Source organism: Scleropages formosus, chromosome 14 (assembly GCF_900964775.1).
Source record: "Scleropages formosus chromosome 14, fSclFor1.1, whole genome shotgun sequence".
NCBI lineage: Eukaryota > Metazoa > Chordata > Actinopteri > Osteoglossiformes > Osteoglossidae > Scleropages > Scleropages formosus.
Genome location: NC_041819.1, coordinates 20,761,977 through 20,880,419, shown reverse-complemented (window position 1 = coordinate 20,880,419; position 118,443 = coordinate 20,761,977). Strand labels below are relative to the sequence as shown.

At 46.1% G+C, this 118,443-nt stretch overlaps 4 protein-coding genes and 1 non-coding gene across 10 annotated transcripts; 1 reads left to right on the top strand and 4 right to left on the bottom strand.

The window, feature by feature from the left end:
* Positions 1-7,325: 7,325 nt before the first annotated feature.
* On the bottom strand, positions 7,326-17,933 carry LOC108928880 (heat shock factor protein 1). Its single transcript, XM_018743075.2, has 13 exons — positions 17,644-17,933; positions 15,383-15,491; positions 14,317-14,447; positions 14,096-14,217; positions 13,688-13,763; positions 12,936-12,997; positions 11,924-12,029; positions 10,488-10,529; positions 10,299-10,396; positions 10,000-10,134; positions 9,231-9,333; positions 8,811-8,919; positions 7,326-8,642 (listed from the first exon to the last, which is right to left on the bottom strand). Exons 1-13 carry the CDS (start codon positions 17,734-17,736, stop codon positions 8,479-8,481), a joined length of 1,350 nt encoding a protein of 449 aa, XP_018598591.1. The 5' UTR covers positions 17,737-17,933; the 3' UTR covers positions 7,326-8,478.
* Positions 17,934-21,198: 3,265 nt separating this feature from the next.
* Positions 21,199-24,635, bottom strand: LOC108928872 (ras-related protein Rap-2c). Its single transcript, XM_018743062.2, has 3 exons — positions 23,221-24,635; positions 22,653-22,986; positions 21,199-22,304 (listed from the first exon to the last, which is right to left on the bottom strand). The coding sequence occupies exons 1-2, from the start codon at positions 23,491-23,493 to the stop codon at positions 22,708-22,710; spliced, it is 552 nt and encodes a 183-aa protein (XP_018598578.1). The 5' UTR covers positions 23,494-24,635; the 3' UTR covers positions 21,199-22,304; positions 22,653-22,707.
* A 4,571-nt stretch (positions 24,636-29,206) lies between these two features.
* LOC108928996 (muscleblind-like protein 3) lies at positions 29,207-67,704 on the bottom strand. Of its 5 annotated transcripts, none has more exons than XM_029257898.1 (8): positions 67,346-67,704; positions 51,146-52,047; positions 48,301-48,465; positions 47,885-48,085; positions 44,046-44,288; positions 39,304-39,457; positions 34,524-34,618; positions 32,576-32,680 (listed from the first exon to the last, which is right to left on the bottom strand). In XM_029257898.1, exons 2-8 carry the CDS (start codon positions 51,317-51,319, stop codon positions 32,663-32,665), a joined length of 1,050 nt encoding a protein of 349 aa, XP_029113731.1. In that variant the 5' UTR covers positions 51,320-52,047; positions 67,346-67,704; the 3' UTR covers positions 32,576-32,662. The 5 variants fall into 5 exon arrangements, with proteins under 5 accessions (XP_029113730.1, XP_029113731.1, XP_029113732.1 ...); XM_029257899.1 differs by having other exon boundaries at positions 32,609-32,683; XM_029257897.1 differs by lacking the exon at positions 34,524-34,618 and having other exon boundaries at positions 29,207-32,683.
* Positions 67,705-78,093: 10,389 nt separating this feature from the next.
* On the top strand, positions 78,094-78,166 carry trnaf-gaa (transfer RNA phenylalanine (anticodon GAA)). Its single transcript has one exon. It is a non-coding gene; the product is annotated as a tRNA-Phe (tRNA).
* A 4,328-nt stretch (positions 78,167-82,494) lies between these two features.
* On the bottom strand, positions 82,495-116,536 carry LOC108928865 (glypican-4-like). Of its 2 annotated transcripts, none has more exons than XM_018743051.2 (9): positions 115,564-116,536; positions 94,500-94,658; positions 87,778-88,175; positions 86,574-86,739; positions 84,808-84,938; positions 84,310-84,456; positions 83,536-83,660; positions 83,156-83,328; positions 82,495-83,047 (listed from the first exon to the last, which is right to left on the bottom strand). In XM_018743051.2, the coding sequence occupies exons 1-9, from the start codon at positions 115,742-115,744 to the stop codon at positions 82,791-82,793; spliced, it is 1,737 nt and encodes a 578-aa protein (XP_018598567.2). In that variant the 5' UTR covers positions 115,745-116,536; the 3' UTR covers positions 82,495-82,790. The 2 variants fall into 2 exon arrangements, with proteins under 2 accessions (XP_018598567.2, XP_029113851.1); XM_029258018.1 differs by lacking the exon at positions 115,564-116,536 and adding an exon at positions 115,267-115,320.
* Positions 116,537-118,443: the final 1,907 nt, after the last annotated feature.

Sequence of the window (118,443 nt, the reverse complement as noted above, 5' to 3'; positions counted from 1 at the left end):
TTACACCCTGTGTTGCCGGGTAGGCTCCGGTTCCCCGCGACCCTGTATGGGACAAGCGGTTCAGAAAATGTGTGTGTGAAATGTGTTGCTGAACTAACTTTCATATGTTTGACGTATGCAGCAGGGTATTTCAGCTGATTAGTGTACACCTTGATCGAAAGCTCTGCTGCAGTAGCACGGTATGGGATTTGAACCAGCAAGCCTCAGGTTACGACCTCAACCCCCTTGGCATGTGACTGACTCGTGATGTGTAGTGACTTGCACCTGCAGAGTTATACTGTTTCCATCAGTTCCACTTCTGGCAGGTGGAAGGCCCAGACATTATCAACATATCTTCATATCCATAGGTAAGCATCTACATTTATAACTTGCTTTAGAAGCTCAATTTGATTTGATTTGATTTGAGATTTCAGGCTAATTTATGTCATTTGATAGAGAGATCCCATTCATTAAGGAGTCTGCGGCACTGGATTTTGCTCCAACCGACCTTTTCATTACTGATGCTTGATCACGCTGTAGTTAATGCAAAAAACTGTGATGTACAAGGTATGAATAATTTATGATTATCTTAAAAGCATATTATAAAAATGTTCCTGGTTCTGGCTTTCAGTTTAGTCTGCAAGGTGATGGAATGGGCTCCTCACGTCCGTCAAAACGTATTCCAGTTTTGATTCAGAGATCAGACTTGGAGGCTGGGTTCTTACGACTAGTTTCTGTTAATATTGTATAGATTTGCATAACCTGACAAGCCAGTATTAGTGATTGCTTTACAGAAAATTCTACCCAGCTCTGAAATGAAACCCACGAATAGCTTGAATGTAACTGAAATTTCTGGCTTAATTTGAAAATACAGTAGATATGTAAGTAGAGCCTTTAGTATACGTACTAATTGTTTTCTGTCCAGCACAGCTTCCAGTCCTTTTCACTGCTGTAAAAAGAAACCTGTCACACAACACAAAGACATACCGGAAATAACAAAATATATGATCTTTAAACCCACAAAGTGCGGTTAACAAATTGACGGTGACTCATAGTAAAACAAAGAGGGCCTGGTTTCCCAAATAGCTAGACCTCAATATCTACTTGATCTTGTCCATATCTATACAAGCCTAACAGCAGCAATAATATACTACTAAAGAAACCGGGAAAAAAATGCTCTATTCCTGCTATTTTGTAGATACAGATTTATTCAGTTCCATATTTATCATAGTGGAACATGCAGATGTTGCACATATTGAAGCCTTCTTTAGATGGACATGGCAAGATAAGTCATCTTCCTCGCTTATCTGTTTTGTAATTAAATTCTAACTTCACCACAATCTACGTATCTGGGCTTATCCATCGCTGAGCACAGATAGGCAGGAAACAAAAATAGAAGTGCGGAGAGAGTAGTGAGAAAGAAAACGCAGTAGTGTCATAAAGAGCCAATAGTTAAGGAACTTTTATGTCTTAAGTGACTCGTTTCAGTTTTATCTGAAAGTCAAAAGCTGCTGCTTAGAAGTTATATTGAAAGAATATGGCTGAATATTGTATATCCTTTATAATCTTTAATATCACTTTTGATTCTGAATAAAAAGATATACCATTCTCCTCTGAATAGAGACACATACATAATATATATGTGTGAGTTCTATATGAGTCAGTACATGAGCGACGATCAGAAGGGCATTGGAAACAACGGCAGAGGGTCCAAGCACCAGCTACTGGTTGACAGAGCAATCACCCAAGTTTCTAAGACCAGACAGGCCAACCTGAGCACCGCCTGGATTGATTGCAAGAAAGCCTGACTCATTGCCCCACATGTGGATACTGGGATACTGGAGTACTTGACAGTATACAAGGCCAACAGGACACTGATAGCCTTTCTCAAGAACTCGATGCGGCTCTGGAAAACAACGCTAGAAGCCCAACTCCAAGGCTATCGCACAAGTGACCATCAAGTGTGACATATACCAACGTGATGGATTGTCCCTGCTGCTGTTCTGCGTCGGCCTGAACCCCCTCGGTCAGATCATCGCAAAGAGTGGATATGGATACAAGTTCAGAAGTGCAGTAACCATAAGCCACCTCCTCTACATGGATGACATCAAGCTGTGTATCTGGATGAACTCAAACCCACATTTTGGAGATGCGAGGCAACAGAACTGGAACAGATGTGGAAGGTGAAGTCCAGAATGGTCCCGGTGGTAATAGGAGCACTCGGGGCTGTGACCCCCAAACTGGGAGAGATGCTCCAGCAGATTCCGGGAACAACATCTGAAGTCTCTGTCCGGAAGAGTACAATCCTAGGAACAGCTAAGATACTGCGCAGAACCCTCAAACTCCAAGGCTTCCGCTAGAGGATCCGAGCTTGAGGAAGACACGTGTGTGTGTGTGTGTGTAGGGGGTGCGGTGGCGCAGTGGGTCTGGGGTTCAAGTCCCGCTTGGGGTGCCTTGTGGCAGAATGGCGTCCTCTCCTGAGTGTCCCCCCTCCCCCTCCAGCCTTCCACCCTGTGTTCCCAGGTTAGGCTCCGACTCGCCGCGACCCCACTCAAGACAAGCGGTTTCAGTCAATGTGTGTGTATATATATACATACATACATACATACACACACATACATGCAGGTGGACCCCGATTTACGATGGGGTTACATTTCTGAAACCCATCACAAGTCGAAGATAGCATAAATCGAAAATGCATTTAATACACCTAATATACACCTCTGCGTGACAGACTGGGAGGTGCGGATCGCTGCCTGGGGGAAAATTCAATATTCTAAATACAGTTTGTACTGAATGTCTATTGCCAGCTAACCATAGTAAAGTCAAAAAAAATTCGCAAGTCGAACTATTGTAAATTGAGGACCACCTGTACATACATATAGATATATACATCAGCCCAAGAGCATGGGTGTCAGTGTACTGTAGGTACATTGTTGTTCTTCTCCTCCCAGAGTGTTCCCTACAAGCTGGTGCAACAAAAGAAACTCAACAAGTGATACTAGTTTATGTCTTTAACAGTGTACCATATTATACTGCTTCACAGATACAGCACGTTTGAGGTTTAGATAGTGTTACCTTGGAGGAAAGTTTCCCAGTGTTTTCTACTCCGCCACGATTGCTCTAGATACATGTAATTAAATCTGTGGATGACGCCGTTGCCTCGCATCTCCAAAATGTGGCTTTGAGTTCATCCTGGCTCCGTCTGAGAGAAGCGTTCGTGATCTAAAAATGTTTGCGATAGTTTCCCACCACAGGCCAGAGCTAATGCCGTTGAGGTGCGGCAGGCCGATTCTATGTGTGGTTATCACGTGTCCTTGTATGTGGGTCCCGGCACTGTCACGACAAGCCCAGAGAACCGGGACGGAAAGACCCAAGTGCGGAGTCGTTCATCTGGAGTCAGAGGATCGGGCAAGTTCTCGGTATCGGGGACGGGCGGAGGGTCGGTCGATCGGCGGTCGGGGTCGGAGCGGGAATCCATGGGCGAGGTCAGGAGACGAAGCGAAGAGTCGGTCGAACGGCCATCGGAGTTGAAACGAAGATCCGCGGACGTGGTCGAGGAACAAAGCTAGGGGTCAAAACCGGAGAACGTGAACCGAGAACTGGAGATGCGTATGAGCGAGGAGTCGCAAGGAAGGGCGGTTGTCCCCGACGAGATTCCGCCAAAGTGCGGGAGCTGAGGAGGGTCTTTAAAAGGGTGAGCGGTTGATCAGGTGCTGGAGCAGAGTCAGGTGTTGTCGGTTGAGTTGCGGGCGTGGACGTGACAAGCACGTGTTCTACTCATGGTATACCATGCTTTCTCTTTGTGCGTATTATTCACAAGCACTCAATATGCACAATATGCAGCATAGTGATCTTACGGTGTTTCGTGCAACGCTGATACATTTTACCCCATTCGGAAAGAGAAATTAGAGCGAAAAGCTTTGCTCGAGAAATAAAACGGCTTCCATGCAAACGGAGGGAATTGGTCTGTTTAGATGGCGAAATGAAACAATGCATTCTTCATTTTTATCTTTTACTGCACCACAACAGAAACCAACCACAAAGTTTTTTTTAACACACACACAGGAAAAAAATGACAAACTCCAAACCCGCAAGGTGTGGCTGAACATACTGAAAAATACGAATTCGGGTGCCAAAACTGACACGTGTGGCGCACTAAAGAAAACAGCACTTGGCGGTACATCGAATTTTCTGGGCTTCTCAGAATTTCTATCTTTTTAGGGTTTTTCCATGTGTAGCAACTGTTACCAGTTTAACCGTGGTACTTGTCTGGCTTCAAACAGATGTCTTCACCCCTGGTCTTGGGGGCACAATGTGCTCAGCTCTTCCAGCTTGCTTAAGAACAAAAAATTATGATGCATTACATTATTATGTCATCAACTTGACTATTATGCACTCGAGTTAAATACTGGAGAGTAATAATGAAGAATATTTGCTCACACTTCAGACCAGGAGTGAAGCTTTAATCTAATGGAAGACAAACGTATTTAAATGAATCTTCACCCTGCTGCAACTTAAAATGTCATACCTGCCTACTAGGCTACTAACAATTTTAACTGACAATTTCTGGAGGGAAACATTAGAACGAATCCATACCCAGCTGTCAATCATGCGCATCTCGTATAAACGCCCACTAATCTCCCGTGTGAGCCGCTTTCCGCAAACCCGCCACCTTTTTTTTCGTACAATGGGTCCCGAAGTGGGGCGGGAGGGCTCCACAACCTCACTTGACAGCAGGTGCGAGCAGATTCTAACCCTATATGGAAAGTACCCCAACCACTTTAATACTTGTAATACCTCAAACAGTTTTTTTTACCCATTTATACGGCTTGTCATTTTTACTGGATGAATTCAGGGTGAGAACATTTCTCAAGGATTGCGACATTCAAACCCGAATCCTTCGATTGGAAAGTGATGGTTCTGACCGCTACACTACCTGCTGCCCCCCAAAATGAAGGAGATAAAACAGATTTGGAGCAATGGCTATATGCATTGGCCTTTTTTTGAAAAAAATCAAATTCTTTCAGTTGTGACTGGGTTGTTGCAAAATTCTAAAAGTTACTCGACAGATTAACAAATTAGCTATAGGTATATATGCTAATACCATTCATTTTTTTTGCCTTTACACATAAAACAATTTGTTACAATCTTGTGTGATCTGTAACTGCTCCATATTCCATCACAATGACCACTATATTTCCTATCAATTATATATGCAACTAATTGTGCAATATGCATCAGTGAGAAGGGTGATAATCAAACTAACTGCAATTTGAGAATCATGTGTGTGTGTCCGTAACTCTTCGTATGTTGGGGACATGCACTTTCTTTGCTCCAAGCTGTACCTTGGTTTGGAGAAAAGTGCCTGGTAAATAAATAAATGTAATATAATGTAAATGTGAATTATTATAAATAAGTCAAAGCAAGCAAAAAGCACGATATGCAGTTCAGGATGAGCAGGACTGAGAAATGCTGTACGAAACATAGTATGGACTAACAAATACCCTTTGCCTTTCATAAAACATCACTTTTTCGCTACAGTAAAGATTTTTATTTTTTTTGAAAAACAAAATTGCTATAAGAAAAGTAATTTTTTTTTAAACTTACAAAATTGCTATATGTACTAATGTTTAATAAAAATGATCAGCTGATTAAATCGATGTACTCTCAAACTATGGACTTGATGTGAAAAAAGTACAATTTGTAGACAGAAAAAAATGTGTGTTTACAGTGTGCTGTTAATTTAGACCTGTCGACTTTGTTTCAGAGGAGTAGTAATAATTTCACGTTGGATGTTTTCAAAACCTCTCATCATACTCTTCTGCGTTGTCACTCGAACCACAGCACATGCAGTGTCACGGATGTCAAGATGTGAAACTATAAACGGATGGTCGACTCAGACTTTTCATTTACTGAGGTACAACAAAGGATGCAACTCAAGAAATAACTGAAGTGCATTTAGCATTGCTTTTATTTGTATAATCCAAGTTTAGAGGTCCATCGTCTTATTTTAAAATATAAGGATTTTCTTCTTTTGCTTTATACTTGAAAACTGTTACTGAATTTATTTTCCCTCAATTAATTTAGGTCATCGTGCCTCTATATTTGGTGGTGTCCCAGTTCCATGGTCTCATGTCAGCGAATTGATGATTATAATGGGTATAACTGATTATAATGGGTGAGGAATTTTTACACTCTAGCCAATGTTTTGTTATTTGCATCGTAGAAACAACTGACGTTGGACCTTTTTTTTGCCGTTGCTACTAAGTATGTGCTAATGTGTGTTTACATCAAATTTAAATTTATTCAGTTATCTGACACTTTTCTCCAAAGCGACTCACAATGTTAAGGTCACAATTCTTACAATCATTTACCCATTTATAGAGCTGGGTAATTTTAGTGGAGCAATTTTAGGGTAAGTACCTTGCTCAAGGGTAATACAGCCAGAGGTGGGATTCAACCATGTCACCTTCAGGTCCAAGGGCAGTAGTTCTAACCACTATGCTACTAGTTGTTCATTTACATTTATTTATTTAGCAGACACTCTTCTCCAAAGCCACTTCCAACGAACTCTATGTAGTGTCATCAGCCCACACACCTTATTCACCACGGTGACTTACACTGCTAGATGCACTACTTACACTGGGTCACTCATCCATACATCAGTGAAAAACACTCTTTGTCACTCACACACACCCTGTGGGTGAATCTGAAAAGCATGTCTCTGGACTGTGGGAGGAAACCAGAGCACCCAGAGGAAACCCACGCAGACACGGGGAGAAACACACAAGCTCCACACAGACTGAGCGGGGATCAAACCCACGTCCCCGACAGCAGCACTACTCACTGTGCCACAAATGGAACCTCTTCCCAGGCTACAAGGTGGATATAACACTATGATGCTCTGCATTGGTGGTATTTGAATTTCTAAATAAATTTCCCATTTTCAGTCCTTTGTCAGATGGTAAGTGATTTTAATACTGTCTTGTTCTTCTATTGCTACATATCTTTTTTTTTTTGCTTAAGTGTTTGCTTTTCTGTATAGGGCACAATACAAAAAAGGTTAACTTGGGATATGAGTGGCAGTCCCTGTTCTCAGCAGCGGTGGCATTTTGAACTGAAAGCTGCTGCGTGAATAAAATATTCTATTTAAGGCAAAACTTAATAAGAGACAGCGCTCTCGTGGACATTCGCAACCCCGGATTTTTAACTGAAGCACTTTTCCGGCATCTATTCTGCAATCGCTGCAGAAACAAGCTCCATGATTTCCACTTGCATGGCCTTTTATGTTCTTTTGTGGAGTGGAAGTAAACACATCAGCCAATGAAACAGGTTCGACAAGCACAAACTTCCGATTATGTATTTTACAGTTCTTAGTGTCCTATGGTTAATTCTTGAGCTTTTCTGCATCTACCAGCTGGATGACAGGTAACGAGCACAATATATTCTGAAAACGACACCCTTGTGAAAAGATATTCCATTAAAATTAACTATAAACAACTGACGCTGTACAGCAAACATACATGTAAAGTGCAATATTCATTTAAAATACATTAGTAGAGTAGTGCAAATTCATCCATATACAACTCAGAAATCATCTAGTAATTATGACTATCGGTCTTTTGTACGTATAATTTACAATATAATAAAAAGTTTATAAACATGACTTATTGACCAAAATAAGAGGAATATACATCCACTATGTACTTGAACTAAAACGCCACACAGTATTGAATTAAACTGCACCGCAAGTTCATTGTGTATTTTTTCCTCATGCTCCTTTAAACTGTGATATTTAAGCCCCTAAAAATATCCAGACACCTGTACTGCACACCTGTTACTGCGAGTCTGCAGGTCTGTGGAAAAAGAGGCACTATGGAGGACTGAGCAACATCACGCAGGCTGCTAAAAACCCAAACGCGCTCCAAGACTAAATATTCTCCTTCTCTGTACCTAGTCACCTTTTTGTTTAATTTCTAAATGTTTCCTTCTAAAAAAAAATACATTCTTAGGTGTAATGTATACAGTATGCATTACATGTCAGCTGGAATTAGCCAATAACTGTCCCTCATAGCATCCTTGTAACTTTGTATTCCCCAGCACATTATTATTATTGTTGTTATTATTATTACTAAATCTGGTAGTAATGTTCGATTGCTAAAATGTTCCATGTCGAGTCGAGATGTTTCAAATTTGAGCAGCATCTCGCGCGGTAACCGAAACAACCGTAAACTCACACCATTATGGCTGCTTCCGTTTGCCCAAGTTGACTGCTGTGATTTTAAATAAGCTATTTATAAATAACTAATCAAACTGTTGTTCTTGCGCCATTTCCGACAGCACGCGGAAAATCCCACGAATTTGACTACGCAACTATTCGAGAAGCCTAATAACCTTTGAGAATCGAGGAAGGATGTACACTATGGCTGTAGCAACGACATTGTTATTACAAAACAGATAACGGTATCTTTCGGGGAAGGATTTGTAGCCTGCCCGCTAGACCAGGGGCAGGGGGTCGGCAGGCAGCGCCGTAGGGCAGTATGCAAATTCAGATGCCTCTTCTGCCAGCTGCAGCAAAGAAGGCAGTATGTCAGAGCCTTCCTCCACCTCCTCTTCCTCTTCCTCCTCCCTGCAGCTGGTGACCCAGTCCAAAGCAGCAACTGGGGAGAGAGGAGGAGGGTACTATGTAAGTACGGGGGGGGGGGGGGGGGGGGGGGGAGGTGAAGCGGAAGAAGGAAGCTTTCGAGCAAATGTTTCGTCTGAATCCAGTTAAAGAAACTGACCTGGCTGAAGCGCCTTTCCCTCCCTCCCTCCCCCCACCGGAGTACCTGTCTGAGTGTCCGGTTGCTTCTCCGCCCAGGCGTCAGGCCCTGGCCTCGCCTTCAGCACCTCTGGCTTCGCGTCTTCGCTTTGAGAGCCGAGCACAGGGTTGAAGAGCTGGGACGTACGGACAGGAAGGTTACGAAGCTCTCGCAAGCAAGATTTCATTTTAAATTCCTAAAAACTAAATAGAAGGCAAGATGAAACGGCAAACGTTTTGAAATGGATTGGTGCCACGTTCGCCTCGGCAGTAACGTGACAATACAGCGACGGACGGATGGTACTACGGCATGAGGGTTTGCTCAGACGAGTCATTCAAATGAACCTTGTCCGTGTTTTCGGCTTCTTTTCTGAGCGAAATTCTGTTTGACAGCCGGGCGCATAAACTGTCAGCGAGACGGGGCGGAGCCCTTGGGAAAACGGCGCACCTCCGAGAGAAGATCGAGGCCGGGCCCAGGGGAGAGAGGTAAACCGGAGCGCATAGCCGCCAGACTGGAGTCGATCAGAGCCATCGGGTCGCTCGCGTCGTTCCTTTTCCCGCAGGACGCCCGAGGAGAAGGTACAGGGAGAACACACAGGGACAATAGACGGAGAAAACGCACGGGGACAAGACACAGCATCCGTCACTACTGCAGTATCTCCACTCCCTTCGTACCGGTGCCAAGCCCAACCAGGACTCGGTCCTGTGAATGGTGCACACATTAGCTGTGACCTGTAGTTATACAAAATACGTACAAATTATCCTGGCATACCAAGAAAAATGTCATGCAGACACAGGAGGAGGTATGCAAACCACACGAAGAGCACAAACTCCAATGCTGTTAAACACCGAAGGTCATTTTCCCTGCCTTTGATGGTGGACGACGGAAACGCCAGGACGGGGGGTTTTCTCGGCCACCTACGTTGCTAGGGGCGTTTGTACAATTTACTGGTTATTGCTCTTGACGCGAGGGGGGTGCGGCGGCACAGCGGGTTTGACCGGGCCCTGCTCTCCAGTGGGTCTGGGGTTCGAGTCCCGCTTGCGGTGCCTTGCGACGGACCGGCGTCCCGTCCTGGGTGTGTCCCCTCCCCCTCCGGCCCTACGCCCTGTGTTGCCGGGTTGGGCTCCGGCTCCCCGCGACCCCGTGCGGGACAAGCGGTTTCAGATGACGTGTGCGTGCGCGCTCTTGACGTAAGGGTGGGCTGCCCACCGCTTACCTGTCTAAGGCATTCTCCCCCGGTTCTGCGGGCTCAGGGTCCTCCAGGAGAGAGAGGTCCAATTCAACCGTGGGTGCGGCTGAAGAGGAGAGCCTGGATTCAGGAGAGGCCTCAGACAAGTCGTCAGCTTTAGTCCTTCCGAAAACAGACGGTGAGAAACAGAGAGATGAAGAGTGCTGACAAAACCACGAGTTCCATCAAGAATAAGAAGTCTGCCTGGACCTTCACTTCACCTGCCCTCAGCAAATGCGGTCGCCGTAGGGCTATCGTGCGTTTATAGGAACGTGCCCTGTCGATACCTGCTGCAATCCAGCTCCTCCGTCTGCAAGTCCAGCAGATCGGTAACATCAGAGATGATCATCCCATTTGTGTAGACGCTGCCGCTGGAGAAGCCCAGCTGTGCGAGGAAATCACAGTGATTACGTGCCCGGCAGACATCCTCATTCTATACTACGTACAGCGCCAGGGTCCGGGACATTGACTCGTACCTCCTCAAATGGATCCAGCGTTCTCACCCAAGGATCTCCGTGCTGGCATGAAGAAAGAGTGAGACACAAAAGTCCCCGCTGTGAGACTTTCACACAGGGTGGGATCACGGACATTCGAAAGGTCTGCTGACTGTGCTCAGTGTCTTACATTCTAGATGTTCAAAGAAAGGAGTCAGATACACACTTTCAGAACCGCTTGTCCCAGACGGGGTCACGGGGAACCAGAGCCCAACCCGGCAACTCAGGGCGTAAGGCCAGAGGGGGAGGGGACACACCCAGGACGGGACGCCAGTCCGTCGCAAGGCACCCCAAGCGGGACTCGAACCCCAGACCCACCGGAGAGCAGGACTGTGGTCCAACCCACTGCGCCACCGCACCCCAAGTCAGATACAGTACTAGGCAAAAGACTGAGTACGCCTGCTGGAAATGAGTTTTCTTTGTGAGGCATCTGGTGAAGCACTGTGTGAGGAGAGCGCTGCATAAAAATAAACTAAACTTGGTTACCGCATCTGATCAGGAAAGGAGCCACATTTACATTTATTTATTTAGCACCTGCTTTTCTCCAAAGTGACTTCCAATGAACTCTACGTAGTGTTATGAGCCCACACACCTTATTCACCGTGGTGACTTACACTGCTAGATACACTACTTACACTGGGTCACTCATCCATAGATCAGTGGAACACACTCTCTCTGTCATTTACACACTATGGGTGAACCTGAACAGCATGTCGTTGGAGTGTGGGAGGAAACCAGAGCACCCGAAGACTTACACTGCCAGATGCACTACTTACAATGGGTCACTCACCCATACATCAGTGGAACACACACACTCTCTCTGTCACTCGCACACTCTGGAGAACCTGAACAGTATGTCTTTAGACTTAGGATGCTTGTGTGTTGCTTTGATTTCTCCTTTCTGTCCAATTCATCCCACACAACTGATGCCATGGCTGCTTGGGTGTACTCAGACTTTTGAATGGTACTGCATGCGCACTCCTATTTCCTGAACCTAAAATAAAACATAAAGGTAACTTGCAATAACCCGAAAAAACACGCTGTGGTATAACGCTATGAATTTTCCAGTCAGTGTGGCGGCACAGCGGGTTTGACCAGGTCCTGCTCTCCGGTGGGCCTGGAGTTCAAGTCCCGCTTGGGGTGCCTTGTGACGGACTGGCGTCCCGTCCTGGGTGCATCCCCTCCCCCTCCCCCTCCCCCTCCGGCCTTACGCCCTGTGTTGCCGGATTAGGCTCCGGCTCCCCGTGACCCCGTATGGGACAAGCGGATCAGACAATGTGTGTGTGTGTGTGTGTGTGTGTAAATGCTAAATGATCAGAATAAGAAAACAAAGACTGTTGTGACAACTGTCACATTTCTTATAATAGCATTCTAACAATAGCAATCTGACAACAAAAGCATGAGGCGCAGGAGCTCACTGGCACCCCGTGCAGGGCTGCGGCCGACTGGCTGCCGTCCAGGCTAATGGTCCGGCTGTATTTGGGCGGAGAGTGCGACAGGCCAGAGCCGTCGATCATCAGCGGCCTGCAAAAGACAGGAAAAGAGAGCGAGATCCAGTTAAACGGAGCAGTAACGCATTTCGGCGATCGGAGCGGAAATTAAAGTACTGTGAGCGTTCAAGTTTGATATTGACCAAGAAAACCGGTTTCCGGTAAGCGAATGATGTCGTTGCTGTAAGATTCGAGTACAAGGTGGGGGCTGTGCGGGGCGCTTTCATAACAAGCCTTGTGCGTGTGGTGTTCGGCAAGAGAAACCAGAGTGAATCGGGATTCCGTTCTCTGCGCGAAAACGTACGACCGAGCGTTCGAACGAACCGCTCCAACAGAAAGGGACGTTCCCGATGGGACTACCGTCGCGTCATTCGCTGCCGGGATGCGGCGGCATACACGCAAAAGACAAAAACCTCGTCCTGCTACGACGGAGGATGCCGAACAATACAAAAACAACCGGCAACATTTATCGTTACTCATTACAAAGCTGGAGAAATTTAACGCAGTTTAAATATAATTTTGTTACAGCTTGCCTTGGATATACACATACGCAATGTGCTGCGATAGGAAAATACAGCAGTGGCTGCTTAAAATAAGCAGGATACGCTGACGCAATTAACCCGGTGACTTTATCAACCACCCAACTGGTGTAAAACAGCTTTTCGATTATGACTCGATAAGTAATTCTTAGAAAAACACCGTACGGCAGCCATAGTTCCCAATCTTTAATCTCGGCAACTTTCACGCCGGATTTTGGCTCTCGGACCTTAACGGAACTCGTTATTAATTTCTACTGCCATTTTTCTGATGTGTGCTACTGCGAGCTGTACATATCCTATTGAAATGGGGAAGCAGGTAAATAACTACGGTACTGTAGAGGAAGTTTACGTGAAACACGTTGCGCTGCGGAATCAGACAGGTGTTGTGATGTTACACTCACAGCTTCCTCTTCAATCCCGTTATCCCATTGGACTGGACGGTGCTGGCAATAAAGTGAATGATCTGGATGGGAGAGGGAGGACAGAACACACTTCAAAAAGATGATCGAGCACGAAAAGAAAAATACGAGATGAGGGGCGCAATGAAAGTCGACGCATTTTTTGAATGTCTCGACTCACAGACGTCATGACAAAAGCTCTCTTTCGATGCCTCAAAGACCAAAATCTATCTAATCTAATCTATTCCTTTTTGGAATCAACACACACACACAGGCTGAAGCCGCTTGTTCCAAGGGGGCGTCGTGGCGAGCCGGAGCCTAACCCGGCCGCACAGGGCGTAAGGCCGGAGGGGGAGGGGACACACCCAGGACGGGACGCCAGTCCATCGCAAGGCACCCCAAGCGGGACTCGAACCCCAGACCCACCGGAGAGCAGGACCCGGTCAAACCCCCTGTGCGACCGCACCCCACTGGAACCAACAGTAACAGCAAAATGACAGCGTCCCACTTCCTGTGGATCGACAGTATATGGGTCAGGGCTGAAACAGAGCTTCTCAGAAACTGTACCGAACAAGGCTGTGCTTCTCTGAAACCGTTTGCCTTAGGACCCCAAGCACTGCGCTTTGCACCTTTTAGATCCACTTTTACACTGGGAGAAAAGCTCATCGGCCAGACGCGTCGCATTCCTTGTCCATCTGGAATCCTCTTTTAATTAACCGCAGGTTTCTTTCATTACTGAGCTCATTTCAGCTTACCTTGCGAATAATCTTGTGGTGCTGCTGGTACCTCTGTCTCAGGCAGTCAACTTCCCTCCACAAACTCTCATTCTCCCTGCATCACAATAACACGAAACAGATGAAAAGACCTCAATACCAAAAGACATCACATCACATTACATCAATTAAGCGGGATAGCTGGTACAAAGGCATCAGCTCTAACCGCTAAACTACGCACAACCGCCCTTGACCTTGTTATTCCCTTTCATTCTTCCTCGAGATTCTGCATCTGACATTTAAACAACGTTTCACAACCTAGTACCTCGTACAATCGACTCATCGCCAGAAAGTTCAGCAACTTCTTTCCACACACGAATTCAAAATCACTTTAATTATATGTATAATTCAAAATCTTCTGATATTATGAATCTTACAGGACAGACTTACCTACGCAGCGCCATCAGTTTGGAGTCAGACTTGTCCTGCCAACCCCTCACCTGGCCGAGCTCCAGGAGAACCTGTGACATCTGAGGCGGCACGCCTTCATCCCCATTGCGGCTCAGCGACACCTACCAAACAACGAAGGTGCGAATTAAGTTGCGAGAGCGACTGGCGCAGAAGGACGGAAAGCAACGTTTCCTTCACGTCGCCCCGGATTCCCTCTTCACCTTTCTTCGAATGAGCTCAAGCAAATGAGGCTGCGTCTGCCGAAAGTGAAGGTGCTGGAACTCCACGCAGTCTCCTCTTGCGTCACCCCGCGGCAGTCCCGCTTCCACTTGCACGACTTTGCGGAAGCCATCTGCGGCCGAGGGCAATAAGACAAAAGCATAATTATACGTAGTCAAAGATATCACACATGTATGCTATTCCTTCGTTGGGGAATACAGAAACGCTCTATTACATGACATATACCCCAATACCCCAATAACATGACATAGCACCACTGCGATGGTGCTGGTGGAACAAAACAGTAGGTCTTCCAGATCTCTTAAATTCATTAACACATTTACATTTATTCATTTAGCAGACGCTTTTGTCCAAAGCGACGTACATCTCAGCAAAAGCACAATTTATGCATTACATTGAGAGAAGGAGACATAGTTGCAGACATGAAAGTCTCAAGCAAACCTAGTTTGTTCCCTACCACTTGCTGCACCGAGGTTCATCGTTCAAGTAGGTGTACAAGACACAGGATAGACAAATCCCGATAACCTCCCACCAATTTTTTTTTAATATTATAAGATACACAAATAAGTACAATCCCAGAGTAGTGGCTGAATAAAGGATGTATCTGGGGATGCTTATGGAGTTACGATACGCAAAGAGCTACACTGTAAATGAGCTGGAGAGATCTTAGGCGAAGTGGATTTCGAAAAGGTGAGTTTTCAGACCCTTCTTGAATGTAGACAGTTTCAGCAGTTCTGAGTGGGAGGGGAAGGTCATATTCCACCGCAACGCACCCAGAATCGAGAATCTCCGAGCCTTACCTTTCGTTTTAACACAACTAGGAAGACATTCGTCTTTAACAGTTTACAGATTAACGTCGTCTCAGCCAGGATGTGACGTAGATGTCTAGAGATAAACATGCAAAATCTAACCCTCGACCACAATGGAGCAGCTGTGCAATAAAGCTGGAGTGTCACATGATTGTGGGAAAGGAGGGTGGAGTAGGATTATGCGCGTGACTCAATACAGAAAGTACGTAATATACCAAGTGAGGTGTAGGGTACTTACACATGTTGAGCTGCCGCACAAAGCTGGTCATGTTACTGTGTTTGAAGTACAGAGGTAGGATTTCCTTGCTGAAGCGCTGCTCGTCGCATACTAAGAAACTGCAGCCGTTCTGCAGCGTGAAAGAAAGAAGGTGAAAAGTTACTGCAAAAAGGGGTACGTGGAATACGCGTATTTAAGTTGTGTCAAAAGATAACTTTGCAATAAAATTTACAGAATTGTTCTCACGGACACTTGCAACGTTCTCTTTCCCGTAAAAACGGCAAATAAGACTGCGCAGTGTAACGCTTGCTTTTACTCCTCTAGAGCCCTTTGTATTGGTATTCACATGAAGACTGCTGATGCGTGTTACTGCTGTGATGAAGGTGTACATCAATGACACAATAACATGTTTTGTATTGTTGTTTACTGCGGGGGGTGCGATGGTGCAGCGGGGTTTCGCTGGGTCCTGCTTTCCAGTGGGTCTGGGGTTCGAGTCCCGCTTGGGGTGCCTTGCGATGGACCGGCATCCCGTCCCGGGTGCGTCCCTTCCCCCTCCGGCCTTATGCCCCGTGTTGCCGGGTTAGGCACCGGCTCCCCGCGACCCCGCTTGGGACGAGCGGTTTCAGACAATGCGTGTGTGTGTTTTTACTGCTCCATTTAAACTCAGCAAATATTTAAACAGGCAACAGGCAACGTAGCGTTTAGGACTGTTATCTTGCAGACCAAAAATTCCAGGTTAAAATCCCATTCCTTTTGTAGTATCCTTGATCAAGGTACTTACCCTGAACTGGTACAGTAAGAATAACCCAACTGTATAACTGGGTAAATCATTGTAAAGTTGATTAACAGTGTAATTCACCTTGGACACAGTCATCACATAAAAAGAGGTTTTTCTTAAAAAAAAAAAATTATTAGAAGTTGTCACCATTCTCTTATGTATTTCTTTTAACCTGTGTTCTAATTCTTTAGGGAATTTATTTCAGGAATATTTCATGCAGTTCTGTGATACACAAAACATTATAGGTGTAATCTAAATATAATTCTTGGTTTTTCGTCTTTACAGGATTTTACACATCTAATGTTATTATTGCACAATAAAGTTGAGAAGTTAATGGTGCTTTATTTAAAACCTAAAAAAAATGTATATTGTTTATTTGTTGCATGTTATCTGGTCTCGCAAACTTTTAGAAATTTCAATTCAGGAAATAGTGGTGCGTTATAAAACACCGTCTTTCCGAAAACCTCCTTTCACATAAGTAGTCGTTGAGAAGTTAGGTTTTAGCGTCTAAGATTCAGTTGCGTGTTTTATTGTAACCGAACAACGTTTCAGCTCCGTCGTCACGCCCTCGTCACTCTTCAGACGATTACGAAAATAGCGCCCTTGTTTGGCTCTGCAACGAACGGGCTTGGCTCTGCAACGAACGGGCTTCTCGACCATTGGCCGAAAGTACAAACCCCGCCCTTCGGGAGGCTAAATAAAACCCCTCATCCTCCAATAGGATCGCTCCGTATGAAACGGGCTCTCCGATACGTCGGAGAAACAACCAATGGCGAAAGCGCTTCGGAGACACATGCGGAGTCCACGTTGTCTTCAGACTGACTGTTAGCACTTTGTTACGCACTTTCAGAAAATTATTTACTTAGTCATTCTGCGGGTAGATAAATGTTATCGTTCTCGTCTGTTATTTTACCGAACGTGTTCAACAAATGAATTATAAGGCGACATGATGTTTTGCATTGACGGGTGACTGCGTACGCTTTAGTTTCTAATTAAATCAAATTAATCATGATTGTCTGCCACTCTGCCTGCGTAATAGTCGTTTTATAACAGCGTTGGTATTTATGCGTTTCAATGTCAGCTGAGTTGTTATCAACAGCTTTTCGGTGGAGTGTGAATGTCATCGTATAAAAATAAATTTGGAAAAAATGTCGGCGGTTCAAAGGGAAACACACCCCAGGATTCGCAGTGATTTGCTGAATCAATGACGCAGCCCGTTATTTACCAGCACCAAAACAGAATGAAACCCGACCTATACTACAGGAGCAGCACAATTACAAGAATTTACAGGTTTTCAATAGGCAAATTAATTGGACGCTGCTGTTTGCATTCACCTCTTAAGAGATTTTTCATTTTGATTAAGTACATTTGATGTGGGTTATCACCTTCTTTTCCACATTATAATCTAATTACGTTAGAATTAAACACAAGGGACTGTCATAACACAGAGTTATAACCATAAGCACACGTTGAGAAACCGAGCATTGCTAACACAACTACTCACTTGACTCCAGCAGATGAGATCATTAGTTGAATGATCCTCAACTAATGTCCATAGTTTGCTGAGGAAAGCAGGCACATTGCAGTTTTGCTTCATATTTATAGGACTATTTTAGTAACAAAACCTATAACCTGCGCAAGTCCGATAAACGTGATATAATCAATAATGTATGAATGAAAATGACGCCAGACACAAAATCCAACATGAAATCCCGTCGCGGATTGAAAGTCCTTGCGCCGGTCCAGTGTAACACTTTCCCGGACTCTGAATGACCCAAAGCGCAGTTCTGAAAGGTCGCGTCACCGAACACGAGACTGATCGTAACAACCACGCCCACTTTGACCACAATCCAATCACGAGTCGACATTCTCTTCCGTCCGCGAGCGCGCGCCGCTCCTCTTCGCCTCAGAAAACTGCCCGTCAGCAAATGGCCGTGCGCTAATAAATGAGCTTTAATTTACATTTTCGCTGCGTATGTACTAAATGCTCAATAAATATCAGTTCCAGGGCGAGTGGGAGTCTGGATTATCGCTGTCTCTCGCACTCACGGCAAAAAGTATGTTCTATGCCAAATCAAATGTATGCAAAAAGTATGGCGAGGAAGACGTTCGGTTCGGATGAGTGACAGTAGAGACAGAGTGAGGAAAGATGAGGAAAAATATGGAGCTGTGTAGAGATATACTGTGTTAGTAGGAATATTTCAGCCGTTACACTCAACACTGAGTCCTCATTCTGTCAGGGTGGTGACCTCAGATGTCCTCTTACCCACTGAGTGGTACTTCACCTGTTCTCCTCAGCTTTCTCTACTGCCCTTTCGCTGCCTATTTTGTTCATATCCCTATTTTTCACCCTCCTTCACGTGTGATTTCACCCTTTGTCCCATCTCTTGTCTTTTTTTCTTCCCATCATCACGTTTTGTGTTGCATCCTGCTGTTGCCACGTGCAGTTTCCAGTAGGAGTTAAACGTTTTCCATTCTTTTTTGCCTTTACGCTGAAATTTGCCACCATATTTTTAATAATGGTTATCATTCCCCACAATTAAGCATTAAATAAGTTCTGTTCTTAATCATTCAGTTTACTGATCTAAGCATAATAAAAACCCTGTTCTGCCCTGAGCCACAACAAAAAGGATAATCTAATTGATATTGAACCCTAACCACTTAATACAGCCGGGTATTTCTAAATTCTTTAGAAATCAAGGTTTGTATGTACTGATAATTTTAAACTTTTCATTTAGCAGATCCTTTTCTGTAAAGCGACGTACATCATTTACTTGTATTTAGCCGACGTTGGACAAGGCAACTTCAGCAGATCCTGATGAGATAACTGAACTGTTTGATTACATTTATTCACTTAGCTGACAGTTTTTAATGTGTACAGCAGGATAATTTCTACTACATGACATTTACATTTATTTGTTTAGCAGACGCTTTTCTCCAAAGCAACTTCCAGTGAACTCTATGTAGTGTCATCAGCCCACACACCACAACTCAGTAGTTAGTTACCTTGCTCAAGGGTACTACAGTATGAGTTGGGACTGAAATCTACAACTGGAGTCCAAAGGCGGTAGTTTTAACCACTGTGCTACTGGCTTGCAATGTAGAGAGTTGAGTATCTAACACTCATTCGCCCCATGGATACTACAGAGCAATGTAAAACACTTACACAAGAAGTAAAAACCCATATGTACTGTACATTGAGACCATGCAAACTTCCAGCACATGGAGCTTGACATGAACCAGCAAGGCAGCGTTATCTACTACACCACTGTGCCACTCAGAATGACCCCAGAATTTTCTATAGAATGTTTCCAAATCAAGTAACATACCTTATTGTTCAAGGAATATTTATATGAATCTTAAAATGGATACTTTTGCCTGCAGTACATGGATGAAGTAAATCAAGACATTTTACTTTGTACCAATATACATGTAACATTCCAGTTAAAACTCTCGAGCGAGCGGCCTGCGATCAACTATCCTCACCTGGAACCATCTTCTCGATGGATATCAGTCTGGTTTCAAAGTTGATCGCTCCACGGAGATGGCACTTCTGGCGGTGTCTGATGCTCTCCAATTGGCTAGAGCCGCCTCCCTCCCCTCGGTCCTCATCCTCCTCGATCTCTCTGCAGCATTCGATACTGTCAGCCACCTGATTCTACTCTCCTCTCTTAGTCAGCTTGGGATCAAAGGAGAGGCACTAAGATGGTTTGAGTCCTACCTATCTGACAGATCTTATCGAGTGGTCTGGCGGAGCTCGCGTTCTTCTCCTCTGCCTCTCTCACCCGGTGTCCCACAGGGCTCGGTACTGTGTCCTCTTCTCTTCTCAATCTACACCTTCTCCCTCAGCCCAAACATAGCCACCCATGGATTCAAATACCACTTCTATGCTAATGATACCCAGCTCTTCCTCTCCTTTCCACCTGGAGCATCAGACATTTCTGCATGCATTGCTGCCTGCCTGTCAGACATCTCTGCATGGATGTCTGATCATCACCTCCAAATCAACCTCTCCAAAACAGAGATTCACCTCCCTTCCCATCTCCTCTTCATCCCCCCCATCGATCAAACTGGACAACTCACTCATTTTGCCTACCTCCTCGGCTAAGAGTCTGGGAGTGACGATTCAGTCAAGTCTATCGTTCTCTCAGCACATCGAAGCCACAGCCCGAACCTGCAGTTACATCCTCCATAATATTCATATGATCTGTCCCTACCTGACAATTGACTCTGCCCAACTACTTGTCCAGACTACGGTGACATCCCGTCTGGATACTGCAACGCTCTCGTGTGGCCTTCCTACTACTGCCATCAAACTTCTACAGTTGATACAGAATGCTGCTGCACAAGTTGTGTTTGACTCACCGAAGTGTTCCCATGTATCTCCTCTACTTATTTCTCTGCACTGGCTTCCTGTAACTGCCCAGATCATATTCAAGACCCTGGTTATTGCCTACAGATGCATCAGTATAATTGCTCTCATCTATTTACAAGACTCAATCAACCGTTACACTTCAACCAGACCGTTTTGCTCGTCTACTTCTGCTCGCTTGGTGGTCCTGCGCACAAAACATAAAGCATGGAGGTTCTCAGTTCTGGCTCTGTTGTGGTGGAATGACCTTCCCCTTCCACTCAGAACTGCTGAAACTGTATACATTCAAGAAGGGTCTGAAAACTCACCTTTTCCAGACACACTGCACCCATGTATGGTGTAAATGTGCATCATGCACCATAGCTTTACGATCATGTCCAGATAAGCCTTTACAGAACCACTACTCCTGTATTGCATATAAATGGTTGTGTACCTTTCTTTAAAAAAAAAAAAAAAAAAAAATGTGTAGGAAGGTGATCAGTATTAGTCTATCCTGAGTTTTGTGCACCTACTCCTGATGAACATCGATGTATGAAGTGGAAAGAAAAACTAGGTTTACTTAAGAATCACGTCTGCAGCCGTGTCTCTCTCTCAATGTAATACACAGATTGCATTTCTCTACGATGTACGTCGCTTTGGAGAAAGGCATCTGCTAAATGAATAAATGTAAATGGACATAAAACTTTAGACAATTCAATGTACAAATTTTATTACAACCTGATGAAACCCCATAAAGTAGTTGATTTCAACAAAATAAAAACTTAACATATGCACAGATGAACACCTCTCTGTTAAACTATGTGGTTCCCATAAGAGCCAATGGACACCAGTTCTGCAAATGAGGAGCATTATTGGCTGATAATGGAAAACCATTAAAAAAAAAAAAAACATTTGTATGGTATACAGCAGAATGAATGTAGCAACTTAGTTTATTACTACAAACCAATTGCATAAAAAAGTAAAAAAACCTGTACTTTTCAAATCACACCATCATCATCTGCTTTATATTCCATAGAAACAAAAAACACATGCCAGTAAAGCTGTGATATTTTAAAGTGCAATAAAAATATCAAGCTATTCAATAATCAGATCTGAATATGGCGGGACAGGACAAAGCTATCTGAACAATCAAATAATCATAATTCCTGAAAAATTCAAAGGCACCCTTCTCAGCAGCTGACTGATGTTGTAGAGTGTTAAATTTATCAGGTGTATCTCATGATGTTGTGACACAGTACAGAGCACTTGCAGGGGGGCAAAAAGTGAAGAACACCTTGGGTTTGTAGAGCTTAGCATTGCTCAGAAACAAAATAAAATAGAGAGGATATTCAGTTTTTCAGGAATCACGTCAGAAAGATGGAAATTACACATTTAAGGCTCAATCAGATCTCCATCAAAAATGACTTGTTACAAAAGTTAAGTATTTAATACTGTAATTAAATACTTCAGATATTTAAGCATTGAAAAATTAAGGTAAAGTTGAATGAAATTAAATTTTAATGTTTAAAATCAAATACAAAACATGGTATAAAATGCAGACATTGCAGAGATAAGGTTAACACTTCCAATCTATCCAATTAATAAAAAAACCCTCAGATCAGACTGCAGTATGTATGTGCATGTGGTTGAGCACGAAGAATAAGAAATCAAGAGTTTGTAAAAAGGCTCATTTCACTCCACAATTGGTTTGTGTTATGGCTCTGGATGTAGAACGGTCATCCTCGGGATGAACGCCGGAGGAAAAGGCAGGGAGTTTGTCGTCAGTGGTGCAGCTTGGGATGTTGTAGTGTTTCCTATAAGTTGACACACGAGGGACAAGAAACAAACATCGTTATATCCTGTTGCAGGACATTTTTCATCTTAAAACACAAGTTGTGTGTTTTTTAAAAAAAAAATTTCAAATATGCCAAATATATGCAAACCAAGAGGCCCCAACTAACTCCCAGAAAGATGAAACTAGGATGGACTATACCAGCCTTCATGAAAATAAATATACTACACTGCCAAATATGTCATCATCATGTGAGAGGACAATAATACTTTTTAACAAGTGAAGAAAAATTCTGACAAAGTACTTAAATAGGAACACAGTTCTCTCAATGGGTCAGTGCCCTTTCATTCTAGTGCATTACTGTGCTCACCTGTGCAACCGTAGCAGCGTCTCCAGCTCTAACCCAGGAGGCCAGCCTGGGCAGCTCACTGTACAGTACAGGAGGTGCAGCACTGCTCCTGCTTCTCTGGCAGCACCGTGTAGTTCATCTGTCGCACAATCTCAGCAAACAGCTCATCCACCATGGTCTTGCTCTTGGCTGAAGTCTCGATAAAAGGGCAACCCCATTCCTGCGCCAAGGCCCGTCCTTCAGAGCACGGAACCTCTCGCTCTGACTCCAAGTCGACCTTGTTACCCACAAGGATGAGGGGCACCTTCTCGTATCGTTTCACCCGCACAATTTGGTCACGCATTGGCCTGATGTCCTAGAATGGGGGGGAGATGAAATGGCATAACAGTGGTCTCACAATTACCTTGTGCATCTCTGACTAAACACTGTCAGACTGACTAACAAAGGTAAAAACACTCGTTTAAAATTAATTTATTCTCTTTAAAACTTCAGAAGTTTTTGCGTTTCGAAAAATTCTTTAACGATGACTTCGTAGGTTATCTAACATGTAGTAGCTTGTTCCGCATAGCTCATTTCTTTGTTTTCATACCTGAAAAGACTGCTGGTTGACTAAACTGTAGACCAAGATGAAGCCCTGGCCGTTTTTTATATACAGATCTCTCATGGAGGCAAACTGCTCCGTCCCCGCGGTGTCCAGAATCTCCAGAACCGAGGGAGATGAATCCACTTCGATTTCTTTGCGGTAGAAGTCTTCGATGGTCGGGTCATACTTCTCTATGAACGTTCCGGTGACAAACTGGACGGTGAGGGCGGACTTTCCCACGCCGCCGCTCCCCAGAACCACCACCTTGTACTCCTTCATTGGGGCCCGCCGGGGTGTGCTGATCTGGAATCACCTCTGGACACCATAAATCCCACACCAGCTGGAAGCAGCCAGACTCAAAACACCCACCCTTTTGATCAATACATGTATAATGGCTGGCTACACCTAACTGTGTATGCTGCGGGTTGCTTCGGATGCACACAGCTCAAGTGATGCTAACGAGGCTCAACCGGCACTAACTCAGCCGTGCGCGTGAACGCAGAGCGCGCGTGCACGCGAGCTCCCGCAAAAAAAGCCGACCACTCCTGCCCCTCGCATACAAGTCTCATTGGGCATAGATAGGAAGGGAAGGAAAAGTAAATTTCAGTAAAAACTCACCAGACGTGAAAAATATAATATATGCAGTGTCTATCGGGGGGGGGGGGGAAATAAAACACACAGCGCCGGTGAAGCCGGAGAAACGCAGCACCTGGCGGCTGAGCTTGAGAGGAGGAGGAAGTGGATGGCTAGCTACTAAATTAGCAAAGTTAGCTACCAACCCGCTTGCTCTAATACTAGTTCTTAAACTGCGACAACAAAATATCGCAGTGGTTGTTGTCGGCTGAATAAAATTACGAATTTCTGTGTGATTATTCCTAGCTTACCCGGCCGTGGGAAAGGCCCAGCGGGTGAGTTTTTGAACTATACTGGCTGTCGAGAGCTAAAAGAAGAGAGATAGCTAGTCGCGTCCCACGGAAGCGTTTCCTGAACAGGCGCAGCAGGAGAGCGCACTGCCGCACTGATACCGAACGCCGGCGCGTGATCTCACTAGTTTTCGCGTACAAAATTAGAACACGGTGGTCCGGAGCAACCGGAGAACAAACGGTGAACGAAGTGGGTGCAGCCCGACCAGCCCCGTTCGTTCGTTCGTTCGTTCGACCTGCCGTGGTCCCGTCCTGCTGCTAGTAGATAACCGGTTGTGTGTCCATCGTCAGCCCACGGCGGCGCTGCTGCTGCTGCTGCTGCCGCCTTCGTCCTGCTTGGTCACGACCTCCCGGGGTTATTCAGTTATTAGTGCTATTTCTGGAGTAGTTTAAGTCAATCGCCGCGTCTTCTGAAGTTCGTCGTTCGCCTACAGACAGAAACTCTTTCGCTTCGCTCTTCAATCTCCTCCCACCCTCTGGCTCATCCGCCTTTCCGTACTTCCGCTCTTCCGTCTCCCCCCCCCCGTCGCGGCACGCACGCCGAAGAGCGGGGACCGGAAGGCGAGAGGCACGAGGTAGGAGAAAAGCCTGAAGCGGGAAATACCGAGGAAACGCGCTAACGCCTCTTGCTCGCGGACTGGAGCGCAGTCGTAGAAAAACTATCTTTGTGGTCGTTTTCTCCGAAATACCATTTAACGTTCGTCTTTTACTTGTATTTACCCACTCGCGTCTTTCTTGCATTTAGTAAAGCATTTTTTGAAGTTTTTTTCAAGCGATGAAATGCGTACTATTTACGTACATAATTCATCACGTTCTTTATGAATTCTTTATTTGTAACACATGGGAACCTAATTTTCCCCCTGCATGGTTATATTTTATGATTCAGCACAGAAGATTGGCATATTATAGCAGAGTTCAAAAACTGTCTAAAACGAAGTGTTTGAAGAGTAACGTTTTAGTACATGAAACTCATTGTCAGTGTAAACTATCTGATGGCATTGGGTCTTGTAAGCCTTTAAAATGTTTCCTCGGCATTAATCCATAGTAGTCTTTAACATGTGAACTTCAGTTAAACCAGTATTGTGGAAAATCTCAAGCTCTGCGATATGGGAACATCAGATCCCTGTGGTGTCAGAGTTGAAGATACCCAAAATACTCAAATTTTTATATATATATATATATATATATATATATATATATATATATATATATACATACACCAAACTCACTGATGCGAGTACTAATAATTTTAACTGGAGAGCTGGCAGCCTAGCAGTTGGTGCCATTGCCTTTAAACCCAAATGTCGCAGGTTCGATTCCCACCTCCAGGTTGTGTCGTTGAGCAAAGTACTTACCCTAAAATGGTCGACACTTTCCTCTAAAGCAATATTAAGCCACTGGTGCTTCTGAAATAGGCTCCAGATCACCACAATATTGCGCTGGATTATCATTTATCGATATGGGATGGATCAAGGATAATCTACCGATTTAAGATGGTACTTAGGAAACCAAGTTTTATAGGGCTGGAGGTTCCGGTGTCATCCTCTTCTAGTAGCCACCGCCCAGCTAGCTGAAACTATAAATTTGACCTGGCCTTAAGTAAAATGATATTATTAAACGTATGGAGCACAAACATTTGCGGTTTACCTTCTATCAGCCTGTTCTATTTATATATCCTGGATTACCCTGAATTTCATATCTCTATTAGTCCATTTCTACAGCCTGAGATAAAGTATATATGTTGTAACAATTACATTTAGGCTTATTACTCCATTTGCCAATTTAAAATCAGAAAAAGAAAAAAAAAAAAAAAAAAAAACCCACCAAAAACATTCATATTTAAGTGCTTTATTAAAAGGTCAAAAAATAACAAGTAATACATTTTTATATTTATTATCCATATATATGTATAGAGATATATATATATATATATTATACCGAAAAGAATTGGGATGAAGCACGATTCTAAAGCACATACAAGCAAGTAGTAAGACTGCAGAAAAACAATTTGTCCAAAAAAGTAAAAAGCAATTTTCTTCATGTACTGTAGTGGAGGAGAAGACAGTCTATAAAATATGGCTTTGAGACAATAAAGACATTCAGTTTTCTGAGCTAAACAGAGGAACACTGAGGCACATATCAATGCTCCTGCTGAACCTCTGTACTTCTGAGTGCAAGCAATGGTGTGCATTTCATGTAAAACTCTACAGTCTGCACACATCACAGTTCTGAGGGTCAAAGCACACCATTATAGTCCCTACACAATGGCCAAGGTTCTGAATTGATGGGCCCAAAAATCAAACTTTTACTTTAGTCTGCAGCTCTGAGGTACAGAACCTTTAAGGTGTACATGGCATGCACCAGAATTTACATTGCAATTTCTCCCCTACTTTACATGTAACCTTTATTCAGTGGTTTGATGTCATCCACAGAACCTGCCATTTCCGCATCATATCAGCATCATCAAATTCAGTTTCTAGTATGGGTTGTAGGCAGCTGTCACAACTGTAAAAGCTTGACTAAGAGTCATCACACCACAGTGAATATATAGGCACAATAGTTTGTACTAGAGCAGCTCCACAGACTAAGTGCTAACAGTACTTTTCTTATGGAGCTCCACAGTGGAATATAAGCATTTAGAGGTGTAAATTCTGTTTCAAATTATCTACACTCAATACTGGGAATTAAATGCTTTGGGTATTTTTGTATATACACATACGTGTGCAGACAAGTGCTAGACTCCGAGTCTTTGGTGTTGTAAACTGCCCAAAAGCTGTGGTCCACTCAGGAGAAGCCCAAGGATGCAACTACCTGTAGCAACCCATCTAGACTCCACTCCTCCTCCACTACCAGGACACACGTGCCATGGCAACAAAATTATTGGCTTCCACCGCTTCCATCAAGTGTACATTATCACGCAGTCAGAGGCTTCCTCCTGGATGTTTTTCTTTTAAGCAAAAAAGCTTGTCATTTTAGTAGAGCTCATTTTATGAAGACTGATCTTTTGCTTTTAAATATACATTTTTTTTTTTTTAAATCAGAACGCAAATCACAGCAAATGGGGGGGGAGGAAAAAAAAAAAAAAAAAAAAAGTTTGCAGACGTGCAGCAATACTTCCTAGTTGTTACCATATCCTGAATTCAGAAATACAGCAATGAAGAATGTATCCAATTAAGATGAAACTGGATCCTTGGAAGACGTAATTGAATAATTTTTTCCATAGACAATACAGGCCATCTGTTAAAAAGGTACGCCAACATCAGTTATATTTAAAAAATTGCTTTATACTATAAATATTACCTACATTACATTTTTTTTGCAGTGTAAAGTATACGTATTACCGAGGAATGGATATGCTGCTGATTTTAAACTCAAGTTCACTCTTTGGGTGCACTGCTATTCAACAAGAAATTCTTTGTACATAATTTAAATGTTATACAACACATTTATAATTCAGATTTTGATAAAACAATCTTATTTATGTAAATGTGAAAGAACAGTTCACACCCTTACAGCTCTATTTGTGTTTTCTATGGAAAAAGCAGTAATAAGAAACTGTTTAGGCCCAGCCAGGTGGCAGTGTAATGCAAGCATTTCAGAACGTGAAGATCTGCTTGCATTCTCTTCTGTTGTTCTCCAAAAATCCTGCTATGAGTAGCACATACCAGCATAGGTCAGTATGGTACCTTGGAATTAGCAGAAATGGACAGTACAGATAGAATGATACTTAAAGCTACCTTTGTGCTTAAACCCCAACAGATCTGTCATCTGCTTTTTACCCCCACCTACATGGTCCACATCTGAGTGAACAGAACGGCACAGACTGTACTTCTCACCACCACAGAATTCTTTCATCATTCATCACAAGGATCATTACTCCTGCTCATTTTTGTCAAACAGTAGCTGCATTCAGGATCATAGCGAGCCAGGCTTAATGTGTTTGATGCTAATAAATCCAATTTTTCCTATCTTAACAGCAAAGAAATGTCATGCTTTAAGACTACAGCTAAAAGCAAAGAAAATTTAAATAAAAGGGAAAAAAAAACCCCTCAAGCCAAAACATGCTATGTTCAAAGCAAAAGAAAATTATATATAACCATATTAGCGATAGCCATTTGACTGAATTTAATTGCAAATTTTCAAAAAAAAAAAAAAAAACAAACAAACACATACTTAAGTGCAAATAAAAGGTGAATCACACATTCGTACACCGATTGAACCTCCTCAGCCCCAGAAACTGGTGGAAGCACTCCCCCCGCAGCAGGGCAATACCTTCACTGTCTCTGTGGTCAGAGAGGAAGAGGGACATTTTACATCTTTATCTCTTTAAAATAATAATTATAATAATAAACTTCTGTTGTGCATTTTGAAACAAATAAATAAATGGAGATTTTACCAACGAAAACATTGGATTGCAAGCATACTGCCAAACTAATTAGACAAAGATTTTGTAACTACAGCAATTTATAAAATTCTATTATGACAAATCATGTTCAAAATTAAGTCCATTCAACGTAAGACAAGCAAATTGGCTTTTCACCGTAACAAATCTCACGGTACTTTTAAACCAAGGCTGATATTTCCAACTTCAGTCAGTCCAGACTCAGAAACACTAAGACGGAAATGAACCAAAACAAAATATAACACACCTGATGATCTTCCCCAGCCTTTGGAATTTATTATTTTTTCCCTTTTCTTTACTTTTTCTTATAAAATATTTTCTTTAATCCAAGACGTTCTCAGTCGCCATTCTTTTCTGAATAAGTTAACTTACATTTCAATTTACATGTGAAAAAATTCACAATTAAGGTATACAAAGGTAGCCATGTTGTAGTTTTGTTGCCATAGCAACAACAACTTAAGTAACAATGAATCTATCATTGTATAGTTACATACAAATGTGTGTGTGTATATATTTCTTTTTTACATTTATAAGTATTTTTAAATCTTGTTAAACTGCATACTACAGAAATCGTTAATGGATTACATTTTATGTTCATGCTATGATGGAATATACAACTGAAATACATTATAAAAAGTACATAAAATACTACAAACACCTCCTCCAGTTGATAGTAGAAAGTAACATGAGATTACTAACTGCAATAATATTTAGTAAAAAAAAAAGTCATAACAGTACAGTAAAAAATAAGATGACAACTTATAAATCTAGTAGAAGAATGTAGATTAAGAAACAAGTTATCATATTTACACTTGGATTAAGCTAACTAGGTAACTAAGGAGTTTAAACTCCTTGAACAAGGAAAGTACACCAGTGAAACAGTGAATGTACTTGTGACTAAGGCCCTCAATGAGGCACGTTTTTTTCAGTCAAGTCATTTGTTTTTCCAGCTGAGCAGCAGTTGGAGAAGGCAAAATTCCCATCAGAGAAGAAGCAGGGATGAGAGAGTGAAAGAAGGACAGAGCAATAGAGGGAGAGGTTCCTAACACCTACACTGGGATACTTAGGATAGCAGATCCCTCTCTTTAAATCTCCAACTCAGTTTTAATTACATTACTTTTACAGGAACAAGGTTTAAGCTATAATGAAATATTTATCCTCCAGTGATACATTACATTAATACAATCACTTCTGTCTCTCTTAAGTTGATATCCTCAGATTTTCAGTAAAAATACATCAGTCATTCTTAGAGACGATCTAAAAGTGAAATACCAGTACATTAAAGGTGCTGGACAACAGTCGCTTATCTTTTTCGAAGAATCAACCGTTGCATGACAAATTAAATATTAAACATCTCAAAAGTAAGAAATAAAGGTCTTTTTGCACTGGTTTTTCTTCAGAAAAAGTCAGAAAAATGTCCTTCTAACATTCATATTTAAAGACGGTACACTTTGTTTACTTAAGTTTGATGATATGTGTTGTCTTGAATAACACCTAAAAACTCCCAGGGGGGGAAGAGAGGGAGAGAAAAAAAAAAAAAAAAAAAAAACAGAAATAGGGGGAATGTGAAAAAATGACTATCACAAGAATCCTGTTAGCAGGACTATACAAAGACAAAAATGTCAAAGTTTCAAGATAGTGCTGAACCTTGAAATATATTCAAAAAAAAAAAAAAAAAAGTCAGCACTGCCACCTTTTCTGAGAGTCAAGAAACCCCCGCAGCAGTACAGTGTTCCTCAAGTCTTACACAGCATCTGAAAAGCCACACCGAACATCTGTTTTTGCATTACAAAGAACACAGTGCAATCACAGGAAAACATTTACAGCAAAAATAACAGCCTTTTTAACAATATTACCTAAGCAATTTCCTATCTTACTTATACCGTGTATTTACCATGTTCTTTGGGAAGTGCCTTAAGTATAATCCACCCTCCATTTGCTGAACTGCAGTGAAGGGACCAACAGCATAATTCTCCACATGCTGTCTTTTCCCGAGTCCTCCCAAACGAAAAAAACCGTACCTGTTTTCCCCAGAATTTCTTACGACATGTGACATTGTTGGACCGGTCATTTAGCAACTTTAACATCCTATTCAAGAGGTCAGTACACTCTGTTGCAGAAAACAATATTCTCCACTATTCATTTCTGTCCCCTTTAGAGCAGGGCTGTGGAGTCGGTACACAAAACCTTTGACTCCGACTCCAATGCCAATAAACCCAATAGCTGCTTCCGACGCCGACTCCACGACTCCGACAGCACTGCCCAAAAGTTGCACATTATTTTGGGGGTCAACTTATCCGGCAAATACAGGCTTAATCCTATATTACACCTCTAATTTTTGGGGGTCGACTCATACGCTGGATCGACTTATATGGTACATTTTTACCGACTCCTGTAACCCAATAATTGCCTCCGATTCCGACTCCACAACACTGCTTTAGAAGACACATCTTTAAGTGATCTTCCAGACTCTACATGCTACAATGCTGAGCCCATATTCACATCACAGGAGTTGAAATTGATCTTTTTCAGACATTCAATGCTTTTAAATGATACCGTGGCAGGGGGTGGAGCTTGGACAACTTCCTATAAATCATAGAAATCAATCAGAATGGGAATTTTTTTTTCTTTTATTTTTTGCGCTGGATCTCAGGAAAATATCCCGTTTTTATCAACCATGTTGATACAAAAATGTTGTTTTTAAAAAAATCCGCATTAGTAAATTTATGCAGTCTACTGTGGTGACAATTATCCCCTACCCTTTACAAAAGTTGTTTAGCAAAAACAATGTTAATTGAGTGCATGACTTCCCGTAAGAGTACCTAGCAATTGACGCAACCCTGCGAACCACTGCACTGGAACGTACACAGTCCACGTACGAGGAGGTGTTTCACCCGAGATTGTCATTCCTTCTTCAGGCAACTTGTGTGAACACAGGACCGATGGCCAGGGTTTACTGAAAATACAATCCATCACTTCTGTAATGAGCTTTCATGCGTGGATTTGAACAAAAAGAGTGACAATTATTATTGAGATTGATTCATTACTGCACCATACCGTTTTCCCTCCTATTCCTTTAAAATTATATCCATTCCTTTCACACTCTGTAGCCATTTACTCAAGACTATTTTGATTTCTTTCTACCGTGTAGGACTGCGTTATTCCTCTCTCTTATGTTTTTCATCATCGGTGTAGTTTATAGTTTCGGTAACCACCATGTTACAGACAGTGGCTAAATGAAAAAGGCACCCGTAAAACCGACACGCGCCTAAGTTTGGGGAATTTGTCCAAAAGGATATTGACATGACCTTTTCTATCACCCAATAGATATTTCTGTATTTAAACAGTGAGAAATGTAGAGATCACCTCTGAAATGTAAACACAAAACCAGGGTAACACTTCACAAACACATTTCTTTAAAAAGGAAAAAAAAAAAAAAAAAATCTAATCCATTTCATTTAAGAAACATGATACACTTCTTTCTTTCTTTTTCTCTTTGGGGAGTCAGACTGGATCCCGTGTTCTTCGTGGTTAGTCTTTGAGTGTGAACTTCCCACTCCACATGGCTGTTCTGTTTGCGGGCAGACATTCATGTGTGTGTGTGTGTGTGTGTGTGTGTGTGTGTGTGTGTGTGCGCGCGCTGGTTTGTGTGAACATGCCTCCCAGGCACACACAGAGGCCTCTGCTTATACGACATGAGTACATGCTGCAAAATCCACTGTATGGGCAGGACAGGGAGGTCATTTTAATGGGTGTTGCATGAGGTGCCCAGGGGGCCCATTTCAGCATCGCAGGAGGAATTCCTTCAATCTTCTTGACATGTTTGGTAAAATCTCAGCATGGCTTAAAATACTGGTATAATAACGTAGGTCAGGATTAATTAGTATGTCCATACTATTGCCAATTTGAGATTCGGAGTAGGCACAAGTTTCTGTGTTTGACTCATTTTAGGGGTCTTGGCGGTATGTCGAGAGAGACGTTATAAGCGATGTGGTCATCTTTTAACTCGGGTTTCGTGAAAGGCTTACTGGGTTCAGAGCCGCCTGAGACGTCATTAGCACTTTGGGTATGGGGTGGAATGGGGTGTCCATGGGGACACAATGAAGATCCATTGGGCCCGTGCTCAGAACCTCACCAGCATCTACTGCAAGACAAACACAGACAAAAGTAAGGTGGGACACTTCAACGTACACAGAACTAGTGTTATATGCCTGCAGGTACAGTTAATGCAGAAGAAAACTGGAGGCAGGTCTGAAAAGTCTCTATTATAGAGACTCTATACTTAAACTCAACAGGTCTGTGGCAGGGTTACATTGTAATTCAAAGGCAAAAGTAATCATACTAGAAAATGGAATAATAATTATATTTAAACTAAAAATAACACTCATAAACTTGAGTAAATAAGCAAAAGATCCCCAGCACAGAACCGTCAACCCACAACCACAACACAACCAAGCAGAGCAGCTACTGCATGCTCTCCTCTTCCCAAGTCCTGGTCCTTAGGAACAACTTTTTAAACTGTTCTATAGCAGCAGAAATTTACTGGACTGTGACTACCCGAAAATGCTACAAAACATGAGTATACATGTGGATGTCCATTAACTCGGCTAATAAAGCTATTTAAACAAATTTAAAGAGTGGACCCACACTTTGGTAAAACACTGGAATCCCCTGAAAAATGATTAAACTCACTAAAACTAAACATTCATCCTAGCTTTATTTCAACCTTTTCTTAATACAACATGATCTATATGGTGGTATGCTAACAGAAGATACTAATGATGCCTTAATTTTGTACCAGTACTTTTTTTTCAGTAGAAGATTATAGCTTCTGACATTCAAGTGGGGGGGGGGGCAGGACCGTGTCCGTATGAAACCTTTCATATTCTTGTGATCAAAAAGTATCCCGTTACATACACATCAAACCTAGAACAAAATTAATTCTTATTTATATTATCCACAAGCATCTGGACAATACATAAATTTTTATATGTTATTAATGTTATAAAATGCAAACTTTTCTACTGGTAATAATCATCAAAATACAAACATGTTGCTGTTCAGTCCATTTATTGATAACTGCGAAATCTATAGTGAAAGGAAATACATATTTAAAATGTGCTTACTGAAAATATGGAATTTTTTAAATCAATGATTTCAAAAAATTTAAAAAAAAAAAAAAAAAAAAAAAAGAATTCAAGGCAGTCATAGTTAAACATTTTTCCTTCATATTTTCTGAAAAGTTTCCCCTTACATTTCCAAAGTTTAACTGGGTTTCATTACATGATTCTCCGGAAGTGTCTGAATGAATGAATGAATGAATAAATGACCATCCTGTATATAATGAAAACTGTGTTGAAAAGTTGAACATCATCATTTGGAAGCAACATGTGAAATTATGAAATGTATATAATTTTATGCCGATGATGCTGATTCTCTGTACACATAAAACAGGTGTCTGTAACACACAGAGCAAAATCTTCGATAGATGGAGCAAGTTGTATTGCAAGGCAGAAGTTTCAGCCTCCATACATTAATTAATTAACTCTGTTTATCAATACAACTCACTCTATATTAGTAGCAAAAAACTCATTTCAACTGTGAAGTCAGCAAAAACAATTCCGTCCAACTTTGTTGAATAGCCTTACAAGTCTGCTGTATGATTAAGGGCCTAAAGGGCACTTTGCAGTTTCCCCAACACACACACAGAAGCAGTAGCACAAAGGCACACAAAGCGACAACAAACGAGAAGCTCCAAATTCTGGTTGCAAATACTCAAAATCCAGCCAGTTTCATTGATAAGCTAAAAAATGCTTTTACATCCTTAACTGAAGATTGCTGAGTGAAGAACTGAAATTCTACAAGTCCAGAGAAACCGGAGACAAAGGGTGGTCCTACACAGAAAACTGAAAGTGGTGTCCCCAGGGGTGCGCGCTAGGGTCACCGTCGCTTAACAAAAAGGAAAGCCAAATGAAGGGGCAAACCTGATTGGATGCCGGCGTGTCCGCAAAAGGGACATTGGTGACGGGTGTCGTGGCCGACGAAACAGTGGAGGGCGTGGCACCGTGCATCATGGCAACTTTTTTCGGGAGAGGCGGACAAAAGACAAGGGAGAGGTAGGAGGGGCAGGTGGAATGGAGAAGGAAACGTTACGGCAGCCGTGGTATGACAAGGGGGAACAGGGTTGGGGACAAGTCATGTGACACCACCAAGATGAAGGTTTTCAACCAGAACGAAGGCATGCGAATAAAATATAGGAAAAAAAAAAAAAGATGTTACTGTATAAAGTCAACAATGTCAAAATAAAATGAATAAAATCAAACTGCAATTAAAAAATTACTGTTAACAGCTATACAAGTAAAATCAACCATCAAACATTTCTTTTGGGAGGGGGTGTTTTAGACAGCATTTATGTTTTTCTATCATGCAAATGCACTTATTTTCAAAGCTGCACTCTTTCTGTTTTATCCCATAATGCACTGCAACAACATTTTTACATCATCCAATAGATGTTGGCATTCCCGACTCTGGTTTTGTCCTCCTTCGGCTTAATGGACAGTCATCACCTGTGACTAAACAAACGCATTCCCTTCATGACAAATAATGTGAATGTGTGTGCATATATGCACAGTACCGAGACACATATACATACATACATATGTATATATGAGTGAAGGGGTGTAAATGTATTTGTGAAAAAAAGACAGTGATATAAGCACAGATATAAGAATAAAGTGGGAGACACAAAGGAACAGAACGACAAACGTGCACCGACGACTGTCCACGAGCTTGTAAGTGGTCGTCACCAACTTATTTACATTTACTTATTTAGCAGACACTTTTCTCCAAAGCGACTTCCAATGAACTCTATCTGGTGTTATGAGCCCACACACCTTATTCACCGCGGTGACTTACACTGCTAGATACACTACTTACACAGGGTCACTCATCCATAGATCAGTGGAACACACTCTCTCTGTCATTCACACACTACACTTCCTAAACCTATGATTTCGGTTAGTGTGTGAAGACCTTGTTGAAGATGAGTACAGAAGATGCTGTTCCAATGACTTTGTGGACAAGGCAAGCTAGGAGTGGTATGAGAGAGTATATCAGGGTGAGAAAGACCTGGGCTGTGCAACTGTACGTAGCAGTCGAGGGTAGTAACAAGATATTGACTCCATTAGTTCAGTAAATTTCTCAAAAAAAAAAAAAAAACCACAGTATTAACACCTCCTTCCTGTTAGCTGTTTTCTGGGAATTCACCAACCAATCGCTTATAAAAGTAAACAAAAGTTTACTGCAGATTTCTGACGTCCCTTTCATTGACAACATCGTTCACTCGTGTTGAGAAGTAAGAGCAGAACTGTGGAAAAAAAATCAGTTTAACAAGTTAAAAATAATTTCTCCTCAATTTTAAACATGAATTTCAGTACAGGAATTTTTTTTAAATTGTTCTTGAAGTTATTGGGTAAGTTACTCCTGTTTTATTAACTAAAGTCAAGTGGCTTTGTCGTCATTTCAACCATATACAGCTGGTAAAGTATACAGTGAAACGAAACAATGTTCCTCCACATGTAAAGTACATGTACAGTGGTAAAAAATGTGAGTGCGTGTTTTACCCTCCAGCAGACTGGCAACCAGGGCATACCCTGACTAGTTTAGTGCCCTGAACTCCACGGATAGGCCCCGGACCACCAAGACCCTGACTTGGACAAGTGGTTAATGACAGTCAGTGAGAACGACGTTCATTTTCATTTAACTTTTGTGAATTATCTTTTTCTCATGACTAAAATAACTAGGGCCAGGATAGTGTTGTGAAAAATGTTTAGTGTGACAATATTCACACAATAGTAATTTAATGTTGAATATAACTAAACACTGAGAACATATTTTCCTAAAGCAAAAATAGCTAGTCCCCCCACGTAGTCCCATTCCTTTCAAGTAACTAACTTTTTAGTACAGTAGCCCCCCCCTTATCTGCAGGGGAAATGCTCCAAGACCCCCAGCAGATGCCTGAGACCACGAACAGTACTAAACCCTATATATACACACCATGTTTTTTCCTATACAGAAGAAGAAGAAAGAAAACTAAGAACCAATGCCATCATAGGTATTGATTTTTTGGGGAAAAAAAAGTTTTTTTTTTTTTTTTTTAAATACAGTGGATAAAGGCATGATTCACGTCCTGGGCGGGATGGCGCAAGATTTCATCACACTACTCAGAGCAGCGGGCAATTTAAAACACTATGAATTGTTTATTTCCGGAATTTTCCATTTAATATTGTCAGACCGCGGTTGACGGCGGGTAACTGAGACCACGGAAAGCAAACCCGTAGATAAGGGGGGACCACTGTATTCATCTTCCATACAGAGAGCCTACATACAAATTTCAATCACACACACCTAAGCTTCGCCCGACGCACTGACTCGAAGCTTAGGTGTGCGATTCAAAATTTCTATGTAGGCTGAGTCACTGAGTGAGTATTGCCCCAGGTCTTCTGAAAGAGTGCAGAATGATCCCTCTGCCTTCTACCAGTCTTGAGCCTGTTAGTGAAACGGCTCCTCTCTGCCATCCTCCATCTCCATGTACTACTGCACTTCAAGGTGAAGAACATTTAAAAAAAAAGTTAAAAATTCTTAAAATTATGCTTATATTTCTTAATATGTCTGCATTGGGGGGGTGTGGTGGCGCAGTGGGTTGGACCACAGTCCTGCTCTTCGGTGGGTCTGGGGTTCGAGTCCCGCTTGGGGTGCCTTGTGATGGACTGGCGTCCTGTCCTGGGTGTGTCCCCTTCCCCCTCCGGCCTTACGCCCTGTGTTGCCGGGTAGGCTCCGGTTCCCCGTGACCCCATTTGGGACAAGCGGTTCTGAAAATGTGTGTGTGTGTGTGTGTCTGCATTGGACATTACTGAATTTTGTGTGATGTGATCAATGAAAAAGAAACCCCGGACCCATAGACGTACTACTCCGTCCTCTGGGCGCAGCTTTTCGTTGTGCCGTGAATACCTCTGAGCTCCAAGGCACGTGCTTGAGCCACCCACCCCGCAGAGCTGTCAGGGTTGCTGACAATAGCACCTACATTTATCCATTTAGCAGACACTTTTCTCCAAAGTGAAATACAACATTGTTAACAAAAGTATAATTCTCCACAGACAGAGGGATACAGATACAAATGCGGGATTCTCAAGGTAGTCGCTTCGTCTAGTACCACTGCTTCTACCACATCGCACGAAAGGCAGCTTATACAAGCAACGACGAGCACCTCGTTCACCGTGTGTTACATTTGACTTACAAGCTTTTACAAACACAATGTCTACAACCGCTTGTCCCGAGCGGGGTCGCGGTGAACCGGAGCCTAACCCGGCAACACAGGGCGCAGGGCAGAAGGGGGAGGGGACACACCCAGGATGGGACACCAGTCCGTCGCAGGGCACTCCAAGCGGGACTCGAACCCCAGACCCACCACATAGCAGGCCCTGGCCAAACCCGCTGCGCCAGCACACACCCCCCTTACAGGCTTTCGGTAAAGCATGAACTCTCAGTCCCAATTAAGTTCATAACCAGGGGACCAACTGCATAGATACATTTTTTTTCCATGACTTAAAGCTGTATATTTAAACTATTAACACTGCTAGTGGTTCAGAGCATTAAAAAGCCTAAACTGAATCAAAGTAACCTAACACTTGATTCATTTTGTGAAGTGATACTTCTTGACGTATACGCAAGTACACTTTCGGATGATTACTTTTACTTAATTCACTTGTTTTAAGTACTTTAAGTGATTATTGTCTTTGACTGGGGGGAGGGTGCAGCTGCTCTAGTCCCACCTCTCCCTTTGACTGCCCTCCACCACAGGAGCAGGGCCTTTCGAATGGCCTGTAATAGATCAGCAAAGGTCAGCAGAGGATGGCAGCATAGTTGGAGTGAAAAAGCATTCCCATTCCACAGCTGAAACTGGTTTCTTGCTCTCACTACCACATGGAAGCATGTACAATGAGACACACATAGCAGAGGTCTCCACACTTGGTGGGGACCAGACTGACAGCGGGGGGGGGGGCAAACAAGAGCTGAGAGGCACAGTGGAGAGCCACAGCAAAGCCACAAGTGGGCAGTGTAATTTATGGCCCTTCAGTCTCACTTTACTTCTGCATTGTTAATGAAGTAAATTTCCAGGGCATAAGCTCTAAGTGCTATGCAGGTCATCACTTTGCTCAAAGTCTGTTCTAAGCCTCCCTAGGGGCGCAGCGCAGCTTGCCGTGTGCTCTGCGGCTGGTTCGAGTCCTTGCCATGCCACGTTGCGGTGGGGTGGGGTGGGGTGGGGTGGGGTGGGGGGTGCGGCGGATAGCCAGCCCATGAGAGTAGGTGTGTATGCCTGCACTCACAGCTCCGAAGCTGGAGACGCCGTCTTGTTTACAGTGAGACAGACTCAAGAAGTGGGTCACTGGTCATGATTACACTGGAAAGGAAAACGGGGTAAAAGGCAGAGCAGATCCCCAACTGCGATCCCTGCTACGGAGTGCTTCATATGACGCGTTGCTTTATGGATATAAAACTCTGCTGCTCTCCTTCACAGGTCATGCACTTAACCTCCTGTGCCCTCGCGCTACAGCTCGGCCCTTGCTCCTCAAACACATGCCTTAATATGGTGTGCATTCAGGTTTTCGTGAGCATTCCTGCAAAAGCCCTTCGTGTGCGATTGCTTTGTGAATTCCCTCCTTTCTTGAGACCTCTGCTTGGGCCTCTACGTCGCCCCCAGCTCACCGGCGGGGATGAACGCCTGCTGCTGCAGCTGCAGGTTAGCCAGAGCCTGTTGGTAGTGGAACATGCCGGGCCCGAAGACGGCAGCCGCCCCCCCGTTGCTCTTCTCCACCGCCGGCCTCTTCGGCACTGACTGCAGGGCCCCTGGAGGCAGAGCCTGTTGTTGCGGGAGGGAGAGAGAGAGAGACAGAAATGAATTCTGTGGCGAAACAGCGAACAGGCCACGGGGAGGGGGAATCATCACTGGACAAATAATATCGTGAGCTGGACGACCGAAGTAGGGTAGTAGGGTAGCAGGCTACATACAAATCAGGTCTGTACCTCCAAGACATATCAGATCCACAAAGAATTTCTGCATACGCCTGTTTTCACATCCGTTTTTCCATATGCCTAAGAAGCACTTAGTCACCGATAGTGTCCCAAAGATGCATAGTAACATAGGTTGGTGGATGGCAGCATCCGTAAGAACATGCTGCATGACCCTAACATTATGTAACACATGCACTGAATACTGATAATGTAATGTAATAGTATATGTAATGAATATGATGTATTCCAGGATTGAATTGCTGAAACAAAAACACTGAGAAAATGAATACTAATGCTTTCTAAATTCCAGATTTACAAGATGCACAGATACAGGTATTTGTCTACACAAAAACTGACCAGTAAATAATAAGGTAAAACTCATTATTTTTATACTGATGGACACAGACAAAAGTACTTGATAAAGAGGTATAAAAAGTTCTAGGTAGATACTGTGGGGACCAAAAAAAAAAAAAAAAAAAAAAAAAAAAAAAAAAAAAAGATACCAGCAATAGCACTCAGTTGAGTTATGCACAAATACCGAGGAGGCATTAGGCTTCGTTCAACACTGTGGGGGAAACATACAACCCAAGTTACGCATATGACTGTGATTATACACCAGCGGTCAGCAATTGGCACAAGTGGCCATTCTGAAAAGTGTGTGGTCGCTGATTTACATTTATTTATTTAGCAGACACCTTTTCTCCAAAGTGACTTATAGTGAACTCTATGTAGTGTTATGAGCCCACACACCTTATTCACCAAGATGACTTACACTGCTAGATACATTGCTTACAATGGGTCACACATCCATACATCAGTGGAACACACACGCTCTCTGTCACTCACACACCATGGGTGAACCTGAACAGCATGTCGTTGGACTATCGGAGGAAACCAGAGCACCCGGAGGAAACCCACACAGACAGAGGGAGAACATACGAACTCCACGCAGACTGAGTGGGGATCGAACCCACATCCTCTCGCACTACCCAGGTGCTGTGAGACAGTTGTTCTACTCGCTGTGCCACCATGCTGCCCAATTTAGATTAACCAAATTGTATTAGGAAAAAAATGAACTACTGGATGAGCGCAAGCCATTGTAAGATTATCAAGCTATGTATCCAAAAATGTACGTGTTTGGTATTCAGTATACATTTGACTTTGAACGTCAGGGTTCCAAATCAAATTTATTTAACTACTAATAATGTCGGTCCATCTCAGCAACGGCCAGGAAAAAGCGGTTGCCCACCCCTGTTGTACAAGCCTTCAGTAACATGTATGACTGGAGGAACACCACCATCTTTGAGACAAATTAGGAAAACATTCCTGTCCATTCCATTGTCAACAACCGCTTGTCCCAAGCAGGGTCGCGGCGAGCCGGAGCCTGAGCCGGCAACACAGGGCACAAGGCTGGAGGGGGAGGGGAAACACCCAGGACGGGACGCCAGTCCGACACAAGGCACCTCAAGCAGGACTCGAACCCCAGACCCGCCACACAGCGGGCACCAGCTGAACCCGCCGCACCCCAACACAAAACATGTAAACTGCAAATGTGTATGAAGGCTTAAAAAGGGCACTGCCATGATGGGATGACTTGGCAGTGTAAATGAGGATTACTCGATGAACGGTCACAGGCTGACTGCAGTTTTTGCTTCGGGGAAGTGAATATAGAGAAAGAGGAGAGCACGTGCACAGGTATGACAAGCACGAGAGGAGAAAGAGAGAGCACAACAAACCATAAACAACTCTAATACTGAAAACGAGCAACAACGATTAAACCAAGAATGAACCATTTAAATTGCGGCAGACACTAGAAGATCTTGAAAGAATCCTTGAATCAGCGCAAGGAAGAAAAACAAACAATGAGAGAGAAGATGAATGATTCCCTGCCTCCAACACATGAACACTAAAATTATATTTCAAAACAGAAAACCTAAACTGTCATCATGATCTTAATTTAAAAATCTCAACGAGTAAGGGATCGGCTGCCTTTGGCTCAGAGGGTTGTCGGTTCGATCCCTGCCTCTGGCTGTAGTGCCCTTGAGCAAGGTGCTTGCCACGCAAATGCTCCAGTACCTTTGCCTGGCTGTGTGCCTGGGTAAACAGTTATGGCCCTGTGATGGAGTGGCGTCCACCCCCTTCCCTGGCTCACAGCGACCCTGCTGGGACAAGCGATTATTGAAATTTTTGGTTGATTTATGTTGGGGGCGCGGTGGCGCAGCAGCTTTGGCCGGGTCCTGCTCTCTCTGGTGGGTCTGGGGTCCCATCGTGGGTGTGTCCCCTCCCCCTCCGGCCCTGCGCCCAGTGTTTCCGGGTTAGGCTCCAGTTCACCGCGACCCTGATTGGAACAAATGGTTTTTGTGTGTGTGTGCGCGTGTGGTTGGTTTATCTCAACAAATACTCATCAGATGTATTCATCAGTCAAGTACGGCCAAACCATTCCCAGCACGTCAGAAAAACAAAGGGACAAAGCCCCGCTGCTACATGGAATGTAAATACTTCCAATTACAACCGTAGAGTCACTTGCTCATGTCTCACTTTGGCGGCGAGTTCCGCATCTGCAGCGGAGACTGTTCCTCACCAGTAACGTCCTGACAAATTACAAAGGGAGAGACGGTTGCACTAAAAATAAAACAGGAACAGGCTCAGACAGCATCTGCATCTAGGAATATTTGACTACAGCAAAGATCAGAAGTGTTCACAGGTGGAACACACACGCACTCTGTTCAAGGACTAAGAGGAGAGGCAACAACTGTGCTAAATTGTGACAAAGAAAGAAATTCTCTGCTTCTGTCCCCATCTACCCAAATCAAATGACAATCGCGTCCAACAAAAGCTGAGGTATGCCATAATCCCTGGATTATAATCTCTTCCCCCAGCAGCCCTATGCAGGTGGGAGGAAACGTGAAACAGAGACTAATCTGAAGCATTAAAACGGTAACATACAAAACCAATTGCGCGCCACTGCCCGTGTTACACGGTACGCGTCCCTGTAGCGTTTCCTCAAAGAAAGGAACTACATCTTCTTCTTTTCGGTGCCCCCCCCGCAATGCCCCATTGCTGCTCCACTAGCCGCAGCCACACCTTGAGTGCCGCAGTGCTGGTGTCGCACACCACTCACCCACTGACACATGCCGCACCATTTACCATCCATCCAAGAAACTAAGGAAACCTTTTGCAAGCTGCCAGCCACACAACCAAACTGGAGGGGAGGGGGGGGAAGAGAGAGGGGAGAAAAAAAAAAAAAAAAAAAAAACACATTTACTCATTTAGCTGACACTTTTCTTCAAAGCAATTTACAACATTAAAGTCCTTACAATTATTTATCCATTTACACAGCAGGGTAATTTTACTGGAGCAATTTTAGAGTAAATATCTTGCTCAAGGGTACTATAGATGAAGATGAGGCTTCAACCTACAGGCTTTGGGTCCAAAGGCAGCACCTGTAACCACTACAGTAAACTGATGATTAGGAACTAACCAGTGGGCTACAGTCCCACACCCGAGACCTGAGCTTTACGTAAAAACACAGCGCGAGTCAAGCTTTATAATATCACCATTTTAACTGCCTGAAGAGAGAAACTCATCAATCCTGCAAACACCAGAGAACTGCAGAGAATGATGCATTAAACTTATAACTCAAGAAAGAAAAAAAAAAAAAAATCTGGCAGTAAGTGCAATGTGGTGCCATCATTCTTTTTTTGAAATTACAGTACTGTGCAGAAGTTTTAGGCACTTGGGGGGAAAAAAGTTGTAAAGTGAGAATGCTTTCAAAAATAATGCTCTTAATTAATAAAATTCCTACAAAGCTTAGTAACCATCCATCGTCAACAACCTCTTGTCCGAAGTGGGGTCATGCCAGGTTTGGCCGGGTCCCGCTCTCTGGTGAGTCTGGGGTTCGAGTCCCGCTTGGGGTGCCTTGCGATGGACTGGTGTCCCATCCTGGGTGTGTCCCCTCCCCCTCCAGCCTTGTGCCCTGTGTTGCCGGGTTAGGCTCCGGTTTGCCGCGACCCCCGCTTGGGATAAGCGGTTTCAGACTCTGTGTGTGTGTATGTGTGTGCACGCTTTCTTTAACGACATAAAAAACCTTTACTGTAATACTGTAACCTTTTGCAAAAGAAATTCTTGGAAATCTAAAATATGCTCTTTCCCATTGACACTAACGCAGAAGACATTAAATAACCGTCTAAAACAAATAGTTTTGTGAAACATCTAAGTGCTTAAGACTTTTGCACAGTACTGTATGTGCTTTAATACATTTCACAGCATAACCTTCAGCAAGGGCAAAATATGATTTCAGTGAAAAATGGTAAAGATGGCAGATGCTGCGAGATCACTGGTGGCCTTCTTGTGTACTGACAGCTCATTCCACCCTTCCCGGTGCAGCGCGAGCGCCAGGGCTGCCTTTCACGGACTGCGGCATCCCTGGGATTTACCATGGCGGCTGCGGCGGCAGCGTTCTGGCTGGCTTGGTGCTGGGCAGCCTTGATCTTGGCCTGCAGGTGGGCAGGAGGGTGGAAGTACTTGCACTTGTCCCGGGAGCAGCGGCCCTTTATGTAGTCCATGCACACGATGACCGAGTTCTCGCTGCCGTCCACCATGGCGGCCTCCTGCGGGTGGGCGTAGCGGCAGTCGTTCTCACCCCGCGTGCAGTTCCCCCGCTGGAACTCTCGGCATACCTGCGGACACAGGCGGGGCGGGGGGGGGGGAGATGGTCCTCAGATCGCAAGGAAAAAAAACAAAAAGAAAGGCCTAATGGCACAGTGGGGCTCCGTGTCGAAACCCACAGCAGAAAGAGTGACTGCTGCACTGCTGAACACACAGCCTGTCCCAAGATATTTAGACCGTATCACCTATTTTTAAACACACTACCAGAATTTTCTTTCACGGTAAACCTCTGCTGAACAGGAATCGCTTCACATTTTATCAATACAGTAATTCCCACTCTCCCTCAGAATTAACGAGTCCCTGGCAGCATTTTTTAGTCCAAATCCCATCTCTTTTTGACCCAGGTCTTTCTCGGTCACCTGACACCTGCTCGGAACAGTCTGCCCATCTATACATTTTCAACCTGACTCATTTCTATGGGCAGCCACTCAGGTAATGCGTGCAAGCGAAATGCAGGTATCAGATGCAAAGTGTGCTTCGATGATCATCATGAACCTAAAGTTGTGTCATTTACTTCTGCTCGGTGGCGTCACTAGGGTTGATGTCACCCCCAGTACCACACGGAACCCTTAGTTAGTAACGCTTTTTATACGTTACTGGTAAATCCTAATTCCCCTATTTCACTGAATGCAATGGCAATGGTGGTGACATGATCAACTGGCAAAATTAAACCTTTAAATTACAGTATCATACACACAGCCTAAATATATTTATATTTACATACTTTCGACATGTGGTAAGTGAAAATTCGGTAAGAAAACAACAGAATTCGAAGTAAAAGCGTTTAGGAACTACATCAAAACTATGTTTATTTTAACGTTATTGTTATAGGTTCACAAATACTAATTACCACAATATAATTGTGGCTAAAACACCAGAAAGTTTGACAAAACCGGCGACTACACAAAACAGAAGCGGCGACGAAAACAAGAGCGCGTGCTCGCAGCGCGCGGAGACGAAACCACGTGATCCGAAGCGTCACTGTAATTGGGTAATAATGAGCGCTGTGAGCGGAGCGCATTGGAAGGTTCAAAACGGAAATTAGCATAAGAGTTTTATCCTTGTAGCTAAATTGATACATGTAAGGTGGACTTTATGACGAAAAATGGTTTTGTTGTTAAAACGAACTACAGCGATATTTTCATTAAAAAAATTCATTTCTACTGAAACGCTGCACATAAATTGTATAGAGTCATTCTGGTGTCACCCCCGCACCCCGTAGTGACGCCACCGCTTCCGCCAACTCCTAGCTGTACACCACCTTAGACAGACGTATCGGCCAAATGAATAAATTCAAGTCCTCCGTTTGGGACAGAGCGATTCGAGCACACAGAGCACTGCGCTACAGTTCCCTGGATCAATTATAAACCAGCAACTCAACAGCACTTTTCTACAGACACATTTTCCCTGGCAACGGCCCGCATACGCAACATTTTCCTAATTTGGGGACGCGGGGAGCACCGTGACTAACCGCTTCCTCACTAGCAGGTTGCAGCGAACCTTCAGTGAACCCTCTTGTTCCAGTAACTCAGTAACGATGATAATGGTTTGATGATGGTTCCTTCCTTACTAAGATCTTCCTACAGATTACAGAGCCTAACTAAGAACTAAACATACCACCAAACTTTAAAATGGTTATAAAGCACAAGTACAGTTGAAACAGCGGCAGCACTGAAATATCAAAGTTGTTCTGAAGTCAGGATGTAACAAGAAAAAAAAAATTCAATTGTAGTTATCATATTAGTCTATATAGGATGTATACAAACCAAACAGAATTTTTTAAAAAATTAATTAATTAATTTTTGGGGGGGCATGGTGGTGCAGTAGGTTTCACCGGGTCCTGCTCTCCGGTGGGTCTGGGGTTCAAGCCCCACTTGGGGTGCCTTGCGATGGACTGGCGTCCCCTCCCTCTCCAGCCTTGTGCCCCCTGTTGCTGGGTTAGGCTCTGGCTTGCCGTGACCCCACTTGGGATAAGTGGTGTGTGTGTATATATTTTTTTTTTTTTTTTTTTTTTTTAAACAGAGAAGTACAAAGATATTCCACTAAAAACCTTATCAGCTAAACCGGTAAACTAGATCAGTAATGGCTACTGATCCAGCTTATACACACAGACCTCTGTTTATTCAAATTCTACAGAATTAGATTTGATTTTAGACAAGATATCAATCTAAGTCACTCTAAATGCAGGTCTTTTGCAATGTATTTAATAGTCTCAAAGGGAAATTAGTGTTGATAATAAAGTACTCTATTTACTTATATGTAGGAAACATTTCCTTTTGGAATTTGTGCCATAAGACAGCCTGTAGCATAATGGTTAGAGCTACTGCCTTTGGAGCCGAAGGTCACAGGTTCAACCTCCACTCTTGGCTGTAGTACCCTTGAGCAAGGTACTTATGTTGAATTGCTCCAGTAAAATCACCCAGCTGTATAAATGAGTAAATAATTGTAACTTTCACACTATAAGTTGCTTTGCAGAAAAGTGTCAGCTAAACGTAATTTTTGTTTCCAGCACCAGCTTATATCTGTTCAATGTCAAAAGTGACACTTCAGCCTAGTATTGAGAACTCCAAGCGAACCTAAGTGCTGAATTAACGCGTAATATTTCGGAACAATATCCTATAAAGTTTTATATGCAAGACCAAACCCAGCTTTATGGTTCCACTTCCGATAAGATTAATGATCTATACCAGGTGCCATATGGACAGCTGGATACGAACAGAACTACCTTTGCCAAAACTGAAAGTCCTCCGTTGCCGTTACCCAGCAAGCTCTACCTAAAACTGTATTGCAAAAGCTACGTTTATTTTGGATGATGTGGCAATTTCTAAACGACTTTTCCAGTTGAGGCTATCAATCATACTTTAACCATGGAAAAAAAATCTTAAATCTTAAAAATCTAATTCTAGTTTTGTTTCATGGAACACATTTTCAGCATTATCCCCTCACTGAATTTTAATCTGCGTTTTAAATATTTATAAACCGTCACCACCGTTGCATCAGTCTCCTGTGCAATGAATGGATAGAACCAATGCTGGGAGAACACTGTCAAAACACATTCAGGGACATTTCCTCAGGCTACCACAACACGTTCACCATCTAGGCAGAACGGATCCAACAGGGAACAGCTGGTCGTGTCATATCACATTCCACATCCAATTTCAGTTCTAAATCAGTTAATTCAATAGAAGAGACCAGCCAGTAAACACCGTACATTTTGTCCTACTAGATGCTCCCAAGAAAACATTCACAAATCAACATGCAAGGTACAGCTCTGCCACCGTCTTATCGTTTCGATCCACGAAGGATGATGCTTCATCTTAAATCCGACATGCTCGTTCGCATGTTTATACGTTGAGGATTTTGCAAGTAGAGGACACCGAAATGTTTCCATAAAAGAATGAAAAATAAAAGCACATGGCCCAAAATGGCAAAGGAAGCACAGTAGGAGCAAAACCCGTCCGGTAATTTTAGTAAATACGAAAGCGAGTCCGGTCCAGTCGGGGAACGGGAGCAGCGAGGGAGAAGATGGCAGGAGCAGAGGCGGCGGGAGGCGAGCGGCGCTCCAAGGCTGCGGGCATGCAGATGGACGCTCTGTGTGGCGTAGTACCTCAAGTTTGTCCGTGCGCAGGTGCTTCTGCGTGGGATTGCTACCGCCCACAGCCAGGGTGGCGGGACTCCCCGACACCAGCACGGGGGTGCTGGGCAGCAGCTCCGGAACCAGGCTCATGCTGGGACTCATATGGCTCAGGTATGGGCTGAAAGCCATGCCGGGATCTGTTGCCAGGGAGGGCGTGACCGGGAACGCTGTCTGGAGGAAGTGGGGAGCCGGAAAAACGGGGCAAGTGAACGTGACTCATACTTGCATGCTGATTTGGTAGCTGCCGTTAATAAGAATTCATGCAAAACAAAAATTGGGAAGGAAAAAAGAAAAAAAAAAAAAAAAAAAAAACCCTCCTTCTCACACACAGACACACACAGACATACACGCAGACACACGCGATCTTTGCGCTCCCCACTGCTCACTATGGGCTGCAGCTGGGCCCCGGGCAGCATGAACTGCATCTGCTGAGCCAACATCGCCGCCGCCGTCTTCTGCTGGATCAGGTTGTTGCGCCCGTTTATCTCCAGCTGCGTCTTCAGGTGGGGTGGCGGGTGCAGGTATTTGCAGTTGTCACGTGTGCAGCGCCCCTAGGTCGACAGCGACAGGGAAGGTTACTTAAATCCACAATCGCCTCGCATGACGTAGTTGCCTCAGCGATGAAGATAAATGAAGGTTACAACCCTTGCGTCAGCAGCAAGGAGACAAGTCTATTTAAACTCCAAGTCCCATGAGCCTTCGCCCCTATAAATCTGTGCTGTGCTCTCATCTATCTTCAGCCATCGCTGACACAAACAGTGGCGAGACGTTAATGCCCGGACACCACGCGAGAGACGAAGGTTTATATGAAGATCGGTCGTTTATTTAGATCCTTTCGGCAAATGATTCAGCAAAGAACCTTCCGGAACCTCCCGCTACTGCGACAGCCTGCTGGACTTTAAATTCAACAATAGGGATGCATTTACTGTGTATAAGAAGGTGGGACACATTAGTAAACTGACCTTGCTACTCCTCCGAGAGAGAAAAAGAGAAATAAAAATCTGTAAATAGCACGGAGTAGGTCAGGGATCGCCTCCTTGTAGTCATGGAAACGGAGGCTACCAGGGAGAAGTTTATCCTCATGCCCTCTCTGCTCAATAAAAACGGAGGGAACAGAAATACGACCTCAACCCGCACAGGAAAGTTCCCCTCACTGTTAACTGTTCCAGCTGGGGATTCCATTTGTTTTCCATAAACATGTAGAAAAAACATGTTTTCTTACTGTAGCAACAGAATCACCATCATGTAGCTGCCAGACTGTCTGAGAAAACACACGAGACCACTTCGGGTAGACGATGAAAACGGTGACCGCTACGTACGGCACATTAAATTATTCACGTTGGAAACAATGCATCAAATAGTATCGTCTGAATGATAGTGGTCAGGCGGTGTTGAACGTAACGGAGGAGGCCAGGAAAAGTACGAGACCACGAACGCCAATCTCTTCCGCCTTCACGCGGGTCGTAATCCAACCCCCCTCCCGGCGCCGTCACACTTAAGGTGTGCGTCGTCCCTTCGGATCGACTCTCCCTGCCCGTCGCTCCGCCACCTACAAAGAGAGAAAGGCTTCGGGGGAACAGGGGTCTAGGGTCCGTATCATTCGTGTCCCTCTCCGGAAAAAGGTCACCTACCAACTGCTGAGGCCAGACTGACGGAGGTGATGGATGGAAAAAAGGAGAAAAAGGCAACTCCATAAGGATGGGGGGAGGGGCGGGTGGCCCGAGTCCCGCCGTGCATCACGAGACGGTGCCTCGGCGATCTCCACGCCCGTCGAAATGTGTCAGACGGGGTGACTGGAGTAATGGCATCCAGCTCCTGCCTGAACGCTGCATGACATCCTGAGTGGGAAGCTAAACTGGGTTGTGGCGGTCAGCACTTATCGTCCCTGAAGGTTCCGGTTAAAACGCGCGACGCGATTTCTGAGTACAACGGTCGCATTAATAGGAAGACATCACCTGGTAAATATGGGTTTTAAAAAAACAGCACTGCCTCGGCTTAAGTCAGAACGTTATTTAATCCAGCTCCGCTGAAGATGACACCGAAAGGCTTAATTAATGATTAACGTAAAAGAACTGAACATGTAACTTACAACGTTAGTCTACCTACAATTATTTATTCTTTTGTACAACTGGATAATTTTACTGGAGCAATTCAGGCTAAGTACAGCCAGAGGTGGGGTTCGAACCTACGACCTTTGGGTTCAAAGACAGTAACTCCAACCATTGCGCGACCGGCTGTCCCTATTATAAAAGGGATAATAAAGAAAAATGTACATGACCTTCGGGCGCCTGGCTTGACGATCAAGAGTTGGTGAAAACTTGTCAAACCGATCACTTTCACTCTGTCTGCGTTACAAATTCAGACCGAAAAAAGGGAATTATTAAGCACCGGCCACTAAGTGCTATCAATAGTAAGATAATAACGACAATATTGCAGTAGAGTCAATATCCTGAAGCAGGGTCTCTGCCACTGTTGCTTCCTTGTGAAGAAATATAAAAATGATGCAGCAAAATGGAAGGTTACTAAGATACTGGTCAATAATAGTCCCTGTGCGGCGTGGTCAAGACTGCGAAGGGAAGAGCGTTCACATTTCCCACATCATCATCATCATCATCATCATCATCTTGTCCGACTGCCCTCAACACCTTGTTCACTTCTGGCTGGACACGTTTCTCTTATTTCTACTCACTGCAGTCCTTTGTAGCACTTCTTCCTATGTCATTTCAGTTTTTTTTAACGCTTGGATTACAGTTACCCGTAGGAGATGTCATGCCCAAAGTTCGAAGAATAGCTACGAAAGGGACAGAACCCATCCTCACCCGTTCAGCCTGCATCAGTATGTATCTACTGCTCTGATAATAATAAATCACAGCAACGCCGTTTTGGATTTTCAAGACTCCGACTTATTCACGCCAAGGGATATTTTGCTTTAACAACATGGCATAAATACCCTGCTCTGGGGTACTACAGCGGGAACCCCCTTGTGAGACTGCAAATCTCCAGGTTATGAGACTTCCACCACTTCGCTACCTGCGAGCTGCCGTCGTCTCCTCCGCTGACACGAAGGTCAGACAGACAGCGTAACCGAACCCATGTTGTTCAACTTATCGTTTACGTCGCAAAGCCATCGCTCCCACTTTGTCCTCAGCGACACCTTGTAAGAAAACAATTTTCTCAACGAGGAGCGGAAAATCCAGCAGAGCGACAGACTACCCCGAAGGCGGCCGTTACCTTGAGCGAGTCGAAGCAGGCGATGACTCGGCCGTTCTCCACGTGGCAGCTGCGCGACGGGTGGGCGAACTTGCACTCGGCGTCCGAACGGGAGCAGGTGCCTCTCTGGAACTCGCGGCACACCTCCAGAGTGAGCCACCTGGTGTCCCGACCCACCGCCACGTTGACAGCCATAACAGGCGTCCGGGCCTTCCCGGGGCCCACCGGGAAAAGAGTTTAAGGGGAGCGACCTCGGTCAAGAGGTCTGCAGCTGGAAAACGAAACACAAAGGCTCTTGTCCAAGCCAAGGACAAATGGAACAGAAACACAACTCTAAGGTTAACGGTTAGGAACTCCGTCCACGAGTCGATTCAGATCCTTCCCGCCGATCCCGCAAGCCGTGCCCCGACCCAAATCGCCTCCGCAACGTTGCCGGCGAGCAGAGACCAGCTCCGTCACGGCTGTGAATGATGGCAGCGGGTGCGAGTCACGCCGGCGTCCCGGAGTAGACCGGACCAGACCGGACGGGGACACGCCCCGGCACCGCCTACCGGCGGCAAACGGGGCAATAGGAGAGGGTGCAGGGCGGGAGACGCAGCTTCCCCTTTCCTCCAAGAGCTCCCGTCTCCGTCCTTATTTCCAAAAAAGCCTCTTCGCCATGGTACCGGCCAAACCGTCCGAGATCCGGGCACGGCGTGCCGTGCGGCTGGAGCCGATCCAAACTCCCACCGGCGAGCGCTGGACGAACAGGGGGAGCCCGAGGGTGCCGGGGGGCCGCGCTCACGTTAGCATGGTGCACTCCAGCCGGTCGGCACGCATCCAGCCAGTCGGCACACACCCACTGCGACGGTCCCTTCTGCTCTTTTATTAATCCGCTCTTTCCCCCCTCACTTCTGGTCCAGTTTCCTTGTTTCCAGCAGATTCTGTCGGGGGGGGGGGAGGAAAAAAAAAAAAAAAAAAAGTTGTCAGGGGAAAAAATAAGCAACAATAAAAACAGATGGAAAAGAACGAGACGCAGAAACGGCAGAGACGAAAATTATTCAATCATTTCAACGGCTGGAACGCAGAAGTTTACAGGAACGGCGGAGGGGGGGGAAAAATGCAAAGCGGCGAGACGGAAGGAGCCGTAAAACACGAGAAGGATCAGCTCTTGGAGTGAAAAAGCCAGGAACGGGTGGGGGTGCGAAGAAAAAAAGAAAGAAACAGAGGAGGAAGGAAGGATGACAGCGGCACGAGGGGAGCCAGACTGTCTCAGACTGAGGAAGCGCAGGAGAGACGGACGGAGGGAGGGAGGGAGGGAGGGAAGGAGGGAGAGGCTGTCTGTCTCCCCACGACCCCTGCAACTCTCGCACAGCGCCGACTAACGGGCTCTCTGGACGCGGCTGCGGTCGAACGCGGAGCGAATGTCCCCCGGAGCGACGGCGCGGGCCATATCTGGCGGTGGCGGCTCGCAGGGGTCTGCAGCCATTGTAACAAAATCAAGAAATAATAAGGGGTGGGGGGGGGGGGGGTAACGCCGCACATGCCGCAGCTGCTCTACGTGGGACAGGACGGGGGCCAATGACGGCCGGCTTTGCAAGCAGGCTCGCCGAGCCGAGGACCAATGAGGAAGTGCGACGCGTGCGGGTTTCATCTCTGCCCCTTCCTCCGGCGAGGGTCTCATTGTTATTCCCGGTGCACAGATGAGAACGCTGGGAAATGAGCGTTACGTTTCAGGTTTTTCCCTCTCCCGCTCGCCACTGCGCCAGCGAAACGTGCGTGCGGTACGCCTCGCTGCGGAGCGAGTGCCACCGGGGGGGTCGGAACGCGGGGATCGAAGCCACGCGGGACAACGGTCGGCGGGGGCTGCTGCGACGGAGCAGGGACGAGCGGAGGTGAGGCGAGGTAACGCGCGGCACAGGTGCGCCGCAGATGTTTCGGAAGCCGGAGGATGCCGCGGGAAGAGTTCCCCAGCGACCGCGGCAGCGAGGGAGCAGACGCTGGAGACGGAGAACGATGCGGGACGCAGACACGCAAGCGCGGGAGAAGACGGGCGTGGGTAGAGACGGTCGCTGGCGTCACCTTGTCTTCGCGTTACGGAGCCAAAAACACAAGCGCGGTGAAAGGACGAGGGCGGGGGGCCGGGGGGGGGGAGGGCAGACGGACGGCCCCGATGAGGCTCACCGCGGTGCAGGCGCTGCAGGAGGGCCATGAAGGCAGTGGAGATTTGGGCTTAAGTCACCATCAGCCAAGAGAACCAGAGCACAGTACACACACCCTTTACATTTAATATTTAAAATCATTTAACTGATGCTTTTCTCCAAAGTAACACAATATTAAGCGACTCATGGTAATTCACCCATTTACACAGCTGGGCAATTTTCACTGCATCGATTCAGGGTAAATACCTTGACCAAGGCTGCTACACCAGGAGGCAGGGTGCAACACTGATTTTATCTAAAGCAACTTGGCGACTCACTCACTCACTCACTCACCCCATACGGGGTCGCGGGGAACCGGAGCCTAACCCAGCAACGCAGAGCGTAAGGCCGGAGGGGGAGGGGACGCACCCAGGATGGGACGCCAGTCCATGGCAAGGCACCCCAAGCGGGACTCGAACCCCAGACCCACCAGAGCGCAGGACCCAGCCAAACCCGCTGCGCCACCGTGCCCCCCACAACTCCGCCTGCTACCCCAAATACCACTTGAAAACAAGCCTTGGTGAACGTGCGTCGACGTGCACTTCTCAGCTGCGCAACGATATTGGCAAAAAACAACAAATCCAGTTCGAAAACTGCAAAGCGTTCCCTTTTGCTGGAGTAATTCCAACTACCAAATCACTATTGAAATAAACAAATAAATAAATAATAGCAAGAGAGGGTAAAACTTGCTCGGTTGCGTACTGCATCCCGCGCCTCGTCCCATCCCCAATCGATGGGGCGTCCCCAGGGGAGCGCGCCGTGCTCCCGCGTACAGACCCTCCCTCCCCTGCTTTCAACGTCCTGCACGCAGATGCGCATCCCTCCCCTCCTGCTGAGCACGCTTTGGCGTGCGGAGCGCAGAGTGCAGCACCCAGCATCCCCCCAACCCCCACCCCCGAATGCAGCTGGATCGAAGGCTCTCTCGCAGATCTGCGCAGGTGAACTGGTCTAGTCCCAGCTGAGAGCCTCAGACCCACTCGTGTTGAACCAGTGCAAAATAAATGTGGCTCTGCAAAAAAAGTGGAGATATTGCACAAAACTAATTTACATTTGTTCAGCTAGATGATGCTTTTCTCCAAAATGACTTACAGTGAGGGCGTGCGGTGGCGCAGCGGGTCGGACCGGGTCCCGCTCTCCGGTGGGTCTGGGGTTCGAGTCCCGCTTCGGGTGCCTTGCGACGGACTGGCGTCCCGTCCTGGGTGCGTCCCCTCCCCCTCCGGCCTTACGCCCCGTGTTGCTGGGTTCAGCTCCAGCTCCCCGGGACCCCATATGGGACAAGCGGTTTCAGATGTGTGTGTGTGTGTGTGTGTGTGTGAGAGAGACACATACAATGACAAAAAGCTACATAGAGTAATTTGCCCTTTTCTACAGCTGCCTCATTTTTACCGAAGAATCTCAGGCCAAACACCTTCATCGAGGGGACTGAAGGAGCGGTCTGACCCCGTGTCCTTCAAGCGCAAGGTTGCAGCTCTAAGCGCTACGCCACCTGCTGGCCCTCTGCGGGTTGTTTTAGTCTTAGCCTCAGTAAAAATACAGTAAAGTACCGTTACAAGTATTGTCCGCAGCAGCACATTCTCCTGTAGCTTATCGGGGGCCACTGTTTACGTTCTGATGCTCGATGACCAGGGTGTCCAACCCTGTTTGGCCAAGGGCCACAACCATTACTGTGAGGTGATCCAAGGACCACATGTGTAAAAATTACAGTAAGTGACATCACCCACACTGCCTGAAAGCGCTTGTCCCAAGCGGGGGTCACGGCGAACCGGAGCCTAACCCAGAATGTGCTAGAGCGTACCCAGAACCAAGCGTACAGGAACCGATTTGGAGATGAAATTGAAAATAAAGAAAATTATGGTCTATAGCGCAGGAACCAGGTTTACATTTATTCACTTAGCAAACACTTTTCTCCAAAGAGACTTCCAATGAACTGTATGTAATGTTATTAGCCCACACACTTGATTCACTAAGGTAACTTACACTGCTAGATACACTACTTACACTGGCTCACTCATCCATAACGTCAGTGGAACTCTCTCTCTCTCTCTCTCTCTCTCTCTCTCTCTCTCTCTCTCTCTCTCTCTCTCTCTCTCTCTCTCTCTCTCTCTCTCTCTCTCTCTCTCTCTCTCTCTCTCTCTCTCTCTCTCTCTCTCTCTCTCTCTCATTCACACACTGTGGGGAACCTGAGCAGCATGTCTTTGGAGTGTGGGAGGAAACCAGAGCACCCGAAGACTTACACTGCTAGATACACTACTACACTACTTACACTGGGTCACTCGTCCATACATCAGTGGAACACACTCTTTCTGTGTCACCGACACACTACCAGGTTTAGCCATATCGACTGTAAATACAATATGCTGCATGTGAAAGGAACAGCTGGCATGAAAACAACAATAATATGACACATCTAATATGTCTGACATTTACTAGAGAATTATATTGTGTAATGTTTTATTCCCGTGTTTGCAATAAATGCCTAGGGTAGAGTAAGGGTAGGGTAGCCTTTGTTGAATGGTGGGGGAGGAGGGAGAATCTGACATGCGTAACTTCGACTTATGTAAGGGGTTGAAGAAAGATCTATTTGCCCAAGTCGAGGGGCGTCTCCATCCGCTTGCTTTTCCTTCATACAAGTTACCACCTAAGTGCTCTGCGCCCATCGACAGCAGCCCACCTCCAGAGCGGGCACAAACACCCCTCCCAGCAAGACACACGCTTGGTATCTTTAGGGCTTCCCCGCACGTCTCTCCGCTGCTCTTCTGCACGTTCCGGAAATGCTGCCGTCCGTTCTTTCGCGCTACTTCCTTCCGCCGGCTTTGCTCAGGGAAGCCTATTTCAGCAGAATTTCAGCTTCCTTACGTCCGGCCGTCGAGACCTGCGATCGATGAGTTCGGCCCGGTTCGACAAACGCGCCAAACCGGAGGCGCGTAACTTGCGGTATACGTCTTCCGGCAGCAGGGGGCGCAGTCGTTAGAGTCCTTGCCTGGAAAGCGGAAGGAGCCAGGCTGGATTCCCAAGGTCCTCCTAAAGAGTTCTTGAGCAAGGACCTTGAGCTGCTCCAGTAAAAAGTGCCTCGTTGTATAAATCGATTCATCGTTGCGAGCGGCTTAGCATAAACCCAACACGGCATATTTTCTCTGCGGAAAGCGTCAGCTAAATAAATAAAATAAATAAAACGAAACAACTAGCTCAGCTCCAAAACTGCCACGTTCAGCCCTCCGCAAACATAATTCCTACCGCGGAGTCTTCACTGTAAGAGGAACCCAATTAATCTAAGACGCGCACATATATACATCATCGCCTGCCAACAGTATTGGGAACAAATAACGACTCTCAACAGTAGGTGTAAGAGAAACACAATAGCAGTATGCGACCGTGTGTGTGTGTGTGTGTGTGTGTGTGTGTGGGGAAGAGCGAATACTGCCAACAGTCAGTTGCCCCAGGTCAGAACCAGTTCTTCATGTTTTAGCCTAAATATTGTAAACATCCATGTTTCAGTAACTCAGTAGGACAGTGGCAGTGTACTGACATCGCTGGGAGACCAACACGGCCAGAGCCTGGAAACCCCACCCACCCACACACACACACACACACACACTTTCATCAGTTCCACTGACACACAACAGCCAAACGGTGCCATTACCGCATCGTAAAGGTAAAATCTCATCCGGTCGAGGTAAATGCACCGTTTTACAGCAGCTTTAATGTGACGCTGGACAGAGAAGAACGGCCCGGAACCCACACGCGTCGGGTACAGCTGATTGCGCTTGACCTAATAAATTATTAAAAACAAAAGAGAGCCACCGCTCCCCAGATAGGTTTTTACTTATTACATTTAGGTTGTCAAAAAAAAAAAAAAAAAAAAAAAAAAAAAAAAAAAAAAAACACACCACACAAACACACACAGCACTCAACTTTGCTCAGGGTGTGTATTTAGAGTAAAATCATCTACTTACCATACATTTAAAAAAAAAAAAAAAAACTTAAGCACAGCAAAAAATTCAAATAATTAGGCAAAAAAACCCCTCTGGTTATGTAACAATTTCAAGTAAAAACAGAGTAAGTAATAGAGCGACGGCCTCGTTTACACTGCGAGTGTGCGCCGCCTGCCTGCGAGCGACACGTTGGCACGACGTGAAGAACAGCAAGAGCGCATGGCCGCCTCCGCAAGGTCGCCCGCCCTGCCGACTCACAGCTGCCCTTGCGGGCGCTCGGGTTGCCTTTCACATCAGACCTCTGTCCGTATGCGTCCGCTTCTTTCCGTCACTTCGCACTTCTATTCGGCGAAGAAATTTCAGCTCCCATCTCATATCTGCACAATCGCCCTTACATGCGAGGCCCATCCATTTAATTTCCGGGCGACACAGGAGGACAGAAGCAAATAACAAACGGCTATTTATAACAAACTTGCCGTAAATGTCCGAATCAGCATATTCTGCTCTCCATTAAAAAAAAAAAAAAACTCCCAAAAATAACACCAGGAACCAATTCCAACAGAGCTGTTCAGACTCAATATTCGGGGAACTGCCAACACTGAAATGTTACTGTCAGGTTCAATGAACACGTCAATAACTTTATTCCCAAATAAGATGAGACGCACCTCTGGCGACTGGCAGTTAGAATTAAAATTATTATTTCGCACATGGACAAATACCATAGACCTGCATTGTAATGGTAAATTATTATTAAAATAAATACAATTTAATATTTAAAGGAGGCAAAATCCAGTCAGATTTCACACATGTTAATATCTGTGTAGCTAAAACGCAGTGGAGAAATTAATCTGTTTTCTTTTTGTTCCATTTCAAGCAATCGGAGATGCGTGGGGGGGGGGCGGGGGGATTGGTATTTTCCACGGTCTCGCCAAAGACACGTCAAGAAGCATCACGATGCTGCCACACGTGCGTCATCGAGGGGGAGAGACACGCATCCTCGACAAGCGCATTGCGTAGAGCACACATGGTAAAAAGCATCATCTGTCCGCCGCTGAGCAACGGGGATGAAGGGCTGTGGGGCTGGAGGTGGGGGTGGGTGACAAGGCAGCTGGCGAAAGTCTGGGCGTCAGCAGGCACAGGTCAGGCGAGGTGAAGGGAGTGACGAGGTGGGGAAGGGGGGGGGGGGGCTTCCTCCGGTGCAATGTGCTCCTCATCCCGATGAAGCACCGCACACGCAGCACGGTCACCTTCACAACACAGCGCTGATGTCGGCAGGTCGGACTGACGGGTCCAGCGCAGCGGGGCCACAGACGCCCCAAGCGACCACTGACAGGTACCCCGGTACATGAAACGAACAAACAGAGGAGATGGCGCAGCTTCCATTTTTTCTGGCCCCAGGCTCTCTGCAAAATTCACATTTATTTATGTAGCAGATGCTTTTGTCCGAAGCCACTTCCAATGAACTCTATGTAGTGTTATTGGCCCACACACCTTATTCACCAAGGTGATTTACACTGCTAGATACACTACTTACACTGGCTCACTCATCCATACATCAGTGGAACATGCATACTCTCTCACTCACTATGAGTGAACCTGAACAGCATGTCTTTGGAGTGTGGGAGGAAACCAGAGCACCCAGAGGAAACCCACAGACAACATGCAAACTCCGCACCGACTGAGCAGGGATCGAACCCACGTCCTCTCGCACCACCCAGGCGCTGTGAGACAGCAGCGCTACTTGCTGTGCCGCCGCGTCACCCTTATTATAAAAGAAAAGCTTCAAAAAGGAAAACAATGTTTTGCACGTTTATTATGTTTAGGGTCAGCGAGATGAGAGCAGTGCAGAAGATGTGTCAGAAGCGCATCGCATTAATGCATCAGCCCATCGTCACACTCTCGTGACGCACAGCTCCCTGAGACAATGAGGGAAGCGCGACAGCCTGCAGTCAGTTACTGCAGAGCAACAAAAGAGAAGTCAGTGAACGAAGTGAACGATTTTACACTGGTAAATAGATGGGGATTCTCAAGTCACATCTTCACTATGTTTTACCCTTCATAGAGCCAGCGAGCTGCGTCGGATCCCTCGGTGGCCTCGTTATCGGTGTTTACCGCTGCCCCGTCCCCACGGCCGGCGGAGACAGTAAAAGCAGCGCTCCTCCACCCCCCATGCGGCGCAGGCGAAACACCGAGAGGCTTCTGCGGTAAGAACAGGGCCGTGGAGTCGATACGCGAAACCTTCGACTCCGACTCCACAGCACTGCCCAAAACTTGCACGTTATTTTGGGGGTCGATTTATACTCCAGATTGACTTATACACCGACATATACAGTACATTCAGTCGAAGTCGGTAAATTTTTATCGACTCCGACTCCAGTAACCCAATAATTTCTTCCGACTCCACGGCACTGCCCAAAATTTACACGTTATTCTGGGGGTCAACTGATCCGACGAATATAGGCTTAAACCCATAATCACACCTCTAATTTTTGGGGGTCGACTTATATACCGACACATCCGGTAAATTTAGTCGGAGTCGGCACATTTTTACCGACTCCGACTCCAGTAATTACTTCCGACTTTGACTCCGCGACTCCAACTCAACAGCACTGCCCAAGGGTTGCACGTTATTTTGGGGGTCGACTTATCGGGGGATTACAGGCCTAAACCTATACTACACCTCTAATTTTTGGGGGGTCGACTTATACACCAACATATACGATACATTTAGTCGGAGTTTTGCACGTTTTTACCGACTCCAGTAACCCAATAATTGCTTCCGACTTCGACTCCACAGCACTGCCCGAAAGTTGCACATTATTTTGAGGGTCAACTGATTTGACGAACATAAACCTAAACCCATATCACACCTCTAATTTTTTGGGGTTGACTTATATACCGACATATACGATACATTTAGTCGGAGTTTTGCACGTTTTTACCGACTCCAGTAACACAATAATTGCTTCCGATTCCGACTCCACGACTCCAACTCAACAGCAGTGCCCAAGAGTTGCACGTTATTTTGGGGGTCGACTGATCTGGCGAATGTAGGCCTCAACCTGTATTACACCTCTAATTTTTGGGGGTCGACTTATATACCGACACATCCGGTAAATTTAGTCGGAGTCGGCACATTTTTACCGACTCCAGTAACCCAGCAATTGCTTCCGACTTCGACTCCACGGCACCGCCCGAAAGTTGCACGTTATTTTGGGGGTCGACTTATCGGGGGATTACAGGCCTAAACCTATACTACACCTCTCATTTTTAGGGGGTCAACTTATACGCCAACATATACGATACATTTAGTCGGAGTTTTGCACGTTTTTACCGACTCCAGTAACCCAACAATTGCTTCCGATTCCGACTCCACAGCACCGAGTAGGACAACGTCCTCTTCTCTCCCACAAACCAGAACACGACTTGAGCAACGAAAGCGAGAGAAGGGGAACGGAGCCGATGACAGAGAACGACGGGCCGGAACACGGAGGGCGTTTCCCTGGCAGAAAATGGGAAATGATCTGCGGCACACCCTGAAACGCCGGCAGCGGGGAAGGTTTAATACCCTACAACTCATTACAGTGCGCACCCCCCCTTCAGAGCATCACAGACAAGACAACCACCTACTTATATCCATAAACATAAACAAGACTGGAAAGAACAGCTGCGCAATAAGGGCTGAAAACGAGGCGTTCGGAAACAGCTCGGCGACGTCGACAGGGCAGCGCGCTTAACGTGGGGGAAACGAACCATGGATGAGAGTGTAAAGGGTGAAAATCAGAAGTTTTTTTTTTTTTTTGTTTCTGCATTTCATAAGCCTTTCCATCACAAGCAGCTGAAAGAGAGCTGCATCCAGAGCACGTGGATGGAACGGATTACAATCGATACGTTTGCACTCATTCATTTAGCTGATGCTCTTAGCCAAAGATAAGCGCCAGAGAATTAAATACAAATTTATACAGCCGGGTACTTTTACAGGAGCAATTTAAGGTAAGCATGAATAAAATTTAAAAAATAAAAGCCAGGACGTGGGTGTGATCTCCGCTCATTCTGTGTGGCGTTTGCATGTTGTCTGTGGTGGTTTCCTCGGGGTGCTCTGGTTTCCTCCCACACTCCAAAGACATGCTGTTCAGGTTCACCCATAGTGTGTGAGTGACAGAGAGAGTGTGTGTGTGTTCCACTGATGTAGGGATGAGAGACCCAGTTTAAGTAGTGTATCTAGCAGTCTAAGTCACCGCGGTGAATAAGGTGTGTGGACTCATAACACTACACAGAGTTCATTGGAAGTCTCTTTGGAAAACAGCGTCTGCTAACCTTGATCAAGGGCACTACAACAGTAGGTGAGCTCGAACCTGTAAAACCAAAGCCAACAGCTCTAACCACTAAAATAAGCACCAATGAGGAAATTATATCGCTTCATAATTCATATATTGCAAATAAATTCCTAATGCAATGGAAATTTGGTCTTCTCTGTACAGTAACAAATTTCGGTTATGTAACATCAATTTCTAACGACATGAAAAAAAACAGAGGTAGATGAGGGCAAAGTTCACAACGCGCGCACACACACACGCACGCACGCGCACACACGCTCGCTCGGGTCTCTACATGTCATGTTGCGCAATGAGACAAAACGCAGGGCTTTTCACACAAAAGCCACTTACCACTTGTCTTAGCCAAAGACTTCACATTTACGTCTACGTTTACATCCGAGCGCTACGAAGCTGACGGCGATGGCAGGCACCAACGCTCGCGAGTAATCACGCGGCTGCGCGTTTGCCCGCCGCCCACGAGCGTTTGTTCTCTGCGCCACGGTACCTTTCCCGGCTGCGGAAAGCGAAAGCTGCAGATAAGGAAGGTCACGATTTCGCCGCGGTCTCGAGGGGACACGGGGCCGTAACCCACCGGCGCGCCGCAGAGTTTATATGCGTGTAAGAAAGGGGGGAGATGGGAAGCGTCTCGTTTTTTTTCCCGCGTGACAAAAGCCAGCTCCGGCTCACTTCAGATGAGGTATCGGCGATGTCATAAAGGCCCGGGGCCGCGGAGTCGGTACACGAACCCTCCGACTCCGAAGCGCCGCCCAGAAGTTGCATGTTATTATAGGGTTCGATTTATACGCCAGATCGACTTATATGCTGGCGTATCCGGTACGTTTAGTCGGAACATTTTTACCAACAGCTTCCGATCGCGACTCGACAGCACCGCACAGGCCTCGGTTACTCCCTGCCCCACCGCAACGCGGGAACCGTTACCTAGAGGCCCGGCCCCTGCCGTAAGCGCCAAAGCGGGTGCGCTGCGGGGCTGCCGGGTGAACCGTCCAACCAGATGGGATGTTCGTCGATGGGAGGCGACGCTGCTGTCTGCTGGGAAACATATTGCAGTGACCCCTCCCCTCCCCTCCGCTGCACTGCACTGCAGTTGCATCTGCATTTTACCTGTGTGTGGGCGCTCGCACTCACTCTTGTCTACAGGTTTGAAGGACATCCACGATCTCTCGCTGTCTCTCTCACACACACACACACACACACACACACACACACACACACACACACACACACACACACACACACACACACACTGAAGATGCTTGTTCCAAGCGGGATCGCGGCAAACCGGAGCCCAACCTGGCAACACAGGGCACAAGCTTGGGGTGGGGACACACCCAGGGCGGGATGCCAGTCCATCGCAAGGCACCCCAAGCGGGACTCGAACCCCAGACCCACTAGAAAGCAGAACCCAGACAAGCCCGCTGCTCCCCCCACATCCACGGTTATCCATTCAAAATTACCAATGCTTCACTGCAGTTGCTGTGAACCGGGAAATATTTCTATATAACACGGAATATTGTAATACTTTGAGGTGGGAAATATTTATATATCACGCCAAAGACAATGTTGAGCCACACAAAGTACGTGCTATCGCTACAGCTTATCGACAAAATGTTTAGTAGCTACAACCAACTGCTTCTCAAGGTTTCCTCCCCCAGAACCTCTTAATGAGAATGCTGGATGAACGGGCCAACAAATGCTGGAAAGCAAACTGAAAAATTGTTTCAATGTGTTTAATATTTAATAATTCAACTCAAGAAGTAAGGGAGGAATTACAACATTATTAAAAACCACTTCAACTAAAATACTAGGTGGGGACATATCAGACAGCTCCATTGTACCAAACTCATTAAAGAAGATTAGAAGTTATTAAAATTCTTTATTTTGCTGATGACCTTGTCCAAGGTGACTCGCAGGGATAAGCAGGACAGCAAATAAAACGTTTGTGGTAAGGACTGCGGTAAGTTCTGCGTATAAGGAACTTGGTTTAAAAGGCCATCAAGGGCAACAACATGGTAGATACTTGGGCATGTTATATATAATATATATATATATATATATATATATGTGTGTGTGTGTGTGTGTGTGTGTGTGTGTGGGGGGGGGGTACATGGTGGTACTGTGATTCGCACTGGTTATGCTGTGCAAGCTGTCCAGAGATCATCAGCAAGGTGAATAAATATGCAAATTGAAATTATGAGCATAACTTCTGAACCGTATATACATACAAGTGAATTAATTGGATTCGAACTCATTCCAGATACAAATAGGACAGCTGGTAGGTAAGCGGTTAGTGTTATTGCCTTTGGACCCAAAGGCTGCGGGTTCGATTTCCCCACCTCCAGCCGTAGTATCCTTGAGCGAGGTACTTACCCTGCTGTATAAATGGATAAGTAATTGTAACCTTAACAGCGCAAGTCCCTTTGAAGAAAAGTGTCAGCTAAATAAATAAACGTAAATACATTAAGTGCTCGTAGAAGAATGCGCCCATCTAAAGTCAAAGCTGAAACTACACTGAGACGATATCAACGGCCCCTTAAAATGAACCACCACCTCATCCCTTGCAGTTTTATTTCTCCCATAATTGCTCCACCACCTATGACATCATAAAGAGCGCTATTAAGAAATCCACTCGTTTTAGGATATAACGCTGAAATCTGCCAGAGACCGTACATCTACGTTACTGTTAACGCGAACACGCACAGTAGCGTGTCTCGGTGAGCGTTTGGCTGCCGCCGGCAGCTCTGACCGCGATCCGCGTCGCCCCAGCAAAGCCCCTCACGCCGGCGAGGAGGTTCATCCGCTTAACAACCCACACGAATTCACACGCACAGATGCACACAGACCCCCGCGCAACACACGGCCTCCAAGATGCCGTGACGGCGCACACGATCGGGACTCCCGGAGCCCTCGGCGCCACTGCAGCGGTTGATCAAGGAAGGAGAACCTGCAAACCCAGGGTTGGGTGCTAAAGCAGGTTGAGTAACCCACCGAACCTTCTCACCTGCTTCACGGAGTCAGCGGCAATACGGCCAAGGGAAAAACGGCAGACGCGCAAAAGAGAATCGGAGAGCGCCGGACAACGAGACGGAGGCGCGATTTTGAGATTTGCGGTAAACCTGTCAGTAACGCCGGCAGAACTGTAACGGATGAGACACAAAACAAGTTGGCTCCTCTCACCGACAAACACGCTCACAGAGCGAGGTTGAGAAGACACCTTTCCCACCTGTCCCAGAAGGACAGGTCTTTCTAAACAATCAATTTATTACGGCTACTACCATTATTATTCATTTGTTTAACTAAATCTTTTCTCCAAGATGACTTGAAATGTGATTTTTCCACTAAACTTAATTACGTGCACATTTATATAGTATTGCGTTTACATTTATTGATTTTGCTGACGCTTTTTGCCAAAACTGACAATGTTAAGATACTACAATTATTTACCTCTTTATACAGCTGGTCTTTTTTTTTTCTTTTTCTTTCACTGGAGCAACTAACACTAAGTACCTTGTTCAAGGGTACTACCGCTGGAGGTGGGACTTGAACCTGTCCCTTGTGGGTCCGAAGGCAGCAGCTTTAACCATTAGTAGCAGCTGTATTATTACCGTTTTAATTCAGGGCAAGTACCTTGATCAAGGGTACTACAGCAGAAGGTGAGCTTCAAAAATACATCTCTTCATGGATCTTTCGCATGCAAGGCAGTGGCTCTGACCGCGGTCCAGGTGACCATTTACAAAGGTCTCGCCTCTTAGCTCGGACAAGCAACAGGAATGCGGTGTGGAGAAGCTCTCATTCATGGAGCTGATGAAGAGAGAAATATGGAGGCTACAGGTCAGAAGAATCATCATTCTCAGCTGCTCTTGAGAAGGGCGTTATCACCAAGAACCCTGGGAAACCCATTATTGTTATATATTGGTTGCTTTGGAGAAAAATTAACACTGTTGGGCTTTGCATGCTAAAACACAACAAATTATTTACACAACTGGCTAATTTCCACTGGGTTATTTAGGGTAACTATCTTGCTCAAGGGTGCAGCAGGGTTTCAAACTTGTTCAAACTTAAACTTGTTCATTTAGCTGATGCTTTTATCCAAAGCAACTTACAGTGTTAAGCTACTTACAGTTATTTACCCAGCTCGGTAATTTTCACTGGAGCAATTTTAGGGCAAGTACTTTGCTTATGGTACTACAGCTTCAGGTGGGGACCAAACCGCCAACCGTTGGGTCCAAAGGCACTAGTCTAACCACTACGCTACTAGCTGTCCCTGTAATTTGGAGACGAAGACGGCAGTTCCAACAAGAGGCACCTGCAGCACTGACTCAACATCCATTGGTGTCACTACTAGGGGTGCAGACCGCACCAGGTGACACCATCAGAGGGGGGTGACAGCAAAATGACTGTATACACAATTTTTGTGTAGTGTTTCAGTAGAAATGTACTATTTTTTATAAAAATATCCCTGTAGTTCGTTATAACAAGAAAACCATTTTTCGTCATAAAGGCCACCTTACATGTATCAATTTAGCTACAAGGATAAAACTCTTATGCTAATTTACCTTTTGAACCTTCCAATGCGCTCCGCTCACAGCGCTCATTATTACCCAATTACAGTGACGCTTCGGATCACGTGGTTTCGTCTCCATGCGCTACGGAGACGCGCTGTTTTTTTCCGTCGCTGCTGCTGGTTTTGTCAAACTTTGTGGCGTTTTAGCCACAATATTGTGGTAATCAGTATTTGTGAACATATCAATAACGTTAAAATAAACAATTTTGATTTAGTTCTTAAACGTTTTTGTTTTCTTACCAAATTTTGACTTCAACTGCATGAATCAGAGTTGTAAATGTTAATATATTTAGGCTGTGCGTATGATATTGTAATTAAAGGTTTAATTTTGCTTGTTTATGTCACTACTATTGTTGCCATCACACTCAGTGAAATAGGAGAATTAGGATTTACAGTAGAACATTAGGACTCTTGTCTGCGTGTTCTGGTACTGGAGGAGCTCGCTGCCTCACATCCCCATGATGGCATATAATTTAAAAAGCTAAGTATTGTATGGAGGGATGCTCTCGGTATGCCAGCGACGACACCCACCCCACCTATTCCCGCAAGGCAGCGCCGACCGACGTCATCACATGGAAAGCAAGGCGCCGACCGCACTGCCATCCATGTCGCGACATACGAACTAAGCGCCACTAAATTACCTTGTATCGCGACATGATGCTGCGACGCAGGGTCCATATCGTGACATGGAAGCATGCCATGATCAATAACAGTATCCTTCATACCCACACAGTCGGATGTGTCGAAAAATTAAACGTCTGCAACAATTAATCACTTTCTGTCTCTTCACACACAGGTGATCGAACACGGACTAAACTTTGTTGCATACATATATTTATACGCGATTCCAGCTGACAACATCGTCAGAGCAGTATGGACAGGGGGGCTTAGCGGAGCTTCAACGTCCACACACACACACACACACACACACACACACGGTCGCACTCACTGTCGACAGCGTAGCGCAAAAGCGGCTCCAACCTGTTGTGTTTGTCGCACCTCGACCGCTGCCGCTGAGCGCGCACAACCGCGGCTCGTGCCCACGCGGTCGCCCTCGAACCCGCAGCCACACAGCCGGACACGGGTTCGCACCTCCGCTTAGCTTGTGGCCTTAAGCGCCCCGCGTACTCAGTAAACACGCATGCGATGTTGTGTACGCTCGTGGAAAATACCAGAGTGACAGGCACGAGCAGAACCCCGCAGTTACTTACCTGCCTGCAGCCTGGTCTCCGCCGAACCCGGAACCTTGAATCGCGTCCCCGTCCGCCTGTCCGTCCGGGACCGAGGCGCTGCCTCCACTCCAGTACCGCTGCCGTACCACGTCGACGAGCGCCGTATTATTGATCCGCGTTAAAAACAGAGCTGATACGTCACTGCGAAGGCTCGCGGAGCACGAGGCTGTGTATAGAGGAAAAAAAAAAAAATAATAATAATAATAAACGACTCGAGGTTCGCCAAGGCTGGCTTCTAAAATAATGGAGTGAAACGCGTCAAAGCGCTGACGTGCATTTTTCTAAAAGTCGCGCACGGCTGGAGGGATCGCGGTGCGTCGTAGGGAAGCGTGGTTAGATGGGGGAAGAGGACGCGCGCAGAAGGGGGGTCGGGGGGGGGGGGGGCAGCAGGCGCGCGCGCTTCACGGCTCTCCTGACTCGCGTTAGTACGCAGCGCCGCGCGGCGCCTCCATTTTAGGGGAATCCCGCAGCGTTCGGCCGCGCTCGGCCTCGGTCGTCGTGGGGCGGGGACTCGACGACTGGAGAGCGGGGGGAGGAGGAGGAGGAGGAGCGGGATCGGGATCGAGCGCGTGACCGCGCACCGCAACGCGTTTAGCGCTGTAGCTCCGCTTCTGCGCAATTAGAACAAACCTGGATGAATCGGTGTTTAGCGGAAGTAAGAGATGAAAGACTCTGCCGTTACATTTAACACGTTCCATCCAGTCGGGATGTCATTCGTACCATCGCAGGACCGAGAGCAGTGTTACAAACCAGAAAAGTCAGTGGCTCTAAGTTTTAGAACACAAAATCATCACCGGATTTTAATCGAGCACTCTGGCTGGGAAAGTTACTGTTAAGATTCTGTTCACACACACAGAGAGTCCCATTCGGGGTCGCGGGGGGCCGGAGCCTAACCTGGCAACACAGAGCGTAAGGCTGGGGGGGGGGGGAAGGGGACGCACCCAGGACAGGACGCCAGTCCGTCGCAAGGCACCCTAAGCGGGACTCGAACCCCAGACCCACCAGAGCAGGACCCTGTCCGACCCACTGCGCCACTGTGCCCCAGAGCACTTAATATATAAGGCAAGAAAAACTAATATAAATCCAAGAGCAACCGTACTGTATATCCACATTGATTTTACTGTTTAACACGAATTTGCATCCATCCATCCATCCATCCATCTTCCTCCGCTTTTATCCGGGGCCGGGTCGCGGGGGCAGCAGTCCGAGCAGAGTCCTCCAGACTTCCCTCTCCCCGCACACCTCCTCCAGTTCCTCTGGGGGAACCCCAAGGCGTTCCCAGGCCAGCCGGGAGACATAGTCTCTCCAACGTGTCCTGGGTCTGCCCCGAGGCCTCCTCCCAGTGGGACAAGCCTGGAACACCTCCCCAGGGAGGCGTCCAGGAGGCATCCGGAACAGATGCCCGAGCCACCTCAACTGGCTCCTCTCGATGCGGAGGAGCAGCGGCTCTACTCCGAGCTCCTCCCGGGTGACTGAGCTCCTCACCCTATCCCTAAGGGTGCGCCCAGCCACTCTGCGGAGGAAACTCATTTCTGCCGCTTGTATCCGCGATCTCATTCTTTCGGTCATGATCCAGAGTTCATGACCATAGGTGAGGGTAGGAACGTAGATCGACCGGTAAATTGAGAGCTTCGCCTTACGACTCAGCTCCCTCTTCACCACAACAGACCGGTACAATGACCGCATTACTGCGGACGCCGCACCGATCCGCCTGTCAACCTGCCGCTCCATTTTTCCGTCACTCGTGAACAAGACCCCGAGATACTTAAACTCCTCCACTTGAGGGAGCAACTCCCCCCTAACCCGGAGGGAGCAATCCACCTTTTTCCGACTGAGAACCATGGCCTCGGATTTGGAGGTGCTGATTCTCATCCCCGCCGCTTCGCACTCGGCTGCAAACCTCCCCAGTGCACGCTGCAAGTCTTGACTTGATGAAGCCAACAGGACCACATCGTCCGCAAAAAGCAGAGACGAGATCTCGCGGCCACCAAAGCAGACACCCTCCGTTCCCTGACTGCGCCTAGAAATTCTGTCCATAAAGATAATGAACAGAATCGGTGACAAAGGGCAGCCCTGGCGGAGTCCAACATGCACCGGGAAAAGGTCTGACTTACTGCCGGCAATGCGAACCAAGCTCCTGCTCCGGTCATACAGGGAACGAACAGCCCGTAGCAACGAGCCCCGAACCCCATAATCCCGAAGCACCCCCCACAGGATGCCACGAGGGACACGGTCGAATGCCTTCTCCAGGTCCACAAAACACATATGGACTGGTTGGGCAAACTCCCACGAACCCTCCAGCACCCTAGTGAGGGTATAGAGCTGGTCCAGTGTTCCACGGCCAGGTCGAAAACCGCATTGCTCCTCCTGAATCCGAGGTTCGACTATCGATCGGATTCTCCTTTCCAGTACCCTGGCATAGACTTTCCCAGGGAGGCTAAGGAGTGTGATCCCCCTGTAGTTGGAACACAATCTCCGGTCCCCCTTCTTAAAAAAGAGGGACCACCACCCCGGTCTGCCAGTCCAGAGGCACCGTTCCCGAACTCCACGCGATGCTGCAGAGGCGTGTCAGCCAAGACAGCCCCACAACATCCAGAGACTTGAGAAACTCGGGGCGGATCTCATCCACCCCCGGAGCCTTGCCACCGAGGAGTTTTTTGACTACCTCAGCAACTTCAGCCAGGGTAATGGACGAGTCCCCCTCCGAGTCCCTGGCCTCAGCTTCCTCTACGGAAGGCGTGTCGGAGGGATTGAGGAGATCCTCAAAGTACTCCTTCCACCGCCCGAGGACATCCTCAGCTGAGGTCAGCAACGCACCACTTCCACTGTAAACAGTGGGCTGTGTTCGTGGGCTCACCACCTGCCGGAGAAACCGTAAGGGGCCGGTGCATTGTGATTTGGGCGGTGGTCGGGGCCGAGTGCCCGGCCGACCCAAACCTCGGGCGCCAACTCTGGTTTTTGGGACGAATTTGCATTCGTGTGTAAATCGTAAAGTGTCTAATAATAAACAGGCAGTACATGATACAGGCAATTAAAAGAATTTATGCAATATTTGATTTTGACGGCGATGTCATTCATGGTCTTTTTAAAAAAAAAACACGTGAATCAAAATGCACCGAAACTGCACACTTGCAGAAAAGGCGGTGAACGGCAGGCGAGTCCAGTGAATTGGTGCCTTGGTCTAAGCCTCACACTGACATAATTTTATGATGCTAATAGTACATAATGTGTTGCATCTATAACAATAACGGGGCACCGCAGTGTTTGCGCTGCTACTTTACTTTTATTTAGCAGACACTTTTCTCCAAAGCGACTTCCAATGAACTCTGTGTGTTATCAGCCCATTCAAGTTCAGTTTATTGTCGTACAAGTACTATGTGTGGCATGTACACACACACACACACACACACACACACACACATTTTCTGAACCACTTGTCCCATACGGGGTTGCGGGGAACCGGAGCCTACCCGGCAACACAGGGCGGAAGGCCGGAGGGAGAGGGGACACACCCAGGACGGGACGCCAGTCCGTCGCAAGGCACCCCAAGCAGGACTCGAACCCCAGACCCACTGGAGAGCAGGACCCGGTTCAACCCACTGCGCCACCGCACCCCCATGTACCATGTACAAGTATCATGAAATTCTTCCTGAATGCTTCTCCACAGACTATGCACCAATGTGCTTGGGAGGAGCAGTCCAGCTCTAGTTACTGAAGGTGGCACATTGGTTAGTGTTGTATAGTCTTACAGCAGTGGGGTAAAAGCTGTTCCTGTACCTAGCTGTGCGGGTTCGAATAGACCTGAGCCGCTTTGCAGATGGCAGGGAAGAGAAAAGTGCCAGTGCGGGGTGATTATGATCTTTCATGATGCGCATCGTCTTTCTGAGGCAGCGTGTGGTGTAGGTGTCCTCGACTGCTGGTAGCTGTGTGCCGATGATTCCCCGAGCTGCTTTAACCACCCTCTGTAGGGCTTTCTTGTCCTGTATGGAGCAGCTTCCACCCCAAGATGTAGTACACCCTGTGAGGACGGACTCCACAGCACACCTGTAGAAGGTGGTGAGGGCTGTAGTGGACATCCGGGCTTTCTTCAGATGCCTGAGGAAGTGGAGGCGTTGATGAGCCTTTTTGATGGTCGATGCTGTGTGCTCAGCCCATGTGAGTTTGGCAGTGAAGGTGACCCCGAGGAATTTGAAGCTGTTGACCCTCTCTACCATGTCCCCTCCTACATAGATGGGTGTCTTAACTGTATCCTGTTTCCTGAAGTCAATCGCCAGCTCCTTAGTTTTACTGACATTGGGAGACAGGTTGTTGTCCTGGCACCACTCTGCCAGGAGCCTCACCTCCTCTCCGTAGGCCGTCTCATCGTTGTTGGTGATCAGGCCCACAACGGTGGCATCGTCAGCAAACTTTATGATGGTGTTGGAGCTGTGACTGGCTACACAGTGATGTGTGAACAGGGAGTATAGCACCGGGCTCAGGACGCTTCCCTGTGGAGTGCCAGTGTTGAAGGTCAGTGGGGAGGAGGTATTACTGCCAATCTGCACACGCTGGGGTCTGTTGGTGAGGAAATCCAGGATCCAATTGCTCAATGCGGCACTCAATCCCATCCCTAGTAGTTTCTGGATCAGCTTGGTTGGGATGACAGTGTTAAATGCTGAGCTATAGTCTACAAACAATAGCCTTGCATAGCAGTTTTTATTGTCCAGGTGAGCCAGAGTGGTGTGAAGTGTGTGTGATATGGCATCTTCAGTGGATCTGTTATGGCGGTAGGCAAACTGCAGTGGGTCCAGAGTGTCTGGGATGGTGTCCTTAATGTGTCCCAGCACCAGCCTCTCAAAGCATTTCATTGCGATGGGGGTCAGTGCCACTGGGCGGTAGTCATTAAGGCAGCTCACTTTGTTTTTCTTAAGAACAGGGATAATGGTGGTATTTTTGAAACAGGTGGGTACAGTTGAGCTTTTATAGAAGGAGGTGTTAAATATGTCCGTGAAGACAGTAGCCAGTTGTTCACTGCATGTTTTTAAAACTAGCCCTGAAATTCCGTCCGGACCGGCAGCTTTGCGGATGTTGACTCGGCTAAAAGTTTCTCACCTGTGCCACAGAGACGGTGAGACCGGCGTTATCATGTACTGTGGGGATTCGCAGCGGGGGGGTCTTTGTCTCAAACTTGAAGCGGCCATAAAACGCATTCAGTTCGTCAGGGAGAGACGGAGCGGCATCTGTCAATGACCGCCTCTGTGGTTTATAATCTGTTCAAGTTTGGATTCCCTGCCACAGCCTACGTGCATCTTGAGTGCAGTTAAACTCCCATTCCACCTTCCTGCTATATTCCCGTTTCGCGCTGGCGATGGCTTTGCGAAGCTCGTACTTGCTCTTCTTGTACGCGTCCCTGTCTCCGGACCGAAACGAGCAAGTTCGCGCGCGGATCTTATTTCGGAGGTTATCCACGGTTTTTGGTTGGGGAATAAGCGGACTGTTTTATGTGGCATGCAGACATTTACACAGAACCCGATGAAGTCCGTGACCGCTGTGGCATACTTGTCGAGATGAGTTTCTGAACATGTCCCAGTCTGTGGAGTCAAAGCGGTCCTGGAGCCTTTCCTCCGCTTCTGGTGTCCAGGACTGCACGGTGCGCATCACAGACTCCTCTCGCTTCAGTTTCTGCTTGTAGACCGGGAGCAATAGGATCGAGGTGTGATCTGACCGCCTGAGGTGTGGATGCAGCAGGGAGCGGTACGCACCTTTGTGTGAAGTGTAGCAGTGGTCGAGGGTGTTTGAGCCTCTGGTGGGGCAGGAGATGCCGCGCTGATGGCATTTTGGGCACACATTCTTGAAGGCAGCTTGGTTAAAGTCCCCAGAGATAATGAACAGTCCATCTGGGTGCTTGTTCTTGTACTTAGTGACGATGTGGTACAGTTCGTTCAGAGCGCTGTGTGTGTTCCCTTGGGGTGGGATGTAAACTGCGGCCATGAGCACAGCCGATAACTCCCTGGGCAGGTAGAACGGTCGGCATTTGATCAGAAGGTGTTCAAGGTCCGGAGTGCAGTTGTGTGCAATCACTTCCGCGTTCGTACGCCAAGCGTCGTTAATAAGAAAGCATACGCCCCCTCCTCTCTTTTTCCCCATGAACCACTCCGATCGGCGCGGTACATTGAGAAGCCCTCGGGTTGGACCGCGTGGTCCAGTATGCTGGCGGTGAGCCATGTCTCTGTAAAGCACCACGGTGATTTACACTGCTAGATACACTACTTACACTGGGTCACTCATCCATACATCAGTGGAACACACTCTCTCTGTCACTCACACACTATGGGGAACCTGAACAGCATGTCTTTGGAGTGTGGGAGGAAATCAGAGCACCCAGAGGAAACAGACACAGAGAGAACATTCAAACTCCACACAGACTGAGCAAGGATTGAACCCATGTCCTCTCGCACCACCCAGGTGCTGTGAAACAGCAGTACTACTCACTGTGTCACCGTGCTGCCGCCTTCGCTTCCAAAGGTCACGGGTTCAATCCCCGCCTGTACTACCCTTGATCAAGGTACCCACTGTAAATTGCTCCAGTAAAATTACCCAACTGTCAGCTTGTAATAATTGTAACCTTAATATTGTAAGTTGCTTTGGGAAAACACACACACACTGTCTGAAACTGCTTATCCCATACAAGGTCATGGCAAGCCAGAGCCTAACACAGGGCATAAGGCTGGAGGGGGAAGGGACACACCCAGGACAGGATACCCGTCCATTGTAAGGCACCCCAAGCAGAACTCGAACCCCAGACCCACAAAAGAGCAGGACCCAGTCCAACCCACTGCACCACCGCACCTGTTTTAGGAGAAAAGAGTGAGCTAAATGAATCAATGGAACAAGCAGCTCGTCCACCAAACCCTTTATTGGTTCAACGTAAGATGGCGCTATAGTGCATTTACCATGTTGAACACACATACTGTTGTATTTATTTTTCTATGGAGAGTATTTCCAAAAAGAGCGTGGGACTGGAAACTGTGAGATGACTTCATTATTTGTAACGTTTAAATGTTTAAATGCCTCCCATAATGTTGAATCTTATGTTATAAAAACCCAAAAAATAAAAAGTAGTAGTGGTGATAACTTTTTAAAAATATGAATATGCATTATCAATGACCATTGTCTGATCTGTACACTTTTTATAAACAATGTCCCTTATGGTATCTATTTTTTCTCTATTTAATATAATAATTGTCATCTTAGTTAATAGTCTCTGAACAGCAGTTAACTTTTTAACTCTTACATTGAGTACTCAAGCTGTGTGTGTGTGTGTGTGTGTGTGTGTGTGTGTGTCTCTCTCTCTGATTGCCCTTGATGGACTGGTGTCCCACTCTGACTGCACCCTGCTTCACACCCTGTTTCCAAGATAGGCTCCGGACCAATGCAACCCTGCATAGGACAAGTACTTATTGAAAATGGTGGGATGGAGTGCTCAAAGTAAAACCTGTTTTAAATCAACAACAGACTTCAAACAATCATGACACAACCATTACACATCAACGATATGTGTATTATTGTGCAATTGCCATACGGGCAGCGAAGAATCCCACTTACAACCCACATGGGACCTACTGTTTGCCCACAAGGGCCCTCGTCTATCTCATGTTGACGCCATCATCAATTTATTGATGGACACACTTACTGGAACCATGTGGTAGAAAACTGGGAAGAGAAGTTGGCCGACCCCAGCTGGACTGCCCATTTGAATCCCATTTGAATCCCACGTGGACATTTTGCCTGGAACTTGACTTTCCCTTGACATTTTGCTGGTGGAACCTTCTCTCCTTCCTTGTATCATTGTTTTTAAAGGCAGGTGTTAAAAGGGGTTGTATGTTTCCATAACTTCACCATTTCATCTGCAGCATAATACTTATGGTAACAGAGGGATTGCAGTCATTCATTTACATTTATTAATTTACCAGACACTTTTCTCCAAAGTGATGTACAATTCAGGGTGTATGAAAGTGCATTTCAAAATAGCCACATGGGAAATAAATTTATAACCATGGTTAACGGTATGATGCAAATTAATGTCATTCTTAGGAGACCAGAAGATGTCACGACCACGCTGCACCTCCTTTGACAGCACCTGACGATCACCAAGCACCCGACTCACCACACACCCTTTAAAAGATCCTCCTCAGCTCCCATACCTTTGTGGAATCTTGTCTGGGACAGCTGTCCTCTTGTGCAATGTCCCGCTTGCCTCCAGTTTTCGACCCTTCGCTTTGTCCCCTGACCATGTTCTTGGCTCCTCACTCCCACACCGTCCACCAATTGACCGACCCTTCGCCTGTTCCCGACAACGAGAATTCGCCTGACCCCTCAGTACCAGACGAACGAGCCTGCACTTGCGTCCAACCCTACCGGGTTCCTCAGTTCCGCGTGACAGAAGAGAAGTGGGTCTGAAAGAGATGAGATTTTAAACCCTTCTTGAAAGTTTTGAGGGACTCGGCAGTTCTGTGACAGAGAGCTTGTCCTGTCACATTGGAGAAAACTAAGAACCTGTGCACTTTTAATTTGGGACCCCCTGTCAGTAAGGCCACCAGGTGACCAGAGGTGGAGGAGCACAGTGATCTTGCTGGGATTGATCTGGTCTTGTAGGCATCAGGGTGCAGGTCCTCTGGCCTTCTTGAAAGGTACAACCAGAGTCTTGAACTTGATGTGGGCAGTTACAGGCAGCTAATCTAGAGAGAGAGAGGGGACACACAGGATGCTTTGGCAACTTTTGCTGCAGCATTCAATGCTGCTGCTACTAGAACAGCAAAACAGCTAATACTTTCCACAGTATATGCTACTGACGAAGGTTAATATGTTCCACTGGATGTACAAGTGTATCAGAAAGGAGGGCAAATATGAGATGGTACTGCATGTGGAACCTATTACAAAATTGCTGTATATCCTTTGTAACAGCCTCCCTTCACTTAACCCAAATACTCCCAGGGATTAAAATGATAAAGCCATAATCATGATCTGAGCCTGGCAAAATCAAAGATCCTTACAAAAGTATAGAGGAGTCAGATTTAAATATTATTTAATAGTAAAAAGGTACAGGGTGGTTTTAAAACTAGTCAATATTTATTGATACATTCAAAATTGTGCCTCATAGTTTTTAGTCCAGCAATGGATATTATAATAGTTTAGGCCATTTATTTAGAATGAAGTATTCCACTATGGCCAAATTAAGGGTTTGCATGTTAAATTTTTATATATATATGTGTATATATTATATATACACACACACACACACACACACACAAGCTTACCTCGGAACATGAGCGCAAGAAATATAACTGAAGCCATATCGGCTTGGATGACCCCTGGATTAACAAAGTCTGCATCGGGTGTTGGAGAACCAGTACAGCCTGTTGACAAGTGGGCTGCTGGAACAAGACATTGATGGGCACAGACTGAGAACATGGAATTGATAGAATGCTACTGTAAGAGCAGACCCAAGGAAAGGGGTTACATGCACTGTACGTATGTGGGAACTATGGTTGAGCAGAAGACCAACATCCACACTAACCAAGAAGCACCTGGTAGCTCGAACATCAAGAGAAGGAAGCTACTGTCACAGCTGGAGATTGTTCTGCTGGTACCTCTCAGTCTTGGTACCCAACAGTATGGAAATGAAGGGCTATATGCAGAATGCGCCCCCCATGGAGAAGAAGGCTGAAGGCCAAGATCAAGGAAACCTGGAGAGATGTTTAGCTAGCTAACAGAGGTGCAGAAGCGTGTGATGAAAGACAGATCCTGGGTGAGAAAGAAGTCCAGCAAGATGTCCATAAGCGAGGTCCCGGAAACTGCTAAACCAAGACTCACAGCTCTGTCTGCTAGGCTGAAGAGTACACTAGAGAAGCAGAGACCAAGAAAATAAATGGCCTGTTCTCCAAAGAACCATCTAGAGCGTACTCCCAGCTGTAAGCAGAGACCGAGCAATACTGGATGGGTATGGGAGAAGGAGGCATCACACACCATCAATGCCCAGTGGCTGGTGGACCACAGAAAAAACATCAACCCACAAGAACAGTCATTGTCGCAAAGAAAGGCAGACGTCCAACAGCAGGTCTCAAGTATGAAGAGCTGGATCTCATATGATCCACACCTACTGGCTGAAGAAGCTAACTGTACCTACTCCACGAACGCCGGCCTGGCAGCACAAACGAATGAGCTGCTAACGCAGGGTAGGACAATTTTGATAATGAAGAATCCCGCGTAAGGGTAAGACACCTTCAAACTAGCGGTCGATAACCTGCCTCTCCGCAACATGGAAGCTCAGAAGAGCATTGGAAACAACATGCCACCAACTGTCACCGCACGTCCGAGCGCGCGAACAGCGCCGCTATCTTGACAGAAAGCACCTCAGGTGGAAAGTTTCCCCGGTTTCTCAAGAGTCAGTGGCGTTGGCTGGTATTTACTAACATTCACGGGTGTTTTACTAACCCTCGCTGGGTTTCACTGGCATTCGCTCCATGAACCTCGAATAATATAACCAGAAACACAGCCAATGGAGTGTTGGAGTAGTAAGGTTTTCTAAAATCACAGGAAAAAAAAAAAAAAAAAAAAACAATAAATAAAAAAAGTTAACACTGGTGATGAAACATAGAAATACAAAAACATGCAGATACACATTGTCAAGCTGGGAGTATTTAATTTGCAATTGTACGATAATTCCTTTCAGCACTGCTTTGCCAGGTGCCGAAATAGCTCAGTCGGGAGAGCGTTAGACTGAAGATCTAAAGGTCCCTGGTTCAATCCCGGGTTTCGGCAGAGGGATTTATTTTGCTGATGTTTACTATTTTCTACCGTCAAACTATTTCCCCGCCTTTGGTCACCTAGTCAGCAGAGACTAGTTCTGATGGCTCTCCCAAGGAAATCCATCTGAGCGTTGACCGTATTTTTTATTTCCAAACACGATTTTGACTGAATTACATCAATTTAAGGTCATTTGTACTTGTCGTGTTTTTTGGCACTCGTGGATTATACTATTCATTTTGCAAACACATTTGTGAACAAAAAAAACAAGATCCAGTTTCACGTGGCCTCTGGCTGGAAGAGTGTGTGAGTGTCTGCATGTGTAAGCAAAACTTTGACGAAGTCTGGTATATTTTTTACCATATTTTTGCAAAAAACTCTGAAACCGCTTTGGCATCACAAGGCCTGCTCTTCCCAGGTCTTGCCAAGCCAAAAAAGTACATTTTAACTATAGAAACTACCCACACACTGCTACGCAGCATACAAAGCGTGCAAAAACCCAGCACATCAGACGTTTGGAGTCTTTATTTCAGCAAGTCTTTTTAATGTAGTAGTTATTTACACTGTTATATCTCATATCATTTTCTCCCCTCAAGAATAATTCAGTAATTCTTCTTCCAATTAGGTACTGTGGGTCACTTTCAGAGGTCTCCGATTATTTCAATACACATACAGTTTCGAGCCATTCAAAAGCTTCGGGAGGCTTACGGAAATCCTCAAGCACCGCTGTGGTTTTACCGTTTCCATGTACTGCACAACGGAGGGACTGAAGTCAGCGGAGTATAAAATTGCTTCCCCTCGTACACCCCAGAGCGACTGTTGGCGAACATCTCAAATCTCCCTGACCGGTAGGAATGCAGCCCTTGAGAAGTGCTGTAGCCACCCCAGCTTTTAAGGTCTCCCCTAGCGTACCTCGTGCGAAGGAAGGAACGGCGCGTGTCGGCAAAGGGTCCGAGTCAAGCATCGCTTCCAAACTTCCATTTGTATCCGCAAAGCGAGGGACGTTCAACGCTCATGTGTAACTTCCCCTCCTCTGGGGTGTAAACGGAGGCCAACCGTAAGGAGTGATGCCACGTAATGGCAAAAAAATACATTGCAACAGCAAGAACTGCACGGAACATTTTTTCAATAGATTGTAATACAGACACCCCTCAACTTACGCAAATAAACTCTTCTTCAGCCCCTCACGTAAGTCAGAAGTTACCTATGTCAGATTCCCCCTCCTGCCCCACCATTCAACAAAGGCTACCCTACCCTATCCCTAACCTAAGCAAGGCATTTGTTGTAAACACAGGTATAAAAAAAATTACACAATATATTTCTCTAGTAAATGTCAGACATACGAAATACTGTAATATTATTTTCAATTTCATTTTCAAATCGGTTGCTATACGCTTAGTTCTCATTTTCCTTCAAGTGCACGTTTACCACCAGGCATTGTGAATAATGAAAAGGGTAAAAAATATGGGAAAAAAGCAGTACACTAAGGTGAGGAGATGCGTTCACGGCTCAAAACACGGGAACTGGGAAGACGCAACTTCCCGCCTTGTCCGGCTACTCCGACTTGCGCTTAACGTATTTGCGTGTTTTGCGTGAAAAACGTGCATGCTGGGAATATATTTACGTAAATCAAATTTACATCAGTGGAGGGGTGTCTGCATTGGGGCAAAATTAAGTACTATGTTATACTGGATGGAATCTCAAAATCGGATCCAATCTTGTACATAAAGATTGTCATAGAACCCAGTTTTGCCATAATGTATTTTTCCCAAATGTAACTATGTCCCCTTCCCCCATCCCCATCAGTCAATTTGACTCCAGGGAACATTACAGATGAGATCAGCTTTTCATTGAACCTGAAAACTGTTCTCCTTCTTGGAATTACAGGTGAAAATCAGATTTTGCTCTTATCAATCATTTTCCACTTGAAAGGTTCTTAACATACCTGCAGCATGGCACAGGCCTGCTGATTTTTAGACGTTTTTTCAATTGAGCCTTGCAAGAGGCACAAACAACTGATAATGCACAGTGTGTAAACATTTAAGTAACACTATTTTTGGAATAGAAAATGCCTACGTCAGCTTCATCTGTAACCGTATTCAAACACTTTTCGATGCTTGCGGAAGCACATTTAAATGCACGTTTTTACATGCCTTTGAAAACAAAATAAACATGCAATTAAATAAACTGTACAAGGAACTGTACTATAGAAACTGTACACACCTCTGGTCCTCGAGGGCAACAGAACGTGCTAGTTTTCATTTTGACGATTCTGTATTCAACTGCTCTGGTGACGCTTTTGGGATTGCGAATTACTTTACCTGTTCTCTCATGTGTCTGTCACCCGTAAGTCTAAAACGTGTTGGATTCCTGCCATCAAGGACCAGAGTTACTCATTCCTGATCGAAAGCAAATAAATGAGCGCTCCCACTCCTCAAGGGTACATTGGTCTTTACTTGGTTTTAGCTGCAACCTCTGTCCTAGAGCTCTTTATCAACTCTGTGAAAACACTGCATATGGTGTTTCGGGTATAAATCAGCCACTAGTTGAAAAGTAAGTGAAAACTATGGAGATCGGGCCTTTGCGTACTGAAAGCAGCCCTCCGCGTTCTTGCGGACATAGCATGTGTCAGGCTACTTTAAATTCAACACTCGGGGCAGGAAAATCACTCTAAATTGACTGCTACCGGAAAAGCTGGTTAATAACCTAAAGCTGGGCCCAGCATCCACCTCGTGATACAACCCATAGGGAGTACCACTTCTTACTCAACCCCAGCATCAGGTGACTCAAGTAGTTGTTTAGTTGGTAATCTCACCTGGCGTTTTTGGCATCAGTCAGGCACTAACAGATACAGCATATTTGTAGAACTGCAGAAGAGTAGCTGTTGAAGTCTACGGCAGGACAACCCCAAGATAAAGCAATAAGACTTAACGTGACCCAAAACCATGTAGGTCATTTACAAGTAAATGCGCTGTTAGCAGGCACTTAAAAACTACTGCTTTAAGGTTATGGTTCCGGACCAAGTTGCTTCAACTCGTGTCCCAAGCACCAGTCTGACTACTGAAGTAGTAGTCTGTGTACTGAGGTTTTTATTTCGCAAGGCAACAAAGCTATACAGGAATCACATGAGGTTAAAAATGTGTGGCACACAACCTACCACCTTCCATTGGACCGGTGGAGATGCGAAGGCAGTACTGGAACAGCTGGGAACATTCCTGAAAAAATGCGCGCGGGTACGAACACCAAGCAGGCAGGTTAAAATACAGTAAAAGACAGTAAAAACTGCTTGGAGCACAGGGAAGACACAGAGGAGCCTCCCAAAACTCACGTTTGATTCCAACCTTCCCGGGAAGCTCGAGATCCTATTCATATTTGCTAAATATAATAGCAGTACTCAGCAAGGTGTACGTCATGGAATAAAACGCTGACATGTTGCTTTGTTTTTCCATTCATTACCATGTAATTTTGGTGACGTCTCACACATGCTAAAAATTGACACGTTTTCCCTGCTCGCACCACCAATTTCGTGAACACGCTCTCGACTGTCCCTATTCAAAGCTCTGCCTCATTCTGGGTCATACTCGCGGTACTTTTGTGCTTATTGCTGCATCTACACTTGACATTTTAAGACGTAAGATCGAAACGTGACGCCCGATGTAACGGAAATTTTCCTCCTCTCATACCTTTCATTGGAGAGCCCAAACATCAGCTGTGTGCGCAAGTTAATCAGCAATACAACATGAAATCCACCAGTGCACGCACGCACGCTCACACACACACACACACTCTCAACTACATTTGACCCTGTAACCCAATAGAAACCCTATTTTCCAGCATGTTTGCTGCTATTTCTCTTTGTGTCATTCTTCCCACAGCCCCATCTGTGGACTAACTTCACCTTCCCTTCATCATTGCTGCAAAGTCATCATCCCGTTCCCTCCAAATGCCCTCACGTTCCACCTTACCCTTCAGCACCCATCCGACGACTCGAGATCTTTGTTTCCAGGTAAGTCACACAACACTGTTGTGTATTTCTTCGCAAATAAAAGGCCCCTTCTACTGTGTAAATCTATGTATAAAAGCTTCAGCATTTGAAACCAATATTACCTATTCTCTCTAGCTTAGCTCTCTAATGAATCTGTCATTTTTCATAAATGTCCACCTGGATACCAAGAGTTCTAACTCAATAAGTTTTACTTGTCAATTAAATAGTCTAATGCTTTAGTTTACATGTTTTGGGATATCTCTATGTTACACTGAAATGTCAGTGGGTCCACTGTGTTTAAAAAAAAAAAACACTCCACCTGTCTTCGTCCTCTCTCTCACACACACACACACACACACACACACACACACACACACACACACACACACACACACACACACGCGACAAACATCAATGGACCGATAGTCCGGCACTGGCAAACAAGAAGAATGAAACAAATATTTAAAAAGGTTGCAGAACAAGTATTTAAAAGTTATTTAAACTTGCATGTTGTCCTTTTAGGGCAGAAAAGAGATGTGATTAAAACATGTAGAAGAAGCATGGTCTCTAGGTGGCAGGCAGAACCGGGTCCTGAGGGCGGTCCACAGCGTCCCTGACAGCTCCGTCATCTCCTGCTCTCTCCTGTGGCAAGACTTATCTCTGTGGGACAAGCAGCACCGCGGCAACCCCTGCCAGCGCCAATACTGTGCTGCTCGGGCTCACTGGGCTCACGGCCACGTTTGCCCTCGCCTTCCCGTTCTCCTCCTTCCGCTTCTCTTCCTTTGTGTGCGGCTTTGTGGGCTTCTGGGGCTTTAGAGGGGTGGGCGTGGAGAAGAAGATGTCTCGGTCTTCGTCGCATGAAGGCAACTGGCAGCCGCTGCCGCTCTCGCCACCGCTGCTCCCGTCCTCCTCTGGGAAAGGAGAGCAAGACGAGAGAGCGGTCAGAACGGGTGAACTTAAAAGCGACAAGATTCTGCGCAAGCAGCAATCAGACCTGCTGTACTCCCTTTCCGTCTTACCTGTCTCGACGGTGATGTCATTGCCGCTGTGGGCGGCCTTCAACCTGCTGGTCATGTCCCTGAGCGCGGCGATCTGCCGACGAATCAGCACATCTGGCTTCGTGATGTCCACCTCCACCTCCGGGTTTGACACCTGATTGGCCAGGCCGCTGCCTGTGAGGACTGACTCGTACCTGCAAAGGGGGAAAGAAGCGTCACAGGGTGAAAGCACAAAACACGCGGGTGCCTGAACAACTGACGGCATCAGCAGAACACTCCAGAAAGTTCTACTGAGTCTTCATGGAAACAACGGCAATATGAAAGTCCCTCAGTGGAAATTTAAAAGCCATTTCTGATACTTCACAAGGCACGTCCCAACAGCATTTCTACAGCAGCCTCACCTGCTCTTGGCGGTACCGTTCCAGCATTCATCCACTGGGGCCACCCAGTCCCCAGTACACACCATGTCCGGCAACGTGGACCAGAATTTCTTTGCCTGCTTCAGTTTCTTCTTCACATCGGTTACCTGGAGGTGTCAGAGAGGTGGGAGAGCGGGAGGGAGTGGCAATTAAAATGTAATTTTAATTTTGCCAAATCTCTTATTTTTTCCTTTCCCCTCTAGCTGTTTTCTTCTCCTAAGATGACAGACAGCTACACACACACACACACACACACACACAGAGTCTACACACACACACACACACATTTTCAGAACCGCTTGTCCCATACGGGGTCACGGGGAACCGGAGCCTACCCGGGAACACAGGGGCGTAAGGCCAGAGGGGGAGGGAACACACCCAGGACGGGACGCCAGTCCGTCGCAAGGCACCCCAAGCGGGACTTGAACCCCAGACCCACTGGACAGCAGGACCGTGGTCCAACCCACTGCGCCACCGCACCCCCTCACACAGAGTCTAGTCCAGCTAAATTGCAAAAGCTCAACTAATGGAAGACTTGCACACTAGTGCCCCTAGTGGTCATTTCTGATAGGAACAAAACCAGGAACACAAACTATAAACACGCTACTTTTGCACAGCCTTGTGTTCCACACGAAACAAACACATTCACAATTTACATCTAATAAATCCAACAAATTAATGGTTTGTAACTCATATCTATTTGGAAGAGAACCAGATTTTTGCGCAAATATAGTAAGACTATGGCTATCTTTTTACCAGTCTGTCCAAACTGGTTCCAGCCGCAGTGGTGGGCCGTGCGTCTGGACTGTAGGGACGGAAGCGGCCGGTGAAGCCTCCCTCCTTGATGGAGCGTGTGGAGCGGAATTCCCTAGCTGGCTTGGGCTGGCCACAGCCCTGGAAAACCTGCGGAACCAGAGGAAAAGGTATGAAACCTGGCTCAGCGAGGTGACGTGAGCTCTGTCCTTTTGCCATCACACCCCCAGACAGAAGTGCACCTGCCACCTGAGAACAAAAACATGGAAACCGATCATCAGACGGCTCTCGTGAATCACTCCCGATGTTGACACGCTGCTGCTACGCAGCACACTGACTCATCCGTGTATGTCACGTGTTGCGTACAGTGTGACAAAGCACTCTGTATTACCATAAACCTCAGAGAACCGGAACGTCATTTACATTACAGACTCACGTCCCTGGATGGAGCATGTCCCACGAAAAAGCACGTCCGATGTCCCCGGCTGTGAAAACGCTCACCTTCTGAGAGACCTGTATGCTGTTCTCCTGCATGTTCATGATCGCATCCGAGATCTTCACGTCGATGGGGTCCATCACGGACTCAAAGTTAAACGGCCCCTCCAGTCTCTCAGCAAGACTCAGCATTGCGTCTGAGCCAGGGAAAAGAACAGGGAAGACAGAATGAAAGCTTAAAACAAAAACTGCTCTGCGAAAAGAGAATCCTTCCATAATCAGTAATGACTGGTCCAACGTAGAGTCACAGTGGTTCAGAGCCTGTCCTGGAAACGCATAGTTTGAAGCAGGGTAAACCTGGACAGGACATTTACCCCTGACAACAGCTGAGAGCGTTGTGATTAGAGCTTCACCTTGGAGACCTGAAAGTGGGAGGTTTGAATCCCACCTCAAGCTGCAGTACCCTTGAGCAATGTACTTACCCTAAAATATTAACCTTACCAAGCTCTGTAAATAAGTACAAGTTGGTTTGGAAGAAAAGGATCAGATAAGTGCTTAAAAAAAAATCAGTTTTTCATTCACTGCACTTCCTTCCTTCCTTCCCACAGCACTTAGCACAAGTGTGATAAGTGCAAAGAGGAACACAGAAAGTGACATAAATGAGTTACTTCTGTAAAATATCCATCAATATCATAGAAACAGATCATTTAAAATATAAACAGATCATGGGTCAGTTCTGAAATAAGCCCACCGACAGAACTGCATTAATAAACGTGATCTTTTAATAGGGAGCGGCATGGTAGAATAGTGGGTTGTGCTGTTGTTTTACAGCTTTTGGGCTCTTGGTGTCACTGTAGGTTTGAGTCCCACTCGAGCTGCGTGAAGTTTACATGTTCTCCCCATGTTCATGTGGGCTCTCTCCAGGTGCTCTGGTTTCCTCCTATAGTCTAAAAACATGATTCATGGGGACTGAGGACTCTTTCCTGCTTGTGATGTGTGGATGTGAATGACTATGTAAGACTACTCCGCGATGGACCAGCTTTCTGTCCAGGGTGTGCCCTGCCTCAAACCCTGTGTTTCCAGAACAGGCTCCAGACCACTTTGACTCTGTGTTGGACCAGGCATAAGTTTTAATATCAGCCAGTGCCCGCTGTGAGGCTGGTTTGGGGTTCGAGCCCTGCTCGGGTGCCCTGCGATGGACTGGCGTCCTCTCCTGGGTGTGTCCCCTCCCCCTTCGGCCTTGCGCCCTGTGCTGCCGGGTAAGGCTCCGGCTCCCCGTGACGCCACTTGGATGGATGGATGGACAAGTTTTAATAAATTACCATCTTTAGACACAAGGGGGAGCAGTAGGCCAGTATAAAATCCCAGGATCCACAAACTGAGCCCTATGCAAGGCTCATAAAAGTGGCAGGGGTTCTAACCAGGCACCCCAATTAAATCACTACAAAGAGCCCCTGCTGGGAAGCCACCGTGAGACCCAAACACCAGAGAAGAGCTGCGCTGGGGGGGTAGTCGCTTCTGGCACAGCATGGCTTGTTGAGCCCAGCCCTCAGGGGGCTGCACAGGCATGTGGACTGGCCCCTGCGCAGGACTCACCACCCATCTCCACCTCACCTCCTCCTCTCAGGCAAGACCCGCTGCTGCTGAGGGACTTTTGATTCTCCTCAACGAGCAATTAGCAGGGTAATCCCTCAATTACCGCTCTACGTACGAAATTTCCTTGCGTCTTTGGCATTCGGAGTCTGACAGCCAGAGTGAGATGCACGTGGGACTGCAGTTCTGAAGGATCTGGACCTCACAGTGGATCTCAACATGCTCCCTGACCCGCTTACCGAGGAAGTTGTTCCACTCCGAGTCCAGGTCGGCCTGGTTGGCCAGGCAGCCACGCAACACATTCAGGCAGTAGTTCTGGCACGGCCGCAGGGCCACCTGCCCTGAGCAGTAGGGGCAATAGAGCATCTTCATGGAGGCACGCGCACAGCCAGGGGACGTGCTTACCTAGGAGCAGAGGGAGGACACTTATAGGGTGGACGTACTGCAACAGTACGGTTCAATATTTCGACATCAGCTTGTGCTGTTGACCCCCAGGACTGGCACCTGGCGACCGTGCGCGAGACTCCCGGGCAACTTCGCTTCGCCCGCTTCACCCGAACTGCTTCAGTAGCTGCTCGGCCGTATAAAGAGGCGATTAGCTTTATCTAAAAGCATCAGACTGTCGACTACAAGAGTGCGGCGCGCACCGATTCGAGCATTTTATCTCTAAAGTTTTACCGCCAAGTTACGGCCAATTTATTTTTGTTGCAGTTAACGTTTAATTTTGTTTTTCTTCTATAAGGTAATAAAAAAGGGCTTAATCAGCGCAAGCGTGTTCATTAGTTCACGCACACCCTGACCTACAACTGCAAGACCCACCAGGAACAAAAAACCCCGCCGAGTTATCTCCGCGTGAAGGGGAGGGGGCCGAGGAAAGCAAATATCGCCCCCGTAATTGCTGCCAAAACCAGCCTTGAACAGAAGATCTCACACCTGATCAAACAAAGAGGGGCAAGTGGGATAACAAGGACCGAGCTTTGTGTGCGCGTGTTAATTGCAGCCGTTCACTTCACATTCGGCAGCGAGTTGACTCGCACGTCACACACACACCGTTTAGCTGATGCTTTTCCCTCCAAGCGGCTCACGATGACTGATACGGTAAGGCAAATTTTTTCTACTGGGGCAGTTCGCTGTAAGTGCGATGCTCGAGGGTACGAAGCGGACGAGATTCAAACTTCCGACCTCCGAGTCCAGAGGCGGCGGCGGCGGCGGCGGCTCGGGCCGCTGGGGTACCTGCCGCGCCGCTCCCGCGACCCACCGCCACACCATCGGTACAATGAGATCGGAGAGACGCGCGTCACCCCCATGCTGACGCTCACTAAGCCATACACGATTCGCACACGCTCGCTTTTTGAGTCCCGGAGCAAATCCTGTTCTCTATGGGCCCAGATTTCACCAGGGACTCCTGTTTTATTCCCTCCGACCTCCTCCTCCGCCACTCACCGCGGAGACCTTTCCCACCGCCTCCGGCAACAGCTCCAGGCCGCGGGTAAATGTGCGCGCCGCCACGAAGGCGCGGGTCAGCTGGAGGCGGAGCTTGCGCGGCACGTCGCCGAAGGGCCGCAGTTGCTCCGTGTGCCGACTCACGCACTCCATGTACTCGTCGGGAAACTCGTACTGCACGTTGACCAGGCGGAACATGCGCTCCAGCAGGTCCGCCCAGAAGTCCGCCAGCATGGCATCCAGGTTGACGGCCGCGCTGCCCGAGACGTAGTAGCGGTTCAGCTCCCGGAAGAAGTTCCCGAAAAGCTCCGCGTTCTTCATGTACATCTGGCCGTAGGTGCGGACGAACATGTCGTTCAGGGAGCGCTCCGCGTTGATCAGCAGCTCGCGGAAAAACTCTGCGGCGCAGGAGAGGAGAGGAGGAACAGAGAATGTGACATATAACACGAACTGTGCTGCATTTACATTTATTCAGTTAGCCGGCATTTTATGCCAAAGCGCCTTGTATCGATTTACGCATTTATACGGCAGTTATATGGTAGTTTCAGTGCAACAATTTAGGCTAAGTACTTTGTTTAAGGGTCCTGCAGCAGGAGGTGGGATTCAAAGCTGCAATCCCCAGTGGGGCAGCTCTAAGCATCATGCCACCTGGCGACCATACGAGCATCTGCTACAGAGGAAAAATACCAGCGAGGCAGCAGGCGGCGTAGCGGTTAGAGCTGCTGCCTTGCGATCGAAGGGTTTGAATCCCCGCACCTGCCTTAGTACCGCTGAGCAAGGTACTCACCTTGCATTGATACGGTAAAAATTAACAAGCTGTACAAATGGGTAAATCATTGTGAACTTGACTATTCAACAATGTAAGTCACTTTGGACATAATTGTCAGATGAAAACAGGTTAACAAAAATACCGTAAAGCACAAATACAGAAAATATAGACTATAATGATGAGCGGGGATGTTCGAGATGCAGCCCTCACATTCATTTATTTAGCCGATGCTTTTCTTCGAAGCAACTTACAGTGGTAAGGTCACAATTACATGCTTACAATCATTTACCCATTTATACAGCTGAGTAATTTTAATGGGGCAATTTAGGGTAAGTACCTTGCTCAAAAACACTACGGCTGGAGGTGGAGATTGAACCTGTAACCTTTGGTTCAAAGGCAGTAGCTCTAACCACTACGCTGCCAATTGTCGTAACTGCTGTCCTATTTCTACATAAACATTGTAAACACCATCACGTATGTCCATTTAGTTACTGTCAACAGTGAGAATTTGTGTTTTTTTGTGGACAACACAGTGGCACAACAAGTCGCGCTGTTGTCTCACAGCGCCTGGGTGGTGTGAGAGGAAAAGGGTTTGAGCCCCGCTCAGTCTGTGTGAAGTTTGCATGTTGTCTGCAGGGGTTTCCTTTGGGTGCTCTGGTTTCCTCCCACACTCCAAAGACATGCTTTTCAGGATCACCCATAGTGTGTGAGTGACAGAGAGTGTGTGTGTTCCACTGATGTATGGATGAGTGGCCCAGTGTAAGTAGTGTATCCAGCAGTGTAAGTCACTGCGGTGAATAAAGTGTGTGGGCTCATAACACTACACAGAGTTCAACGGAAGTTACTTTGGAGAAAAGCGTCCGCTAAATAAATAAATGTAAATGCGTTCCTTGTACTGCCAGCTCAGTTAAGTTTTCTGCTGTTCGCCACGTTCTCCGCCATCACGTCACGTCAAAGCTGAGCTGAAGCGGCGCCCCGAGCTCAAGCCTTTCACCTTTGGATCGGACTGCAATGCCCTGCAGAAAAACGCGAGCGCCTTTGCCGGGCACAGCTGGTCACAAGCGGATGGAAAACACAGAGGTCGCATACTGAAAAGGTTTTTAAACAAATGCGTCCGTTCCGTTTCGGCCGCCGGTGTTTCCCGACCGCCCGTTTGCCCTTCTCAGAACCGCGAATCCACATCGGGGGGGGGGGGCTGTGGAAAGAAACTTAAAAAAAAGAGGCAACGATGGGCAGGGGCGGGAGGAGGGGTCTCCCATTCTCATGTAGACCGGGAGCAGCTGAACTTGCGGCTTTGCCCGCTCGCCCCGGCCACACTGTCATTAAGAAGCAGCGGTGAGCAGCAGTCTGACCACCATCAATGGCATTTTTCTCTTGTCACATTCCATCCCCCTTTCTCTCGCCCTGTCTCTTTCTGTCCGTCCTTCAGTGGAATTTTCTATAGGATTACTGAATAATGCAGCTCCTCTCCCCCCCCACAAAAAATGACCTGTAACCCCCTTCATTGCCCCCCCCCCACCTCCCTCTCTCTCCCTTTCAGATCATCAGTTTCTTCAGAGGGCTCTCTTCAGCGTTGATGGGGAACAATGACCCACTTCATCCTAAGGAATGCTGTCCACCGCCGACCCCCCTTACAGCACCCTCACCTCCCTAATCTGAACAAAATGAGAATACCTCTCGCTATTTGCAAAGCGGGGGCCGAGCACCAGCGCCAAAGCAGCTCACTAAAGCGGGACGCCCAACGTCAACGGCGGAAGGTCATTTCTGTTGAGCGATACCACGGGAACCCTGCTTTCTCGCGCACCTTTTTCCCCCTCTCCTTATCCACCTTCTTTGGTGCTGTTAATCTGGACCAAAAGACAAAAATTAAGTGGGGAAAAAAAAAGGCCTTCATAAAACCGTTGGCACTACGACGCCTCCTCCCGCGCATCACGTATCTGCGCCTTCAGTGTCCTCATAGTCATTTCCTTCTCCGAAGGCATCGAAGACACACATTCAAACGGTCATAAAATTTCAGAAGTGCAGCACAGCTAAACCCCAGAAATTACCATGAAAAAGAGAAGAAGTTTACAAATCTTTGCATGCTGTAATCGGCCCCATTGATCCACGCTCGAATGTGCATATGTATTGGCTTGCAGTAAGCCCCCGTACAGGCCTCGAAACGCTGTCACTTCCACTTCAGACAGACACACAAAAACCGAGGGGGGCTGGGGGTGCGTCTGGTGGGTTAAGCTTTTTTTTTTTTTTTTTTTTTTTTTTTTTTTTTTTTTTAAAAACTCCACCCCCCTACTGTGTCACCAAGGATACCGGAAACATTGCACACACAGGCTGCAGAGAGGGCCACCAGCACCCCCCCCCCCCTTTCAATTGATATAGATTAAAACAAAAAGATTGACAGACCCCCTCCACCCCCTCTGGAATGCCAAAGCAACCACAAGTTTAAAGTCAGCGCAAGTAACGGGGGAAGGTGGGGGGGGGTGAGGCCGGCAAGGGATTAGGCAAAGACAGGGCAGGAATGCCTTTCACAGAGAGAACGGGTCCGTTCGAGACCCTGCCCACAGTGGGGCCACTAACTGCATCGATGATTACCGAAACCTTTCAAGTCATATTTATTATTATTTATTCGTTTAACCGACATACAGCTATTTGCCCGTTTATATAGCAGGGTAATTTTTACAGTGTCACTTAAGGGCAAGTACCTTTCTCGCACAAACTACATTAGGAGGAGGGATCCGAACCTAGGTTTCGACTGTCTGCTAACTACTACACCCCCTGCTGCCCAAATTACTCCCAGCCCCCTCTTCGACCGTGCCCGAGAACAAAATTGTCACACTTCGCTAACTCGAAGGTCGGCGCATTTCAAAAGAAAGCGGTGCCGTTGTCTCGCAGGGCCTTGGAAAGCGCGAGAGGGCGTAAGTTCGATCCCCGCTCAGCCGGCGTGGAGTTTGCGTGTTTTACCCCATGTTCACATGGCTTATTTCTGGGTGCTGCGGTGTCCTTCCGCTATGCAAAGACATGTTTCAAGTGAACTGGTCATTATAAATTGCCTGTAATGAGTGTGTGTGTGTGTGTGTGTGTGTGTGTGTTTGCTGTAGGTCGCATACTCTTGCGTACCTAGTACCGCAAATCACCTCGGATGAAAAGGAGTCACCTTTTTTCATATTACATGGTATTCGTCGTCAGTTGATTTGAAGGAAAGCGTCTGCGAAATGAATAAATGCGAATCTACATCGAAAATCGGTGTGTTGCACAAAGCGAAGACCTTCCAAAACAACAAAGTAGAATATACACACGTATCTAATCCCATTTAAAAGGAGACTACTTTCCTCATGGACTTGAGATCTTCAGAGCTGTGAAAAAAGACTGCAGGGAAGGGGGAAGGTAAGGACTTCAGAGAATCAGGTAATAGCGCGAAATCATGAAATTACTGCACTTGCTAAACTCATAAATCCCAAAACATGTTGTCAGCGCTGCGCAAAATCCTCCCTTGACCAACGTTTATGTTTGATTTCTTTACGATTTCGAGGAGACTGCCGACATCGAGGCGGGTAGTTCCACCCCTCGGCCTCCTGTGAAAAACCGCCGTTTTCCGCCAACGCGCTGGACAACGTGTCGTGGAACAGATAGAGGGAGGCATGTTTATGGGGAGATAAAGCGCAATGGCGCACAGCAGCGAATCGCATGCCGAGGGGGCCATGACGCACCGCCGCCGAGCCGGCGCCGATGCCAGCGCGCAGCTATCGAAAGCTCGCCCGATAAAAAGCAGAGGAGGACACCCGGCCGAAGCGCCGTCATCCCTCTCCTCCTCTTCCGATCCCCTGACGACCGCGCCCATCTTTCCAGCTCAGCTTCCCTGCGCATCCGCAGCCCTCCGCTTCACCTTTTCCATTCACGCCAAGGTGCTCCGTGCAGATGCTTTAAGCTTCCAGCTGAGCTCCCACATTCAAACAACGAAGGTTTCGCAAAGGAAAATTTTTCCGCAGTTGATACGATGAAACAAAGCTCCTCCCTTGAAAACAAACGGCGATCGGGCTACACGCTCGCACAAAGCGGACGTGATGCCCCAGAGACCAGATAGACGAGTTCAATTAAAGTCCTGTAAGTCAGACCCGAATCCTGCGCAACCTGGTTGTACGTGACTGGCACCGATCTGTCGAGCTAAGAGGATCTTAGTACGAGACATAGACCGAGCTCCTGGCGATCCTGGGTTCTGTGGCAGCTGAACTCGGTTAAATGATCCACTTCTTTCATCTGAACTGATGATGCAATTCCAAAGTTAAGTTTAAATGTACATTCAGTCATTTAGCAGACACACACACACATTTTCAGAACCGCTTGTCCCATACAGGGTCACGGGGAACCAGAGCCCACCCGGTAACACAGGGCGTAAGGCCAGAGGGGGAGGGGACACACCCAGGACAGGACACCAGCCCATCGCAAGGCACCCCAAGCGGGACTTGAACCCCAGACCCACCAGAGAGTAGGACTGCGGTCCAACCCACTGCACCACCGCACCACCCTCATTTAGCAGACACTTTTCTCTATAGTAGGGGGTGTGGTGGCACAGCGGGTTTGGCCGGCTGGATGGGGTGCCATGCAATAGACTGGTGTCCTGTCCTGGGTGCGTCCCCTCCCCCCTCGAGCCTTGCACCCTGTGTTGCCAGCTTAGGTGGCGGCTCGCCTCGGGACAAGCGGCTTCAGTGTGTGTGTGTGTGTGTTCTACATTGGAACATGCAACAGTGAATAAACAAAAGTGCATTGCATTAAGATGGTTAAACAAAACAAGGAACTGTCTGTGAAGATTCTCAATCATCCAGGTCATGGCATATCTAATAAACGAAGCTAAGACAAAGACAGCTGGATTTGCAAATCCAGTTGCCTTTGTTTTAGCTTCGTTTTTTTAGATAAAACAAGGAACTGTTTTTCAAATTACACTGGAACCAAATCCATGCAAAGTGCAGTGTTCTTAAATAATTCTGTATCTTCCGAGAAAAATGCAGTGTCCATTATTTCCAGTCGTCGGTGATTACAGAGAATTTCTTGTCGCTGCAACAGTTATGTAGGCTACATATTAAATATTTGATTAATCTGAACATTAAAAGTAATCTTCATTTTTTCTGTCCCTTTACAAAGGACTCATGGTGGAAACACAGCACAGTAGCGTTACTGCCTTTAGCACTTGACCCTAATAAAAATGTAAGGACGCTTCGGTGAACATGATAAGCAGAAGGTTTTCAATTAATGAATCGGGTTCAACTTAATATGAATCATGCGGTCACGCGAACAACCATCCCGCTCAAAGCAGAATGTTTCCATAATTATGACATGCAGATCCCTGGGATGGGACTAAGAAACCCTAGAGTCATACCGAGCGCTGCCAATACAGCGAGGGGTCATTCTGGTCGAAGCAGTAAATGCCGAGAGCTGAAGTAATCCGGGAATTGACCGGTTCAGCAAAACAATGCGGTACGACTCTCAGCGAGGAAAACTGCCACGGGGAAAGGAGTACACAAAAATGTGTGCTGTCCACCACGCTGGCACCGAATGGAGGCAGCGGTCAGGATACGAGGGTCACTGGTGTGGGACATTCTGCGGTGTGGACCTTTCCGCTGTAGGATCGCTTGATGACTCAGTGCAGTGGCCTCTTCCCCAAATACCACAACAGAGGGTCATGATTTCACAAAAACTACAGCTACATATAGCTGAAAGGCAGGATGCGGTCGGGGACAAAGGGATGGGGGTCTTGAACGCATCTCCGGACTTATTGGTGGTAGTTTTAGCGGGGGCTAAGCTGGCGCGACCCTGCTGTCCCGCATCTGGTCCCACGTGCGTGATGCCTCTGCTTAGCGCGTCCTGGACGTACGCTAGTGCCACGTGAAGATTGGTAGAGATGTGGTCCGCATGAGTGTATGCCAAGGGAAAAATGGTGTGAACACGTCAGCGGCTCACTCACGGTCAAAGTGTCGATGTCTCTCCGTGAACATGGCGTGAATGTTGGAGCTCAGCTGGTCGACCGGTGCCTTCAGGTCGGAGTGGCTCCGTTGGCTCAGCTTCTCCTCCATCTCCAGCGTACAGCAGGTGAGGCCCTGCGGACACACCTTCAGCTGGACGCCTGCCGCAGGACACGGGAAAGGCAGGTAAACGTACGACACTCTCAAAAAAGGGATACGGAGTCAACAAAAGAGCAGAGCTGAAGTGAAGGACAGTAAATGGTGTTATCAGGTTAAAGGACATTGGCTGATCATGGACCACACACACACACACACAGAGAAGCCCTTTTACTTGAAGATGCTAACACACTCTCTCACACACGTGCAAACACAAAGCGCTTCCACGCCGAATTCCCCCAGAAAAAGACCTGCGTTACACTGATAACACCAAGTGTGAGAGAACAGGAAGACTTCTGCAGTGAGGAAAATTATGCACAAGTCCAAATAAAACAGACCTTTCAGTATCCTATTAATGAATGAGTACGATTTTGTGACAGCACTGTATATAACCTATTTATTTCACAGTATTGTCCCCGATTTAAACGTAGAATTATGTGCCTGTAAGTTTTTTAGCAATTATAACATGAAATAGAAAAATCAAGTCAATACGCATACATCTGCAATATACATTTAGTGGAATTTTTTTGTATTTGCATACACTTGATCAAGTAATCTGTTGTAACATTGTTTCTGTCCACAATGTACCGTCTCACGACTTATGCTTGCGGGGCAGACTACGGACCACCGTGGTTCAGTGCCGAACGAGCGATTTTAATAATGAATGAGTAATTGAAATTAGATCATTAGACAACAAGCTAGGAAAATAATTTCTGATAAACCGTAAAATATGTTAGTGTTATCATTGCATATTACTTTAGTACGGGTATGCATCGCTTAACGTCGGTGTATCCTATGTAAAAGTGATTGTGCTGCCAGGTGTATAATGGTACAGCACATATCTATACATAACACTCGATAGCGATATTAAACATCTGTTACTGGCCAAAGTAAGTGATCATCATGGTTCTGAGGGGGGTAACGCTTCTGGGTCTGGTCCTCAACACATCATTAACAATTTCTCCATATAAGATATAGGCACCCGTGGCACTTGCATGGCTTATATGATGTTGGCACAACGTCCAAATCGCCTAACGTCCTATTGGACAGAACGTATCCTGGACGTCAAGCGATCCATGACTGTATTTTAATTTTAGGTGTAGTTTGTTTTTTGTCCAGGAACTGATCATTCTTTCCCCTTAAGAAATAATGGTAATTCAACCCCCCTCTCAACAGGAATTCATCTAAAGGTGGTGACCAGCCAGAACAAACGAACCGCGCCATAAAAGCAATGGGTGCGTTATCAAATTATTCTAACAGTTCTGAAGGCTGGCGTCCTTGTGTACAGATATTTTAAGAAGAATAATGTAACGACCCGCGTTACTTGTATTTAGGTGGGAAGACGTTCTGTGTAAATAGTTGCATTATGGGTAACTTTTAAATAGCGTAACCGCTGGGGGGCACCTCTGGGGGAAATGATGGGGTGGCTGTGTCTGCCAGTGTCTGAGGAGAGATTCTGGAGGTGCTAAGGAGGGTGGGAAGGCTGACTGTAGGCACAAGTCCTGAAGAAAATGGGGTCCTCGGACCGAGAGCATTATTTCCCTGGCGCCGGTGTTCTAATAAATCGTTCGTGATGAACGTTGCCTCTGCGTCCTTCTTTGCCCCATCCAAACCCGCGGCGTTGCGCGCCACAATAATAATACTGCACCAACACAATAAATCTGAGATGCTACCTGGTTCGGTTTGCATTAAATTTTGCCGAAGCACAAAGGGAGACACCTGGATAATTGCATATTGACGTGAGATTTGTACCAGCCGGATGCTGATGACGGTCATGCAGCACAACAGAAGTATTTCCATAAGAAATATTATAGAAATCCTGCTATTTTTCTACCCCGACTAAATTAAATAACTATTCCCCCGGCCTTTGATTTCCCAATAGTAGCTAGCAGTAGTAGAAATACTCACGCAAACAGGTAAGGTGAGATCATGGGCCTTTCAAACAGAAGTCTTCCTCAGTGAAACACAATAACCACTTCATAATATAATATAATATGTGCACCCCCTTTACCTCCAGCCAAAAAAATATGCCAGCAAGCAACATTGAATTAACATGGAAAAAAAGGTGGTGGAATTTAGGGTTAAAACTGCAGTAAAATTCTGTTTTTCTTTCTATTTAATGTGGCTGCTGGAATCTGAAGAGAACAAGTCTTCTTTCAGCCTCGCGGCTCCAACGGGCCATTGAGCTTCCCGTGCCAGCGGCGTGCAGCCCGCGCCGGGGGGCCAGGCGCGGGACCCGCACCTCTCGCACGTCTCCTCTCACTGGGCTCATTGACGGACAAACTCCCTTTCAGCACTTTTTAAAATGAGCGTTTATCGGCCCCGTAAAATGTTACGTGAAAAAATAAAACGGCAGAAACCTACGAGACGGAGCTCGGGCACAACCGGGCCTTTGAAAGGGGACGGCGCGAGGAACACGGGTAAATAGAACGTAACCACCAACGGTGGCGTGATTGTAAGCCCCCTCCGTGCAATATTTATTCCACCTAGTGGAACGGTGCTGAAGCAGCCAGAACCTCCCCCCAAACACGTGTCCACGCACACAGACACTCACACACGCAGCATGGCATAGTTGCACCCTTCCCAAACCATACCCTAGGCAAATTTCAACAGCAGCTTGCCCCTCCCACAACTGAAAAATGTACTTTTCCTCCCATTCTGGACCAGTTCCCTCCAGTTAATGAGCTGGTTAATGAACTCCTCAACAGAAAGTCTGAAAACAGCACGTCTCCATCTCCATTACTGGTCATTATGTAATACATCTCTTATGCAATTTATTAAGGCAATTAACGCCCAAACCATTAGCTCAGACCAAAGTATTACTGATCAATAAAAATACTGGAGAAAATTAATCAATCTCATACTGAAATTAATTTTCATGAACTGAAAAATTAAACTAAAAAAGTGAAAATATAAAACCTTGTACTCAAGACCAAGGAGGGTTTACTCTAACCTGCCTTGTACTTATGTCATAAATCTCAGAGCTAAATATATTTTAGCAGAAAAAGATCATAAATTAAATATTCCATGATAAGCACAATGGGATGCAATATTTCTGACTCCAATAATCTGCATACAGCATCTACAGTATTTCCCAAATGACATTTTGGAACGTAAGACCCCACGCAGAGAGGCTGGAGCACGAAAGTAAATCTCCGCGACTGTTCTCGTAATTCAAAAAGCACGTCCAAACATCGGGGTCTTTTCATTTTAAAAAACACTTCCATTTCTCTTTTTTTACTTTTATTTTTCAGTTTTAACGCAGTTTAGTGCAGTTGACCTTGCCTCTGGTCTTTCACAAACCAGCCGGGGACAAAACTTAGGGGTCAGAGGTCAGCAAATATACCTCCCACTCAGCTTTAGCTCTGCTGATTAACCTCTCACTTAAGATCCTCATTCCCACTCATCCCCCCAGAGCTCCACATCCTTTCCGCAGGTTTACGGTGCCGGGCAACAGGGGCGGCAGCACGCAGGCGATCGGGTACAAAGTGAGCTTGGTCAGGGGGATGTTTAGAGCCCCGCAAAAGGCATTCTGCAGAGACAAAAAAAAAAAAAAAAAAAAACACCTCCCTGATTTATTGCCCCAAAACATGGAAACGCACACAGGACGCAGAATTAGAAGAATAACATCACCAGGCCTAAAAAAAAAGAATCGCCACTGTATCATACATGTGTTTTTGATAATCCCCACACTTAGAAAACCCACACGTTGCCATCAACCACACACACATTGGCTGAAACCACATGTTCCAAGCAGGGAGGTCACAGCAAGCTGGAGCCTAACCCGGCAACACAGGGCATAGGGCTGGAAGGGGAGGGGACACATCCAGGACAGGACAGCAATCCATCACAAGGCACCCCAAAGCAGGACTCGAACCCCAGACCCACCAGAGAGCAGGACCTGGCCAAACCCATTGCACCACTGCACCACTGCACCCCCTGCCATCAACCAGGACCAAGTTAAACAGTTTATACACACTGTAGCCATAGTTCAAGGACACTTTATGTAAGATAACACAGATTCCCAGGTTTGACACTCATCGGAGTCTAGTTATCAAGCAACTGTAGCATAAATTTAAGACCAAAAAAAAAAACAAAACAAAACAAAAAAACATCTAAACCATGAACAGTAAAATTGAATTCAGAAGCTCCGCAAAGAATCTGAAAGTCAACGAGACTGACCTGGAGCAAGCACATTACAAAATTAAACATTTGTTTCAAAAGGGATTGAAAAACACCACCACGGAAACCGTAAATAAAACACACAAAAAAACATGAAATGCAGATGAACGGAGAGCAAATCCCTCCCTTTCCCTGTGGTAAACCAACGTCGTCTTTAAACTGTCCAAAAATAAGTCCCCTCCCTCCTTTCTTCCCCCCGTACCTCAAACCAGTTAAGGAGCGGCCTCTCAAACTGCCTTGTAGACAAAACCCCAAATAGGGACGTTCTCGGCTCCCCCGACCAGCCACCCCCCCAGACACGCTCCAGCCTCTTTCCTACGCCACCTCATGAGCTTAACCACTCGAATCAGGGGTTAACAGCGACTCCTCCGAGAAAGGTTGCGTCCTTTGCCCTCTCTGTCTCCCTGCAACACGCACACACACACACACACACACACAATAATGACTTCCACTCAGGCATCTCCTAAAGAAGCACATGAACATTTTCCCCAAGATGACTGCCCAGCACTTTACCTAAAAAAATCAGTGCAATGACCCATAATGAGGCCCTACATTCATCATCATATTCATCTTCTCCATTCATCCAGACGGACCAAAGCCTTTATTCTTAGTAGCCGTGGCAGTACGGTGAAGATTTTCTACCACCAGAACACATGTACAAGGAATATCTCCAAAAAGACTAATTTACATTTATTAATTTAGCAGAGGCTTTTCGCCAAAGAAGCTTCCACTGAATTCTATGTAGTGTTACCAGCCCACACACCTTATTCACCAAGGTGACTTATACTGCTAGATACACTACTACAATGGGTCACGCATCCATACATCAGTGGAACACACACACACACACACACACACACACACACACACACACACACACACTCTCTGTCACTCACACACTATGGATGAACCTGAACAGCATGTCTTTGGACTGTGGGAGGAAACCAGAGCACTCAGAGGAAACCCACACAGACATGGGGAGAACATGCAAACTCCACACAGACTGAGCAGGGATTGAACCCATGTCCTCTCACACCACCCAGGGCCCTGTGAGACAGCTCACCCACAGGTTCACCAGTAGTGTGTGAGTGACAGAGAGAGAGCGTGTGTTCCACTGATGTATGGATGAGTGAACCAGTGTAAGTAGTGTATCTAAGCAGTGCAAGTCACGATGGTGAATAAGGTATGTGGGCTGATAACACTACATAGAGTTTGCTGGAAGTTGTGTTGGAGAAGAGTGTCTGCTAAATAAATAAATGTAAATGTGTGTGTGTAACAACCCTGTGACAGATTGCTGTCCCATCCAGTGTGTACCATGCCTCCTGCTCTGCGTTTCAGGGATAGGCTCCAGACAACCCTAATCCTCCAAAGGAGAAAGGGCGTTAATAAAGGCTGGACAGCGGGGTGTGGTGGTGCAGCGGGTTTGGTTGGGTCCTGCTCTTTGGTGGGTCTAGGGTTCGAGTCCCGCTTAGGGTGCCTTGTGACAGACTGGCATCCCGTCCTGGGTGCGTCCCCTCCACCTCCAGCCCTACGCCCTGTGTTTCCGGGTTAGGCTCCGGTTTGCCGCGACCCCACAGGGGCAAACGGCTTCAACCAATGTGTGTGTGGATAGTTTAAAATAAAATTCAGTTTTAAAAAAGAACAGGATATCGATTATTATGAGGGCACAACTACTTGTACATTAATTATCCTTGTGATTTTGGGCTCTGTGACATCTTAACTGCAAAGCAGTGATTAAGGCATCCCTTTAATCTCTTTCCTCGACTTGTCAGAATAAGGCCGTCCTTTTTATGAATTGCATTTTCCGGGCAAACGAGCCGTGACAAACAAGGGGAGTTTCAGATGGACATCCTGAGCGCGCAGACCAGTCGTGTGCTCTGGGAGCCGTGTGACAAATTACAGACCTTCCCGTGGAGAGCACTGTCAATACCTTTCCATCACCATCAAGCAGCACCTTTGAAGGACTCGAAGCCATGTGTTTTTCACTGTTTGCCGTTACAGCCTTCGAGCTAAATTGCCCTGAAGTCTGTGTCGTGCTGTGAACGCCGCTCCATTCCGTCAACAGACACTATTCCGAGATTAGAAGTCGTGTTCATTTTCAAATAAATGGCAATAGATATACTTTGATGGAACAGAGTCCGGCATGTGCATTAAAAGGGACCGGATCTAAAAATAGTACGGCATTGTTAAAACCCCACAATACCCAAGCATTCAAAAGTTTGAGTACACCCAGGCAACCCGGGCAATACTTGAGTATGAATGTGAACTGGAGAGCAGAGCGAAATCAACTCGAACCCCAAGTTTCCCACATCTCTGGGAACTGCTGCAGGAGAGCTGGGAAGACCAGGCATCTAACATTTCCTGCTGAGAGCTTGTCAACCAAATGCCACACACAAAAAAAAACTAGTTTGCAGCCAGTGTATTTAATCTTTGGACTAGTACCTTATGTTTGAAGCACTGTATATTAATCCTAACCAAATGGCACATTTACAATTTTTGTAATAATTGTACTGCCATTTTGACCATTACACAACTTATTAAGCAGACATATTTGTCCGAAGCAACTTCCAACAAACTCTATGCAGTATCATCAGCCCAAACACCTTATTCACCATGGTGACTTACACTGCTAGATACACTACTTACACTGGGTCACTCATCCATACATCAGTGAAACACACTCACTCTGTCACTCACACACTGTGGGGGAACCTGAACAGCATGTCTTTGGACTGTGGGAGGAAACCAGAGCACCCCAAGGAAACCCAGACAGACACAGGGAGAACATGCAAACTCCACACAGACTGAGCAGGGATCAAAACCATGTCCTTTTGCATGCCCAGGGAGTACTTCCTGTGCCACCATGTCACCCTCACACAAAGAGCCAATGAAGGATTCTGCAGAAACTATGCAAAACCTGCAGGTCTAAGAACCATTCCACTGTTGAACATCTAACCGTACTTCCTGTATTCAAGGTACAAACACATTTAGCCGATGCTCTTCTCCAAAGCAACTTAAAACACTGAGACACCTACAATTTTTTACTGATTTGTACACCTGGGCAATTTTTAATAAAGGAATTTAGAATGAGTACCTTTCCCAAGCGTACTCCAACTGGAGGTGGGAAGCAAACCTGTGACCTTTGAGTCCAAAGGCAGCAGGTCTAACCACTACACTACCTGCTGTCCTCATGCACACCCAAATACATATTTTGGCACGGTCATATTCACAGGCACACAAACACCAAAGTGTACACATTTCCACACCATACACCCAAACCAGTGTCCAATCATATCTGACCTTCTTAACGGAGAACAACTTCAACAATGGCTAGGAAGAGTTTTTTTAGGGTACCAAGGGTTCACACCTCCTCAAGCCATGACAAAAAAAGGTATCCATTTCATCTGATCCTTTCTGGAGTCTACAGCCGGACTCTCTACTGTGTTGTGTGCTGCTGTGGTTGGCTGACAAGGAGGAATCTCTCCCAGAGCCCTTCCGCCCTCCTGACCCCCACCCCTCCCCCTCCCCATCTCTCTATAGCCCCCGGCCATGCTCATTTATCCAAAAGGTAACCAGCACTCGCAGTCATTTCCAGGCTCCAGAAAGCACCCATAAAAGGTACTCTTTGAACTTTCACTGGCACCGGACAGCGGGTCCAGCGCTCATCTCACGTTTCCCATCAGCTCCTGTCTGCCCAGACTCCTTGGCAGCCCGGTGGCAGTAAGAACATTCCCAGAACTCTTATCCCAGCCCAGCTGAATGGGGTTCTTTACCATCCGGGCCTCTCAAAGGCACACAATAATAGTTTGCATGTTTAAGGAAAGCATGATGCATTTGAATACTGTCAGAAAAGTGAATGGATTCCATTCCTTTGGCGTCCAATTAAGGCAGTGAGCATGGAGATCCACCATTCCCAAGAACATTTAAAAAAAAAAAGAGGGACTGAAATGGCTCCAACTTCAAAAAGTCTGCAGGCAGCTTTATTCATCAGGAAACAGATGGTTTTCTTTAAATAGCCCTCCACGCACTGCAAAGGTATACAGAGACACACTGACATACACGCTCCCTCAGCCACCGCCATCGCTGCAATTAGATAAATACTGGTACTGTTACGGTTACTTCTATTGGGGGGGCATGGTGGTGCAGCAGGTTTGACCAGGTCCAGCTCTCTGGTGGGTCTGGGGTTCGAGTCCTGCTTGGGGTATCTTGTGATGGACTGGTGTCCCGTCCTGGGTGTGTCCCCTCCCCCTCCAGCCTTGTGCCCTATGTTGCCAGCTTAGGCTCTGGTTTTAAGCAGTGTGTGTGTGTGTGTGTGTGTGTTACTGGAGACAGGCCTGAGACACAATGTGTATGAGGAAAACTCAAGGCAGTTTCTTGCTCTGCTTCATCTCCATGCCCACACCTGGTTAAAAACAGCCAGTCAATCAAATCAGAACCCTTCAGGTCATTTCAAGAGCTGTCACCTTGCACCTGAAAGACCTGGGTTCAAATCCCACTCCTGCTGTAGTACCCTTGATCAAGGTGCTTGCTCTGAATTGATAGAGTAAAAATTACCCACCTACATAAATTGGTAAATCGTTTCAAGTTGGTCCGTGCAAAGGCCTGTAATTGTAAGTCACGCTGGACAAAGGGGTCGTATAAACAGTGGTTTATAATTAATATATCTTGTCATTCCATAACATTAACATGAAAAAAAGCTAAAAAACAAATCTAAGTGAAATCAAAAAAGTATGTCTACCTGCCTACCAGACTGTCTACAGTTCAACAAAAGATGCCCACAGGCTACCGGTCTCTTTTTTAACAGTCTTCAGTATGAACACAATGCTTTGTGCAAGAATACGCAAAAAAAAAAAAAAAAAAAAAAAAAAAATTTTTATCTGACCACTTTATTTAGTAGTGGTTTAGCGTGAGCAAAGCTGCTGCCACATGCAGCTGAAGGAGATTCAAATCACCACCGTAGGTCCATTGATCAAGAAACTTTCCCTAATCGTTTCATTAAAATTACTAAATTATTGTAATAAATTAATAAATTATTGTAAGTTGCCTTTGAAAAAGCCGTCAGCGAAATTAATAAATGTAAATGTATCCAAAGTGCCACTTTAGAGTCGATCAAAAATGGCCTTCAGCTAAAAACCTGTGATCCTCTTCATTTACCATGTTTTCACCCGTAGCAAAAATTTAAGAATTTTAAAAAAAGACACTTTAACAGGTTTAAAATTTTTTTAAGATGTTTTTGTGTTGTAGCATTTTTCACTTTCAAAAACTGTCCCGGGTGCTTTTAACCAAGTACAGGTTATATAAATTAGTACCATACCCGCTGTACCATACTCCAAGGTAAAGCTCTGTGGTGGAAAGATACAGATTCCATTTCTACAGTAACCTCTTTTCTTCTTTTCTGCTGCTCATGTCTGCAAAAGAGGACTTGCATACGGAGCCTAACATCAGTCGTATGACTCCACCTCTTCCCATCTCGTGCCTAAATCAGGTTCATGTCAGGTGTGCGAGCAGCATGTTAGCATTTCCACTGCTCTTGTGCCACTAAAGCAAAAAGTCACATTAATCAGAGGGTCAGCAAGACAGATCGGGGCACTTTTTAAAGCTACTAGGATTCCAGAAGTGTTCAAAGCATTGCTGTAAGTATATACATTTACATTTATTCATTTAGCAGATATTTTTCTCTAAAGCAACTTCCAATGAACTCTATGTAGTGTTATCAGCCCACACACCTTATTCACCACGGTGACTTACACTGCTAGATACGAAGTGTTCAGCAGTTCGCTGAGCTTGGCGTTTAGATTGCAAACGTTTCATCGCCAGTCGAGGTGATGATACACTACTTACACTGGGTCACTCATCCACACATCAGTGAAACACCCTGATTTAAGCAGAAAAACATAGTGGTCCATTAGAAAAAAAGAGCCGTACCCTCAGAATAAGCCCAATCAGCTTTAAACCACCTTTATCATGAGCACAGTTAACGTTCCAAGAGGCTGTGTGATGCAGCCCTAAAGGCCAACGGGGAAAGCTGGGGAAAGCTGCGGAAAGGGAGGTTTTGCAGCTACGCTACTGGCCGCAGACCCGTGGAAAGCTTTACGCAATTAACGTTTCCTTAAATAAATCAGGTATTAAAGTCTCCCCCGAAACACAGCTGTCAAAACAGCAAAGTGCCGGGATTTGCTTTTCAGATGGCACTCCGACAGTTGATGGAATTTGAAATGCGTGCGCGTGGACCTTGTCAAGAACATTCACGCTCATTTCAAAAAGAGTTACTCACAGCTACACGCTTCACTTAGTGGCCAAAAATTACTGGCTCAACAAGTCGACCGCATTTCGGATCGGACTGCCATTCGGTAAATGAGAAGATAATGGCGGCAGATGCGTACAAGTGAATAATAAGCAAGTGGCATTTTAATGCTGATCTTATAATCTACATTTATGTACGTGAGATTCAGTATGTTTCTGCAGAGTGAGAAAAGAACAGGAAAGCAGCAAGGGAACTGAAGAAACACTGTTGAAGGGAGTACAAAATAATCCCATAAATTTATAAGACATTTGGCCACTCTGACGAATCCTCCCACACACACACACACACACACACACACACACACACACACACACACACACGCACGCAAACAAACAACCTTCCATTCCTGCCACAGGAGAATCCATCCCTGATTGCTAAACCAGTCAGGAACTCTGGCCAATTAAAGCACTCCGTTTGTGAGCATTCCAAAATGCTGTCATCCATGAACATTTACCCAGAAGGACCCTGGGAGATTCCACAGGATCACTCTGGCATCCCGTTCTCGGTTGGACCCTGCCACCCCTGGCACCCCTTGCCGTTGGCCTTTGTCTCCCCACAAAGGAACTCGCTGTCAGCCCTGCATCCCAGGTCAGGTTCTTGTGGAAGATTTCACTTTTCACCTACACACTGACACACTCGAGCTGTTAATGCGCAGCCATGGCGAAATACCCAACTCCACAATCTCCCTTCACCTGGTGTGACGCTAAAAGCCCGACAAAAGAAGAATTGAAATCACACAATGACCTGTTTCTCATAATCACTGTGATGCCGACATTAGCGTTCGCCTAGAATTTAATCCAAGGTGATGCTATGAATTGTTGCAGCAATTGCTGTGACCAAAATTAAAAATTCAAGAGAAACAAATAGGGCGGCACAGGGGGTTTAGCCGGGTCCTGCTGCCTGGCGGGTCTTGGGTTCGAGTCCTGCTTGGGGTGTCTTGTGACGGTCTAGTGTCCCTTTCCCTTCCAGCCTTGTGCCCTGTGTTGCTGGGTTAGGCTCCGGTTCCTTGGGACGAGTGGTTTCAGACAGTGTGTGTGAAACAAATAGCGCCTTGTATAAATGAATTTTTGTTCTGAAAAAAGATGGGGAACCTCTCAGCATACTGTACAGAGCAAAGGAATGAGCTTATAATTACAATGTAGGTAAAAGCAGAAACATGTGGCAGGTTGGAATGCACGCTTTGTTTACGCTGGCAAACACACCGGGCAGGGAGTGAGATAGAGAGAGTACAAGAAAAGTGATAATTACTGACTGCCATTCCACCAGTGCCAGAGAAAACAGTATGGGAGTGTATTTTAAATCCATCCACAGCAACCCCAAACAGCGGTGCAATTAACCATATGACACTGTGGAGGTCCCAGAGAACGTGGGCAGGCAGTCTTGGTGGAGGACGTATCCTTGCCATTCACCTAAATATGGAACATGCCACCTTTACAGTTTCCCAGAGGTCATTACCTCGTTGCTCTATTTAGACTACCAGCATGTTAAGAATCCTGTTTGGTCTGCTGCATCATATTTTTACATTTTTTGGTTTCGTATAACCACCAAAAAAGAAGAAAAGGCAACTGATTGATTTTGCACGCATGTTTCTGCATGCTACTCATGAATTATGTGTACTTTTGACCCTTGACAGCATGGAGCAAATGCAACCAAAGTCCATATTGCCTCAGTTAGATGAAACAAGATGGGACAATTTTCTGAGCAACAAAACACATTACATTTACATTTATTCATTTTGCAGACGCTTTTCTCCCAAGCGACGTGCATCTCATAGAAAATACATTAGAATGATTTAATTCAGCATTTAGATCAACGGCATGTTCCCAGATGATATGCATTTCCCAGATAGTCCTCATTAATTGTAGCGTGTCTTTGTCCTAAATTATTGTTAGTAGTCCTTACAGGATTCCACCCTTTGTTGGTTGTGTCTGAAAGGCTGTAATCTTACTAATTCGCTCAAGGGAAAGAAAAGAGGAAAGCCCTTGTCTGAAAGACCAGGAGAGAGGACAAGTTCCAGCACAGTCTGATTATCATTAGAAAGTAGAGAACATCTTTGTATGCGGTGCGAGAGTGTCCGCGCACACAGAAACACAGCCGTTCCCAGAGTTTCTCGCTCATCTCTTTGGTTTGCAACCGATCAGTTCCATTTTCAGGCGGCACAATTTTATTTCTTAATTTAGCTATTGTTTCCAAAGTGACTCATGTTACATTTTTACATTGTTTCTTGCAGTTATGTACCCTGGCAGTTTTTACTGTACCCATTCAAGCTAAAGACATGAATCAGAGATATAAAAGCAGGGGTGGGGACTCAAACTTTTCTCTACGATTATAAGGTGACAGCTCAGACCACTGCTTGGCCTCATGTAGCTTTTGCCTTCAATGATTCAGAGCACAGAAGGCCACTGCAGATCCGTGAAGGCTGTGCCGCGAAATCATTTTTCCAACAGCCTTCCAGCCTCCGAATGGGATGTCAATGAAAAGATGGTAGAAAAAAAACTCTGTATGAATCCATATTATTAAACGTATTGGAAACACCCCTGAAACCATTAGAGAAGGACACCCTTGTCTCCTCAACTGAAGGCCACACGTAGGCACATGCTGACTAAAGCAACCAAGACCACGAGAGCACGCGGACAATAAATGACACCAACATTGAGATAAATAAGACACAATGTCCGTATTTTCTGATTTTAATTTCTACTTTTCAGCTCTATTTTTCTAGTCTCCCAAATGAGTACTTTTCATTCTCTATGTTCTTGATTGTAGCTGGGCCAAAATGCCTTTTTCTTTTCCACATATTCATGTTCTCATAGATTAAGAATTGTTTGGAACCCAAAGGCTGGTTAGTTATTGGAAAAATCCTAATGAACCCTGCAAGACCCTGACTGCTGCCTCATGCATCTTCCCATGCATCTAAATCTTGCATATCCTTAAATATAATCTGAAATATCTGTTCAGTTATTTAAAAAGGAAATCCCTACAAATCCTGCAAAATGTTACATGAGTAATTTGTTGCTATTTTGGGCAAGAACAAACTCTTGGGATTTAGATGTGCCTTTGGCTTCTTTCTCCTTTAACAGAGCTACAAATGACATGCATATGATATTAAACCCTCTCAAACAATCACCCCTTGAAAAAAATTAATATCATTTACTTAATCGTCAAAGGAACCATACAGACTCTGGGACTCATTGTAAATGTTTCTCTTCCAAAAATAAAGAGTAAAAATGAAGAGAACGCATCAGTCTCCGTTTTATTTTTGATCTTACACCCATACCATAACCCCACACATCCGCCAGAATGAGTGCTGCTGAATGCGGCAAACACACAATAACATACCTCTCTGGGCCACACAGGAACTCGAGGTCTGGGGTTTAATCAACAAAAGGGTCCTTAGCAGGGAGCGGGGGTTGCTGAAGAAGATGGATCCGTAACAGTGGCCAATGACTCTAGCACCTGGCCTTTAATAATATAACAGGGTTTCAGGTCAAGCTACTTCAGTATTCACACTTTCTGAAAATTTTACCATGGGAAACCTAAAGAATACCAAATGTGGGAAAGCGAGCAGGATGGAGGGAAGAGTCCAAAAAGGTTGGGAATGGAAGTAGAATAATGTAAGATGGTGGACAGGGATGAGGACCAAAGCACAGTGTGGTGAGAAGCAAGCCAAGTGAGACATGGACTGTCCACAGCAGGCAATGAGCAAGTGTCAGAGGGGCACTCTGGCAGTCACCTTCATCAGGCTTGTTCAGAGCTATAAAAACCAAATCCTCCAGACCCAACCCAGAGACCCAACCAAGCACACCATTTCAATTCAAACCACAGAATACGAAGAAAGTCACATGAGTGTGAATGAGATGTGTTAAATGTGGTGCACGTGTTTAACAGCAGAGCAGTAGTTGTGTAGAAAGTGGTAAATTAAAGACACCCTACAGTTTATCTGGCCTTAAAGTTGCCATAGCGAAGAGGGAGTGTTCTTCCTTCGTATCACCGTATCGCTTACAATTAGCACTAAATAACTTAGCATGTGACTCTGTGTGCGTGTTCCTCCTCCCCTGTCACTCAGATCCACTGCTGTTACTTCCCTGCTCTTTATATGCTGGACTTGGTGGTCCCCTGTGGAATGTGATGGGGGTAGACCGAGGAGGCAGACCTATTGTTCACACATATTGGATCCAGTGTCCACCAGCACACAGGTCACCCTAATACACAGGGAACAGAGAGTGAGACAAGCTGCGCACTGGGTTTGCTTGGCAGAGTAGAGATGTTGACATTATGCAAAGACAGTAAGGGCAATAGGTACCAGACAAGACAAACACTGCACTGTGTACGAACAACGCACTAACAAAATTAAGTGGAGTGCAGACTTCCTGTTTATCGCACAAACAGCTGCCTCAACTGGAAAACATGCAATGATGAGCGTACAGCCTCTCCTTCCTCTTATGAACATTCCCTATCAAGGAAATTAGTCAAATATTCCTTTTAGTCACAGTTAGGTGAAGGTGCTTCTAAAGACAAACCGTGCAGAGGTGAAGGACATAAAGAAGTGAAGAACCTGCACTGTGCACTTTTGTTTACTCTGAGTTGTACATCCCCGTGGAGAAGAGCACCTGCCAAAAGAATAAATGTAAATGTAAATATAAAACCTCTGGCATAGACAGCTCTGCTCACCAGCACAACAGACCCATCCGTTTCCAACAGATTCATCACGAAGAAGGGGTGATCTGGAGCGGGGTTTCATCATCACTGGCACCAGTGTGGGATGTCCCAAAAATAACAGTCTCATGTGGAGATGCCTTCCTAATGAGTTGTTTTTTCTAGGTTTTTAAACAGTCTTTAGACTGCAGTAGTTCAAAAGAATTAACTGCTGTTGAATTCATCCAAAATACAGCCAATCAAGGCCCTAACTTTGCTTTCTATCCAAATAATTTCTTTAAGTGGCTTGGGCGTAAAAGTCCACCTTACAGCTAAAACTATCAGCTGTTGCATGAAACAACATGCAACATGTAAGAGTGATGTGAAAACAGCAACGTTTTTACAAACGTTTTCTTTTTATTTCAATTAGAATGTAGGGCTGAAAAAACTGTTGAACTGTGAAATTCAACAATTTTCTGAATTCTGCTTTCAGCACAGCCTAGCCCCTTCAGGACAAATATGTGCAAGGGAGAGGAAGCACCTCAATGACTCAGTATTCATCATCACGCTAACCATATGACACAGCATAAGGTCAGGAAGCAGACAGTTGCCAGTGTTTGTTATTCCCCTATTAAAAACAATGTGGGGAAAAAAACACAAAAAGAACAGTTTTTGAAAGGCAACAAAATGACCTCTGTGCCTTTGCACCCTAGTTACTCTCCCTTCATGTAGTCATCTGAGGGTCACTGTGAGGAAAGACTCACCCAGAGGGAGAGGAAAAGGTGAACGTTCAGCTGGTAGCGTGGTGGTTAGAGCTGCTGCCTGTTAGAGCCGTAGTACCCTTAAGCAAGGTACTTACCCTAAATTGCTCACCCAGTTGTATAAATCGGTGAATAATTGTAGGTAGATGAACACTGTAAGTCCCTTAGAAGAAAATTAGTGAATAAGTGAATAAATATAATGTCAAAATCTCAGAGAGCTGCAATGTTCTCTTTACATTTTAAAACATCCCTGGAAATCTCGGGAGCCAAGGCAATGACATCATACCAATTCACTGCTGCCGACGCCCTGAAATCATATGTACTCACTGACTCAGACTTAAAAAAAAAAGAAAGAAAGAAAGAAAAAAAAAAATCCTGACGGACTGATGCTCCGACAAAACGCTGTCATTGATCACAGAGCTGGCCTGATACCTGAGTGACCTGTGTAAAACCAAATCATAATTTATTAAAGCGAGGCTGGGAAAAAAAATGTAGGGGAAGCTATGCAGAGGAGAAGCTGTTGACAAGACAGATCCTAATCTGGTCTATATTAAGCGGCCCTTTGAAGGTCTGCTGCGGCAGGCTCCTCTGCATGCGCTGCCCTGCGTCGTGCACCCATTGACGTCTGCCATCAGCTCACTGAGCTGGCAGCTGTGCGCCGTGCCGGGGTGGCGGGGCACATTGCTGGCGCCGGCTCCGTGCCATTGTGGAGTTTCAGTGCTCTTGGCAGTTCCTTCGGTAGAATGGTAGCTGCAGGGAATCTCAAGGGGGTTTCATATGAGAGATTCCTCAGCCTTTTCACTGTCTTTTTATCACAAATCCAGCACAACATCGAGAGCTGAAGGGCCTGAGCGCCACTTTATGGTGGAGTACAACGCAGTCCTCGGGGCATTACTTCCAAAAAAACTGTAATCCATCTTTTATCCTTCTCACTCTGCCCTACTAACCAAGATTATTTAATTAGCTTACTTTGCCATTTGTGTTCTTTCTTAGGCTACAGAATTTAAAAGAAATGTTAATTGAATTGACCAGTTTAATTTGCTAGGCCTTATGTTTACCTTCAGCATACTTTTAACACATTTATTACTGAAAAGAGAGCGGTCATCTGTCAACCAAAAAAATTCATGTTCATGCAAAGCAAATGGGATCAGATAAAGTATTATCAGTTACTGATTGCAAAAAAAGGGGGTGCGGTGGCGCAGTGGGTTGGACCACAGTCCTGCTCTCCAGTGGGTCTGGGGTTCGAGTCCCGCTTGGGGTGCCTTGCGGCGGACTGGCGTCCCGTCCTGGGTGTGTCCCCTTCCCCCTCCGGCCTTACGCCCTGTGTTGCCGGGTAGGCTCCGGTTCCCTGTGACCCCGTATGGGACGAGCGGTTCTGAAAATGTGTGTGTGTGTGTGTGTGTGAGATTGCAAAAATAAAAACACACCTACTCTTGGTCCAATTTACATTGCTGTGTTCACACAGGTGCACACCATACCACTTGAGTGAAGAAAGACCACTCAGCATTTTGCATCACTTGTCTGTCCACGCATTATCATCTTTTTACACACACACACACATTTTCAGAACCGCTTGTCCCATACGGGGTCACGGGGAACCGGAGCCTACCCGGTAACACAGGGCGTAAGGCCGGAGGGGGAGGGGACACACCCAGGACGGGACGCCAGTCCGTCGCAAGGCACCCCAAGCGGGACTCGAACCCCAGACCCACCGGACAGCAGGACCGTGGTCCAACCCACTGCGCCACCGCACCCCCTCTCATCTTTTTACATTTTTTATTTAAATTTATTTATTTAGCAGACACTTTTCTCCAAAGCGACTTCCAATGAACTCTGTGTAGTGTTATGAGCCCACACACCTTATTCACCGCGGTGACTTATACTGCTAGATACACTACTTACACTGGGTCACTCATCCATACATCAGTGGAACACATAAGCATTACAACCAATGTGAGAATAAAAGCACACATCCATTTCTTTGCAGTGTTTAAAACTGCAAGATCTTCATGACAAAAGCCATCTGTCCTCTCAGGCAAAAGCTCAGGCACAGGATTCCTCCTGACATTCCTCAGCAGAAAACTGCAAAGTTATGTCAACTAGGAGAAGCTCATATCTAAGCCCCAAGCAGGGACAAAAGACATTTGCGGTTAAGGGGTTGTGTTCGGGGCCGAGTTCACAGCGCTCAACATGCTTCTGGGGCTTTTGGTTTGTGGCAAAACTGTCAAGATGACATGAGAACACATGGGCCAGTGTGAGGGCGAAGCCAATAACGGTACTGTCTGAGATACGCTGCATGGAAGTTATCTATGCCACAAAAAAAATCATACTGCCACTGCCCATTACCTCTAGGAGGAAGAAGAGACCATCGACAGGTGCGTGCCATGTCAGCCTGGGACATGCTTTGCTACAATCATGCCGTGCAATGGGGATTAGCGTTGAGCGGAATTCCACTTTAACTTCACCACAATGCCGAGAATAAATGTTTTGACTACCAAGTGACGGGTGTCGGCTCAGAAAGCCAGCCTTTAAAGAACTGCTGCCAATTCAATTAGGACAACTGTGTTTTCAATAGCAACAGAAAACACCATGCTCATCTTCCCATAGCTGAGATTTAAAAAAAAAACACAAAGTGTCTGACTGACCTGAGAGAGGCCATTGTTGCTTCCCTTGGATCTCAGTGTCTCAGTGTCTGTGGTTGAAAAAAATACAGGCTATCGGTGTGAATGTGGACTTTCCGCTTTCCAGGCCAGGCACATACACAGTAAAACGCAACTACACACAGGACCAGGGCCTTTGTACTCCCCTCCTTCAGAAATATTAGAAAAACTAATCTCCTCATGATTAAAAATGAGCAACAGCAGCAAACATGTTGAGAAAACACTCATATCCATTTCAGCTATGAAAACTGAGGACTAACAAAATACTATACAACCCTCATGTGAAAAAAGCATTTGCACTTACAAACTCTGTGGTGAAAACTGAACTCTCATTACTGCCCCTGCCATGCAGTAAAACTCTTAGGTTCAATCACAGCATATGAAAACTGAAAAGGATCAATTGCATCAATGAATATTTTATTTTCTCTCTTTGACAGAATCTGTTCACGCAAGGAGTAAAACTGAGAAGTAGAAAAACACTCACCAGTTCAGATAAGTGAAGATGGCAACACTGTGGCCAATAGCAGTGTGTATAGAATAACAAACTGTATAAGGAAAATAAGCAACGGGGCTAATGGTTTATGAACCTCTGCTTGTGACACGTTATTAAATCATAGCATGTGGTTCTGTTTAGAAATTTTACAGATCTGAACTCAGCTGTGGTCACACAGGACAGAACAAATGGTGTTTAGTATGTTTTGGACAGACTTCCCTGCCGTTATTCAAAGGCCAAAGCAGGGCTTTTCTGGAATTTTTTTCAATATTTATATGATGACGTCTCACAGATCTCTGCTGAACTGTTGAATGGACAGATTCAGAGCGACAACGTGAATTACTGAGGAGGAAAAAAAATGAAAAACAAAAAAAAGAGACATGTAGTGGTGTTAACTAGGAATACCCCCAAAAGCACTTAAGTGAGGACTTGTCGGACACACTACATTTACTTATTTAGCAGCTGCTTTTTGCCAAAGCAACTTCCAGTGAACTTTATGTAGTGTTATGAGCCCACACACCTTATTCACCGTGGTGACTTACACTGCTAGATACACTACTTACACTGGGTCACTCATCCATACGTCAGTGAAACACACTCTCAGTGTCACTCACACACTATGGGGAACCTGAACAGCATGTCTTTGGACTGTGGGAGGAAACCAGAGCACTCAGAGGAAACCCACACAGACATGGGGAGACCATGCAAACTCCACACAGACAAGGGGGGGATCAAACCCACATCTTCTCGCATCACCCAGGCACTGTAAGAGAGAAGCACTACCCGCTGTGCCACCGTGCCACCCTACCAACACAAGGCAGCACGTACAGTATAAAGGTGGTGTAGTGGTTACGGCTGCTGCCGTTGCACTTTGCAAGGAGCCACATTCGAATCTCACCTGCTCCTCTAGTCTAGTACCCTCAATGTAAAGCCCTTATTAATAAGGTAAAATCTACAACGCTTAATTACATCGGTAATTAATTATAATGTAACGTTATGACCATCATGTGAGTCTCACTGGAAAGGATGAACGAAATTAATAAACGTAACTAAATGCGCAACCGCGCCGAAACGTGTGAGGAAAGACGTACACGACTTTTATCAGAACGGATGATTTCGGCACAACAACAACAAACGGCAACACAAACTGTCGGAATTAACGAGTGTTTCCCGCGCAGCGTTTTCTCCCAGGAATTTAAGGAGTTCGCCGCGCCAGCAAACTAAGCGAGACCGTCCGACAGAATCCAATAAATTTCTTTTTCAGGCACACATACATTCTTAACCGTACGTGAACCCCAAATGTATGAGAAGAGAGAAAACATTTCCACTTCAGCGAAATATTCGACAGTTTCCCCGGAGCACGAACAAATGCCGTCGCGCGATGGAGAGGCCGCGCCGAGCCCGAGGCGCAGCCGGCGCGAGACACGAGACGACGAGCCGGCCTGAGCGCGCGCTGTCATGCAGCGACAGACAGACCGCGAGCGCAGAGAAAGTAAAACAAGTGGTTGAGCGACTTATTCGGTAATGAACGACACCGCGGTGTGTGTGTATAATACTGGAAGAAACCGGGTAACTTACAGGAAGGCCGAACAGAGACTGACAGACTGCGTGTCAAACTTCCCAGTATGACGGACAGACTGAGACTGACTGACTGACTCACTAACCGACTAAGATTCACTGAGACTAACCGACCAGCCACAGTAACAGGCTTGCGGACTGACTGAGACTAGTAGTAAGAGATCGACTGACTGAAACTGACAGAGAGACTGACAGCAGACTAAATGACAGACAGAGACGAGAGCAAGATTAGCTGACTAACAAAGACAGACTGAGACAGTGAGACTCAGTCGCTGACACTCCCGGGGACACACTGACCGCTGAGGCCCTGGCTCGGCACGTCGTTCGCGGCGAAGCCCTTGGAGCCGTACGCCGCCTTCACCTCACTGCAGCTCTGCGCCTTGGGCTCGGCGCGCGCCAGCGGCGGCAGCAGCGCGAGCAGGACCAGCGCGAGCGGGGCCAGCGTGGAGATGACAGCGACCCCGCGAGATCCCTGCATGGCGGAGGGGGGAGACGGCGCCGTCCCGCCTTCCGCTATTAATTCGGTGTTTTAGGAGCGGCGTTATCGCGGTGGAGCGGCTGCCTCGCGCTCCTTCTCGAGCGGCGCGCGCTTCGCAGCGAAGACCACCAGCCCAGGCAGTTTGCTAGTCCTGGTGGATGAAGATCACTGGTCTGTCGGTCGGTCGGTCGGTCCTGGAATGAAGATCACCGGCTCTTTACTAACACGCTCCGTCCGCTGGGTCTTTGGCTTCGCCGCACCGACCGAGGTGAAACCCTGTCCAAAGTATCTCCAAAGAATTATCCCAGCAAAATCATAAAGTTAAATTATTGGGGGGAAAAAAAAATCCACTTATTTACGTCCTTCTTCGATTCTTCCCAAAAAGTCACACGAGACGGGGATGATGATGAGATATAAAAGTGTTTGAGTCCTTTAAAGTGCCTTTTAGAAAAGCTGGACAATAATTTGAGAGTCTTGGGTTTCAGTGACAAAGTTGCGCGTAGAGGGAGATGGGCTTTTAAACGCGAGCCGAGTACAAGTGCAGAAGAGAAGAGAAGAGCTGCTGTAGAAGTTTGCGCTCCGGCTGCGATCCCGACGCGCTCTTGTTGGCGCGCTCAAACTCCCGCGGCTCTCTCGGCGGACACTGAGCCTTGCGCGCTCCTGCGCGGCGCTTGCGGACAAAAGGCTAGCCGCTGCGGGGCTCCCTGGCCTCCAGCACTGATTTAAGATCAGCGCTCCCTCCCCCCCGTCCGAGGCTCGCTCGTAGACGGTTAAAACACCGCGCCGATCCAGTATCAGTTACCATCAACTGAATGCACGGGCGCCGGGCGGGAGCGCGCAATACCTGACGTGGAGTGGTGTGCCCTGTGGAACTGGAAAGAGTTCCTGCTTTCTACCGGGGAATTGTGGGCTCTTAGGGGAACAGATCAACCTAGACGGCAGCCTTGTTTGTGTCATTCTTTTTTTTATTTACATTACATAACGCTGTCATATTGGGCCAGACGGTGGCATAGTGGTCATAGCTGCTGCCTTTGGTCCCAAAGATCACAGGTTAAATAGCTCCAGCTGTAATACCCTTGAGCAAGATACTTACTCTAAAATTTCTCCAGTGAGAATTACCCAGCTACATAAATTGGTAAATAATTTTAAGGATTAACACCGTAAATCGCTTTGGAGAAAAGTGTCAGCTAAGTAATGTAGAAGTAACGTTCCAGGTAATTGGAAGCAAATATATATATTTATGTATAGATAGTCCCGTTCAAGTCGTTTTCTCCAAACCATCCCGATCATTAGAATGTCATAAAGGTTATTGACTTTCCAGTGAACAGCGATTATGTTTTGGGAAACAGACCCCGTTCTGATGTTTGACTTCTCATCAAACTATGTTGCCGACAAGATACTGAACAAACTGGCTGACTTTGGACACACAAACCCCTCATCCATTTATAGGAGTCAATATTAAAACAAAAACATGCCATTCAACATGTAAATACCCCTGTAACCTTGTACACCCAAGGACCGTAATTTGAATAGAAATTCATTTGCAGCACAACCACAGACAAGAAATTGCTTATGCAACAACACATTGATACACAATCAAGAGGTGACACCAGTTACTCCATTTGGAAATATACTTCGACACATTACACAAAAAACACAGATGGAAGCTCGAGCCTGTAAAACTCAGCTTGACTGTGTCCTTATATGTTTATGCGCGAGAGTGTGAGAAAATATCTGCAATAATTAAAAAAAAAAACACAGATGATTGCGGATACTTTCTGACTTTCTCTCACACATTACGGCTCCAAGTCTGGGCTTCGGTACCAGGAACATAGTGAATAGTAATACGGTATGTATGACACCTCATGTACGAAGAACTCAGTGCTCGACTGCTCCGGGGCCGAATGCTTTGTGGGAAGTGGCACACGAACAGTCCTGCTTGGAGTGAAGTCAAACTGGCATGAGGCGGATAGATTGCTAGTGCAGAATGGGGTTTGGGATCATCTTGACTTGATCAGCAGAATCCCATTGTTCAAAGTGCGTCAGAGATTTAGACACATATGGAAAGACAAGCCTCAAATCAGTACTGTCACAGCAAGCTTGTTTTAAAACGTTTTATAATTTCTGCGTCTTGAGGTTTACATCAGCTCGGTGGCCACTGCATCTCTTCCGATGCACATGTACATATATGAACTATATTACTACATATAATCAGTTGAAAGTTCAACAGACTGCCGGAAAGACAAGCAATGCCGTTTGTTCAGTCATTGTTTGTTTGTTTTGGGCATCGACTCAAGCCCCCCGTTGCAAAACCTCAGAAATGAGGGAGGGAACAGAATTGCTGTGAAACTGAAGAGAGCGCAATTACTTCTCCCCATGACGCTTTTGCTGAAACTCTCCCTTCCCCTTCACAAAACAGCCAATTTGTGTGCGCTTTGAAGAGCAGCACACTTAGCAAGCATGTATAATGCGCCACAGATCACTTCTGGAATTTAATTCCACCTTATGAAGGGAAGTGGGTTTCCCCACAGTCGCCTTCCATCAGGAGTAAAGGTCACCGTAGCCTCAAACTGCTGTCCCCCAAGGAGCTGCTTGGAGTGTAAAGGAACCAGATTGCTCAAGCAAGTGCCTTAGCGCCGCCTCCCATCCTGCCACGGGTGTTGAGCAACATCCCTTATATGGAAGTGACAGTTCATCAG

What these genes read in the sequence shown, in the direction of transcription:
- LOC108928872 (XM_018743062.2), bottom strand. Translation starts at nt 23,493, where the DNA reads ATGAAGGAGTACAAGGTGGTGGTTCTGGGGAGCGGCGGCGTGGGAAAG. An exon ending in TCAACCAGCAGTCTTTTCAG is followed by an intron (nt 22,987 to 23,220) that starts GTATGAAAACAA and finishes CCCCCATTCTAG; the next exon opens with GACATCAGGCCAATGCGTGA.
- LOC108928880 (XM_018743075.2), bottom strand. Translation starts at nt 17,736, where the DNA reads ATGAAGCAAAACTGCAATGTGCCTGCTTTCCTCAGCAAACTATGGACA. An exon ending in TGTGCGGCAGCTCAACATGT is followed by an intron (nt 14,448 to 15,382) that starts GTAAGTACCCTA and finishes CCTCGGCCGCAG; the next exon opens with ATGGCTTCCGCAAAGTCGTG. An exon ending in GGGGAGAATGCCTTAGACAG is followed by an intron (nt 9,334 to 9,999) that starts GTAAGCGGTGGG and finishes CTGCGGGAAAAG; the next exon opens with GAACGACGCGAGCGACCCGA.
- LOC108928996 (XM_018743254.2), bottom strand. Translation starts at nt 51,319, where the DNA reads ATGGCTGTCAACGTGGCGGTGGGTCGGGACACCAGGTGGCTCACTCTG. An exon ending in TGCGCACGGACAAACTTGAG is followed by an intron (nt 44,289 to 47,884) that starts GTACTACGCCAC and finishes CTGTGTCCGCAG; the next exon opens with GTATGCCGAGAGTTCCAGCG. An exon ending in GCAGGCGTTCATCCCCGCCG is followed by an intron (nt 34,619 to 39,303) that starts GTGAGCTGGGGG and finishes TCCCGAAAAAAG; the next exon opens with TTGCCATGATGCACGGTGCC.
- LOC108928865 (XM_018743051.2), bottom strand. Translation starts at nt 115,744, where the DNA reads ATGCAGGGATCTCGCGGGGTCGCTGTCATCTCCACGCTGGCCCCGCTC. An exon ending in GCATACAGGTCTCTCAGAAG is followed by an intron (nt 84,457 to 84,807) that starts GTGAGCGTTTTC and finishes CTGGTTCCGCAG; the next exon opens with GTTTTCCAGGGCTGTGGCCA. An exon ending in AACGGTACCGCCAAGAGCAG is followed by an intron (nt 83,329 to 83,535) that starts GTGAGGCTGCTG and finishes CCCCCTTTGCAG; the next exon opens with GTACGAGTCAGTCCTCACAG.